Source organism: Mercenaria mercenaria, chromosome 12, assembly GCF_021730395.1.
Source record: "Mercenaria mercenaria strain notata chromosome 12, MADL_Memer_1, whole genome shotgun sequence".
Classification (NCBI taxonomy): Eukaryota; Metazoa; Mollusca; class Bivalvia; order Venerida; family Veneridae; genus Mercenaria; species Mercenaria mercenaria.
Window position 1 is genome coordinate 32,811,989 of NC_069372.1, and position 107,498 is coordinate 32,919,486.

General features: G+C 36.2%; 4 protein-coding genes across 6 annotated transcripts; 1 reads left to right on the top strand and 3 right to left on the bottom strand.

Moving 5' to 3' along the window:
* Positions 1-659: 659 nt before the first annotated feature.
* Positions 660-48,073, bottom strand: LOC123534380 (phosphatidylserine decarboxylase proenzyme, mitochondrial-like). Of its 3 annotated transcripts, none has more exons than XM_045316606.2 (7): positions 47,937-48,073; positions 33,144-33,477; positions 32,694-32,875; positions 13,595-13,831; positions 8,388-8,667; positions 7,731-7,891; positions 660-5,211 (listed from the first exon to the last, which is right to left on the bottom strand). In XM_045316606.2, exons 2-7 carry the CDS (start codon positions 33,466-33,468, stop codon positions 4,972-4,974), a joined length of 1,425 nt encoding a protein of 474 aa, XP_045172541.2. In that variant the 5' UTR covers positions 33,469-33,477; positions 47,937-48,073; the 3' UTR covers positions 660-4,971. The 3 variants fall into 3 exon arrangements, with proteins under 3 accessions (XP_045172541.2, XP_045172540.2, XP_045172542.2); XM_045316605.2 differs by lacking the exon at positions 47,937-48,073 and adding an exon at positions 46,321-46,422; XM_045316607.2 differs by lacking the exons at positions 32,694-32,875; positions 33,144-33,477; positions 47,937-48,073 and adding an exon at positions 28,931-29,764.
* LOC123538048 (uncharacterized) lies at positions 39,293-42,116 on the bottom strand. Its single transcript, XM_053520504.1, has 2 exons — positions 41,257-42,116; positions 39,293-41,021 (listed from the first exon to the last, which is right to left on the bottom strand). The coding sequence occupies exons 1-2, from the start codon at positions 42,114-42,116 to the stop codon at positions 39,293-39,295; spliced, it is 2,589 nt and encodes an 862-aa protein (XP_053376479.1).
* On the bottom strand, positions 42,142-44,507 carry LOC123544490 (uncharacterized). The gene is made up of 2 exons (XM_053520505.1): positions 42,267-44,507; positions 42,142-42,159 (listed from the first exon to the last, which is right to left on the bottom strand). The coding sequence occupies exons 1-2, from the start codon at positions 44,505-44,507 to the stop codon at positions 42,142-42,144; spliced, it is 2,259 nt and encodes a 752-aa protein (XP_053376480.1).
* LOC123534382 (uncharacterized) lies at positions 48,009-81,043 on the top strand. The gene is made up of 7 exons (XM_045316608.2): positions 48,009-48,094; positions 51,844-51,939; positions 52,941-52,996; positions 57,127-57,183; positions 58,432-58,552; positions 70,067-70,239; positions 77,013-81,043. Exons 1-7 carry the CDS (start codon positions 48,055-48,057, stop codon positions 77,085-77,087), a joined length of 618 nt encoding a protein of 205 aa, XP_045172543.1. The 5' UTR covers positions 48,009-48,054; the 3' UTR covers positions 77,088-81,043.
* Positions 81,044-107,498: the final 26,455 nt, after the last annotated feature.

A 107,498-nucleotide genomic window follows, 5' to 3' on the forward strand; every position in this document is an offset into this window, starting at 1 on the left:
GTTAACAGTCAAATTGTTGACGACCACGACGGGCGGACGACGGACACAGGGCGATCACAAAAGCTCACCTTTGAGCATTTTGTGCTCAGGTGAGCTAAAAACTTCAACCAACGGCGATGCCGACGCCTACACCGGGGCGAGTGCAATAGCACTACTTTTTCTTCGAAAAGTCGAGCTAAAAAAATCATGAATGGAGGTAGGACAACAAATTCTTGTGCCAAATTTCAATAAAACTGGAATAAGAATTTCCTTGGGTCAGAAAAGGTGTCTCAGTATTAACAGACGGACAGATGAACAGATGACTTATTGCTGGTAAATTCTAAACAAACACTGCCATGTTTTAGTTGAGATAACATTGACATGCATTGAAAATACTCCAAATATCTCTGGCATTTAATGACATAATACATGTCTGACAATGCTAAAAAGGATCAGGTCTTAAGTCATCTGTCCAAAAGTAAAAAGAAAGTGATGAAATAGTATGTATTTACATTTATTTCAAATATTACCTTCACTGGAATACCATCTGCTTAAAATCATTGTATACCGATTATTAATATACTCCCAATTAAGACTATGGGACAAGATGAAATACTATTACCCTTCTTGAACTTGAAGGTTCAACAGTAGAACATCTAAGAAGTAAGTCAAACAACTGATGAATGTGAATGTATTTTACTGACAGTAAACCACAATGTGTAACATGATCCTCCACCATATATCAATATCAGTCAACAGTTTTCTATACTGTCATAAACTAATAAACAAGAGCGCTGCCTACCTAAGGCAAAATAAACAAGAGTTGTTAGCAAGTATTTGTATTGAGACCCTTAAAAACTAAACTGAGATACAAGAAACTGCAAGAAAAAAATCATAACTTAGAGAAGACAATATAAGAAGATTATGCAGCGTACAAAATAATTTCACTCAGGCTATGTTCTTATGAAATAATTGCACTCGACGTATAACCAACCATCGTGTATAAATAGTGTTAAACATGGTTTTGCTATGAATTATTTCTTAAATGATATACTTCAGACAAACATATAGCAATAAACAACAAGTCTACAATGCTTCAGTCGAACTTGTGATATTTACGCATATAAAGGTAAGGGTATACTTCCCAGAAGCACAGAGCACCCTGAACACCGCCATAGAGCCATGCATCACAAAGGAGGCCAACAACAAAAAGAAGCTGCTCGCACACATGCAAGCAGGAAAAAACAACAGTCTGGCACCACCTAAGGACGGCCTGCAGCCATAATTATGGCAGGCATGATAATTTACTCTTAGTGAAAGGAGACTGGGAGCAAAAGCAAGGGAGTGCAAATGCAAGGGGAAGGCGCGAATGGGGGTAGTGAGGAGAAAGGAAAGAAACGCCAAAAACAAAGACAACATAAATCCTATAATGAGTGTTCAGAATGGACCTTAGTAATTATATTTACTGCAGATAGGACAAGTTTTATGTTGGTTCTATTTTGCAACATCCACAAGCCACTTGGGTTAAGAGTTTGCAAATCAAAATTTTTGCATACCTCTGGCTAACAGGGCGAAACTCTACTACCTCTCTACCCCCTCTAAAACTGTCAACTGCTAATGATATTGATAGTCAAGTTATGATGATAACATCTGGATAAATTACTTTTGCTGAACCCATATTCCCACTTCCGGACATTCACACTTTGCATGTTAGAAAAAATGTAAATACAAGGAGCCTTCAAAAAGTATCATGAAAAGTGCTCTAAAATCTTCATTTCTGAACTTATTTTGCTGTAATTTCAAAGTATGATAAATTGTGACACACTGATTGTGAATCACTAAATTACAGATTTCAAAACATTAACGGAACTAATCTATCATTTCTATGGCAACTTTCTTATGGCTAACTCAGCCCAACCTCCTTATGTCAACACAGTATCAACAAAATCAACCAATGTAGTTTGCAATTTGAAGTTATTCAATCTTTCTGGCTATTTAATGAATTTCCTACACATTTCACAAAAGAACAGAAGCTATTCATAAACCACTTCTTTGTTATTGGTGAGAAAGGATACTGAACTGTGATGGGCTGATTGTTATCAAAGGGTTCACATGACTTGGGCATTATCGTTGTCTGGTATTAGAGTTGTCAGCAATATGCTGCTGGCCACTTTTAGATCTTCCATATCGATGAAAAAATGTTGCTGTCTTCACCGTATTATTCTAAAATAATACTTTTCTAGATTTTGACTCAAATCACAACCCACTATTGCTGATGTCTGTTCAATGTTTACTTTCAGAAAATGATCTAAACAAATTGCCCACTAAACACTCTAAATGGTGTTACATTTATGATCTGACACCAGTGGTGTAACCCATGCTTTTAATGTAATTATTAACCTGCATAAGAAAACCATAGCTTGAAAAATAAGTAAAAGGGCAGGTAAAGTTTCTCAATGCAAACTAGGAAAACAGACAAAACTAGGTTGGATAAAGCTTCATGGCATTGCCATGGGAACTAGTTTTTACATATTTGTCCAAAGAAAGATTTTTTCGTATATCAATTTCATATTCCTTTGTCTACATCACATATTGAATTAATGTATTTTCATGATAAATGAAGAAATGAGAAAACTTTTCCAGGTATTCATTGAACACCCCTTATATTACCATAATTCCTGTATTTTCTGTAACATAATTTACCATATCACAATCTTGAAAACTAACAATTAATATTTACACTTCTGGTTGGCGAGATAACATCAACATATAAATAATATTGGCACATCGTTATTAAATCAAATTAAAACTCTCTTTCTTCAAGGAAATTTTCAACTGACCAGAAACACTCTAATTCTACAACTGCTAAACATCTGGAGGAATTTGGTAAATGATGAGTGTTTTTATGATGAATCTAAATGTTTTTATGAAAATTGCTGTCAAAAAGTCCAGGGAATTCCATTTCTGACTCGCATGTGCAGCAGTCATGTGAGGGTACCTATGGGTTTTTAATATATAGGCCTCCAAGTTGGCAAGCAGCCATCCAACTATAAACAAGGGCAGTCATATTTAATTGCTAAGAAATTTAGTAAGTGATTGACTGTTTTTTTTCCAGTGTAACAGTGTGAGAATTGTTTGTTTGCATGTCAATAACTACACTGTCCTTGCAAGTCAATAAACTGAATAAGATACTTCAAATTGTAAGCAACTAATAAAATACTACCAGTGATATTTTCTAAAGTTTTCGACTTTTATGACAATTTTTTTAAAAATAAAACTTGTACATTTTCTAAATAAAACTTCATTAGTGTCACCAGAAATGGACAAGCTGAACTTTGTTTTTGTGTGAAGAACTGGGAAATATTTACAAAAATAGTAAGTAAAATATTGCCAAAACTGTGATTTCATGTTGAGTTTATCATGCCAACCAGTATGCATAATGATAACCCTTTCCTCAATCACCAGGGTCAAAATTTGTACCATCGGTAACAAAAAACTTTAAATACATCTTTATTTGCTCTTTCTTTTTTGTCAACAAGTACAGATTTTAAATGTTCTCACAACATTAAGACCTCTTTCTAAACACAAGTATGGAAAAAAATTGCGACTTCTTCACTTTTCACAAGTTTGGATGTTACAATGTTTTCACAAAACTAAGATTTTTTTCTCTGTTCACAGGTACAGATTTTACTAATGTCTTCCTCTTTTCTGTCTATAATAATGGATTTAGTAATGTTTTCACTAAATTGCAACCTCTTCACCAAACGTTTTAACTGCTTTTAGTATCAAACAGTGTGAACTCTGAGAAAACTGAACAACTTATAAAACCAAATTTTTGCATAATTGTTAAATAGTTTTACTATTATCACTTCTATGCCACATTTTCTGGTATATAGCACTCTTTCCATGTATATATACACATTCTATGTGCTTTACAGATACAAAGAATCATAAGATAAAACAAACGATGTCCACAAGACAGTGCACTAGACTATTCTACAGGTGGAACAAGGTCCATAACCTAAGAAGACTCATGTAACTGTTTAGATAACAATTCATTAATTCTTTTTTTAAAATAAATTTGAATTATATTACAGCAATGATAACAACTTGCATGCTAAACTTCAACCAAATTTTCCAAGTCAAACAAGGAAACAATATGAATTAATTTCAAACAAAAGTTCTCTGACTTGGGTGGGTATGTATGTAATTTGATAAGAAACATGTTTTGTGTGAAGTTTCTATCCAATCTATGTACAATACAGCTTGACTGTTGCATGCAAGCTTTAATGAAACTTTTTAAGTACAGAATGAAGAGCTGTCTAAATTGATTATTTCAGTAGCTCTGATGACTAGGAAGCTCTGTGTGCAATTTTAATCCAATATATAGAGTTGTTACTGAGATATAGCCCAAGAGATAGCAATTTTCTTAGTTGAAAAAAGGTCTTTAATTTATAGTTGCTTCTATCAAGAGTTACCCACTTGGTTATTTTAGTAGGTTTGATGACTATGAAGCCTTGTGTAAAATTTCCAAACAAGACAAGCAATACTTACTGAGATATGAACTTAAATAATAGTGTGACATGGAAGCAGGTTGCACACAGGTGAGTGGAATAGTTCTCAATATTTTTTGAATAGTTGAGCTACAAACTGCTAATTAGATTGAAACCAAAAAACTAAACACATATACATGTATAAACCAAAACAAGATAAATAATCAGAAATAAAGTCTTAATTGGTCTTTTGGTCTTGTTTTATCACATTCATGGAGTGCAAAGTTCAGTTCTCCCAAAGTTCCTACATGTACTAATCAGAAATGTTGAGCAATTATGTCTTTAAGTTATCAATTTAAGACTAAGCTGAATATATGGCCCACAAGGTTTGTTTGTTTGTAATGTTTATAACATTTAAGGCACTAACCAAGCCTGCTTTCTGTAATTTGGAAGATCGTAATTATACAGCTGGGCTGTGCACAAGTCTCACTATTACAGTCTAACCTAGTTCAGAAAAACCACCTAAACGTTCACCAACTTTCACTTTCTGCCCTGGTTTTACATCAAATTCAAAATTACTAGGAGCTTCGAACAAGAGCACAACTGTTGAGCCAAGATTGAACTCTCCTACCATCTCTCCCTTTTTTAAATTGATATTTTCTGGAGTATCTGGGTTACCAAACGATCGGTCATGATAAACATGGTTTGGATGTGATGCTCCGATGTTTGTCTCCAAATTCTGCAATATACAAATTAAACAGGTAAATACCATCAAACGTCAACTACAGTTATCACTAAATGTTAAGGGAAGATCTACTAAATGGTTCATAAAAGAAGCTGTTTAAAGACATTTCGACTTTTCAGCTCTAATAAGCAAACCATATGAACAAACTAGAGGTAGGTACATGCAATGATGCTATGGAACAAGTCTGATGAAGACCCATCAAATGGTTCATGAGATCAAGTCTTTTTAAAGGTTTTCTGACAAAGACTTACAGTGAACAAGTAAAAAATGTGGCCAATAAATTATTAACAAGGTTGACCTATGACCTGACCTTATACCTAGATTAAGATCTCGGGTAATAAATTTTTAAAACCAACCTATATCTTATATATAGACATTTTGACACAGTTTTATGAAGATCAAGCGGAAAATATGGCTTCTCCTGTTTAGCAAGATTTTTTCTTTAATTTGACCTAGGTTTTTACCTCAAATAATCAAGTTTCAGACTTGACCTAGATTTTGATGTTAACAATGTTTTCCTATTATTTGATCTGGTGACCTAGTTTTTGACCTCAGATGACCCAGTAATGAACTCAGCCAAGATTTTATTTAGGGTAACATTTTGACCATGTTTCATAAGGACTGGACCAAAACAGTGACCTCTACAGTGTTAACAGTTCAACTGTTGAGGATGGACCACAATGACAGACAGAGTGATTACAATATCTCACCTTGAGTACTTTGTGCTAAGGTGACCTAAATAAGTTTGTCAGTATAAAAATATTCTTTGAAATGTCTTTAAGTTAAAATCCAACTATACTTACAGCTTACAGTTAATGTGGGCTAATATGCAATAGTTCGAAAAAAACAAGAGCTGTCCATAAGACAGCCAAGCTCGACTATTCGAAATATTGTCACAGAAGCAGGAAATTATTACCCAAAATGTTAAATATCAAAAGAGTTTTAAGTTCGAAAGGGGACATAATTTGACCAAAATACATATCAGAGTTATGGGACTTGATGTTATCAACTAGTTTTATAACCCCGAAGAAACATGTTAAGTTTCAATTCAATATCTGCATTAGTTTTGGCGATAGTAACTTGCATGTAAAACTTTAACCAGAATTTTCTAAGTCCAAAAGGGGGCATAATTTGCTCAAAATACATGTTAGAGTTATGGAACTTGACCCAGTGAGGTTGGTAATTGACCTAGAAAAAGAATAAATAAGTTTCAAAGCTATATGCCTTTAAATGATAGCTGTATGTAATTGCACGCAAAACTTTTACCAGGATTTTCTAAGTCCAAAAGGGGGCATAATTTGCCCAAAATACATGTCAGAGTTATGGGACTTGGTGCTATCAACTAGTTTTATAACCCCGAAGACACATGTGAAGTTTCAATTTAATATCTATCTGCAGTAGTTTTGGAGATAGTTACTTGCATGTAAAACTTTAACCAGAATTTTCCAAGTCCAAAAGGGGGCATAATTTGCCCAAAATCAAGTCAGAGTTATGGGACTTGACCCAGTGAGGTAGGTAATTGATCTAGAAAAAGAATAAATAAGTTTCAAATCTATATGCCTTTTAGTAATAGCTGTATGTACTTGCACGCAAAACTTTAACCAGGATTTTCTAAGTCCAAAAGGGGGCATAATTTGCCCAAAATACATGTCAGAGTTATGGGACTTGGTGCTATCAAGTAGTTTTATAACCCCGAAGACACATGTGAAGTTTCAATTTAATATCTGTAGTAGTTTTAGAGATAGTTACTTGCATGTAAAACTTTAACCAGGATTTTCTAAGTCCAAAAGGGGGCATAATTTGCTCAAAATACATGTCAGAGTTATGAGACTTGACCCAGTGAGGTAGGTAATTGATCTAGAAAAAGAAAAAATATGTTTCAAATCTATATGCCTTTTATTAATAGCTGTATGTACTTGCATGCAAAACTTTAACCAGAATTTTCTAAGTCCAAAAGGGGGCATAATTTGGCCAAAATGAAGGTCAGAGTTATGGGACTTGGTGCTATCAACTAGTTTTATAACCCCGAAGACACATGTGAAGTTTCAATTCAATATCTGCATTAGTTTTGGAGACAGTAACTTGCATGTAAAACTTTAACCAGAATTTTCTAAGTCCAAAAGGGGGCATCATTTGCTCAAAATACATGTTAAGAGTTATGGAACTTGACCCAGTGAGGTTGGTAATTGACCTAGAAAAAGAATAAATAAGTTTCAAAGCTATAGGCCTTCAAATGATAGCTGTATGTACTTGCATGCAAAAACTTAACCAAGGTGTGACGCCGACGCCGACGCCAGGGTGAGTGGAATAGCTAGACTATTCTTTGAATAGTCGAGCTAAAAACTTCAGAAAGAGTTAGTTTTTGTGCTTTTGCCACCTATCATTGTGGCAATGTTTCTTTAAATTTCCTTCAGTAGTTGTAAAACTATCATGGGACTGGTTATGTAGGAATTTCTTCAGAATAAATAATTTAGAAAAGCATTGTTGTTTAAACTACAGGATAAAGATTTTACCTCATCAAAATAAATCTTGATTGATCCAACATTTGTAGCACCTACAGCAGTGTATGAAAAGTAACCATGCTCCCAAGTCCCGGAATAGACTGCTCGTTCATTCATGTTGAACAGGCCCTGCACCCATCTTGCAATACTTGGATTAACACTCAGAAGTTCACCTGAAATAACATTAATACAAATTTACTTTGAAAGGAGATAACACATATTTCTAACTATATAGATATATATGCTATTTTTGTACATGCATCATTTATCCTTATTTATAAACTGAAAGAAAGCAATTTTACACAAACTTGAAAAATAAATGCCAATGGACAGCAATCAATTGAATAAAAAAAAATTATATGCTTTTAGTTTTCTGCAGTATGAATCAAGAAAATTTAATATGAGGACAAAGAAGGACCTAAGTTGCTCACTTGACTTTGATCTTTTGCCCTTGTTTGGTAAAGAACCACCATAAGTGGTTCAAAAGATGTTGTTTAAATGCTTAGTCAAGCAAAACCACTTGAATCAATCATCAGACTTGTCGGACTCTGAGCTCAATATTGAAACTGATCAATGGCAATGTTACAGTATTTGGCTTGTCATTAAATTCAGTTTTGTTACACTGGAGCCTACTTAGACAATAGCAAACTGATTTTCTCCTGTTACTACCTGGGAAATGTCTTCTATGATGAATTTTCCAATCACTTGCAGAGTGGAATCTATGGTAGTCGCCTGGAGCCAGATATATGATGCAATTATATAGATCATATCCCTCCTTAATTTTCATCTTTGCCTGGTACTCAGTGTCCTTAATTGGTTTGGTTTTTTCTTCATCTCCTGGCTGGGGACCAAGGAAACCTTGAACAGTGTAGTTAACTCCCTTCACTTGTTCAACAACACCATCTTCAACTTTACCAAAGTGCAGAATTCTACCATCAGCAGGACTAGTCTACAAAGAAAACAAAACAGTTTGCCAGCTAACAATGTGCATTTATCAATCTTCATTTCCCAATATTTAAGTGTTTTTGTAAATGTGCAGATAATGGTGGTTGCATTACCTGGAGAAGGAAATTTAAGGGCTTTAGATTCTGAAGAAAAGCAAGAGCTGTCCTAAGAAAGCCAATGCTCGGATATTCTACTATAAGTGTTAAAGTATCTATAGAGCTTCAATCCAGTATCTGCATTAGTTTTGAAGATAGATTTTCTATTAGTTCTGAAGACAGATTTTCTTAGTCCAAAAGGAGGCATAATTTGGTCAAAATACATGTCAGAGTTATGGGACTTGACCCAGTGAGATTGGTTATTGACCTAGAAATAGAAAAAAATAGTTTCAAAGCTATATGCCTTAAAGTAATAGCAATATGCACTTGCATTCAAAACTTTAACCAGGATTTTTTAAGTCCAAAAGGGGGCATAATTTGGCCAAATTGCATGTTAGAGTTATGAGACTTGATGCTATCACCTAGTTTTATAACCCTAAAGGCATGTGAAGTTTCAATTCAATATCTGCATTAGTTTTGGAGATAGGCATGTAAAGCTTTAACCAGGAGGTCCAGAAGGGGGCATAATTTGGCCAAAATACATGTCACAGTTATGGGACTTGACCTAGTGAGGTTTGTTATAGACCTAGAAAAAGAAAAATAAGTTTCAAAGCTATATGCCTTTAAATGATGGCCATATGTATTTACATGTAAAACTTTAACCAAGGTGTGACGCCGACGCAGACGCCAGGGTGAGTAGAATAGCTAGACTATTCTTTGAATAGTTGAGGTAAAAACTTTCCTTTAATTGGTTAAATTTAAGAGGATGAACTTAAAATTGCTCCATTATTCAGGAGTAACAAGTTTTTTTCCAAAATGATAGAAAAACCTAAGTAACAAAACTCATAAAATTGGTATAGAAATATATGAAAATACATGTGAGCAGAGTTAACTGATGCAAACACAAGAGCTGTCAGAGAACAGCAATGCTTGACTATTCAACAGCCCTGTCAATTAAATGAACATAATAGTCGAAAAAGGTGCACAACTTTGTAAAAATTCAAACAGGAGTTACAGAACCTGTAGAATACATGTCAGCTCATCACAATGGACAAATGTGTGAAGTTTCCATCCATTTCCATTAGCGGATACTGAGAAAACAGCTTACCGGTACATACAAAAACTTAACTAAAAACTTAACTAAAAATTGCTAAGTAGAAAAAGGGGCATAATTTTGTTAAAAATGCAAAACACAGTCATGACACTTGTACAATTCAAGTAAGCTTATTACAGTAGACAAGTGTATGAAGCTTCAATCCATTCCCATACTTAGGTACAGAGATACCAGCTAACATACAAATACTAAACCAAAAATTGTGAAGTAAAAAAAGGGGCATAATTTTATACAAGAGGGCCAAGATGGCCCTAGGTCGCTCACCTAAGAAACACTCCATAACAGTGTAAAACATGTTTGACCTAGTGATTTCATGGAAACAAATATTCTGACCAATTTTCATTAAGATTGGACCAAAAAATTGGTCTCTTGCGATAAAACAAGCATTTTCTTAGATATGACCTAGTTTTTGACCCTAGATGACCCATGTTCAAACTCGACCTAGATTTTATCAAGATAATCATTCTGACCAAAATTCATGAAGATCAACTGAAAAATACAGCCTCTATCACATACAGAAGTTTTTTCTTTGATTTGACCAAGTGACCTAGTTTTTGACCTCAGATGACCCATATTCAAATTCGACCTAGATTTCATTAAGGCAATCAACCTGACCAAATTTCATAAATATCATCTGAAAAAAAAAACAGTCTCTATTGCATACACAAGATTTTTCTTTAATTTGACCTAGTGACCTAGTTTTTGACCTCAGATAACCCATATTCAAAACGGACCTAGTTTTCATCAAGGCAATCACTCTGACCAAATTTCATGAAGATCAATTGAAAAATACATCCTCTATTGCATACACAATGTTTTTCTCCGATTTGATCTAGTGACCTAGTTTTTGACCCCAGATGACCCATTTTCGAAATCAGCCTAGATTTTATCAAGGTAATCATTCTGGCTATATTTCATGAAGATCAGTTGAAAAATACAGCCTCTACTGCATACACAAGGTTTTTCTTTGATTTGACCTAGTGACCTAGTTTTTGACCCAGATGACCCATTTTCGAACTTGGTCTAAATTTCATCAAGGCAATCATTCTGACCAAAATTCATGAAGATCAATTGAAAAATACAGCCTCTATCGCATACACAAGGTTTTTACGTGATATGACCTAGTGACCTAGTTTTTGACCCCAGATGACCCATTTTCGAACTCGGCCTAGATTTCATCAAGGTAATCATTCTGACCAAAATTCATAAAGATCAATTGAAAAATACCGCCTCTATCGCATACACAAGGTTTTTCTTTTATTTGACCTAGTGACCTAGTTTTTGACCCCAGATGACCCATTTTCGACTCGGCCTAGATTTCATCAAGGCAATCATTCTGACCAAAATTCATGAAGATCAACTGAAAAATACAGCCTCTATCGCATACACAAGGTTTTTCTTTGATTTGACCTAGTGACCTAGTTTTCGACCCGAGATGACCCATTTTCGAACTAGGCCTAGATTTTATCAAGGTTATCATTCTGACCAATATTCATGAAGAAGAATTGAAAAATACAGCCTCTATTGCATACACAAGGTTTTTCTTTGATTTGACCTAGTGACCTAGTTTTTGACCCGAGATGATCCATTTTCGAACTCGGCCTAGATTTCATCAAGGTTATCATTCTGACCAATATTCATGAAGATTAATTGAAAAATACAGCCTCTATCGCATACACAAGCTAAATGTTGACAGACGACGGACGACAGACGACGGACGACGGACATCGAGCGATCAGAAAAACTCACCTGAGCATTGCTCAGGTGAGCTAAAAAAAGCAAAATAGGGTTATGGAACCTGAACAAAATAGGTACCTTTATCACTGTGAATAAGTGTGTGAAGTTTAAATTTGTTCCCACAAATGGTTACTGAGAAAGCAGCTTACATACAAAAACTTAACCAAATCTGGACAACGATGCCAATGCACATGCAAGTCCAATAGCTCTACCTATTCTTTGAATAGTCAAACTAAACAAGAGCTGTCTGTAAGACAGCGCGCTCCACTATTCGGCGATACTGACAGTAAAATGAATATATGTCTAAATAAGAGACCTCTACTTTAAAAGGAAGATATACCAAGGGGCATAATTCTGTCAAGAACACAAATCAGAGTGACAGGGATTGTTACCACACATGCAGATGATGATGGTAAAGATATATTTTGAGTTTCAAGTCATTATCTTATATAGTACCAAAGTTATGTCCAGAAAACGAAGTTTGTCAAAAAATTTAAGTATGAAAGGGGCATAATTTGGTCAAAAATACAAATCAGAGTTATGGGGATTGTTACCACACATGCAGATGATGATGATAAAGATACATTTTAAGTTTCAAGTCTTTATCTTATATTGTACTAAAGTTATATCGAGAAAGCGAAGATTGCCAAAAAACTTTAAGTATGAAAGGGGCATAATTCTGACAAAAATACAGTAAGAGTTATGGGAATTGTAACCACATACGCAGATGATGATTATATAGAAATATTTTTAATTTCAAGTCATTATCTTTTAAAGTACTAAAGATATGTCTATAAAAAAAGTTTTCGGAAAAAATTAACATGAAAATAATTCCAAGTATAACAACTTTGTGACCTTGACCTTGTGTATAATGGGCCTAGCCCCTGCATATACTTTGTTTGTATGCTGGACAATGTTTATGTGAACTTACAGTAAGATATAAGCAATATTAACAAAGATATGTCAGAAAAACAAAGGTTGCCAAAAAACTTTAACCTTAAAAATAACCTAAGTATAACACTTTGGTGACCTTGACCTTGAGCATAATAGGCCCAGCCCCTGCATATACTTTGTTTGTATGCTGGACAATGTTTATGTTAAGTTACAGTAAGATATAAGCAATAGTAACAAAGATATGACAGAAAAACAAAGGCTGCCGAAAAACTTTAACCAAGAAAGGTCACATTAACGCAGACGCCAGGACGAGTAGAATAGCTCCCCTATTCTCCGAATAGTGGAGCTAAAAATATATCTGATTGTGCAGACAATATCTCACATTTCATGTTTTACTCTAGCTGGTATGCAAGATGCTAAAGTTGCAAAACTTGTTAGGTTCATTTTTTTTTTATTTCTTTGTTTTTTTTTCATTAAATGATTAAATTCATTTAAGGCTTTCTGACTGGTTAAGTGATTCCTAAATATTTGGCTACATGAACTACTAAGCTAATGAAAAGAAGATTTTTCCGAAAGTGATTTAGGATTTTAAATGGTGACAAATGGTTACATGTTCTTAAGTATAGTCATTTCAGAAAAAAGAAAATCATTTCATGATACACACATCGTTTTGAATTTGCATATATAGGCAAGGGCTTATCACAGTTAAGATAACCCCAGCTAGAAAATCAGCAGAGAGAAAGATATGCTCTTCAAAATTTTCCAACCATCTTCCTGATTCTTTCATTCAAAATTTTCCATTCATGTTCACGTTTATGATCGTGTGTTAGTTAATACACTGCACAGTAGATTACCGGTATTATCTTTATAGTTTTATCAGTACAGATGACCTTAACAGGCATATAGTTCAACTGCTTCATATGGAAATTGAAAACAACTGCTCCTGTCATCCTAGCTGCTATATGCCAGCAAATGTTCAACAACAAAATTCAGTTAAAAGATGTCGCCAAGCAATATTGTGTAAAACTGAGAGACAAGATCACAATAAGTACGCATTTCAATCTTTGACACAGACAATTAAACTGACTTACCACAGGCGCTGCATGATCAACAATCCTAACGTTCGGTTTCAGTTTTCGACGAAATAACTCATTCAGACTATTATAGTTCTTCAAGTTGTCATCTTCTGCTTCGTGAAGTTGAACGCCAAACATCCAACAATACAGACCAAGAAGTGGTTCACGCAGCGTCATTGGGAGCTCCCAGCATGTCATCTTGCCCCATACCCTAGACACTGACTTCAAGGGCATCTTACGATACAACGTGACCTGCAAAATACAGTAAACATAACTGTCATATTTCCATTTCAATAACACCTGAAAAATAAAGGTGTACTTTGATACAACAGAGTTTTTATGCTGCTTGACAGCTGTAACAAACCTAACAGCATGACCAACATGTGACACACACGTTCAGCACTTCCCAAAGGCTTGTCGTACCGGTGTTCTCCTGCTTCTGCTCAATCAAATCTACAAGATCCTTTGGAAGCACAGAAAGCAAAAAACATAAAATAATAGACTCAGCCTGTTCATGAGAGGTAATTAAAAGTGCAACTGCCCCCATGCCCACTAACATAGGCTTAAGCAAAAATCTATTATAATAAAACTGAATGGACTCCATGATCCCAAACGACCAGAAAATATAACAACACTGAGTTAAAATATGGGGAGACTTTTTACAGCCACCATTACCCTGTAAGACCTATGTGAACAAATAATTTTTATCAATGGCTTTCAATAATGGAATAATAACATACAGGAGTGGCCTCTACACCTTAACAGCAACAACAATAGTCCAACAACTGAAATACTACATTTAAGAGTATGAAAATGGCAGTGGAAAACATCTGAACCTGAAAACAAATATAGTCTGCACTCTAAGGCTATAAAAATCAAGTTAGGAGACCAGTCTCATAACGCAACTTTAACATTGGTTAATTTCATAACAGTGCCTAGAAGCAACTAACTGGATTCAGAAGATCTAAGACTATTCTCCAAAGTCAGTTTTATAAACTGGGATGCAGAAATTGTTGGAAGAATCATCACTTAAGTAGAAATAATCACAATACATTATCTACTGCGGAAATAGTATTATTTCTGTTTCCTAACCAGACTAAGTAGTTTGAGTATTTCTACTTCTATGAAAGCCTTTTTCACTATACTTTGCAACGATCTCATATTAAAGGGATAATATATGTTTTTTTGTGTTATAATATCTGTAAAATCTTTAAGAGTTTGTTGGTGTGCAAGCCAGTTAGGAATAACATTATTAAAATTGAGAGAGGATTCTACAAGGATACAACAGACCAGGTTCAGCAAAATCCATTAAATGGTTCCTGAGAAATCCTGTAACGGTTTTTCTATATTTAGCTCAGGCAGCTAGAGGGGCCAAACAGAACCATTCGAAAAAACATAAGGGAGGACCATACAAGATTGCTACAGAAGAAACTTGGTGAAGATCCATCAAGTTCTTTCATGTGAAGAGATTGTTTATGGCTTTTTTCTATTATTACCTCTGGTGACCCCTCAAAGGCACCTAGTGGAATCATTTAAACAAATTTGAGAAGGGACCTTGCCAGGATACTACAATCCAAGTTTGGTGCAACTCTGGCTGGCTGCTTCTGAGGAGAACATGTTTAAGTTGAAATGCTGATGACAGACTATCATCTTATACAAACAGCTCACCTGGAACCTCATGTGGGCTAAAAACTCTTGCTAGATGATGAAACATAACATATTTTCTGTATATCACAGCATCTAACTGTAATAAATAAATGATTGTGTTAAGAGTGTATATGTGTTTAAAATGTTTTAGTACAACAGCACAACTCTGATTGCTTGAACTGAGACTGATCCAGTACCTCCATTCCCATAAACTTACTTCCCTGGCCTAGCAAAATCTCTATGTAGATGAGTAAACATTATCTCGCCTGACCTTAGATTTACTATAGAATGTAGTAGAGATTCTGCCGTAATAAACACTAATTAATTAGTAATTTCCTTGGTATTTGACCCTTAACACTAATTAATTTGTAATTTCCAAGGTATTTGACCCAGAACAAAATAAAATTCTAGAAAATAGTCATATAAATACAAGAATTTGATTTTGGTTCAGTATTGTTGTGTACCCTTATGTAAGGGTTATGGGGGGATTCATTTTCCAAAAGAACAACATTTAAAGGATTTATGGAGAGTAGCAGTAAAGAAAGCAGTTCCTGGGAATAAGACAAAACTGTGGCAACCTAGTAAACATGATATTGTATGTCATAAGCACTTCCAGCCAGATGACTATACCATTTACTCAGGTAAGACTGTTTCATTTCAGTCACATACCAATCAATTATTGTTCATGCTGCAAAATTAGATGTCAAATTCAATAGAAATGTAAATGTTTCTAGCTTAATGTGTCATAAAGTCAAATATAATATATGATATTGTAGTTGTTTGTAGTTTTATTCTGTTGTTGATTTTATTATCTCAGTAATGTTGTTTGTTGACAGGTCAAAGGAAACGTCTGAAAAAGGGAGTTATACCCTTCAGTATTTCCGGAACGAATGACAGAGGCTGATGAGATAAAAGGAGAAGAGAGAAAAAGGAGAAAAGAGCGAGCAGAAAGACGCACACAATCCAGTACAGTAACAAGTACAAGTCAACACACCTATGTTGTAAACTTATGCAATATTCAAAACGAAGTTGAAAATTCCTATGAAGATGAGCCAATGGACACAAACGAGGATTCCATAGTGCATTCTGGCATAGAAGAATCAATTCAATGTGAACTACTAACAGACAGTCGTAGACAATACACAATAGAAAATTACAAGAATGACCCAGAAGCAGTTAAATATTACACAGGCTTTGACGATTATGATCAATTCATGATGTTTTATCATGTGCTTGGACCCGCTGTTGATCATTTATTATACAAATGTCAAAATCTTGAACCAAAAGATCAATTGTTTCTAACATTAATGAAACTAAGACAAAATAAAGAGGACTATGAACTAGGCTTATTTTTTAAAATTAGCCAGCCAACAGCATCAAAAATTATTGAGACATGGATTAACTTTATTTACTGTCAACTTAAAGAAATCAACTTTTGGCCTGACAGAGAAATAGTTTCCGAGTACATGCCAGAAGACTTTAAAAGAAAATATTCTTCAACAAGAGTTATTCTTGATGCAACCGAAAATCCTATACAGAAACCATCACACGTGACAGCACAGTCTATCACGTTTTCAACATACAAACATAAAAACACATTAAAAACAATGATAGGAATTTCACCTCGCGGCCTTGTTACATATGTTAGTGATTCGTATGGAGGGTCAGCAAGCGACAGACAGATAGTCGAGCGTTCAGTCTTGTGCAAGAAGAATCTGTTTGACAAAAAAGACAGTATAATGGCGGACAGAGGAAATGTAGACTTGTTTGCAACCTAAGATCGTATTATACACCAATTATGCTGGCAGAAAAGTCACAACTTGAACCAGAAGTTGTTGTTCGTGACAGACGAGTTTCATCAATAAGAATACATGTTGAAAGAGTGATAGGTCTGGCAAAAAGTTTCAAAATATTAAGATCTGACTTGCCAAAAACAAAACTTAATCTCGGGTCAAGGATTACATTTGTGTGCTTCAACACAGCTAATTTCCGCAGATGTATTGTTGGTAAACTTGCATAACTATTATTGTTTTGCGCAGAAATACCAAGGAATATGAACTATTGCTAAACTTGCATAACTAATATTGTTTTACGCAGAAATACCAAGAAATATGAACTATTGATGCTTGGCTATTATATATTTATTTCAACTACATAAAATTATTTATCAAATGCATCATAGCATTTAATAGACTGAAAATTATATTGTACTACAAATGTCTGCATAAATCATCATCAAATGTTATTTCACAGATGTTCAGCTATATATTTCCGCAGATACTTTTTGTAGAACAGTTCTAGCTTTGGTAAAAGGCTGTATATACAGTACTCATGATCTAGTTCAACTTTTTGTACAAACATATCCTTGAATGTATACACAATGAAAAAGCAATATTGTCTTTTACTTATGTACATCTGTCCCTGTATCTGATAATAATAGTTTGAGGATTTCTTTAGCTCCATTTCTCCGTCCGTATACTCCAAGTATGGAAACAATTTCCCAGGTTTGATCATTTCCTCTTTCCCAGCATATGGGCATTTCACTTCAACTATTGTTTGTTCATTGATTACTCCATCTGGCGTTGCAGCCAGATATGGACTTTCTTTACATATGAATAATCCGCATGGGTTGACACTTTGTCCCGTTTGCTTTTCAAATTTCCTAATAGCCGTTTTTTCATACTGCTTCCCATGAATGATTGCCTTATTTGTTAATTTTGACGTTTTCATGAAGGATCTGCAAAGTTTGTCCATGTTTCTCCTTGCCGTCAGTTTGCAGACTTCGCCGAAACGAGAAGCTGTAATTCGCCATAATCTCTCCTCTTTCCACGTGTGACTCTCCGCCTGCGACCTTGTCTTTCTCTCCGTGGTTGCAATCTTTTCCTGGTCGTATGTCAAAGCATTATCCACCCAATGCTCAGACAATGGTAATTCCAAGTAATCATGGTCCCTCGATGCTGACTGAACATCTGCCTTTTTATACAGATATCTTATTGTTAAATGTTTGGATGTACTTGCACAGTAATTTATTACAACATTTCGCACATGATCCTCATATCCATCCATGTTTCTGTATTGTCTTGGTTTTGGGTCAAATAGCGTGCACTGCTTTTTTCTTGATGGAATGTCCTGTGCCTTCAGTGGTGTGCCAACATATGACTGTTTTGGTTTGTGAAATGTTTGCAATATATCTGTGCAACTTTGCTGGACATGTGCGTCACTTCCAGAGACAAATGCATTTATCATCAACAATACTGACGCAACATGCTTGCAGGTTCCGTGCGGTCCTTTTCCTGCTGGACATTCACAGTGGCTGTTCAGGATTTCTCCGTTGTCTTTGCGCAGTTTAAGTTTGAAATTGTATGTTATGTTCTTCTTCATGGCTGCACCTACTACACCAGTAAAGTATATATTTGGACTGTGTACTTTAACACTGCATGCACAGATTTTCTTGCTTTCAAACATTAGTTTTCCTTTTTCAAGTGCCTTCAAGTCGGACATCAAATCATTATCCACAGCCTCTCTATACTTGAAATATCCTTCAATTTGCTCATTTGTCAATTTAGGGAAGTGGATCCTATGGTCTGCTTGAAGTTGATGAAACCCTTCAGTGGGCCAGTCTGGATCCAGAGGTTCTGGTAGGAGAATAGGTTCACGTTTCTGTCATATGCTTCAAGTCTGAAAGTAAGAAAAAGATAAACACCATAAATTCCTTAAATAAGATATAGTGATAGCATAAGTCATTAACCTGTAAAATGTAATCCAAAGGGCTACTCTCCAGTATTATTGCTTTGTATAAGCAACACTAAATCTACAAATAATGAGATGCAATAAAGATAGCACTAATAAAACTTGCAATACACACCATGGCCTACATGTAAGACATTGCCTTTGTGAACTGGTTTCTCGAGGTTTAAATGGATTAATACTATTTTTTTCTGAGAATTATTTAATCATAACAACATAAAAACATACCTTGTTAACAAATCTTCCTTTCTGCCTTTGATTGATGCCCCTCTTTTTATTAATTCTTTCTGTAATTGTATAACTTTCCATCCAAAATATTTTGATTTCTTCTCAGAATCCATTGCAAAGTGTAGTGAGATAAGAATCTGGGTCAGCATTGTTTACCCCTTATTTTACTAGCGCCACCTAGTGAGTAGCTGGCTTATTATCCCCATTATAATTTAAGGAAGATAACACCTTTTCCCCTGGAATAAACAGGTGTGATTCTGTCATATTCACACACTTTAAAACTATAAATACACCCAGTCAGACTTAGAAATAATTGTAATTTCAGACAGTATTTGTGAAGTTCTTCCATTTATGCAGTGCAACCTTTGTGCTAATGTTGGTATCTTTCCACATAATGCTAGGCCAAAGTAATCTAAACAACCAACTTTCAGCAAGCCTACAACGTTAAGGTTATGTATTGGCCATCTCTCTCCCTTGTTTTGGCTCCAACAGAACATGTGGTGGCCACCTTGAAGAACAGGGTTAACAAAAACCTACACGCACCAGAAAACCTCAAACTGCTCAGGGCTGCATTGGTACATTCCTAAGCTAGGACTAGTACAATGATAATGTCAATAAGGCAGAGATGGATGTAGCTCTTGGCAGGCATGCGAAATACTGTATGGATTAGTTTTATGTAACTTTTGACTGTCAATAGCGTGATATTTAATAAAATAAAATGAATCTTCTGGTTATACAATATCTGTTAAATTTTCAACTTTATCAAATACATATTGAACTAAATAAAGAAAAAACATTAATTGCTTGACAGAATAAAATTTTACCACCAGTTTTCTAGCCTATGTGTTTATTTTGTCTTTCCAAGTTTAAGAAAAGATAAAAGGACCACAATTATGAAAATATATGATTATAGATTCGCTACTGTTTGCATAAAAATGGATAGCTCAGTGGTTTGCACACTGGCCTTCCAATCCTGAGGTCGGGGATTCGATCCCCGGCAGCTACTTGGGAATTTTCAGAAAAGCTTTTCAGTGTTTCCCACCCAACTAGAGGTGTACTGGTCAGGAACCCAGGCAATCCTTGCTATACACTGGGCACGTTAAAGAACCAGGCTGTCTATTCGCAACGAGCTAGGCTGTTAGCCGGACAAGCCTGTATCTGATTTCTGATCTCTCTGTCATGGGGGCTTTGTCTCACTCTGTCCCTCTGGTCAGATCTCTCTGTGTCTGTACTAGTAGAGGATGAATTATGCGCCCTTTGTGGCTGCATTTGAACTATGTAAAGCGCCTCTGAACGTGAAATTGATCATGAAAAGGGCGCTATATAAATCTGGTATAATAATAATAATAGAATACTAAGTTATAATATGTCATACATAGATTTTATCTACATTGTAGGTATATGAGTTTTGAATAAAACAGGCTATTATTATAGCACTGGTTCTGCTTCATACGTATTAGTGCTGTACACTGGACACATAAGGAATAGGGCTATTCAGAAACAACCAGGCTCAGCCAGCAGAAAATGGCTTTAAAATATAAAGTATTTTTTCTTCTTCTATTTTTAGCTCTGGCAGTCCCTTAAATGGATCTATCTCAACAATCTTCTGAGAGAATTGTACAAGAACCTCTGAAAAGGGTCAGGACTAGTACAATGATGCTTAAGACCATGTTTAGTGGAGATTTGTCGAGCTGTTCATGAAAAGAAGTTGTTTAGATGTTGTTTTTTTATTTTTAGCCCTGGTGTCACCCCTAAAAGGGACCAGTGAAACCATTTGAAAACTTGAGACAGGTCTATACAATGAATCCAAACTGGTTATTGGCCAGAAATTGTATTTTTCTTTTAAGTAAATGTGACTTTGACCATTGATCAAAATGATATTTGAATGAATTTTTTCATATTAATAAATATATGTAGCCCTGGTTATATTATGACAGAACTTTGTTTTAATGGTAGATCAAAACAGAACTTTGTTTTAATGGTAGATCAAACATTATATTCTTTTAGATACATGCGCTGCAGCGCACCATCCTATATCCATCCTTTAAGTTGTTATTGATTTGTGATGTCATATATATTTGTCTGCCTAACTGTTGTATTTGCCTAACTGTGCTATTGTTATCTGGGGTGGAGCGTGGAATGAAAGAAAGAAATTGTGAGTGAGAGTTTACTAAATTTCACATGCCTGACCCCACATAACCTTGCCAACCCACAAAATATCTAATTCCCGCAACACTAACATCTCTTGGGCAGCACTTCTAAGTGAGCGGACTGACTTCAAAATCAGTCTGATTGAAATAAAACTTTATTTATAAGTTTTATAACTTATTTAATTATTATAAAGTGTCTACTTGGATACAGGATTCCGATAATTATTGTTATATCAATTGTAGTAATTTCGATTTCCTGTAATGAAAATAGATTGTATGCATTTAGAATTTTATATGATTATTGTATTTTTATAAGTTTTATTATTGTTATAGCTCTTACAGTAATCTTTTACTGTACCACCATGACATAATAAAAGATATACAGAACTCCTGAGGCTGTGTATTGTTAATACATGATGCCAGACACAAATGGCTCCCTGACAATTAAGGGAAGGTGGTGAAGTAAAAGAGCTGGAATCCTCAAGAGAATCAGCACAGGATCTGTGGTGCGATACTGTCAAGGCCAAACTTCACCAAAGGCAGCATTTTTTCACCTCGGATCACCAAGACGTCACTGACTCCCCTGTGAACCTATGTTTCACACCATCTATGCCGCTGACAAGATTAATTTGTTTTAATAGTGTACTACAGTAAAGCACTTCAGTACCAGTATTATTTAGTCCTTAACCAGGATTTGAACAGCTATTTGTCCGTTAACCTTTAAATTTACTTCATCTGAACATGTACTAAAGACCAATGTTTTAGCCCACCCATGGTGGAATTTTATATATGTGGAAAAGTCAAATTCAAAATAAAGTTCAGTTAAGAAAATTCAAAATGTACTTGCTACAGTTAGGGTTCTTGTGCATTTCTTCAAATAATTATTTTATCTTAATTATCATGTATGTTAGACATTATCTTATTATAACTAAGAAAATGGGCAGACAAGGAAAAATGAAAACAACAACAAAAACGAAAACTGGATCTAGAGTTTTGATTATTGTGTAATGCAATCGTCCTAATTGCCATCTAACTTTACTTAAACTTGGACTAGCAAAGTACAAGGAAAATTGAAAAAGGGGCGTTACTCAAAAATTACTGAAACTAGAGTTACAGTTACTGTGCACTGCACTCCTCCTCATTGTCATCCTGGTTTGAAGTCAATTCCTTGCATACTTATTTACATTTAGCCTGCTGGCCGCAATTGGTTGTGCCTTTGTGACCAGTGCAGACCAGGATCAGCCTGTGCATGCTCATCATGGTCTGCACTGTTCGCTATTCAGTCAGTAAATTTTCAGTGAACACCCCTTTGAATAATAAATGGTACTGCCCAATTTGAATGATGCACCAGTCCATTTTAGAAATTAAGCAGGGTAAAGGTTAAGTGTAGGAATGGTAGTGACAGGCTCTTAATGTTTGTATTGTTTTCTTGTATGCAGCAGGATTGATTCCTTTTAGGTATGCACAAAACAGAACATAAACTGTTTTTTATGCCCCTTAACATTTAAATAGTGCTAGAAACTGGTTGTTGTGCATCTCCATTGTGGCTTAAAGGGAACATAAAACCAACAAACCCTAATGAGTGGGTAAAGTGGACAACACCTTAATACCGTTCACTAAAAAGTCCTGACAACTGCATCACATTCATTAACCAGTTGCAAGCAAATCAGTTTGTGGCAGAGAAACAATTCTCCAATATTTTTGATGGGTAAAACATTGGGCAAGGTATTTTAGATCCAATAATCAAGTGGTGCAAAATATGTTAAAGACCTTTGTTTATATTGAAAGTGGCATGTATGAAGAACATGCAAGAAGAACATGCAATGTGTTTCTTGTTAAAAGGTAGCATATATCTATTAAGTTATGGTGAGTTCAAAGAGTGATTTTGTTGAAAAAATATGCAAAAACAAATATTTAACACTGTATATTTAATTAACTTTTCTGTCTCAGCTCCAATTATCTCACTATAGGGACATATTTATATAAAATATGAATATGTTCAGGAGTTTTCTCCTATGAAAAAAGAAACAGGGTCTGAATAGAGAAAAAGGTGAAAAATGCTGATTCCATAATATAGTAATCTTTTCTGTCTTTTAAAAAAAAAATCTCTTTCTCAGTGCATAAAATTATGTTGTACAGGGTACTTGATGTAGGTCAAATTAAAACTAAAACATGGGAAAGAATTCAGTAAATTATAATCCAAAACAGATCAACATTTATCTCCCTTTGAACCACAAACTCTTGATCTGGTCTGCATTTTAGTTCATTTAACAGTCGCCATGGGTGACTCCTCCAGAAGACTGTTAGTAACGTTAGTCGGAGGATAGTGCAAGATACAGAAGATGCTCCAATTCCAGAAGCTTCCCTGGTTCTTTAACGGGCCAGGTGTAAAGCACCCATACACGGGACTCTTATCCCAGTGTTAGTAATTTTTAGTTGGAGGAGCGGGGGCTCAAACTCATGACCCCAGGTTTCATAGTTAAATAGTGTTACCAATGGACCACTGCGTCCGCTCTGGTCTGCATTTTAAATCACACCAGCACTACTGAAGTCATACAAAGGCAAAAATAAGCACCTGCATTAAAAGCACCAATCTGTAATAGCCTGCTGGATCATTTCAATGAAACTGGCCGCTCAAAACCAAATTGGTAGATCATTTCCTTGAAGTTAACCTATTAAGTACATTTGTACTTTTCTCTATTTCATTCATACTGGTACTTAAGAGTACAACTGCACTTATCCCATTATAATGACAGTTAATGACAGTTGCTATTACATAGTGTACTTCTATTTTTGACAGATGACTTTACCTCTAATTGATCTCTATCTCTATATGAACCAGTACCTCTGTGATCTTTTCTAATTTACTGGCACTTCCAAAGGATTTCAAAATGTTTTACTGTTTGTGCAAAAAAGTCTACTGTTATCCTTCAGAAAGTCATAGAGTAAGAAACATTTATTGCTCAATCAACTTTTGCTGCCATCACGTGGACAGGGCATGACCCACTCTGTGTGCACATGCAATATCATTGTCACAACTACAAACCCGGCCTATCTGGAAACAAATGAAAACAGCCTTGTACACAAATTTTCCCAGTTTTATATGAGGCAATTTTTACAAGTTCTGGAATTGTGAAAAGCTTAACCAATTTTGAAATTCACGATTCATTTTCAACAGTTGATTAATAAGCAAATACAGTCATGATGGCTTATAATACACAGATTATTGTCCATGATTATTCACCTGTCACTCATGGATTCCAGATATTTCTTGTTAATTAACATTTTGAAGCCATAATAAACTGGTATCAGTGGCTCCTTCCACTTCAAAGTGGTCCTGGTCCTCCTTCAACTCTCATCGCTCAAAGGTAACAACTTATCCTGCATTGTTTTTACACACCTTATTTGTAGATTTCAACATGTAAAATTAAATATGTGCCTCGCTACGCTCATCCAAAAATAAAACATTTCTTGATTATCCAGTTAACATGTAAAGAAAACAAAACTGCTCACAGTTTTATATTACTGATCTTTATTTTATGACAACAGTTATGTATTTAACTATACAATATATGTAATACAGAATTAACATCTGATATTAAACAACTGTTTGAATGTGTGTAAACTATATAATGTCCATCAAATATAGGTATTATACAAATGTTATGGATAACCACGTGTATGTACTTATGAATATTTACTAAGAAATTTTCCACCTCTGTCAAAATCATTACATGCATTACACCACATAACTCATCATTCATAACTTCTCAAAATCAACATAGGAAAAGTCCAAGCAAACTAGAAAAAGTAATATATTAACATAATTATACTAAGTTAAACTATTATATAAATTTAAGAGATTTTAATATGTAAATGACTTTATCTTGTGACATTCCTGTCAGTACTGCCAGTCAGCTGATCTAACAAATACACAGTGAAACAGTGGCACACTCAACCTATTTCAAGTCACATGATTCATTTATGTTTGTTACATCATATCATTTAAAGACCCATGAATGAAAATATGAAGATTTATACCTAAAAGAAACTGAATTATTACTAAGTGGTATAGACGAAACAATGATTCAGTTTTTATCTTATGTTTATGTTATATTCCAATATTAAACAGTGTATGTTTATGATAAAATCATTTTACCATTTTTATAAAAGTTCATAAATATAAAGGTAAGATCACTTTCAAATACTCTTTGTCAGTAAAATTATGGAGTAGAGTAAAATTATTATATTTTCTAAATAAAATAACCAAAAAATTAACCTTAACATTGCAACACTAAAATTCAAAAGGTTCAAATTCAGTTCCATACTTTTGTTGTTGTTGTTTTTTTTGTTTTAACTGAGAATAATATTCTCCTTATTTGTTTTTTCTGATATTATTTTATGAACTTTATTTAACTTTTTTGTAATTTTTCTAAGTGTCCTTTCGTTTCAATATAACATGTACTTACATAAGAATTCAAGTACAATTCATTCAAATTGTGTTCAATAATGCCATGTACTAAAACTTGAGTACATGTAAGGCCGTATCCTCAAAGCTATTTATGAATGTGATATGATGAAAATTTTGAGGACCTAAAGAACTTTAAGATGCCATTTAAACAGTTTCTTTTACAGAATAATGTTCAGATCCAAAACATGAATGTATTGCTGTATTACTTAATGCCTGTCAATGTGGTAACTGTATTTTGCAAATTAATGTATACCAATCTTAACTCATAGATGTCTTTTAAGTCGTTGAATTTCATTCTGAACCATTCTCTCTAACTCACTTTATGAAAAGGTAATCCATGAATGTCTAAGCAGTATTATTGCATTTAACCTGGGAATGTTGATATGAAAATATTCTACAGAGAATGTGCATTATAAACATGCTCACCTTTAGGTAGTCAGGTGAACAATTCTTTGTAGACTAGTGTAACCATGTGTTGCACTCTACTCATGAGATTTTTCTCCCTTTGAATTGTATCCATATGGAAAAAAAATGAAGACTCCATGTCCTTCCTGACAACTTAAAGCTCATTACTTAAATGCTTAATCAGGTTATAAAGTTTATATTAGACGTGTATCGAACGCAATTAAACTATACAATTATTGTGTTCAAACAAGAAATGTGAAAATTCCACGAAAACCAGGTTTTCAAAGTTTGCATAAAAAAGGGGTCATATTACAACAAACATAAATGTGTCATTGCTTTATGTTATTCCTGACTCAAGTCATTAGTCTGACTTTGACCCTATAGCAGAGTAAGGCCCTGACCAGGATTTGAACAGATACCCATTCAACAACATTATAAAAAGGTATACTAAAGTCCACTACACCATGGTGGAACTTCCAAAGTATACAGGTTAATTGGATACAATTCTCTATTTTCAGTAGTAGTGACCTTGACCCGAGTGACCCTAAAATATATTCCTAACCTCTGCCTTTGATGAAGCTACCCAAATGCAAGATTTGCTGACTGTAGACAATATGTGTACCCCAAGCTAAAGATACTGGGAGCAACCCATATTTCTATTTCTAATAACACCAAATATAATCCAAAGCTAATTCTTCATAAAAACTTGCTATACATACACCCTGTTTTGTGACAGAATGTAAATCCTGACATATGTTATAAACCAGAAACCAACTTTTTGATAATCTAAAGGAAAAAAAAAAAATGGTAACTGTGACCATATCCCAATGGCATTACATTTAACTTTGAAGCAGGGGAAAAAACATACTATTTGCCTTTTGGATTTGGGCCCAGTTTCAGCTCCAAAACTGGCCTGAAAAAAAAAACCCTGCTGGTTCACTATGTTCGCAAAACTTTACTGCAGTGTCTAGGATTACAAAAGTCTCATATTTCCAGACAAAACAATAAGGTTTTCACAAGGTCATCTAAATCAGCTACTCAATTATTCATCAATTCCAAATAAAACTTGAACCATTCCCCCCCTAAAAACACTGATCATGTGCGACAAAATGTTCAACATGTTTTGTAATAAAATTCATAGTGAAATTATTTCATGTCCCCCTTCCCCTTAAAAATGGCAAATACCTTCTTGCACTGTCAATCCATCTCAGAGAAGATCTTGTTTAATTTAATGTTTCAACAGCATGAAATCAAAGACAATCAATCAACATTATAACTTAGCATAACAATGTTTGACTTTAATACATGGCATCAGTGGTGAAAAATGACATTTCATCCTAACAGCTACCAAAGATTTTAAAGGGACATGCAACCAAATGTTTTTTTCTTTGAATCTCGAGATGTTTTAATCTGCTACTTTTTTTTCAGATAAAATCAATATGATTCAGTATGATCTTCTAAATTATTCTGTTGGCAAGCACCTTTATTTCATACTATTAAATAACTAATCATACAATCATATTGTAAACATTTTATCACAATTTAATTAACCTCTGATACTACAAATTGATGGCCTATCAGTTTGAAAAATGTTCATGCCTGATAACTCACTTCATAATTTGAGTCGCACCATGAGAAAACCAACATAGTGCGTTTGTGACCAGCATGGATCCAAACCAGCCTGCGCATCTGCGCGGTCTGGTCAGGGTCCATGCTGTTCGCTAACATTTTTTCTAATTGCAATAGGCTTTGAAAGTGAACAGCATGGATCCTCACCAGACTGTGCGGATGTGCAGGCTGGTCCGGATCCATGCTGGTCGCAAATGTTGGTTTTCTCATGGCGCGGCTCATTTAACAGCCCCGACACAGTAAAAAAAAAAAAAGTTAATTGTCATATTTCGTTTTCTTTTATGCAGGCATATTATCAGCTTATATATTTATCTGATGCAGCAGTAACAGCTGTCAAGTAAGGTAACAAGTCTTCCTAAAGTCTGTTTCAGTATTGATTTCTTCTCCACTTGCAACTGACAACTAACCCACATTAATAACAGGTGGAGGATGAAAGCATCCAGACAATCATCTTCCATAAAATATTGTCTGAATTATTGTTTGAAATTTTGTACCTGTCAATCTACTATAGTATTGAAATTGTATATAAATACACCATTAAAATGACTACTTTTATTTGACTCCTACTTTCAATAAAATGATCTAACAAAAAAGTAATATATCTCATGGTATATTTTATAACCTGGTATTTTACAGATACGATTAATCTAAGTCATCGAAGCCTATCACGCTGGTTTCCATGTCCGATATTAAACCTGAACTATTTTGGTTCAACATTAATATTTAATAAAGCTGAAACATTTTGAAGTTTAATCTTATTTTTCAACAGTACTAATGGTAATCAGTTAGCATGACCAGCATTCCTGGATACTGTGCCAATAGCAACTTGTCATCAGCATAAGATGCATGGAAGAATGACTTCACATATGGTGTACATGATCTCCTTGAGGATCAAACTCATGACCTATTGTCTGGTAGTTATATAACTACTTAGCTATATGGGCAGGCTCTCTGGCCTGTATCTCTGTACCACCAGTATTAACCTTTATCCATGAAATTTAACTTAAAGCCGGAGGATCTTGATATAGAAAATAACAGAAAATGAGAAAAATGTTGCCAGCTGCCCATACTTACTGTTGAATTTAGACTTTTCCTCCTAAATGATAGTTTCTTGTCTTTTTTGTCCTTCTGTGAGCAGCGCTGTGCTCCTTTAAACGGTCTTTTTTTGACGAGGTTACGATGTAGGAGAAGAAGTTCCTTCAGCTGATGGAGTGGAATGCCCCACCGCAGACCGTAGTACACAATCTGGCGGGGTTTAATAGCTCTGATGGTGCGCCAAACCTTCCTGCTTGGCTCGTGAAGCATTTTTCTGCCAACTGCCATTGCCATATGCCTACCATAGCCTTTTGTAAGTAGTATGGCTACAATAAGGGTGCTGTAGAGAAGGGAAGGATTATAAGCCACCGTCTCGACCCAGTTTGATGGGTAAGTCATCACCTCAGACGTAAGAAATGATGTAAAAATAAAGTCCAACATGTTGAAATCTGCTGGTATGTCTATATGAAGCTTGTTGAGTCCAAGTATAAATATCTAAGTTCTTTAAGTGTAAATATTTCCTTTAAATCACTTCAAAATGGTAAAAAATCACTTCCTCATCTATCCCTTAGCAGTGCTGTCCACACCAGGTCTATAAAATGTTACTTAAAGTTTCTTTTTTTCTGATAATGGCTGCCCAGACAGGAATTTTACTGGGTGCTTTATCAATTTCCACCTATCACACAAAAACTAAGTTATATTTCCACAATTTTTTTTCACAATCCTGTACATAAACTATTTAAATACAATATAGTAACAATTTTTAATCATTAATATTCAATTTTAAGGTTAATTTTTGCTTCAGATTTTCAAAAATCAATCCGACATGGATCCTGCTTACTCTATATCTCCCACTCGGTGGGGGGACCTTAATGCTAGTGATCTAGCTTTATATACCAAATGGTCATGTGACCAGAAGTTTGATCATGTGTTGTGGAACGCTCTATTATTTTTGAGGCAGAGCAGGTTAAATGTCTATTTTTAGCTGACCTCAACTAATGTCAGCTTATAATTTCATTATGCAAATGAATGTATATGTGAAGTACATTTTACTATTAAATGACCTTAATACAGCCTTGAACCAGTGTACAAGGACTGAACCTACAGACACAACAATAGACTTGTCTATGATTCACTGCTCCTGTGCCTTCTCCAACTGCAAAACATAATGAACTGCCAGTGGAAAAATCCATAATCACGCTATGTGGGGAAACAGGTCAATACAAACATTCTGTCGTCTGCTGTTAGTTTATGTTTGGTATTTATTATGTACTACTCTTTATTTCTGCATTCACTACCAATGTGATCTCTATGCATAAAATCTATTACAAAATATCATAATATATAGATATATAAACTTTACCACAGTGTTCTTAATCTAGGACATTAAGTGAAACCCTTCAGGTCACTGGTATATGCTCAAGTAGTGCTTTATTCATGAAACTCATGGCCATAATACAGCACATGAATTTGTGGATATTGAAGAAATGTAAATGGAAATTGATGGTCCTTGATGAATAGCTATGATATATGGCAATTCTGTAAATATGTCTCCTGTGAAACCATTTTATTTCATTAGCATGAAATTTGTGGTTATAGCAAAACACAGATTTTCATGGGGATGTGATTTTGCAGATATAAAGTATAAACTGAACTTAAGTTTTATCTGTTCATGAGGATTTAATCACCCTAAATGGTACAAAATCAATTCTTTTATCATCTAGCTGCATATCAAGAGATACTAGGCAATGGCATAATTATGACTTCTTCAACCAGAGGTTATGAGTTCAAACTAAAATTACTTAACATGAGGATAAGAGTCCCCTGTGTGGGAGCTTTACACTTAGAACCAGAAATGCTTCTGGAATTTGAATGTCTTCTGTATCTTGGAATATCCTCTAACTAACAAATTATTATATATAAACTTGAATACAAACAAACAATTTGGCCTCTTATTTGTTCATGTTAAAAATAAATTAAAAACAGTTATTCATCATATTTGTCAAGTAATAAAAATAGTGTCAACACTGCATGACCAATGCTCTATGAACATGCTGGAGAGAATATTCTAAAGTTCAAAAAAGGCTAACTCCAACCCTGCCCACTTCAACCTCCCAGTAATCAAACACGGAATTCTCAATAATATGCACATGTAAACTTCATGTTAATGATGTACATCAAGTTTCATTTGAACTGGACGGAAACTGTAGGATGAATTGAGTACACAAGGTACAAATGTAGAGTCCAAAATGGGGGCATGTTGTGACAGTCCCAGAAGCAAGAATATTACCCTAAATGTTAAAACATCTATAGAGTTCCAATCCAGTATCTGTATTAGTTTTGGAGATTATAAGTAACTTGCATGCAAAACTTTAACCAGAAGTTTTAAGTTCAAAAGGGGACATAATTGTACAAAATATATGAGTTATGGGACTTGATACTATCACCTTGTTTTATAACCCCAAAGACGCATGTGACGTTTCAATTCAATATCTGCATTAATTTTGTAGATTTTCTAACTGCAAAAGGGGACATAATTTAGCCAAAATACATGTCAGAGTGATGGGGCTTGACCAGGTGAGGTTAGTAATTGACCTATAAAAAGAAAAAATAAGTTTCAAAGCTATATGCCTTTAAATGATAGCTATATGTACTTGCATGCAAAACTTTAAAAAATGTGTAACACTGATGCTAACGCCAGGGTGAGTAGTCTATAGCTTCGACTATTCTTTGAATAGTCTAGCTAAAAATACACAGATATGAATTTCAAAATAACTGCCCAATGTCTACTTCATGTTGATGATGTATAGCATGTGGGCGGAAATGGTAGGAGTTCAGCACACAAGGTAAAAATGTAGTAATGATAATTTTTAAGTCCTAAAATGGGGCATAATTCAAGACAAAGATCCCTGTTAAGTTTCATCAAAATTGGCCTAGCGGTTTAGAAGATGTTGTTTAAAGGAAAGTGTGGACAGATGCCGGATGGTGAGCAATCACAACAGCTCACCCTGAGCACAATGTGCTCTGATGAGCTAATAAAAACACCATACACAAAATGTACATGTATAATTATAGATAAAAAAGGGCTTCTTCAAGCAATCTGTCTTAAACTTGCATTGCTTAAACTGCATGGCCCCATTTCCCTATATCAGTTAACATTTCTATCAAGTTTTATTGAAATCCTTCAAACACAAACACACAAACACCTGGCATATACATACTATATACAAAGAGCCATAAATTTTGCCTTCCTCAGGCAATCTGACTGAAACTTGCAGGCTGGCATTTCCCTTTCTACCATGTTTTATTTCAATAGTTCAAATCCTTCTTAGATAATTAAATGGAGGGACAGATGATGGACGGCTGGTGCCAAAATTATATCCCTCCACCTTTGGCCAGATAGTAAATGCATAATGTACACAATTAATGAAAGGGTTGTGTAAGTACAGGTAAACAAATTCTGTTTAAATATGATTAAGCTTGATGAAGAAATGGTGCTAAATGTAAACATGGTTAAATATGGCACAGTTTGATATATTAAGAGCCATGAGATTCAAGTTTAAGGTTCAAGTTGGCAATTACTTTAACTGGATCAAGATCTTATGGACATTTAAAAGAAATGCTGATGCTGAACCAGATGTGGATGTTGGGCGAACAACAAACAATCCTAAAAGCTCACCATGAGCATTTCCATCTCATGTAACCATAGAAGCACAAGACAGGCTGTATTTTCCAAATGTATTTTCTGAATAATTATAATCTATTCTCAAGCTCAGAAAGAGGTGTAAAAGACCAAACTCACCTTCCACTTGTTGGCTACTTTAGGTTTTTCCACATTCTCTCGTGGTTTAAAGATGCTGTATATCAAGAAGAATATTACAACTATAATCACAGCTTGAGGTGCATTTATCCCATCCTTGAATGTACTCTTTTCTTGTTTCTTTTTCAACTGCTCAACAAACTGTTCATATTTTTTCTCCTCTTCTGAAATATCAATATTTCTTCTAGTTTGAATGGAGCATTGAGACAGAACCCATGTGAAAGGCAAGTTTTAACCTTAGTATCGTCTATGACAATTCTTACTCAGGCAATAGGACTCAGTTATCAGACATAGTAAAAGCCCCTCTACAATCAATTTTTAATTAAAACACTTTAAAATAATGAAATGAAATTTATTCATTAAATTTTATAGACAGATATAGTTAGGGTAACAATTTTATTTGCTATTGTTTTCATAAATAATTTAGCATACCTGTTTGTATTCCCTTGGAATCACTTTGATGAAATCTAACAGGCCTTTGAAAACTGCCCTTGATACTTGGGAACAAAAGTGTTGTACGAGATTTACCAGTAAACATTAATGCCCTATTAGCTGGCTGGTGGGCTGCAACCCTACGCACCAGCTGTTTAACATGCTCTACTTGTCTCCCTTGGATATTACACCTGAACAAAAGAACTCTGGTATAGTTCATGAGTTGTCTGTCCTGAACCAGGTTGTACTGCTGGCATTTTATGTACTGTAGAAGGCGGCGAGTGTGGCACCTTTCACAGCCAGATATCAGTTGCTGTAGTAGCATTCTTTATTCCTACAATATATACCAAACATGCAGTCAATGAACTGGTACCCAGGGGCTTTACAGGTATAGTGCAAGTGAGAAATGAGAAAGCATCTACTTTGAACCAGTTGCTTGTCATTCTCGCATACCTGAGATTTACCATGTAGTTCCCTAGTTGAACATTATTCTGGCACATTTCATTGATATTTTCAGTTTGGTAGCATTACTAGTAAAACGTTTCGGCCAATCAACGTTTTGCAACAAATCTTCCTGAACCAATCAAAATCAGATATGCCTTTTCAAAAGCATGACTGCATCCTTTTATCGATATATATATATATATATACAGACATGGAATTATGAGAAACATCCTTATTCCTTGTGGTCAATTTATAAACATCTGATTAGAGGAATTAATTCAAATAAATCACAGTCATGCAGTATTGTCTTCATTCATTGTGAGCAAGACTGTTTGTTCATGTATTTTGCACCATTTTGTTTTAAATTTTGAATTCTGCATACAGAATAATGGCAAGCATTGATTGGCTGAATCCATTCCCAGAAGTAATTATGAGTGTGCTCACCAGATAAATGAAAGAAATAAATCAGAGGTTCTTCTTTGGATTCTGACAAACCTCTGATGGATGAGAATGTTCATGGATACTATATATGGTAATGCCAAGACAAAAAGAGCTCTCCGACAGCAACACACCACTTTTCTCTGATACAAGCTTACATACACGAACAAAAAGATGTTTTTTGTTGGGCAATACGAAATTGCACCACGGTCATTTTCAGTGTTTTTTCTAAAATCTGCTGAATACAATATTCTACATGCTGGAACATCATTTCTTATATTTTCTCTCATTATGTGGATGCAGCTGGATACAAAACTGTACATGTTTCCATTACCTCCATTGTCAATAATATTACATTTGGAACATTTTTAGGCCAATTTAATATCATTGTTCCAATTTGTGTTTTCCATGTGATTCCACACATAACAATAATAATTTTAGATAAATTTAATTTCTTTAGCTGATAAGGTTTTTATAGGATGTGACCCCTGACATAGTTTTTGACCCAAGACAGTTTCAATTTTGCTTGTAGAAGTTTCATGCAGATCAAGTTCAAATTATGCTGCCTCATGGTACTTTTCTATAATCTGACCTACTGGCATAGTTTTTGACACTACAAGAACATGCAAGTATCTGATTGTCCAAGGTTTTATTGATGGAAATATTCTGACCAGGATTCAGTAAGATTGGGCAAAATGTCTTCGAAGTGTTAATAACAATTTTATTGACATTGCATTGGTTTCTTTGCAGAAATATATATACATCACATATTCAGTAATTACTATATGGAGTTTTAGATATACTAAATAGGGAACTAGTAATAACATTTCAGAGTGTTGAATAAGGATATATTAACTCAAATCTACCTAATACAAATATTTTTGAAACAAAAAAGCTATCTGGAAGAACCATTATGAATTTAAATTAAAAAAAAAAAGTCATTTCGATCAAATAATGTGCATGAAAACCATGTGTATATAGAGGGAAACAACCCATAGATATTATTGATCATTTACATTGACAGACTTATCTTGCACACTCTCTAAGGCAAGACTGGCTGCTAAACAGATATAACGACCATATTTTAAAGCTGTTCTAAGCTTACAGCTTTAGTTTTGCATTCAATACAACAATTAAGTTGCAGTTGTTAATACCAGAATGTGCCTTTTGGAATTATTATGTACTGAAACCTAATACATGTACATACAAATTTCTTTAACAATAACATGTCTAGATTATGATTCAACTTACATACTTCAAACATACACTGAAAATTTCTGTAACTATTGTATTGCTATAATAATTTTACTGAAAATAAATAATAATAATAATAATAATAATAAAATAATAATAATAAAAAAGAAAACCAGTGTACAAAACTCCAGTTGAGTATGCATCTTCTGAATGGTCTTCATTCATTTAGTATAATATAAACAATGTATGAAGGACTCAACTACTCTACATATGACAGTGTCACTTGTTTGAATAACAAAATGAATTGGCAGACCCGACAAGACTAACAAAAAGATGCTCAAATGACTGGTATGTCGTTCAAAATTGATTATGGTTTAGTTGCCATCCCTCTACCATCATACCTCACACAGTCTGTAAGAATGACTCGTTACATGTACCCACCTATCCTACAGGCAAATCCAAACCATAACTATCATTGTTATTTTTTCCCATGTACAGTTGTATTATGGAGCAGCTTCCCAACATCCACTATCAAGTATCCTGATCTTTAAAATTACTTTTCACTAAAGCTGCTCATCAGGCCTTGAGACATGCAGCAATTGTTTTATCTGCTTTTAATCTATTAAATGTTTTCACCTGATGGCTAACACTATCAAACTTTCAATCCCTCTTATATTTTTACTCTGAAAATTTGAAAATTATGAAAGACCATTTGCAACTGTGAACTGTTCCGATATTTGGTACAACTTATATAAGGAAAAGAATCGTTATTGTATTAAATGAAAGTTTTGTCAAATTTTAAAGCTCCTTTAATCTTATAGCTTAGTAAACACAACTTTAGAAATGGAAAATTAAGACTGCTAATTGCATGTTTACACAGAAAAAAATATTTGTACTATGACAAATAAAATGTTTTATTTCATTTACATATATTATTTATTTATTACTCTGAGTTTGATTGTAACGTGTCTGGTTTGGAGTTTTCAGTACCACTAAATAACACCTTTTTGAACTTTATTTTAAACTAGCACTATCATGACTGCCCTCATGTATATTTTACCTGTTAAAGGCTTTGAAAAAGTTCTGACATTGACAATTTGAATTTGTTACAGCCTCAGTGCTGAAGTTTATTCGATTAATTTATATCCCTGATTCCTATTAATCAATTTGTTTTTGCATTTTTTCTATGCATGCTATTTTGTGGGCAATTTCAGGCCAGACTTTGCTTGGTAGTCATGGTTTTCAGCTAGTTTGCGGCATGTTCGCAACAACTTGTTTGCAGGATGATCGCAGCAACTTGTTCCCAGAAGCTCACAGCTACTTGTTCATGGGAAATTTTTTCGGAAATCTAATTTGCATGTATAAAGTGTACACCAAACGAACATCCCACAAACATTATATCAGTTGTATCAAAAATGTTCACGGTATGTTCAACTGATATTCGTGCATGATCGCAACAAGTGTTTGCAGCAAACTATAATATTTCCGTAAGGGTTCAAAATGATACAGTTATATTAAATTGTATAAAAGTTGATTTTTCACCAAAGTGCAATTTCGAACTAGAGCTATCACTGAATGTAATGAATGTACCCCCCGCACGCACTGACACAATACATTGCAATTTGATGCACGCAAGATTGCATGATTATTATGTATGTAAATGTATGTATAGTAATAGTAACAAACAAGAGCTGTCACAGGAGACAGCGTGCTCGACTATTTTGATGCTGGAAAGTGAAACTGGGAACATCCGAGGAAACTGGAGCTGTCATTGGAGTGTTTAATGACTCCAATGGTGGATGAAGAAATTGCACAATAGCTTGAGTCTGTGTCAAAAATATTAAGTAATAAGAGAGGTAAAGATAAAGTGTATCAAAACACTATATAAGTATAATTCTAAGCAAAAAGGGGGCATAATTCATTAAAAATTGGTGCAAGAATTATGCACCTTGAGTCATATGATGTGGGTGATGATGAGGAACAACTACTTCAAGTTTGAATCAAATCCATTTCATAATAACCGAGATAGAGTGAAAATGCATCAAAATTAACCTTAAATTCTAAGTAGAAGGGGCATAATTCATGAAAAATTGTCGCTAGAGATATGCACCTTGTGTCATATGATGTGGGTAATAAAGTGGAACAACTATTCTACGTTTGAATCAAATACATTTAGTAATAACTGAGATAGAGTGAAAGTGTATCAAAATTTTAACCTGAAATTCTAAGTAAAAAGGAGGGACAATTCATATTGGTGCTGGAGTTGTGGCCCTTGTGTCATATGATGTGAGTGATATGTTGAACAACCATTCTAAGTTTGAATCAAATCCATTTAGTAATAACTGAGATACAGTGAAAGTGCATCAAAACTTTAACCTGAAATTCTAGGTAAAAGGTAGATAATTCATTAAATATTGGTACCAGAGTTATGGTCTTTGTGTCATATGATCTGGGAGATGATGTGGAACAACTACTTTCAGTTTGAATCAAATCCATTTAAGAATAACTGAGATAAAGTGAAAGTGCATGAAAACTTTAACCTGAACTTCTATGTAACAAGAGGGCCAAGGTGGCCCTAGGTCAATCACCTGAAAACACACCATAACAGTGTAAACATGTTTGACCTAGGGATTTCATGGAAACAAATATTCTGGCCTATTATCATTAGAAATGGACCAAAAATGTGGTCTCTTGAGTTTAAACAAGTATTTTATTTGATATGACCTAGTGACCTAGTTTTTGATGCCAGATGACCCATATTCAAATTTGATTTAGATTTCATCAAGGCAATCATTCTGACCAAATTTTATGAAGATCAATTGAAAAATACAGCTTCTGTCGCATACACAGGGTTTTTCTTTGAGCTGACCTAGTGACCTACTTTTTGACCACAGATGACCCATATTCAAACTTGACCTATATTTGATCAAGGCAGTCATACTGACCAAACTTCATGAAGATCAATTGAAAAATACAGCCTCTATCGCATACACAAGGCTTTTCTTTGATTTTACCTAGTGACCTCGTTTTTGACCCAGATGACCCATCATCTAACTCGACCTAGATTTCATCAATGCAATTATTCTGACCAAATTTCATGAAGATCAATTGAAAAATACAGGCTCTATCACATACACAAAGTTTTTCTTTGATTTGACCTAGTGACCTAGTTTTTGTCCAAGATGACCCATATTCTAATCTGCCCTAGATTTTAACAAGGCAATAATTCTGAGAAAAATTCATGAAAATCAATTGAAAATACAGCCTCTATCGCATACATAAGGTTTTTCTTTGATTTAACCTAGTGACCTAGATTTTGACCCAAGATGACCCATTTTCAAACTCGGCCTAGATTTCATCAAGGTTATCATTCTGACCAAAATTCATGAAGATCAATTGAAAAATACAACCTCTATCGCATACACAAGGTTTTTCCTTGATTTTACCTCGTGACCTAGTTTTTAAACCCAGATGACCCACTTTTAAACTGGACCTAAATTTCATCAAGGTTATGATTCTGACCAAATTTCATGAAGATCAGTTGAAAAATACAGCCTCTATTACATACACAAAATTTTTCTTATTTGACCTTGTCGTTTAGACACTAGTGGAATTTAAATACAAGACGTTGTGTGGTTTCTTACAGTTTACTTCTGTTGCTTTCGTTTGACTGCGGAAGTACATATATAAACAAGTGACGTCAAGGACGTCATACATAATGATATGATAAACCGCGCCACGTAAACGTGACGCCAAGAATAGCGCATCAACAAATAAACATGTATACTTACATGACACTCCGAGGCCGGAAAGTAAAATATCAGAGTAAATTACAAGACAATCATTATGTATCAAATTGCACTCTTGAATGAAAATTACTAAGTCTTGTTAAATGAATCACGCGTTTGAAACCATTCTATGGAATGTCATTATAATTTGTCTTTCACAGTCTGAAAATATCTCTAGTAACAGAAATTGTCTCAATTATCACCTTATTCTAAACATAGTTTCTCTTATCACTGAATTTTTAACACAGTCTCTAGTCTCTATTACCAACGAAATCTGAACGCAGTCTATTCAATCAGCTCAAGCGGATAAAGTTTTGCTATAGGTCTGGTGATGATGCCCTTTCTAGATTTGACTCGTGCTGCACGTGTACGTCCGTCTGCTCCAGTAACAACGTCATCAATAACACCTAAGGACCACCTGTTTCTGGGTAATGTGTCGTCGTGAATCTGGACTACGTCGCCAATTCGAATCAGATCACCTTCGCCTCCTAAATGTTTGTGGAACTCTCTTAACGATGTAAGGTACTCGTGCTTCCACCGGGACCAAAAATGTTCAATTATAGCAGACTTAAAACGGTATAGCTTGTCTGCTTTATCACGTGACATATCGTCTGCTTCCGGTTCTTCTCGGTCGTCTGGATAGATAGGTGTTGTGATTCTTCGTCCGTATAGTAAGTGTGAGGGCGTCAAGGGTTCGTCGTCTGCTGGATCTGTTGATGAATGGGTCAGCGGCCGATCGTTAATTATACACTCGACTTCGGTAATGAGCGTCTGTAGGGTTTCTAAGTTGATTAACGCCTTTCCAAGGACTTTCTTCAGACTGGTCTTGGTGAGTCCAATGAGTCTTTCCCACCAACCGCCATACCACGGAGCGTGTTGAGGGATGAACTTCCAGGTAATGCCATGTGGGTTCAAAACTTCTTCTTTCATAATCTTGGCCGTAGCTATAAATGTCAATGCGTTGTCGGACATGAATACTTTTGGTGTGGATTGCCTGCTGATAAATCTGCGAACAGCTAGTATAAAAGATTCTGTCTTCATATCCGTGACTATTTCCAGGTGTACGGCTCGAGTGTTTGCGCAGGTAAACAGGCAGATGTATACTTTCAGCAATCTTCCGTCTGTAGCTTTCACGGTAAGTGTTCCTGTGAAATCAATGCCGGTTACGGTAAACGGAGGTGCGTGTTTGAGTCTGTCACTGGGTAGAGGGGGTGGATCTGGTACTTGGTAAGGCTTTGCCGTCACTTTACGGCACGTGACGCACGTGCGGATGATGGTTCTCACACGTTGACGTATACTAGGAATCCAAAAACGTTGACGTAAGTATGTGACTGTACTCTCTAAGCCTGCGTGAAGTTGTGTTTCGTGAGCGTCTGTAACTAACAACTCAGTAAGTTTTCCTCTAGATGGTATCAGATACGGGAATCGTGTTTCCTCAGGTAATGGTGCGTTGGCAATACGTCCTCCACAGCGTAGTATTTTGTCTATGTCAAGGTACAGGTCTAGTTGTCGCACTAATGCAGGTTTAATGCATCTAGAATTGGTCTTCTTCATGTAATCTAATACATCTGGAAACCTCACGTACTGTGTATGTTTTATTAAGGTCCTTGCTGCTGTGTCGAGTTCATGTGGATGTAGATCTCCGCCATATTTCTTCTGCTTCTTACACTGGTCTACAAATCGAAAAATGTATGCACACACTCTTAGAACCTTTTGGTAAGAGCTGAATCTCTGTAAGTCTAATATGTGTAGAATACCCGGAACGAATGGGGTTTCTTTTACAAGGACGACAGTATCTTCACCTTGTCTGTTATCATTTACGTGTATCTGTGATATGGTACTCTTCGCTGGAAAACTGGCTGTGTTTGTCAGCCAATCCGGACCATGGAACCATAACCTGTTGCCATGGAACTTGTCATATGATAGACCACGTGACAGTATATCTGCGGGGTTGGTATCTGTAGAGCAGTATCTCCACTCGTATGTTTTCGTCAGTTCATGTATTTCTTGTACTCTGTTGGATACAAATATGGGTTGTTTTTTTTGATGTTGAAATCCACTGTAGAGCAATCTGACTGTCGCTCCACAAGTAAACTCTCTGACACTCTATACTGGTGATAATATGGTGGCACAGTCTGGCTCCCAGGACAGCTGCACAAAGCTCGAGTTTCGGGATGGTTAACTGCTTAATGGGTGCTACTCTGTTCTTGGCCATAACAAGTGTGCTGTGACTTCCGGAAACAAGGTACGCGTATGCGCCGTATGCTTTCACACTTGCGTCGCAGAAAATGTGAAGATTTTTTTCTGTAGGAGAATCATCTGGGAAATAACAGCGTGGGAACTTCATGTCGATGGCTTTTTTAACGTCTGCTCTTATGCTGTACCACTCTTTAATTATGTCGTCTGGTAAAAGCTCGTCCCACTCTAACTTGCGTTGCCATAATGATTGCATCAGAACTTTACTTCTCACTGTGACGGGGTTCAATAATCCAAGCGGATCGAATATGGATGATGATTCCTTCAAGATCTCTCTTTTCGTCAGTAAGTGGTCATTCTGCATGGACAATGTACGTTGCGGTATAAACAAGACATCTGTTTCAGGATTCCAACGCATACCTAGTGCTTTGATTTCTTTGTCTTTGTCATCTATTCCGCCGGCTTTGAATTTGGTACGTAATGCTTCACTATTAGAACTCCACGATCGTAGGTTGAAAGACGCTTGCTTGAATATTTGTCGGCTGCTTTCGAAGAAATCATGTAACTTCTGCTCATCTTGGACGCTGGTAAGTATATTATCTACGTATAAGCCACTCTTGATAAGATCAGTAAGTTCGCATTGGTGTCTCTCTAGGTGCTTTAGAATCGTCGCATTCAGTATAAATGGAGAACAAGTTGCTCCGAAAAGAACGGACTTGAATCTATATGTCTTTAGAGTGCTGGCTGGATCGTCTGGGTCTGTCAACCAGTAAAATCTTGTGACGTCACGGTCGTCTGCGTGTAGTCCAACATTCAAAAACGCTTTCTCTATGTCTGTGCAAATGGCGTATTTGTTGTATCTGAATCTAATTAAAATTGTAGTAAGATCAGTGAGGTGAGGAGGGGTATTCATCAAACAGTCGTTCAGGCTCGGAAATTCACGTCCGGATCTGCAGCTACAATCATAGACGATGCGAATCGGAGTTGTTGCTGAGTCCTTTTTTACATGGTGGTGAGGAATGTAATGTAACATTCTTGTCGTGCATATCTGGTCGGCTGGTACCTCTTCTATAAATCCTCGTTGTTCTTGCTCTCTGATTATCTCCCCATACGTGTGTAGTAGTTTAGGTTCTTTCCTCAATCGGTTGATTACATTTTCAGTTCTGCGCCGGCTGATCAATTCATTGGTCGGTAATGTATCGTGTTCTTCTCTCCAAGGTAACTTTGCTATGTATTTACCGTCGTTGTAGGTAATGCACGTATCTTGGTAATGTGTCAAGTACTGTTCATATTCCTGTTTCTTGGTTACTGGTTCGACTCCCATGGATTCGATTTTCCAAAACTTTTCTAAGTCAACCTCTTCCTTGCTATGCAGCGTGAACACATTCATCATGGATAGGGGTGTCGGCGTAATGTTTCTAAATGTGGGAACATTGAGAGGTCCTGACAAAAGATAGCCGAGTTTTGACTGTATGGCTGTAGGTCCGTTGCCACGAATAACCTCGTCTTGCACTATAGTCCAATAAAAATCTACACCAACTAAAATCTCTATGTTAAAGTCATCACTTGTATGCACCGGATGTGCTAGTTTTAGTCCCTTTAAGTATGGCAGTTCTCTAACTTGGTTTGTGTACGTTGCTAACGGCACGGAAATCTCGGGCACGATTAACACTTTAACTGGTATATCTTCATGGGTCGACTCTAAATAGATAACTGCTGTATCAAGATGACGTAGTCGTCGTTCTTTGTCGCCAAATCCTGAGAGTGATAATGTTTCTTGTCCAGTCGGTTTTATTTCAAGCTTTCTAGCCATGCTTTCCGTAATAAAAGAACTCTGGGAACCTTCGTCGAAGAGTATATTGGCGGGAAATGATATGCTGGTAGACTTCACTGCCGAAACGGCTGTTTTCAACAAAACTGGTCCAGTAGAAATCGTCTGCGCAGAGTGCAAAACTGCTGAATCAGTTTCCTTTACGTTGCATTGTTGGTTGGTAGGTGTTTCATTCGATGTAGACTCACTTCCGGTACAAATACTTGTATGGTGTCGTTTGGAGCACTTCTTACATTTGAATCTGGATCTGCAGTCTGACAGTTTATGAGCACCGAGGCAGTTAAAACACAACTTATTCTTTTTCACTATGTCCATTCTCTCTTTATAATCTGTAACTTTTTTGCATTCTAAGCTTGAATGATGTCCTTTACAATATACACATTTCTTCTCTGTATAACTCTTTGGTTTTCGCTGTGTAGTGGAATTGCTTTTCTCCGTTTTGTGGGAATCGGACTTCGTGAGAAATGTGGAGGTCGTGGCTGGGACGTCATACTGTTTTACGTACGGGGCTCCGGCATCCAGAATAGTAATCTCGGATAGTAAACTACTCAAAAGTTCGGGTAAGCGCCAAGACTGTGACCCGTGCGCACGTGTCATATTCTGTCTGACGTCGGAAGGTAGTTTCTGCAACATCACTGGAGTAAGCAGGGAACCATACGTGGATTCTGATTGGTTTAACGATTCTAGCGCTCTGATGTAGGTTTCTGTTGTGTCGTAGAATCTGCGTAAACTCGAAACTGTGTGCGTAGGTGCGGGGACTTCTAGTAAAGCCGTCATGTATGATTGTATGATAATATCTTTCTGTCCAAAACGTTCATGAAGTAGGGAAATAGCTTTCTCGTAATTAGAATTAGTGAGCGAGAAACCAGCTATCATCTGTAATGCCTCATTTCTAAGAGAAGTCTTCAGGTAAGTAAACTTCTGTACTCCGCTCAGCGATGCATTATTGTGAATTGCACATTCGTAAGAGTCCCAAAAGGACTGCCATTCTAAAATATCACCGTCAAACTTAGGAAGCTCGAGTTTAGGTAATCTGTGATATACTGAGCCGTAACTCGGGTTGGCCGTGGATGCATGCCCTTGTATGCTGTAAGAATAGTTATTTTCGCGTTGTGTTCTGTTTTCTGTGCCTACTGGGATCAGAATAGGAAAAACTTGTGAATTTGCATTGAGATTAGAAAATTTGACTTGCCTGAATTTGCTCACTCGTTGAATTCTATTTCTCAACTCGTACACATAATCTTCTTGGTCCAAAATTTCATGTTCAATCTCCTCAGCATTCTCTTCCGGGATAGAGTTCACAATTTGTTCGTGTATGTCCGTTATAATTTGGAGTTTGCATTTCAGGGTATCCTCAATGGTTTGGAGCTCGTCAAAATTCGTTCCCTCTAAATCAATAGTTTCAAATTTGGTAAAAACTCGCGTCACTGCTCCTTTCTGTCCTTTAAGCACTGCCCGTAATCGTGTTGCCATTGTCACGGCACCAAAATGTCGTTTAGACACTAGTGGAATTTAAATACAAGACGTTGTGTGGTTTCTTACAGTTTACTTCTGTTGCTTTCGTTTGACTGCGGAAGTACATATATAAACAAGTGACGTCAAGGACGTCATACATAATGATATGATAAACCGCGCCACGTAAACGTGACGCCAAGAATAGCGCGTCAACAAATAAACATGTATACTTACATGACAGACCTAGTGACCTAGTTTTTGACCCCAGATGACCCATTTTCAAACTCGGCCTAGATTTCATCAAGGTTATCATTCTGACCAAAATTCATGAAGATCAATTGAAAAATACAGCCTCTATCGCATACACAAGGTTTTTCCTTGATTTGACCTAGTGACCTAGTTTTTAAACCCAGATGACCCATTTTCAAACTGGACCTAAATTTCATCAAGGTAATCATTCTGACCAAATTCCATAAAGATCAGTTGAAAAATACAGCCTCTATCACATACACAAGCTAAATGATGACAGACAGATGACGGATGACGGACATTGAGCGATCAGAAAAACTCACCTGAGTATTGCTCAGGTGAGCTAAAAAGGGGGATAATTCATGAAATATTGGTAAGAGAGTTATGCCCTTATGCCATATGATGTGGGTGATGATGAGGAATAACTATTTTAAGTTTAAAGCAAATCCATCAAGTAATTACAGAGATAAGAAGAAAAAAGAGAAAGTGTAAAAAAAACTTTAACCAAGGTGGGGACGTAGAAAGACACTGGCACTGGGCTGAGTAGGATATCTCTCCATATACTTTGTATAGTCGAGCTAAAAACAAAGTCCCATAACTCAGCAGAATATTTTTCTGAAAGAACCTAACATGCACCATGCAGAAGTAAGGTTGGTACTGATCACTTGTGTGAAGTTTCATTAAATTGCGTGCAACGGTTTGGGAGATTAGGCACGCACAAGATTGCATATGCAGACTCTATGTACATCATAGTGTAATGTTCTAAGACCCAAGACGGGATTGTTTAATACTATGTTTATTCACTACGGATGATATACGATAACTGATTTACAGTATAACTGATTTACATGCATGTATACATTCTTAGAACAGGCACGCTATACGCTAGCACGGTGCAGGAGGGAGGAGTTACATTTCATGAATAAGTGACCATTACACATAGTGACAAAAAACAAAGTCCCATAACTTGACAGAATATTTATCTAAAAGAACCTGACATGCACCATGCACAACTAGGGTTACTACTGATCACTTGTTTAAGTTTTATTAAATTGTGTGCATGGGTTCAGGAGATTAGGCATGCACAAAATTGCATATGCAGACTCTATGTATACAGTATAGCAACAAAAAACAAAGTCACGTAACTCTGCATTTTTTTTCTGAAAGAATCTAACATGCACCATACACAACTACTATTGTTACTGATCACTTGTGTGAACTTTCATTAAATTGTGTCAAAGGGATGAGGAGAGTTGGTGCGCACAAGATTGTGTCTACGGACAGACAGACAGACAACCTGAAACCAGTATACCCCCTTACAACTTCGTTGTTCGGGGGTTCACTTAGACAGTCTTATGTGGATTTAATGTTTAGTTTCTGTCTTGCTGTAGATGTTGCTCTGGTGGTGCATCCAATAGTTGTCATCCTCTTGTCCAAATGTCATGTCCAAATTGTTAAAATCCAGCAACAGACACTTGCTCATAGGATCAAAGCACTCTGACTACTAGGAAGAGGCCCAACACAAAGGACCCAAGCGTGATGTGCCCTCAAACCTCATTAAACAATCTTATCAATTGCTGACCTTCATCTCCTAATTATGATGCAGCCCTTTTCCATCTATCAGAGATTGTACCAAACACTATCCGTCTAATGGCAGTAATGCCAGTAATTTTCAACTCTTCATAGACTTAAATGCAGATGCAAACTGGTAGTAGATCTATAAGTGGCACAAGGCTGTATAAAAAATGCAAAAATTCCAGCATATAGCAATAAATGGGAATCTAGCCTATTATTACATTTTATTTTCATACTATGTTTTATGTGCTACTGTGAAGGAGCTGCTGCTCAGTTCATTTCAGATCTGATCTGAGGTGATATTCTCGTTTAGCAATTTTTTTATCCAGCTTTTTGCACCAGTTTTGCCTTTCAGTTTTTTATTTCATGTTTATTTTAAGTAGTTCTTAGGCTTATGGCCAAGAGCAGCAGGTCTTTCACAGGTTTAACTTAGTGTTGTACTGCTACATGTAATTTTGTATAACCCTATCTCTTATCTTAGAGCGTGCTTACTATATGTTTTAACTGTTTATCTTTGTTATATATAGTCGGTTTAAAAGCGCTTGTAACTTATATGTTGTAGTTTCTCTGTCTTGCCGACTTAAAATAAAATTTATCATATCTTATCTTAGCCTGAGACTAGGTGCCTTACTAAACATGACAGTGACAACAGCAGTAACTCGGCAAGATGAACAGTATGTCTCTTCAAAACATGTCTGTACACTTTGTATAGTCCAACTATTACTAATTGTATGCAAGTCACGATATTATGATATTTTTTGTACAAGTCAATATCTCTCCTCTAAAGAGAGGGATTCTGCCCTATCATGAAACTATCTCAGAATCATGCAGTTCTGACGTCAAATTATATGGACTACCCTTTGTATGGCCATTCCCATGGATAATGTTCCATTGTTTAGCCAATTATTGATCAGGTCTAGGAAAGTGGAGTATTCACAGATTATCTGTAAATTTACAGATAATCTATAAATTTACAGATTTTTCAATCTGTAAATTTACGGATTGTGTGTATGAAAACTGATGAAATTACATTTATCCTCAAAACCGCAGCTTGGAATTAATTGGTTTATTTACAGCATGCATAAATTAAGGTCATTTGTGGGTCTCAGCCATTTTTGTTGACTTTCAGTTTTTGGCATTTTAAGAAAAATCAGTCAACAGAAATGACTGAAACCCACAAATGACCTTTATTTATACATACCATAAGTAAACCAATTAATTTCAAGCTGCGATTTTGTGTCTAAATATAATTTTAGCAGTTTTCAAACACTTGATTTGTAAATTTACAGATTAAAAAATCTGTAAATTTATAGATTATCTGTAAATTTACAGATAATCTGTAAATACTCCACTTTCCTAGACCTGTTGATGTATCAATGGCAATATCCAGGAATAGCCCCCTCTACGGAATGAAGTGTGTTATATCCACCTCGATCCCCAACCACCACCCCTAAAAAGAGGTCCCTCAGTACATCATGCATGACTGACCATAAAAGGCATGTTGGTGAGTTTGATGTTGACTTCGCGAAAACATATGATACCCGGGTTTTAACTAATCATTGACAGGCCTTCTTTAACAAAATGCTGTTCCGTACTATAAAATCAGAAATGTGTTCTACATACCTACGACTGAAGACCAAAATTGTTAAAATCACTATAATCTGTCACAATGTTCACGGTCATTCGTTTTGTTTACCAAAGGGAGGTTACTCCAACAGATACTTAGTATTATGATGAAGAGATGGGCAACGAAGTCTTACTTTACATTCCAAATATAATTGGTAAGACAGTTAAAATATATAAAACACGGAATTGATATAAGATTCCATTAATTGCTAGTATTTTGCTATGCATAAATGTAATTACTAGATAAAATTGCAGAATAAATGTAGGAGTATCTTGACTCAATGAAAGTGCAAAGTCCTTTTTCCTGAAAAAAAAAGTGTATAGATTCTACTGAGTAATGACTCTTACTGATAACAAGTTTAGTTTCACCAAACGTGTGATTATTGTCAATACAAGCTCTTTGTTGTATACTAATCTAAATTTTAATTTGATACTTAAAGTATACCTATAAATTGATAATGAATATATGCCCACTTCCTGGAAATCTTATCTGCATGTAAAGCTATTGAAAAACATCAACACTGCTAAATCCATGGGACCAGATGACATACCAAACATCATCCTCAAAACCTGTGCAGCGGAACTCTCAACAGGCCTAACCTACATCTTCCAACAATCTATCAACGCTGGTTCTACCAACAGACTGGCATAATGCTTTCATCTCTCCCATCTTCAGGAAGGGCGACCAACACGAGGCAGAGAATTATCGACCAGTTTCGCTCATCTCAGTGCCTTATAAGAGCCTAGAGCTCATCATATGCAGCCATGTCATGAAGTACTTTGATCTCCATAAGATACTTACCAACCTCAACCATATGGCTTCCGTTCTGGGTTTTCAACTGAGTCTCAACTTCTAGTTACTCTTCATGACTTACTCAAATCATTCGACAAGAAACAACAGGTTGACGTCACCATCCTAGATTTTAGTAATTAAGGCATTTGACACCGTGCCTCACGACAAACTACTCCACAAACCTGAATGTTATGGCATCAGAGGTGAACTGAACAACTGGCTTGCATCCTTTCTGACAGACAGGAAGATGGATGTGGTGTGTGAAGGGGAACACTCAAAGAGCGTCAAAGTAGAAGCTGGCGTGTCGCAAGGGACAGTCTTAGGACCACTGCTTTTCCTCGTTCACATTAACGATCTACCCGAATGGGTCAAGTCGCAAGTAAGACTCTTTGCAGAAGACTGGGAAGGACGTGAACGCAATCAAACAAATACAACGACAAGCGGCACGCTTCATCAAGAAAGACTATAGATCCTGCGATGGGGGCTGTGTCACCAGGATGCTCCAGGAGCTGCAACTGCCAACATTACAGCAACGGCGAGAGTATAACAGACTGACGCTGCTATTCAAGATAGTGGAGGGTATATGGTACCGGCAATAGACACCTGTGACTACTTAGTTAGGCTAAGACCCTGACGTAAAATCAAACCCACGAAATATAAAGACTGTGTGACCAAAAGCATTCTTGAAAATCAGGTTACAAACAATTCTAAATGTTTTGAAGTTGATAATGCGAGCAGTGATCAATATAAAAACTCTTTCTTTGTAAGAACTGTTGTGGACTGGAACCATCTGGAAGAAAGCACTCTATGTGCCGGATTCGTCGAGGCATTCAGGCTCACGATTAGAGCGCACACACCCCCGAAGTCATACGCCAGTATTGGATTCTGCTTCGTAACCTACAGATACAGATACAGATGTGTTTCAATGGCCACTACAAGAGTCTTTATTTAATGTTGGATACTTCATACAACAAATAACATTAGCTTAAAGTTTAAAGCTATTTCCTGACAAACAATTGTAAAGTAATATGCTGAGTGTACAATGACTAGAGGTTAGGGTTAGGTTTAACATAGGTATATGATACTTTACTGTCACATCCGAACCTAAAAGTGGTAAGGTAAGGGAAGTAACCCTGAAACAGTAAATATATTACTGACCTGGTTAATCTCCCCCGCTTAGCAAATAAGACATATGAATTATGATACCTGCATTAAAAAAGATAGGAGAAATAGTAGTTGACAGTCGGGTTATTGTGACAAGTGTATGACAAAACCTAGTCCCCTGAGTGAAAATACTTACAAGTGTCCTAAACTACCAAAAGAAAGACCTGTGTAGAATGGAGAATATGGGCCTGAAAGGGTCATATACAAATCATAGTACTGCACCCTCATCTGTCATCTACCATATCACCACAAAATGACAAAATTAAGAGCAATCAGTTAATTAAAAATACTGTAATCTATTAAATATTGCTACTGTAAAAAGTGTAAAACATGTATTTTAATAATATTATATATAATATACCATGTACATTGTTTATATTGTTTAGGCCTAAAAAAAATTCTTTGTTTCCGGCAACATGCTAAAAAGAATTAGGGTAGGTAGGTTGGAAGAAAATTTTTTTTTGGAATTTTTTTTTATGCGAGACTTTTCGGAAATTATTTTTTTGTCAAAAACTGAATACAAATAAGGGGATTATGCCTTTAGAGCATCAGTAAGTTGATTTCTTACACCACTGGCCATGTTTAAAGCATAAAAAGTGCAGTTTTGCAACTTTTTGTTGAAAAAGTTGAAAAAAATATTCTCCAAGGCCATAAAAACATTTAGGGTCGGGCCAAAAATTTAGGGTAGTTCGGGATACCGAAACAAACAATTTTTTTTTTATACCTTATGAAAAGAACTGATTTTATTCAAATCTGATTATTAATCATGGGATCATTAATTTTCTCGGCTTATAATTTAAAAAAAAAAATATGCATGTGCCATAAAGGTGCAAGGTACCTTTAATGAATTCTAGGTCTTAGTGTTTGTCAGCTTTGAAACTAGGCAATCTTGGGTCAAATACCAGGTTAGATTGTCTGTCTATGAAATATAAGTCAACTTTAAATCATTTGGGGTCAAATACCAGGTTGCATGGATATACTGTAGAAAAGCATTTTTATTAATCTTGGAGGCGACATTTTCTACCTGATATACATGAAGCTTGGTGAAAACGCATGTCTTTCAGAACTGGGTAATCTGCGGTTAACAGTATAGAGACCACAATTTCTGCCTGATCTAAATAAAACCTGGGCTCAGTTGTTCGAAACTTTAACTGGCTGTTACACTAACAGCCTGTTAAATTTTGATTCAAAATATTAGGCATGATGAGAACCACTTGTATAATATTTAATTTTTTAGTGTTCATAATTGTTAAATTATAATATGTTTTACTAAGTCTTCTAAAATGTCGAAATGTAACTATAATTTTAGTTAATTAATCAACTGTTAAAGTTTCGAACAACTGGGTCCTGATCGGTTTTTATGCTTATCTTTGTCAAAAACTAAGGCTGTGTTAAAAACTATGTTAAAAACTCTATTCCACAATCCTGTGACATTAATATATATTTATATGTAATGCATATTTGGAAATAAATACTGTATCAACCAAAAACTATTGTGCTAATCAAATCATGAAAAGAAAATTTGTTAACTTTCCACTAGCCAATTTTATTTTCCATGTGATCTACATGAAACCTTGCTTTATATATAATTTAGGCCAATTTTTGAACCTCGTCACCAGACTGAATCCTTTAAAATCATGTTAACACTATATAGGCACATTTCCTGCCTGACATGAACATGATGGAATCTAGTCTGAAATTTTTATCTTAAAAGTTCATGAAATCTATGTCAGTTCAGAAACTGGGTCATTTTGGATCAGGTACTTGTTCACTAGATCAGATCATGTAAAGACGTCACTAAGTAAAGTTATTAGTAACTAAGATGACAGTGCTAGATTACATAATATTATGTGTTTTTATTATTTTGAAACTCGAGCCATCACAGGCCACTTGTTTGAGCATTGTAAACCATATTGTACATGTATACAATCTATGTTATATTTTCAGGATATGCACGCCTTGTATTGCTTGTTGCCAGTTTAATTGTCTACAAAACTCCTCTACAGTTCCTAGTCTTGTATGGTGTGTCAGTGGCTTTAGATGGTAATATAATACTAGAATATACTGTATTATAACAATTTTAGTGCACCCTGTATGTTTTAAAAACATGACCATTTAACAATTATTATGCCATGATTTGAAGAAGAGGTGGTATATTTTTTTTTTTGCTCAATATAAACTAGTTCCTTATTAATAACTAGAGAACACATAGGACTACTGTCATTAAACTTTATATCTTGATTGTCTGTTGTTAGTGGATGGCCCCTATAATTTTGGAAACCAGTATGTCAAAAGTCATAGTCACAATAACATTGAAACTGGAAACTGTTTGTTCTGTATATGTTTTCATTATCGGTTGTTCAATCATCTGGAATATGGAGGGAATCATGCCTGTCTGTATTACAGAGACTGGTAGGAATCTGTTAAAGGGCACTCTTGTAAACTTGCAGTCATCTTAAAATCTGACTTTTTATAGCTCATCATCTCAGCACAAAGTGCTCAAGGTGAGTTATTATGACCACTAAATGTTTGTCATCCATTGGTCTGTCTATTGTCTGTCCATCCACACTTGGCTTTACACATTGTGACGTGGTCCGCTACAAAGTTTTTTTAAATCATGCCCCTTAGGTCTAATTTGCCCCACCCTTGGGACCACTTGACCTCTTGACTAGAACCTCAAGGTCTGAAGCTTAGAAATTTGGCATGAAGCATGTGAAGGTACTCTACCAAGATATCAAGAGGTGAGTGATATAGGGCCATGATGGCCCTCTTGTTTACAGTTTTGTTCCAGATCATACTTTTTCTGTATGGAAATAAATTATTTCTAAAACAAAACACATGTTGTGCTGGAATGTGTATTCAATCATCAAAAGTTAATAAATAAACAGTAAATTGTCACAAAAATATATTGATTAAAATCATTTGCCTACATCTTGTCCAGTATGTTTCTACTGTCCTCCAACAGCTCCAGCTCTTGTTTTTTATGTGCTCAAAATATTGGCCGAAATAAAGAAAATTTCATATTGCTTTCTTTACGTTTTCAGGTTTGGATGGGATTTTGGCAAGGAAGTTAAATCAGACCTCAGCCTTTGGTGCGTGGGTTAGTAAATGTATTTGTTTTCTTTTTAGCTCACTTAAACCAAACATTCGGGGTGATCTGATAGTATTAGTATTAGATGGTCCAGCATCCATCATCTGTTGTCAACATTTTTACATAAGCTTCTTTAACCCAGAAACTACTGATCAGAATAACTTCAAACTTTGTCTGCAGTATTGTTGCATGTACCTTCCTCAGTTTTTAAAGGGTCCAATTTAATTGCATTTGAAAACTTTTTTATGCTCCTTGAAGAGGGGGGAGCGGAAGCATGTAGTCACCACGTCAGTCTGCCTGAAGCCTACGGACTGGTTTGGAATATTTAAATAAAACTTTATATACATGTTCACCACCATAGGGAAATATGGCTTGTCAAGTTTCAGTCAGATTGCCCAAGTAACACCAGTTATGGCCCTTAGTAGTTTCTAGTATTAACTATATAGGGTACTGTAAATATGGCAATTTCTGCTTCATAACTTGTGACATATTTGACCTAGAACTATGAAACTAATAATTGAATTTAGATTACCATAATGTGGTTGTGCAAACACAATTTCATCAGCATCTCTTTAGTAATTTCAGTGTTATTGCCTTTTATCTTTTAAAAAATCCACATATTTGTACATAACAAACTAACCAATTGGTAGAATTTCATTAAACTTCTTTCATTTTTTTCCATGAACATTTATTATCAACATGTGAAGTTGTGTACCGACACCCTTTTCATCCCCACCGCCCTCCCCTCCCCTCCACCTCCCCACCCCACAGGTTTTTTTTTCATTTCATATTCTCTTTTTTTAAACTGCAAACCTTTCATGAATATTTATCAGCATGCAAAGTTGTACCCTCCCCCACCTTGCTCCTCCAGCCACCTCCCCGATCATGTCCCCCCACCCAGCCCCAACCATTTTTTTTTTCTCTTTTGTTTTCCATCAATATCAGCGTGTGAAGTTTTGTATCTTCACCCGATCCCCCCCCTCAACCTCCCCCCCCCCCCCAAAAAAAAAGAAAAAAAAAAAGAAAAAGAAATTTTCATTCCATTTTAGCTCCACTATTCAGAGAATAGGGGGGGCTATACTACTCGCCCATGCGTTGGTGTCGGCGTGACCCTTCTTGGTTAAAGTTTTTCGGCAACCTTTGTTTTTCTGTCATATCTTTGTTACTATTGCTTATATCTTACTGTAACTTCACATAAACATTGTCCAGTATACAAACAAAGTATGTGTATGGTCTGAGCCCATTATACCCAAGGTCAAGGTCACCAAGGTGTTATACTTGGGTTATATTTTTAAGGTTAAAGTTTTTCGGCAACCTTTGTTTTTCTGTCATATCTTTGTTACTATTGCTTATATCTTACTGTAACTTTACATAAATATTGTCCAGCATACAAACAAAGTATGTATAGGGACTGGGCCCATTATATCCAGGGTCAAGGTCACCAAGGTGTTATACTTAGGTTATTTTTAAGGTTAAAGTGTTTCGGCAACCTTTGTTTTTCTGTCATGTCTTTGTTACTATTGCTTATATCTTACTGTAACTTTACATAAACATTGTCCAGCATACAAACAAAATATGTACAGGGACTGGGCCCATTATATCCAAGGTCAAGGTCACCAAGGTGTTATACTTAGGTTATTTTTAAGGTTAAAGTTTTTCGGCAACCTTTGTTTTTCTGTCATGTCTTTGTTTCTTTTGCTTATATCTTACTGTAACTTTACATAAACATTGTCCAGCATACAAACAAAGAATGTATAGGGACTGGGCCCATTATACCCAAGGTCAAGGTCACCAAGGTGTTATACTTAGGTTATTTTTAAGGTTAAAGTTTTTCGGCAACCTTTGTTTTTCTGTCATGTCTTTGTTACTATTGCTTATATCTTACTGTAACTTTACATAAACATTGTCCAGCATACAAACAAAGTATGTATAGGGACTGGGCCCATTATATCCAAGGTCAAGGTCACCAAGGTGTTATACTTAAGTTATTTTTAAGGTTAAAGTTTTTCGGCAACCTTTGTTTTTCTGTCATGTCTTTATTACTATTGCTTATATCTTACTGTAACTTCACATAAACATTGTCCAGCATACAAACAAAATATGTATAGGGACTGGGCCCATTATACCCAAGGTCAAGGTCACCAAGGTATTATACTTAAGTTATTTTTAAGGTTAAAGTTTTTCGGCAACCTTTGTTTTTCTGTCATATCTTTGTTACTTTTGCTTATATCATACTGTAAGTTCACATAAACATTGTCCAGCATTGTGGTCAATAACTAGGTCACCAGGTCAGATCAAAGGAAAAGCTTGTTAACATTCTAGAGGTCACAATTTTGGCCCAATCTTAATGAAACTTGGTCAGAATGTTATCCTAAATAAACTTTTGGAGGAGTTTGATATTGGGTCATCTGGGGTAAAAAACTAGGTCACCAGGTCAAATCAAAGGGAAAGCTTGTTAACACTGTAGAGTTTATATTTAGGACTATATCTTCATGAAACTTGGTCAGACTATTAATCTTGATAATCTTAATGTCCAGTTTGAATCTGGGTATTGTAGGTCAAAAACTAGGTCAAATCAAAGGAAAAGCTAGTTAAACAGTGTAGAGGCCACATTTATGACTGTATCTTCATGAAACTTGGTCTGAATGTTAATCTTGATGGTCCATAGGTCAGGTTCAAATCAGGGTCAGTTGGGGTCAAAAACTAGGTCACCAGGTTAAATCAAAGGAAAATCTTGTTAACACTCTAGAGGTCACAATTTTGGCCCAATCTTAATGAAACTTGGTCAGAATGTTACCCTCAATAAAATCTTGGAGGAGTTTGATATTGGGTCATCTGGGGTCAAAAACTAGGTCACCAGGTCAAATCAAAGGAAAAGCTTGTTAACTCTGTAATGGCCACATTTTTGACCATATCTTAACGAAACTTAGTCAGAATGTTAATCTTGATGATCTATAGGTCAAGTTTAAATCTGGGTCAGGTGGATTTAAAAACTACGTCACTAGGTCAAATCAAAGGAAAAGCTTGTTAACACTCTAGAGGCCACATTTATGACTGTATCTTCATGAAACTTAATCAGAATGTAAATCTTGATGATCTTTAGGTCAAGTTTGAATCTGGGTCATGTGTGGGCAAAAACTAGGTCACCATGTCAAATTAAAGGAAAAGCTAGTTAAAACTTTAGAGGCTACATTTATGACCATATCTTAATGAAACTTGGTCAGAATGTTGATCTTGATGATCTTTAGGTCAATAGGTCAGGTGAGCAATACAGGGCCTATATGGCCCTCTTGTTTTATATTTTTTCAAACCTTCCATGAATATTTATCAACATGTGAAGTTGTATCTTTTTATATCTAGAATAAATATTTTATATTTTGGAAGCTGCATCGGTCCTTGACATACCTCCTCGAATGTTCCCTACCAGTACCAAATAACACAATTATAGAAAATCAAATGCATTGTGCCAGTTCCATGAAATTGTCCTTTTTAAAATTTGAAAAAAAAAACAATAAAAGAACAAATCATTTCTAGGATATTTTTCTTTGCCGTTCCCCACATCAAACCCATTTGGTGGGGGATACCAATTCATTGAATTTGATTGTTTGTTTTGAAATTAATAAATTCCAGCAAAACAAAGTAACCTATTGATGGATCTTCATGAAATTAGTACAGATATAGATTACTATAGGGCATAGCTTTTCCCCATGATTTAGTAAAAAAATATAAACCAGCAAACCATGGCACACTCCTGTTATACATAACTTTTGTATATCTGGAAATCAAATATATTTCAAAATATACAAATGTATTTCCCATTTCAAAAAAAAACCTATTTCGGCAGTGGATATAAATTCACCTAATTTGTTTGTTTTGTCATTTGGTAATTTCAGCTGGGGTCGGAAATTCGTTGGTGTTAATATTGTTTTACATTAGTCTGATACTATAACCTTTATATGAAATATTGAGGGGTGGGAGTTACTAGTGTCATAGATTAGGAGTAAGATAATATACTGCCCAATTGCAGGTGGCTGATATAGTGCTGGTATCCATAGTCTTCAGTGATACCATAGAGGAGATCTGTTGAATATTATACTAAATATTTTTGAATACATTGTGTAACATTTTGAAACTTTCAGTTTGATGTTCTCATTGATCTGATCAGCAGAGGAGCTTTGTGGTGCTTTATCTCTAAAGTGAGTATGAGACAAAATAAATCTTTATATTGCATACAGTAAGACAGGGGAGGCATTTATATTTGTAATGTTTGAACTGTCAGTCAGTCTGTCTCTGCCGTCACTCATACTTCCTTGAGTATTCAACTCCTACAGTTTCCATCTTATTCAAATGATTTTAGTATTCATCCTGAACCTAAAGTGGGTATGCACATATTTTCAGGACTTCCATGTCATTTATTTAATTAATTGAGTTATGGCCCTTTTATATCCCCTTCCCTCATCAAAAGATGATGTATATATGGTAATGATATCCATCTAAGCATCTGTCTGTGCCATTTTTTGTGCGAAGCAGTCAGAGAATCAGGTCAGGTCAGTTTTCATTATTATTATATTATGTGGCTATATTGAAAATGTAAATTCACAGCAATATTCCTCCAGTGACCCACTACCAAATCTCTTCAAGCATTCTATTTTATGATAAAAACATGACCACTAAGGGATGGGGCTAGTATTCCCTATATAACTACATGTATTTAGAAAAATTCAGAAATCTTCACTGGCACTACTGGTCCAATTTTGAAACAATGTCACAACAATGCTCTCTAAGTTACTAATTAGAAGCGTGGTCAAGATAGTCCTTTCTCAAATATTTTCAGATGGTTTCTCTTCACTACACTTAAAAGCCTCTATCTTGTTTGATTTCAATGTATTTCTTAGTTTGCAGAAATGTTACTTAGGTGAATCTCTGTCAAGAACAGCCATCCCAATTACTAAAAACCATGGCTGCAATAAGCAGGGGTTATAGTTATATACTGAGACATCTTGAGAGATCAAGCACCATTATTACCATCCTAACGGTGGCACCAGTGTCCTGAGGACATACATCTAGTTAAACTTTGTATCAATTTTTAGAGGGCTATGAAGTGTAATTTAATAAAAAAAAAATTGTACATTGTTAGAAACAATAAACCTTATACATGTACGTTTTAAATGTAATGAAGTTTTAAATAGATTTTTCCCTACTACAACAACATGGACAAAGTGGTAGCCTGTCTGTTGTGTTCACTTTCAGTTAGTCCCTTCCCTTCAGTGACCATTGTAAAATTATGAAATTGTCATCAGAGGATGTTTCATCAGATCTTATAGAATACAGTGATCGTAGAGATCTTTTTTGTAGACATTGTAAAATGAATTGAAAACATAAGAATGTAAGAACTAGAATCTTGCTAAAACATAGTGTTTTTAAGTTGTGGACTTGTATTTCAGTGGGGGTATTTTGTTATGATGATAGAATGGTTGACATTTGTTTGTACCCACACAAGAGGAGCTGATTGGAAAATACCAGATGAAGAATTTCCAGCTGTCTGTAAAATGGTGATGGCAAAAGGTGTGTGTTTGTTTTTTAGCAAATTATCTTTTAATTCAGGCTTTGATATTAAAGAGTGAATGATGTGAACATTCGTAAATTTCAACACTGCCAGGATTGGAACCCTTCCATACTATGGTTTTACCAGGAAGTGGAATGTAGATTCAGACTTTCTACACAATTGACCAAAAAAAAAGTTTTAGTGTAAATTTAGTATTGTAGAACTACTAGAAGGGGTTAATTTGAAATGTTTGTGATTTCTGGGAATGGAAATCTTTCCAAAATTGAGATGATGCTTAAGCCAAGTACTATGCTGGTTATGGAGACAGTATTTTCTATTTCCTTGTGTTAAATTGTTCTTATTTTCACATATTTTGGTTCATATATACTTAATGTGTTTCATTTACCTTCATTCCAGTAGTAAACAATGTAAATATAAATAAATTTTGTTTCTCATGTCAGTAAGAGTTGAAGGCTGACCTGCTTTTATGACAACATAGGAAAATCAAACTCCTGAAAGTTTGGCCAGATCAAATTCTGTGCAACAAAGATAAGTTTGCAAAATTATGAGTTTTCATATCAAATGAAGTTGTTTCTTTTTTGGACCGTTTCCATCAATTTGGTTGGCTAACAGAATTTTTTTACAAGTGTGTAAAACAAATTTATTTGGATAACTTTTGCGCTGCTCCCGATGTTGGACTACTTTTTTCACTTTTTAGCTCACCCGTCACAAGTGACAAGGTGAGCTTTGTGATCGCGCGGCGTCCTTTGTCCGTCGTCCATCCGTGCGTCCGTCCGTCCGTCCGTAAACTTGCTTGTGACCACTCTAAGGTCACATTTTTCATGGACTTTATGAAAGTTGGTCAGAATTCATCTTGATGATATCTAGGTCAAGTTCGAAACTGGGGAACGTGCCTTCAAAAACTAGGTCAGTAGTCTAAAAATAGAAAAACCTTGTGACCTCTCTAGAGGCCATAATTTCACAAGATCTTTATGAAACTTGGTCAGAATGTTCACCTTGATGATATCTAGGTCAAGTTCGAACTGGTCAAGTGCCGTCAAAAACTAGGTCAGTAGTCTAAAAATAGAAAAACCTTGTGACCTCTCTAGAAAGGGTATATATTTCAAAAGATCTTCATGAAAATTGGTCAGGACGTTCACCTTGATGAATATCTAATCAAGTTTGAAACTGGGTCACGTGCCATCAAAAACTAGGTCAGTAGGTCAAATAATAAAAAACCTTGTGACCTCTCTAGAGGCCATAATTTTTTATGGGATCTGTATGAAAGTTGGTCTGAATGTTCATCTTGATGATATCTAGGTCAAGTTTGAAACTGGGTCATGTGCGGTCAAAACTAGGTCAGTAGGTCTAAAAATAGAAAAACCTTGTGACCTCTTAGAGGCCATATATTTCATGAGTTTTTCATGAAAAATTGGTCCCGGGAAAGTTTACCTTGATGAATCTAGGGCAAGTTCGAAAATGGGTCACGTTCGTTTTAAAAAATAGTCAGTAGGTCAAATAATAGAAAAAAATTGTGACCTCTCTAGAGGCCATATTTTTCATGGATCTGTATGAAAATTGGTCCCGAATTTCATCTTGATGATATCTGGTCAAGTTACGAAAAAGGGTCATGTGCGGTCAAAAACTAGGGCATTAGGGCTAAAAATAGAAAAACCTTGTACCTCCTAGAGACCAACTTGTGAATGATCTCCATATAAATTGGTCAGAATGTTCACCTTGATGAATCTAGGTCAAGTTTGAAAAATGGGTCACCCGCCCTAATAAACTAGGTCAGTAGGTCAAATAAAAAAAAAACCTTGTGACCTCTCTAGAGGCCATACTTTTCAGGGATCTGTATGAAAGTTGGTCTGAATGTTCATCTTGATGATATCTAGGTCAAGTTTGAAACTGGTCAACGCGGTCAAAAACTAGGGCAGTAGGTCTAAAATTATAAAATCTTTTTACCTCTAAGACCATATTTTCAATGGATCTTCATGAAAATGGTCAAATTTTACTTGATAATATCTAGGTCAAGTTCAAAACTGGGCACATGAGCTCAAAAACTAGTCACTATGTCAAATAATAGAAAAAACGACATCATACTCAAAACTGGGTCATGTGGGAAGAGGTGAGCGATTCAGGACCATCATGGTCCTCTTGTTATTTATACTTCCAGTACAGAGATTTGAAATTAAAAATGATTGACTTGAAAACAATGACTGTAAAAAGAAACAAAAGTAATAAATGTCATATTTTTAGCTCACCTGTCACAAAGTGAGTTTTTGTGATCGCGGGGTTTTGTCCTTTCGTGCCCCCGTGCACCCGGGCCCGTAATTTTTGCTTGTGACCATCTAGGGTCAATTTTTATGGTTCTTTAGGGAAATGGGGGGCCCAAAATTTGTTCATTTTTGATGAAATTGGGTTCAATTTCGAAACTGGGTCACGTCCCCTAAAAAAACTAGGTCAGTAGGTCTAAAAAATAAAAACCTTGTGACCTCTCAAAGGGGGCCATTATTTCCCCGTCTTATGAAAATTGGCCCAGAAATGTTCCCCTTGATGATATCTAGGTCAAGTTCAAAATGGGGTCCATCCCGGGAAAAAAAATAGGTCAGTGGGGTTTAAAAAAAAAAAAAAACCCTTTGGCCTCTCTAAAAGGCCCAAGTTTTTTCATAAATTTTTTAAAGAATTTTGGTCAAAAATTTTTTATCTTGTAAATTCTGGGAAAGTTCAAAAACGGGGTTCCGTGGGTCAAAAATAGGCATTAGGTCTAAAAATGGGAAAAACCCTTTGGGGGACCTCTTAAAAGGGCCCATTTTTAAAATGGATTTCTTTGGAAATTGGTCAGAAGGTTATTTTGATGTTATCTAGGAAATTCCCAAACCTGGGTACGGGGGGTTAAAAAACTAGGTCAGTAGATCTAAAAATGGGAAAAAAACCCCCTTTTGTCCCTCTCAAAGGGGCCCCTTTATTTTTCATGAGATTTCATGAATATTGGTCAGAATGTTATCTTGATGATATCTAGGTCAAGTTCGAAATGGGTCACGTAGGGTCAAAACTAGGTCTTTAGGTCTAAAAATAGAAAAACCTTGTGCCCTCTCTAGAGGCCATATTTCTCAATGCATCTTCATGAAAATTGGTCAGAATGTTCTCTTGATGATATCTAGGTTAAAGTTCGAAACTGGGTCACGTGGGGTTAAAAATAGGTCAGTAGATCAAAAAATAGAAAAACCTTGTGACCTCTTAGAGGCCATATTTTTCATGAGTCTTCATGAATATTGGTCAGAAGTTCACCTTGATGATATCTAAGTCAAGTTCGAAAGGGGTCATGTGCGATCAAAACTAGGTCAGTAGATCTAAAATAGAAAAAAACCTTGTGACCTCTCTAGTGGCCATATTTCTAAAAGGATCTTCATAAAAAATTGGTCAGAATGTTCACCTTGATGTTTATCTAGGTCAAGTTCGAAACTGGGTATGTGCGATCAAAACTAGGTCAGTAGGTCAAAAAATTTAGGAAAACCCTTTGTGACCTTCTAGAGGCGATATTTTTCAATGGATCTTCATGAAAATTTGGTCAGAATGTTTACCTTGAAGATATCTAGGTCAAGTTCGAAACTGGGTCACGTGGGGTAAAAATAGGTCAGTAGTTTCTAAAAAAGAAAAACCTTGTGACCTCTCTAGGGCCATATTTTCATGAGATTTTCATGAATATTGGTCAGAATGTTTATCTGAGATATCTAGGTCAAGTTCGAAACTGGGTCACGTAGGGTCAAAAACTAGGTCATTAGGTCTAAAAATAGAAAAACCTTGTAAACCTCTCTAGAGGCCATATTTCTCAAGCATCTTCATGAAATTGGTCGGGAATGTATATTTGATGATATCTAGGTCAGTTCGAAACTGGGTCACGTGGGGTTAAAAACTAGGTCAGTAGATCTAAAATAGAAAAACCTTGTGACCTCTCTAGAGGCCATATTTTTCATGAGATCTTCAGAATATTGGTCAGAATTTTTCCCTTGATGAAAATCTAGTCAAGTTCGAAACTGGGTCATGTGCGATCAAAAACTAGGTCAGTAGATCTAAAAATAGAAAAACCTTGTGACCTTTCTAGTGGCCATATTTCTCAATGGATCTTCATGAAAATTGGTCAGAATGTTCATCTTGATGAATTAGGTCAAGTTCGAAACTGGGTCATGTGCGGTCAAAAATAGGTCAGTAGGTCTAAAAATAGGAAAACCTTGTGACCTCTCTAGAGGCGATATTTTTCAATGGATCTTCATGAAAATTGGTCAGAATGTTTACCTTGAAGATATCTAAGTCAGATTCGAAACTGGGTAACGTGGGGTCAAAAACTAGGTCAGTAGGTCTAAAAATAGAAAAAACCTTGTGACCTCTCTAGAGGCCATATTTCTCAATGGATCTTCATGAAAATTAGTGAGAATGTTCAGCTTGATGATATCTAGGTCAGGTTCGTAACTGGGTCATGTACGGTCAAAAACTAGGTCAGTAGGTCGAAAAATAGAAAAACCTTGTGACCTCTCTAGAGGCCATATTTTTCACGAGATCTTCATGAAAATTGGTGAGAATGTTCACCTTGATGATATCTAGGTCAAGTTTAAAAGTGGGTCATGTGCCTTCAAAAACTAGGTCATTAGGTCAAATAATAGAAAAACCTTGTGACCCCACAGAGGCCATATTTTTCAATGGATCTTCATGAAAACTGGTCAGAATTTTTTATCTTGATGATATCTAGGTCACATGTGCTCAAAAACTAGGTCACTACAGTGCATTCACCGTGCTACGAATTGCAATTTAACGAAATACCGGTATACTACGAAAAGTTGTTGTGGTCCCGACAGTTTTCCTTCTTATTTCTATGTTACAAAGTCGCGGTTTTACGAAAATGCAATTTTACGAAAAATGCGCTGCTACGAATGCATTTTTATGCCCTTAAAGCCTGTTTTGAGTTTGTTCTAGTTGCGATTTTACGAATACCTGCATTGTCTAAGTTTTCACACCTTCCATAACGGCGTGAAAAATGCTTTAGAGTGTGAAGTGTCACGATCAGTTAGCTAGGCGTAAACAGTTATTAAGGTAGTTCTGCACGTTTGGTTCCAAATTTTTTCTGCAATGTAGAATTTGATTAAACTCTGAAAAATTTCAAAACTTCAGAATATACCTAGAAAATTCAGCAAATAAAAAAGATAGGGTCGTGTGCTTGATTTTTTGCTAGACAGATTTGAAAAAAATAGACCTCGCGCAATTTTTCATAATGGAAGTCTATGGGAAAATCATAACTTTCATAACATTTTCGCGAATAGAAATTTTTCTACAATGTAGAATTTAATGAAACTTCCGACAGTTGTAAATAGGCATATGGCCTATAATGTGGTGAAATAAAATGTATAGGTCCGTGTGCTTAATTTTGAGATATTTGATCATGACTAAAGTAAACCGCACTTTTCACGCTAATTTTAAGGCATTATTTTGAAGTTTTAACGTGTCAGATGTTTTAATGTCATATTTTGACTTTAGAAAAACAGTATTAGTGCCATAGTAATAAAGTTACTCATAGGTTGCTTTTAGTTCATAAAATGATTTTCATTTCCGTACGCCGAATCCAGGCTTTATTCCACGTTTTCCGGATAAATGACGTTACGTCATCACTTCCGGTTTAACAAACGTGCAGAACTACCTTAAAGTGTGAAAACTTAATAAAATTCGAAACACATACGCTGTTTAGTGGTTAATTTTTTCTTCTCTAACTATCAGATCGGATGGCATATCAGTCATACTTGTTTCGATATCTATACGCCTAAAACAATCGCTACAGAAAAAGATAAAAATATTTAAGTCCTGGTCGTCTCTAAATTGTCGTTTTATTATTCCAAACAATTCAGTTAAGGGTAGCTGAATCGGAATAGGCAATTGCTATTTTTGTTCTCGTACAACAATGTACCCAGTATAAGTTTTATATACAGTGAATAAAAAAGTGAAGAAAAAAAATAACCCGTTTTACACTTCGGATTCGAATAAGATTTGTAGTAGACCCAGATGTACATATAAAATTTGTATACATGTACATGTACTCCGATACGAAATTTACATGTTTAAATATCACGGGTTACGACGTGTAGATATCAAAGTACTGTGTAGCAAAATTTCCTATGCTGCGCTCGAACGAAAATGCGATATTACGGAAAAAACGGCCAGTCCCTTGGCTTTTCGTAGGAACGCGATTGTACTGTATGTCAAATAATAGAAATAACGATGTCATACTCAGTTGAACACTGGGTCATGTGGAGATAGGTGAGCGATTCAGGACCATCATGGTCCTCTTGTTTTTAGCTCACCTGTCACAAAGTGACAAGGTGAGCTTTTGTGATCGCGCAGTGTCCGTCGTCCGTCGTCCGTGCGTGCGTGCGTGCGTGCGTGCGTCCGTCCGTCCGTAAACTTTTGCTCGTGACCACTCCAGAGGTCACATTTTTCATTGGATCTTTATGAAATTTGGTCAGAATGTTCATCTTGATGATATCTAGGTCAAGTTCGAAACTGGGTCATGTGCCTTCAAAAACTAGGTCAGTAGGTCTAAAAATAGAAAAACCTTGTGACCTCTCTAGAGGCCATATATTTCACAAGATCTTCATGAAAATTGGTCAGAATGTTCACCTTGATGATATCTAGATCAAGTTCGAAACTGGGTTACGTGCCATCAAAAACTAGGTCAGTAGGGCTAAAAATAGAAAAACCTTGTGACCTCTCTAGAGGCCATATATTTCACAAGATCTTCATAAAAATTGGTCAGAACGTTCACCTTGATGATATCTAGGTCAAGTTCGAAACTGGGTCACGTGCCATCAAAAACTAGGTCAGTAGGTCAAATAATAGAAAAACCTTGTGACCTCTCTAAAGGCCATATTTTTCATGGGATCTGTATGAAAGTTAGTCAGAATGTTCATCTTGATGATATCTAGGTCAACTTTGAAACTTGGTCACGTGCGGTCAAAAACTAGGTCAGTAGGTCTAAAAATAGAAAAACCTTGTCACCTCTCTAGAGGCCATATGTTTCACAAGATCTTCATGAAAATTAGTCAGAACGTTCATCTTGATGATATCTAGGTCAAGTTCGAAACTGGGTCACATGCCATCAAAAACTAGGTCAGTAGGTAAATAATAGAAAAACCTTGTGACCTCACTAAAGGCCATATTTTTCATGTGATCTGTATGAAAGTTGGTCTGAATGTTCATCTTGATGATATCTAGGTCAAGTTGAAAACTGGGTCACGTGCGGTCAAAAACTAGGTCAGTAGGTCTAAAAATAGAAAAACCTTGTGACCTCTCTAGAGGCCATATATTTCAAGAGATCTTCATGAAAATTGGTCAGAATGTTCACCTTGATAATATCTAGGTCAAGTTTGAAAGTGGGTCACGTGTCTTCAAAAACTAGGTCAGTAGGTCAAATAATAGAAAAACCTTGTGACCTCTCTAGAGGCCATATTTTTCATGGGATCTGTATGAAAGTTGGTCTGAATGTTCATCTTGATGATATCTAGGTCAAGTTCGAAAGTGGATCACGTTCTCTCAAAAACTAGGTCAGTAGGTCAAATAATAGAAAAACCTTGTGACCTCTCTAAAGGCCATATTTTTCATGGGATCTGTATGAAAATTGGTCTGAATGTTCATCTTGATGATATCTAGGTCAAGTTCTAAACAGGGTCATGTGCGGACAAAAACTAGGTCAGACGGTCTAAAAATAGAAAAACCTTGTGACCTCTCTAGAGGCCATACTTGTGAATGGATTTCCATTAAAATTGGTCAGAATGTTCATCTTGATGATATCTAGGTCAAGTTTGAAACTGGGTCACGTGCCTTAAAAAACTAGGTCAGTAGGTCAAATAATAGAAAAACCTTGTGACCTCTCTAGAGGCCATACTTTTCATGGGATCTGTATGAAAGTTGGTCTGAATGTTCATCTTGATGATATCTAGGTCAAGTTTGAAACTGGGTCAACTGCGGTCAAAAACCAGGTCAGTAGGTCTAAAATTATTAAAATCTTTTGACCTCTCTAGAGGCCATATTTTTGAATGGATCTTCATGAAAATTGATCTGAATGTTCACCTTGATGATATCTAGGTCAGTTTTGAAACTGGGTCACATGCGGTCAAAAACTAGGCCAGTAGGTAAAAAAAATAGAAAAACCTTGTGACCTCTCTAGAGGCCATATTTTTCATGAGATTTTCATGAAAATAAGTGAGAATGTTCATCTTGATGATATCTAGGTCAAGTTCAAAACAGGGTCACGTACCTTCGAAAACTAGGTCAATAGGTCAAATAATAGAAAAACCTTGTGACCTCTTTAGTGACCATATTTTTCAATGGATTTTTATGAAAATTGGTCAGAATTTTTATCTTGATAATATCTAGGTCAAGTTCAAAACTGGGTCACATGAGCTCAAAAACTAGGTCACTATGTCAAATAATGATGTCATACTCAAAACTGGGTCATGTGGGAAGAGGTGAGCGGTTCAGGACCATCATGGTCCTCTTGTTTGTTTTACACACTCATAAAACCTGAAACCTCATACACATATCTACGATAACGGCCAGAAGGCCGTTATCGGATATGTGTACTTCGGTTGCGGGTTTTGCAAGTGTATAAAACAAAAAAATATGACATTCATTCCTTTAGTGATCATAGGGTACTGTTGAGAGGAAGCTTCTTATTATACTTAAAGAGAGGTTTCTTAAAAAAAAAACAAAAAAAAACCCCAGAAAAATCAAGCATTATTATCCAGCAGGAAAAACACATTCCAAGAACAAGTGTGTTTTCCAGCCAGTTTGGGGCTGAAATTTTATCCAATTCTCCTCAGAAAAGTATATATTTTTCCTCTGTTTTGACAACAATAACTCCCCTCAAATTGTGTATCAGAAATTTGGGATTTATTTCAATAAGTGTTGGACAGAATTGTCATTAGAATGTAAGTTTACATCAATAAAATGCTACGGAAGCATCCCCAACAATTATTTTTAACCTGGATGTGAAGTCTTCTGCAGAAAATTGCCAATTTTTCATTTGTTACTTGTTTGTGTGACACTGTTTTTAGCTCACCTCAGGTGTCAGGCGTCCATCTGTTATCCATCCTCCTTTTATCTCCAACTTGATCTGTAGCATTCTTGCAAAGTCTGCTCTCAATTTTGTTCAAATGGTTCCACTTGACAACTTTTAGAAGCAGCAAGAGTTAGAATTAAAAAAAGAACTTTAAATATCTTCTTCTCATGAACAGCTTGATGGATTTTCATGAAAAATAGTCTATAGCTCCATTATCGGGTCCTCTCCCAAATTTGTACAAATAGAGGATACTTGACCTCTTTCAGGCAAGAGCTTAATATAGAGCTGCCTTTCAGATGACTTCTTGTAATGGACCACTTCATGGATTTTCATCAAACTTGGTCTGCATCATTTTAAGGTCTTCTTCCAAATTTATTCAATGGGAGCCCTTGGCCCCTTTTAGTGGACGTTGTAAGGTCTTCTTCCAAATTAGTTCAGATGTGTGTGTTTGGCCATTTTAAGGGCTGCTAGAGATTAGAATAGAAATTTGTTTAAATGACTTCTTCTCATGAACCACTTTTTGAATCTTCATTGAAGTTGGTATGTGGCATCATTATAAGGTCCTTCACCAAATTTGCTCAAATTCTAATGATTAGCCTCTTTTTAGGGACTGCTGCAGCTGAACATAGAAAAACATAAACCACTGCTCATGAACCTCAACGAACTTGGTCTGTAGCATCTTTATAAGAGCCTCATCTGTATTGTTGCAATTGGAGGCAGTCTGCCCATTTTAGGGGTCATTAGAGCTGAAAGTAGAAATACCTTTAAGCAACTTTTTTGTCTTGAACTGCTTGATGGATCATTTTCAGACTTTATCAGTAGTGTCATTTTAAAGTCCTCTCCCAAAATTGTTTAATTTGGGGCACTGTGCCTCTTTTAGGGGCCACTAGAGCAAAAAGTAGAAAAACCTGTAATCAACATTTTCTCATCAAGGGTATCATGGGTTTTCATCAAAATTAGATTGTAGCATTCCTACAAAGTCCTCAGTTAAATTTCTTCAACTAGGGGCACTTAGCTTTTAGGATTTTTGAATGTCCATTGCCCAGATTCTGTCCATTGTCTGTTCTTCCGTTGTCATCCACAATTTATTTTAGAACATCACCCCTTAACTACTACATGTAGTCAGTTTCAACCAAACTTCACAGGAATGTTCCTTGGATGGTTTCCTTTCAGAGTTCTTCAAATCTAGGTCATCCTAATGGAATTCTGGTTACCATGACAACCAAATGGAAAAGTTTAAATAATCTCTTCAAAAACTGCTGCCTGATTTTTCAAATAATTTCCCAGAAATATTCCTGAATGACACTCTACCCTTCAAACATTCTGTTTCTTTGTAAAAAAAAACATGGCTGCTTGGAGGCGATACTTAAATTTCCCCAAATGACTATATGGAAAATTTTGAAAATGTTCTGCTTTGAAACTGCTGGAATGATTTCAATATAGTTTTATGACAATGCTCCTTGGGTGAACAGTTTCCTTCAAATCATTTTGTATTGTTGAAAAGCATGGTCACCAAGGGAGTGGGGTGGGGATGGGACTAGTCTTCCCTATATTGCTGTGTCTTCTGGGGGACCTTCTTATCAGAAAAAACTGGCACAAATTCAAAATAACTTTACAGCAATGTTTTTTGGATGACTATTTACCAAGTTCCTTCAGATAATTCTTTTTCATTAAAACATGGCCTCCAGGGGACTAGTTTTCCATATATTGAAAATCCTCTTCTCTGAAACACTACTGACTCGATTTCAAATAGTTTCACAGCAGTTTTCCTTGGGTGACCCTCTAATAAATTTCTTCAAATAATTCTGTCCATTGAAAACATGGCTGCCTGCAGGCAGGGCTTAGTTTTCCCTATATTACTGTATGGAAAACTTTGAAAATTTTATCCTCTCAAACCACTAACCCGGTATCAAAATGATTTCACAGCAATGTTCTTTGGGTGACCCTATAAGAAATTCCTTCAAGTCATGTTGATTTGTTAAAAACCATGGCTGCCTTGGGCTTGTTTTGTCTATGTGACTTTATGGAAACATTTCTCCTCTGAAACTGCTGGCTCAGTATGAAAATAATTTCCTCCAAACCTTACAGGAGTGATCAGTGGCAAGTCTTACTAAGTATTATGCATGTTACCGGATTGTTCCTTCAAATCATTCTGACCTTCTGGTAAATTCCTTTAAATCATTCTGTTAAAAAACGTGGACAGGTGAAAATGCTAGTTTTCCCTGTATGACTATTTGGAAGACTTAATAAAATCTCCTCTTCAGAAACTGCTGTCCTGATTTTAAAATATTTTCACTGCATTTTTATTGTTCAGTAAAGCTGTGAATTTTAGGTGAGTTTCAATCAGCACAATTAAGTTAGCTTCCTCATGTGGTAAAATGGTGGTTGAAGGCATGCTTGTTTTAAAAAGGTTTCTTATTTTTTAATTTAGGTTTTAAAACACCAGTAGGAGCTTATGCTATAACCGGAATCTTTGTGTTACCGCTGTGGATATACGGAATGACATCAGGATTTCTGCTCGACTATACAGGCCTACCTTTATCTGCTCAATATAGCTTATTGGTACTACTCATTGGAGGAAGACTTTTGGCTTTAAGCACAGAGGTAACTTGTTAAATGTTGTTTGTTTCATGTGGGTTTATTGCTATATTTAATTAAACCCTATTTATATTGTGTTATCATGATCACTATACCTTGAAAATGTTCGCAGAGTTAGGAAATTTGCTGTCACAGTGGTGATTTCGTTGAAGTTGTTTATGAATGTACAAGGGGCCTGGCCACATGGGCCGAGTGGTTAAGGTTGCTGACTTCAAATCACTTGCCCCTCATCGATGTGGGTTCGAGCCTCACTCGGGGCGTTGAATTCTTCATGTGAGGAAGTCATCCAGCTGGCTTACGCAAGGTCAATGGTTCTACCCAGGTAACCGCTCGTGATGAAATAATGGACGCAGGGGCACCTGGGGTCTTCCTCCACCACCAAAGCTGGAACGTCCCCATATGACCTGTAATTGTGTCAGTGCGACGTTAAACCAAACAAAATAAAAAAATAAACTGTACCAGTACAGAACTGTTCTCAGCAAGAAACTGATAACTTTACAATTACTTCATGTCTAACTGCCAGTTCACTTTGCTCAATTCATAGTCTTGTCTTCTACATATAGAGCTTACTGTCTAGAAGCTGTATTTGCAAATTGATACAGTGCATGTGGTGAAAGAATATAATGATAAGAACTTAAAGAAATGAAATGGTAAGGTTCGAAAGAAGTTTTTATGGTACTAATCTAGCATAACATACACAAACATGTTAAGGAATATTTATAGTGGTAGTCACTATTTTGTCTCTGTATAAATATATTGTTTTCTTGATACAAGTTTTCTAATATATGTTTAATTTATTGTCGTGACATTGTTATGGTTAATGAAAGTGATCCAATATGTTCGGGGGAGGGGGCACTTGAGAGTTTTCCCTTGTCCGTAGGCCAGTGTCATGCATATCTCAAAACCTAGAGTATATTTGACCTAGAGTAATTCAGCATCACAGGATTGTTATTCAGCAAGTGAATTTGTGCACCTGTGGTTTTGTTTGGGATTTGTCTCGGCCAGAACAGAGTTATAGCCCTTTACTTGGTCAAAATATGCATAAAGGGCCTAGTTTGTGCTGCACATTTCTTAAAAAGTTCAGCATGTGAGCGTGCACCCCCACCCACTCACCACTCAATGTCTAACATCCTAAGGTAAGGTACTATGAAAGTTTACTTTGTCGTGCATTGCCAGTAAGTAACATACGAACTTAAGAAATTCTACTCTTACAGTGGCAAAAAGTGGGATTATGAGTGCCCCATGGACACCCATATAGTGAATTTAAAATTTATTGAGACATTTTTGGCACCTTGGTAGAACCAGAGACCTGTATGGCTTCTTCATAGGGAGAATTCAACTCCCCAAGCAAGGCTCGAACCCACATGAGGGGAAAGTGGTTCAAAGTGAGTGACCTTATTTTCTGTGCCACCGAGGCCCCTCATTAATGACTTATCATTATTTTATTTGTTTAATTGTAATATATTATGTTAGTAAAAATTTACAGCATAGATAATTAGGATAAAAATACTTGCATACCAAAACCTTACTAAAACAAGAGGACCATGATGGTCCTGAATTGCTCACCTCTTCCCACATGACCCAGTTTTGAGTACGATGTCGTTTTTCTATTATTTGACATAGTGACCTAGTTTTTGAGCTCATGTGACCCAGTTTTGAACTTGACCTAGATATTATCAAGATAAAAATTCTGACCAATTTTCATGAAGATCCATTGAAAAATATGGCCTCTAGAGAGGTCACAAGGTTTTAATAATTTTAGAATTACTGACCTAGTTTTTGACCGCAGTTGACCCAGTATCAAACTTGAACTAGATATCATCAAGATGAACATTCAGACCAACTTTCATACAGATCCCATGAAAAGTATGGCCTCTAGAGAGGTCACAAGGTTTATTTATTATTTGACCCACTGACCCAGTTTTTTAAGGCAAGTGACCCAGTTTCAAACTTGACCTAGATATCATCAAGGTGAACATTCTGACCAATTTTCATGAAGATCCATTCAAGGGTATTGCCTCTAGAGAGGTCACAAGGTTATTCTATTTTTAGCTCACCTGTCACAAAGTGACAAGGTGAGCTTTTGTGATCGCGCGGCATCCGTCGTGCGTCCGTAAACTTTTGCTTGTGACCACTCTAGAGGTCACATTTTTCATGGGATCTTTATGAAAGTTGGTCAGAATGTTCACCTTGATGATATCTAGGTCAAGTTCGAAACTGGGTCACGTGCCATCAAAAACTAGGTCAGTAGGTCTAAAAATAGAAAAACCTTGTGACCTCTCTAGAGGCCATATATTTCACAAGATCTTCATGAAAATTGATCAGAATGTTCACCTTGATGATATCTAGATCAAGTTCGAAACTGGGTCACGTGGGGTCAAAAACTGATCAGTAGGTCTAAAAATAGAAAAACCTTGTGACCTCTCTAGAGGCCATATTTTTCAAGAGATCTTCATGAATATTGGTCAGAATGTTCACCTTGATGATATCTAGGTCAAGTTCGAAACTGGGTCACATGGGGTCAAAAACTAGGTCATTAGGTCTAAAAATAGAAAAATCTTGTGATCTCTCTAGAGGCCATATTTCTCAATGGATCTTCATGAAAATTGGTCAGAATGTTCAGCTTGATGATATCTAGGTCAAGTTCGAAACTGGGTCACGTGGGGTCAAAAACTAGGTCAGTAGATCTAAAAATAGAAAAACCTTGTGACCTCTCTAGAGGCCATATTTTTCATGAGATCTTCATGAATATTGGTCAGAATGTTCACCTTGATGATATCTAGGTCAAGTTTGATACTAAGTCATGTGGGATCAAAAACAAGGTCAGTAGGTCTAAAAATAGAAAAACCTTGTAACCTCTCTAGAGGCCATATTTCTCAATGGATCTTCATGAAAATTGGTCAGAATGTTCACCTTGATGATATCTAGGTAAAGTTCGAAACTGGGTCACATTGGGTCAAAAACTAGGTCATTAGGTCTAAAAATAGAAAAATCTTGTGATCTCTCTAGAGGCCATATTTCTCAATGGATCTTCATGAAAATTGGTCAGAATGTTCAGCTTGATGATATCTAGATCAAGTTCGAAACTGGGTCACGTGGGGTCAAAAACTAGGTCAGTAGATCTAAAAATAGAAAAACCTTGTGACCTCTCTAGAGGCCATATTTTTCATGAGATCTTCATGAATATTGGTCAGAATGTTCACCTTGATGATATCTAGGTCAAGTTCGATACTAAGTCATGTGGGATCAAAAACTAGGTCATTAGGTCTAAAAATAGAAAAACCTTGTAACCTCTCTAGAGGCCATATTTCTCAATGGATCTTCATGAAAATTGGTCAGAAAGTTCAGCTTGATGATATCTAGGTCAAGATCGAAACTGGGTCACGTGCGGTCAAAAACTAGGTCAGTAGGTCTAAAAATAGAAAAACCTTGTGACCTCTCTAGAGGCCATATTTTTCAATGGATTTTCATGAAAATTGGTCAGAATGTTTACCTTGATGATATCTAGATCAAGTTCGAAACTTGGTCACATAGGGTTAAAAACTAGGTCAGTAGATCTAAAAATAGAAAAACCTTGTGATCTCTAGAGGCCATATTTTTCATGAGTTCTTAATGAATATTGGTCAGAATGTTCACCTTGATGATATCTAGGTCAGGTTCGTAACTGGGTCATGTGCGGTCAAAAACTAGGTCAGTAGGTCGAAAAATAGAAAAACCTTGTGACCTCTCTAGAGGCCATATTTTTCACGAGATCTTCATGAAAATTGGTGAGAATGTTCACCTTGATGATATCTAGGTCAAGTTTAAAAGTGGGTCACGTGCCTTCAAAAACTAGGTCATTAGGTCAAATAATAGAAAAACCTTGTGACCTCTCTAGAGGCCATATTTTTCAATGGATCTTCATGAAAATTGGTCAGAATTTTTTATCTTGATGATATCTAGGTCACATGTGCTCAAAAACTAGGTCACTATGTCAAATAATAGAAATAACGACGTCATACTCAGTTCAACACTGGGTCATGTGGGGATAGGTGAGCGATTCAGGACCATCATGGTCCTCTTGTTAGACCTACTGACCTAGTTTTTGATTGCAGTTGACCCAGTTTCAAACTTGACCTATAAATCATCAAGATAAACATTCACACCAACTTTCATACAGATCCCATGAAAAATATGGCCTCTAGAGAGGTCACAACGTTTTTTCATTATTTGACCTACTGACCTATTTTTAGCTCACCTGAGCACAAAGTGCTCAGGGTGAGGTATTGTGATCGCTCACCGTCCGGCGTCCGTCCGTCCGTCCGTCCGTCCGTCGTCCGTCCACACTTTCCTTTAAACAACATCTCCTCCTAAACCAACAGGCCAATTTTGATGAAACTTCACAGGGATGTTCCTTGGATGGTCTTCTTTAAAAATTGTTCAAAGAATTGAATTCCATGCAGAACTCTGGTTGCCATGGCAACCGAAAGGAAAAACTTTAAAAATCTTCTTCTCAAAAACCAGAAGCCCTAGAGCTTAGATATTTGGTGTGAAGCATTGCCTAGTGGACCTCTACCAATTTTGTTCAAATCATGACCCCGGGGTCAAAATTGACCCCGCCCAAGGGGTCACTTGATTTTACATAGGAAAATCTTAAAAAATCTTCTTCTCAGAAACCAGAAGCCCTAGAGCTTAGTTATTTGACATGTAGCATTGCCTAGTGGACCTCTACTAAAATTGTTCAAATCATGACCCCGGGATAAAAATTGACCCCGCCCCAGGGGTCACTTTATTTTACATAGATTTCTATAGGAAAATCTTCAAAAAAAATTAAAAAATAAACCAGAAGGCCTAGAGCTTAGATATTTGACATGTAGCATTGCCTAGTGGACCTCTACAAAATTTGTTCAAATCATGACCCCCAGGGTCAAGATTGACCCCGCCCCAGGGGTCACTTGATTTTATATAGGAAAATCTTCAAAAATTTTCTAAAAATAAACCAGAAGGCCTAGATCTTAGATATTTGACATGTAGCATTGCCTAATAGACTTCTACAAAAAATTTTCAAATTATGACCCCCCGGGGTCAAACTGACCCCGTCCCGTGGGGTTACTTGATTGTACATAGAAAAATCTTCAAAATTTTCTAAAAATAAACCAGAATGCCTAGAGCTTAGATATTTGACATGTAGCATTGCCTAGTGGACCTCTACAAAATTTGTTCAAATCATGACCCCCGGGTTCAAATTGACCCCGTCCCATGGGGTTACTTGATTGTACATAGAAAAATCTTCAAAATTTTCTAAAAATAAACCAGAAGGCCTAGAGCTTAGATATTTGACATGTAGCATTGCCTAGTGGACCTCTACAAAATTTGTTCAAATCATGACCCCGGGGTCAAAATTGACCCCCGCCCCAGGGGTCACTTGATTTTATATAGGAAAATCTTAGATATTTGATATGTAGCATTGCCTATTAGACTTCTACAAAATTTGTTCAAATCATGATCCCCGGGATCAAATTGACCCCGTCCCATGGGGTTACTTGATTGTACATAGAAAAATCTTCAAAATTTTCTAAAAATAAACCAGAAGGCCTAGAGCTTAGATATTTGACATGTAGCATTGCCTAGTGGACCGCTACAAAATTTGTTCAAATCTTGACCCCCAGGGTCAAATTGACCCAGCCCCAGGGGTTACTTGATTGTACATAGGGAAATCTTCATAAATTTGCTAAAAATAAACCAGAAGGCCTAGATCTTAAAGCTTTAGCTAAGAAATTTGTTCAAGCAAGCAACTCTACTCAGGTGAGCGATATAGGGCCATCATGGCCCTCTTGTTTGAAGGCACGTGACCCACTTTCGAACTTGACCTAGATATCATCAAGGTGAACATTCTGAACAATTTTTATGGAGATCCATTCACAAGTATGGCCTCTAGAGAGGTCACAAGGTTTTTCTATTTTTAGACCTACTGACCTAGTTTTTGACCGCACATGACCCTGTTTCGAACTTGACCCAGATATCATCAAGATGAACATTCAGACCAACTTTCATACAGATCCCATGAAAAATATGGCCCTAGAGAGGTCACAAGGTTTTTCTATTATTTGACCTACTGACCTAGTTTTTGAAGGCATGTGACCCACTTTCGAACTTGACCTAGATATCATCAAGATGAACATTCACACCAACTTTCATACAGATCCCATGAAAAATATGGCCTCTAGCGAGGTCACAAGGTTTTTCTATTTTTAGACCTACTGACCTAGTTTTTAATCACATGTGACCCAGTTTCGATCTTGATCTAGATATCATCAAGATGAACATTCTGACTAACTTTCATACAGATCCCATGAAAAATATGGCCTTTAGAGAGGTCACAAGGTTTTTCTATTATTTGACCTACTGACCTAGTTTTTGACGGCATGTGACCCAGTTTCGAACTTGACCTAGATATCATCAAGGTGAACATTCTGACCAATTTTCATGAAGATCTTGTGAAATATATGCCTCTAGAGAGGTCACAAGGTTTTTCAATTTTTAGACCTACTGACCTAGTTTTTGATGGCACATGACCCAGTTTCGAACTTGACCTAGATACAGGGTTGTATTCTGACCAACTTTCATAAAGATCCCATAAAAAATGTGACCTCTAGAGTGGTCACAAGCAAAAGTTTACGGACGGACGGACGGACTGACGCACGGACGGACGACGGACGCTGCGTGATCACAAAAGCTCACCTTGTCACTATGTGACAGGTGAGCTAAAAATGACAATTATTTCAATGGTTGTGTTTCAGTTATTTTTCATACAGCAACATATAAAAGGATTGTTGGCAGAGGGTAATACATCAAAGGCATCCACATCGTCCTAAACTGATAGCTGGAGGAAATACATCCATTTCTGCAAATTTGGTATAGTGTGGTCAAGTTATAAATTGTCCTGTCTTAAACATTTATAGGTTGTCAATTACAGTCTGTATTTATTTTGTTTGCAACTTAATTGACAAAACTTCTATACCATACAAAGTAAAATTAACATATTAGTGACAGAACTATACTGTTAACAGTATTACTTTGCCAAAACTTCTATACTGTATAAATCTCTCCTATGTTGTAAAAACTGTGTACACTGTGTGTACATTGTGTAAAATATAGAAGCTTTGTCTTTTACTTAAATTCTGAAGTTGATAATGATAAGAATTTTTCTTCTGCTTTTAGAAATACTTTTAAGAAAATATATTTCTTTATTTTATGTGTGTTTTTGATTGATAGATTTTTTTGTATATTTGTTCTATTGAAAGCTTAAGAACAAATTAGATGGAGTATAATTTATTTAACTTGATAGCGTTATAAGCTACCTGCAGCTATAAAATAAAGGGATTTATTAACCTTTTACATAATATTAGACTGTTATGTAGCTGATGCTCCCATAGAAGAAGAGGGGGTATTTTTAACAAATAATCAAGGCTTTGAAGCAGTTTATCTAATTTACCACGGTTCAGAGTTCAGATGTGTAGGAATTGAGGCACAAGGGTGTTAGCCTGAGTGGTTAAATATTGAAGCGTCTGACTGATGAACCATGGTAAATTAGACGATAAACCACAAGAAGGCCTTGTTTTCATTCTTACATGTTCATTGAAATACTTTAATAAATATTATTCTGGACTGGCAATCAAATCGAGCCATGTTAGAATGTTATGCTCATTGTCGGTCTGTTTGTTGATATACCGTTTGGTTTACAATCAATAACTAGAGAATGCATGATCTCACAATGGTCAGACTTCATTAGGTGCTTTTCTTTGGTCAACAAATGACCCTTATTGTGTTGAGGTCAGTAGGTAAAAGGTCAAGGTCAGACTGACCTGGAGTCTGAAAACGATCTCCACTTAATAAATACAGACTGCCTTGGCCTACAGTCTCCAGACTACATAGGGTGATAACCTGTAGTCAGTAGATGGCACTTACAGTTTTTATAGGCACAGGTCAAGATCACAGTTTCATTGAGACTGAAAATATTTTCCACTAGTTAACAAAAGAATACTTTGGCCTATAGTTGCCAAACTTCATAGGAAGATTGCCTGTGGTCAGTAGTTTTGGAAGTCAGAATGTCAAAGGTCTGGGTTGTAGTGAACTTGAGACTGAAAACAGTTATTGCTGAATGACTAAAGAATGTTTTGACCTGTGGTCAGCTAATTTCTTAGGCCCTGATTGCCTGTGGCTAGTTGATGACACTTATAGCTTTGGGGTCAGTAAGTCACAGTGACCCTGAGATCAAACTTCTTAGGATGGTTGCCTGTAGTCAGTAGATGATGCCTGTTGTTGTTTAGGCGGTTTGGTCAAACATCAGGGTCACAGCATACAACATTTTTATATTCACTTACCTCATAGGGGCATATGTGTGTTACAAACAGCCTTTGTTTAAGAATTAATATAACTATTTTTTAGCTTGACTAATAAGTAGAGTTATTCTACTCACTACGGTGTCGGCGTTGGCGTCACACTTGGTTAAGTTTTTCGTACCAATCCACATTTTGTCAAAGTCTTTTGAGATAAAGCTTTGAAATTTCCAACACTTGTGTATCATCATCATGTCCAGTTTTAGGCAAGAGTACATAACTCCATCAAGGATTTGGCTGAATTATGGCCCCTTCTAACTTACAAATCTTCGGTAAGTTTTTCGTACCAGTTCACATTTTGTGTAGTGTTTGTCATATGGCTTTAAAACTTTTATCACTTGTTAGTTATAAAAGTCTCTATTTGTAGGCAAGAGTATATAACTGTCGACTAATTTGGCTGAATTATTGCCCTTTTTGGACTTGGAAATTGGTACAATTTTTGTTTTGTCAAAATTATTTGACATGTGGCTTTGATACTTTGAACAATTGTTTATTATCATGATGTCCATTTGTAGGCAAGAGTACATAACTCTGTCAACTATTTTGGCTGAATTATGGCCCTTTTTGGACTTGGAAATTGGTTCAGTTCTCGTAAGAGTCCACATTTTGTCAAAACTAGTTGACATGTGGCTTTGAAACTTTGAACACATGCTTATCATCATGATTTTGGTCTGTAGGCAAGAGTACATAACTCAAGTCAAGTATTTTGGCTGAGTTATGGCCCTTTTTTGGACCTGGAAATCAGTTAAACTTTTCATACCAGTCCATAATTTGCTTAACTTGTTTGTCATATGGCTTTGAAACTTTGACCACTTGTTTACCATCATAGCTACATATGTTGGCAAGACTACATAACTAGGACAAGGACTTTAGCTCAGTTATGGCCCTTTCTTAGTTTATACATAATTTATTTTAGGTCGATTGTGAAGGAAGTTCTACAACTTAAATTAATCACTCTCGACACCTCATTCCTGATGGAATCCATCGCCACGAGGGTATGAGAGGAGGCCAATTTCCCTTTTAATGCTGAGCGCCAAGCAAGGGAGCTAAACTCTGGCCCTTTCTTGACATAGAAATTAGTTAAGTTTCGCTTACCATTCCGTATTTTATCTAAACTGTTTGATATATGGCTTTGAAACTTTGAACACTTGCTTACCATCATGGTCACACATTGCCGTATAGTGCAGACTTATCCAAATCCACAAATGCAGGTACATTGTTTGTCTTATCTATTTTTTTTTCTTTTGTGTGAAAATCTCTGGTAATATTTCGACCCCACACTTCCATCAATTCTTTGAATAGTTGAGCACACTATCAACAGACAGCTCTTGTATATATTATGAATTATACTGAAACCTTAAACCGAAATAATCAAATTATGTGAGTAATGCTACGTGTGGGATTTAAACCAAACTTTGTACATAATTATGCAGAGTTTGCAAATTGTTAGCAGTTTATGGTTTAAATGGATTTTGGTGAAGTTATTGCCCCTGAAAGATCAATTTTGCTACTACTAATCTATTATTAGATTAGTTTTTAGCTCATCTGAGCCAAAGGCTCATGGTGAGCTTTTGTGACCGCTCAATGTCCGTCGTGCGTCGTCAGCCATGCGTCGTGCGTCCGTCAACATTTTCTAAAAAAATCTTCTTCTTGGAAACCACTGGGCAGAATTATACCAAACTTCCCAGGAATGATCCTTGGATGGCCCCCTTTCAAAATTGTTCAAAGAATTGAATTCCATGCAGAACTCTGGTTGCCATGGCAACCGAAAGGAAAAACTTTAAAGATCTTCTTGTCCAAAACCACAGGGCCTAGGGCTTTGATATCTGGTGTGTGGCATCATCTAATGGTCCTCTACCAAAATTATTCAAATTATCCCCCTAGGGTCAAATATGGCCCCGCCCCGGGGCGTCACATGGTTTATTTAGACTGATATAGGGAAAACTTTGAAAATTTTCTTGTACAAAACCACATGGCCTAGGCCTTTGATATTTGGTATGTAGCATTATCTAGTGGTCCTCTACCAAGATTGTTAAAATATCCCCCTAGGGTCAAATATGGCCCCACCCCAGGGGTCCCAAATTTTACATAGACTTAATAGGAACAAGAGGACCATGATGGTCCTGAATCGCTCACCTCTTCCCACATGACCCAGTTTTGAGTATGACATCAATTTTTCTATTATTTGACATAGTGACCTAGTTTTTGAGCTCATGTACCCAGTTTTGAACTTGACCTAGATATTATCAAGATAAAAATTCTGACCAATTTTCATGAAGATTCATTGAAAAATATGGTCTCTAGAGAGGTCACAAGGTTTTTCTATTATTTGACCTATTGACCTAGTTTTCGAAGGTACGTGACCCTGTTTTGAACTTTACCTAGATATCATCAAGGTAAACATTCTAACTTATTTTCATGAAGATCTCATGAAAAATATGGCCTCTAGGGAGGTCACAAGGTTTTTCTATTTTTATACCTACTGGCCTAGTTTTTGACTGCAAGTGACCCAGTTTCGAAACTGACCTAGATATCATCAAGGTGAACATTCAGATCAATTTTCATGAAGATCCATTGAAAAATATGGCCTCTAGAGAGGTGAAATGATTTTAATAATTTTAGACCTACTGACCTAGTTTTTGACCGCAGTTGACCCAGTTTCAAACTTGACCTAGATATCATCAAGATGAACGTTCAGACCAACTTTCATACAGATCCCATGAAAAGTATGGCCTCTAGAGAGGTCACAAGGTTTTTTTCATTATTTGCCCTACTGACCTAGTTTTTTAAGGCACGTGACCCAGTTTCAAACTTGACCTAGATATCATCAAGGTGAACATTCTGACCAATTTTTATGGAGATCTATTCCCAAGTATGGCCTCTAGAGAGGTCACAAGGTTTTTCTATTTTTAGACCTACTGACCTAGTTTTTGACCGCACATGACCCTGTTTCAAATTTGACCTAGATATCATCAAGATGAACATTCAGACCAACTTTCATACAGATCCCATGAAAGTATGGCCTTTAGAGAGGTCACAAGGTTTTTCTATTATTTGACCTACTGACCTAGTTTTTGACGGCATGTGACCCACTTTCCAACGTGACCTAGATATCATCAAGGTAAACATTCTGACAAATTTTCATGAAGATCTCATGAAATATATGGCCTCTAGAGAGGTCACAAGGTTTTTCTATTTTTAGACCTACTGACCTAGTTTTTGACCGCATGTGACCCAGTTTCGAACTTGACCTAGATATCATCAAGATGAACATTCAGACCAACTTTCATACAGATCCCAAGAAAAATATGGCCTCTAGAGAGGTCACTAGGTTTTTTCTATTTTTAGACCTACTGACCTAGTTTTTGAAGGCACGTGACCCAGTTTCGAACTTGACCTAGATATCATCATGGTGAACATTCTGACCAATTTTCATGAAGATCTTATGAAATATATGGCCTCTAGTGAGGTCACAAGGTTTTTCTATTTTTAGACCTACTGACCTAGTTTTTGATGGCACGTGACCCAGTTTCGAACTTGACCTAGATACATTAAGATGAACATTCTGACCAACTTTCATAAAGATCCCATGAAAAATGTGACCTCTAGAGTGGTCACAAGCAAAAGTTTACGGACGCACGCACGCACGGACGGACGACGGACACCGCGCGATCACAAAAGCTCACCTTGTCACTTTGTGACAGGTGAGCAAAAAAAAGTTTAAAAATCTTCTTCTCTGAAACCACAACACTTAGACCTTTGATATTTGGTTTGTAGCATTGTCTTATGGTCCTCAACCAAAATTGTTCAAATTGTACTCCTGGGGTGAAAAGAGGCTCTGACCTGGGGGTTTCAAGTTTTATATAGACTTATATAGGAAAAAACTTCAAAAATCTTCTTGTCTGAAACCATATGACCTAGGCTTTTGATATTTGGTATGATGCATTGTCTAGTAGTCCTCTACCAAAATGGTTCAAATTATGCCCCTGTGGTTAAAAGAGGCCCCGCCCTGGGTTTACTTAGTTATTATGCGAGTTATATAGGAAAAAATACTTTAAAAAATCATACTTAAAAAATCATCTGGTCCTATTTCCAAGACTGTTTAATTATAATTACCTGATGACCCCAAGTAATATGATCTACTGACCTACTTTCTTGTTTTTTAAGATACAGCCTTGAAATTTTGATGACATACACAGTTTTGCACATCAATCGTAAAACTGAATTTCATTAACCATGAATATGACCTGCTGACTTTCTTAATATTTTATCATCAGGTTGACATTTGAAACATGTAGCTCATATTACTCAGGTGAGCGATCCAGGGTTATCATGACCCTCTTGTTAACAAATGATTTCAATGATTAAATATCATTTTAGGTTAGGTAGTTGTTTTGTGGCCTTCCTATCCCATAAAGAAGCAGCCTTTTAGCAATGTGTAATACCAGTGTTAGTGTATATTTCCATGCTAAATTAGAACCAGCCTTTTAGCAATGTGTAATACCAGTGTTAGTGTATATTTCCATGCTAAATTAGAACCAGCCTTTTAGCAATGTGTAATACCAGTGTTAGTGTATATTTCCATGCTAAATTAGTTGCTATTTAGAGGATGGTGCAGTATGTGGAGGCATCTGTTTCCTATGGACACAATTCTAGTTTTTTTTAAACATTTGTATCACAAAATGTGTTTGATATATGGCTGGATATTACTCATATTAGTTCACCTTTTTGTTTAAAATGAAGCAATATAGGGAGACATGTCTACTGACCTACTTTCTTGTTTTTTAACAGCCTTGAAATTTTGATGACATACACAGTTTTGCACATCAATCGTAAAACTGAATTTCATTAACCATGAATATGACCTGCTGACTTTCTTAATATTTTATCATCAGGTTGACATTTGAAACATGTAGCTCATATTACTCAGGTGAGCGATCCAGGGTTATCATGACCCTCTTGTTAACAAATGATTTCAATGATTAAATATCATTTTAGGTTAGGTAGTTGTTTTGTGGCCTTCCTATCCCATAAAGAAGCAGCCTTTTAGCAATGTGTAATACCAGTGTTAGTGTATATTTCCATGCTAAATTAGAACCAGCCTTTTAGCAATGTGTAATACCAGTGTTAGTGTATATTTCCATGCTAAATTAGAACCAGCCTTTTAGGAATGTGTAATACCAGTGTTAGTGTATATTTCCATGCTGAATTAGTTGCTATTTAGAGGATGGTGCAGTATGTGGAGGCATCTGTTTCCTATGGACACAATTCTAGTTTTTTTTAAACATTTGTATCACAAAATGTGTTTGATATATGGCTGGATATTACTCATATTAGTTCACCTTTTTGTTTAAAATGAAGCAATATAGGGAGACATGTGCTTTTACTGAAAGCAATCTCTAGTCACAATGTCTTTTACAAACAGCATTAAATGAATGTTGTTATAGTATTTATATAAGCAGATATTCTAAGCATGTTCAATATTTTAGGTTCTGCTAGAATTTGAGCTATCAAAGATAGCAGTCTATATTTTTCAGGTGCTAAAAATGATCCAAGTGATCTCTAAACATTTCACCATGACATATTATATACTTTAATTCCATGACAGCGTTACAATATTTTGAAATCCAGGACTTTTTTTCATATAATTTGTTAATATATTATTCTTTGATATTATGTTATACTGGACAGAAATTATTACTCCGCAAACATTTTGAGGAGACATGTTATTATTGATCCACTCTTCTGTCTGTCCTTCTATCTGCGACCGGGCCGTTCCTTGGGTCTCTGGGGGGCGGCGTGCCCTTATACTTTGTTTATCCTATAACACTGATAGGGCTCAGGTGTAACCCCTTAAGCACTGTCAGTAGGGACCAAGACCTACGGTAGAGCTGTGGCGGTACCGGTAGTTACTTGGGGAATTAACTGAGGTCCTGTGGAAGTCCCTGTATTGTCTCTATGCCCAAAGAGCTGTCCGGTCACGGGGTCCACTCTACTTCCAATGAATAGAGTGTAGAAGCAGACATTCGAACTCTTAGAAGTTACAACTATGAAATGTCTCTTGATTCAAATTCCTTTTATTTTTGTAATAAAGTAAAATGTCCAACATGAAATTGTAAGTTCTAACAATGTAAATGTTCCTTTAGCATTATCACAATCACAAATGTTCATTAACTGTTTCTGACAATTTAACTTAAATTATTTAACATTATTTTACTTCCAGTTTAAGTTTTCCTTTGGGTGAAGATAAAGAATAAATTTTCAATGCTTTCTTGTCAAACGTTTTACCAAGACTGAAATTGTGTTACTTAGCAAAATTCTAGCTTAAGCATAACAACCAATGAAATATTTGATATTATAACCAATGAAATTTCTAATGAATAGTAACCAATAAAATTTCAGAATTACAAGATAAAAACTGACCAATAAAAATGTCACAACATAATCTAATTACTTAAGAAAGCTGGACAGTAAAATTGCCTTATGGCTTCACACCTTATCAATTAGATAATCAAAAAGATTCAACCAACAAAGATAGTGTCCAAGCTGTAAAATTGCCAATCTGGCTTAAGGCTTAATTCCTTTATGTTCAAAGATCTTTAGAATAAAAGGGTTTCCTGCCAAAGCTGTCAGTTAATCAAAATTAACTTCTATAAAAATCTTTTGGAATAAAATACAATACATCTGAAAATAAACATTTTAAATGAAACATAATATACTTAAATGACATACACACTCACATACAACCTTAATCATACAACTATTATTATATACAAAATTTATCCAGTTTCATTATATTTTACAATTTTACTATTTTTATTATTTTATTATTATAAAAACTTGGGGTGCAATGTGCCCACGGTGGCAGTACCCCCCTCCTTAATTTAGTTCGTCCTCAAACTTAGTGCAATATTACATTAAAACATACATATCATATTTATAATATCACACGGCAAGGTCAACTTATATTTACAAAATTTAATGTTGAAAATGATCATTCCCAGGAATTATTTACACATATTTGTACAGTTCATGCATGAATTATAAAGCACATGTTTAAATTATGTTCTCTTAGACACACAGTATAGGTACTGTTCTTGCTTTGTTTAGATCACATCACCAGTCAATGTTCCTGTTTAAATTATGTTCTCTTAGACTCACAGTATAGTTACTGTTCCTGCTTTGTTCAGATCACATCACCAGTCAATGTTCCTGTTTCACACCTTATATGCCATGGTTTACTGTTTGTTCTCTCTATTTTGTCACTGTCATATTAGCATACTGATATTTATGAAGTTCAAGAAATTTATGTTTAAGAATAAAAGTTAGTTTACCCGAGTGCAAAATTTATTTGCACATGACCCACATACACCTGATTAAAGGTGACCAGTTTTATACTATTTATATTGCATTGGCATTACCAGATAGTTTGGAGGATATTCACTATTAATAAAAAAATAATTTTAAACCTTAACATCAAGTCCATCCATCAAGTTGCACTGTCAAGCAGCAGTTTAAGGGTCAAGCCCAGCTGCTGTATAACTCACAAGTGCTCTAACTCTAGGATGAGTAATTTTACATTAAACTAATATTTAACAAACAGACAACTAGGTGGAACCCTCCGGAAATTAAATGTGAATCAAAATCATTACAGTTAAGAGACAATGATGTAAAAAAATATCTGTCCACAAAATTACACATATTTTCCAAAATATTGTTTTGCTAATGTCAGATATAATAAAGGTTGGGGTTGATTAGATGGGTTTCAAACCATATCAAAATAGCACTTTTAAACAGATATAATACCTTTAAAATACCTAAGATCAGTCCACCTTATGTAGAAGTAATTTCATAGAAAAATTGAAACATTTAACAAAAATTTAAGAAATAGGATTTGACATGAGCTGTTCTTAAATTATCTCCACGATTCATAACATTTAACCTACAAATTTTCTGTAGCTTCTTTTTAAAGTACTGATCAATTCATTGTAACATCCAGGAGGAATGTAATTGAGATCCTGCCATTCTGGTGCAATATTTGGATTTCTGAAGTCCACTAAACACTGTATTTGGTCATTCTGATCTATTGATAGTTCATGAATGTTATTTACTTGGATACACATGTAATAATCATTTGACTTCTTTTGATTCAGTTGATGTAAAGTTCTACTTTGCTTGTTTCGAATGTATTCTATTTTCTCCTCTGTTTCTGTCTTTTGTTTCCAATCTTCAAGTTTAGATAATAAATCTCTAGCAAAGTCATATGCTGCTGTGATAGTTCTAATTTCTGGTGCTTTGGTACCGTATTGGATCAAAAAGTATGGTCTTCCACATATAAATTTCATTCCTACTAACTTTTGTTGAAATTTGTTTTCAGTTTCTAAAGATGCTGAATTTATTTGTGCTGACTTAACTTCCTCAAAGAATTTATGACCTTGTTGCAGAGGTTTCTTTCTCTTCTTTCCAGACATTGTTCTGTTGGCATGGAATTCTCTTATTAGGTGACCTGGAATCTTACATGAGAAGTGCCATTCTGTATGATTGTCTTGCCACTTAACTTTGTAGTATAAAGCTCCATTGCTACGACTCGATGCTTGTATCGCCTTGATGTCTTCTGTCTTAAATGGCTGGCATTTTCCTCTTTGGCAGTCTTTGCACTTTGGCGTAATATCTGGCTGGTCCTGTGTTGTCTGTGAGCTTGGTGTCTGTTGAGTGTGCTGTTTCTTTGTTTCATTTTTGGTGGGTCCTTTTTCATTTGTTTTGTGTCTGCTAGCATTCTGACTGGTTTTGTTTACATTTCTATGTTCCCTTTTCATTTCTTCCTTTGTTCTTTCTATATATTTTTTCTTCTGAGCTCCATTTCTGTTATTTTCACTTTTTGTCGTATTGTCTGTTTTTGTTTTCTGTTTACCGTCATTTTTGGCTTTAGACTTTTTCGTCTCATCAGCTTTGCTTCTTTTCTTTTTCAGATTTTCTTTCTTTTGCTCCTGTTCTTCATTTCTTTGGTTTCTGTTACCTTTATTTCTGTCATTCTGGGCTTCTTGCCTCTGTTCATTTATATTACTGTTAATCTGTTTTCTGCTGCTATTATCATTCTTGGCTCCTGGCCTCGTATTTCTACTGTTTTCATTCACATTTGTTCTTTTGGCTATTATTTCGTCTGTCTCTCTGGACATCTTCATTTCTATGTTCATTATTTCTGTTTTCATTTTGATTTTCTCTTGCTGCATTTCTCAGCTGATTACTGTCATGAATCTCCTCTGGATTCAGCTCATCATCTTGATTTTCTAGCTCTGCTGGCGGGTTTGTTGGTCTACTCTCTGGGTCAAAGTATGGCTTCAGTCGCATAGCATTCACCAATGACTTTACCTCTTTGTTAGTTCTCACATGACGCAACTTGTATGTGTAGTTTGGTCCAGTCATGGTAATATAGTATGGTCCGACCCATTTACGATGCAGTTTCGGTGCTTTGCCTGTTGGTACTTTGGTGCAGTACAACCATACTCTCTGGGCTGGTCTGTATTCAGGTGGCTTAGAATACTTGTCATGTTGGTACTTATACTTCTTTTGAGCACGCTGAATATTTTCATTGGCAATTTTCCTACAGATTTCGAGATTCTGCAAAATTCTCCCAATATGCACCTTGTAGCTTTGGGGTAGATGATCTTTTGGCTGAAGTACTGCGTCGATAGGTAGTCGCATCTCTCTGCCGTAGAGAAGAAAGAACGGACTGAAGTCGGTTGACTGTGTAGCTGGAGTAGAACGATATGCCATCATGATACCAGGTAAAAGGTCTGGCCAGTCATCTTGTTGTCCTTTACAATATGCTCGGAAGGCTTGCAGAATATATGAATTCTTTGATTCCACTAATCCATTGGTCATCGGATGATAGGCACTTGTAAAGGATTGCTTGATGTTGAACAGTTCTGACAAGGCTTTTACCAGGTTAGACATGAAGTTCTTCCCTCTATCACTCAGTAGTACTCTCGGGCACCATATCTTGTTGATAATCTCTTTGAATAGAACACTTGCAACTTCCTCACAAGTCTGTGTTCGGAGTGGAAAGCATTCTGCCCATTTGGAGTAGCTGTCTACTACAAGCAAGATGTGCTTATACTTGTCCTTCGGGGTTGGTAGTCCACTTAGGATGTCCATTTGCCATCTGCTGAAGACGTCATCAATGGGCTGTGGTTGTAGTGGAGGAGGTTTGGAGTTGAAAGCTCTCTTTGACTGTTGGCATACTTCGCAAGTCTTAACATACTGCCTTATGTTTTCATACATTGAGGGCCAGTAGTATTTGTTACGAAGTGATGCGTAAGTCCTTTCAAATCCTTGATGACCACCACCTGCGATACAGTCGTGATATTGTTTCAGCACGTCGTCCCTTAGGATTCTTGGAATCGCGATCTGCATGACGAGTCGTTCCTCCAGTGGCACTTGTTTTCCACGTCTGGAGTAGAAGTGCTGCAGGACGTTGTCAACCAGCTCATAGTTGTAAGATTCTGCAACTACTGTTCTGGCCTTGTGCGGATCTTCTGGGACTTTGTGATTGGCAAGATAATTATAGATGTCTCTGAAGTCGGGACATTCTCTCTGATGCTTGGCCAAGTCTGGGAATGAACCTGCTTCAGGAGCTGTGGCTTCATCTGTGGTCAGAGCTGCCATAACAGTCTCTTCATCTTCACCTGGGTACACAAGTGTCACCTGTGTGTATTCCCTGTTGTCTTTTTGTATGGAGCCAATGTGGTCTGCTAACTCACTAGAGGCTGGTGGGGTTGAGTCTTGGTAACGCTGTCTTGACAAAAAGTCGGCATTGCAATTTGTTGAACCTGAACGGTGCTGGATGTCAAACTGGTATGCTTGAAGAAGGATACTCCAACGGCCTAGACGACCTTGACAGTCCTTGATTTTCTGGAGATATTTAACAGAGACGTTGTCAGTGAATACTGTAAATTTTCTTCCAGCAAGGTAGTGTCTAAAATGTTGTATTCCTTCTACCAAGGCAAGACCTTCTTTATCCGTAATGTGCCACCGAAGTTCATTGTTGTGCAGGCTCTTCCTCCGAAACAGTTGGATGCTCTCTTCCTTCATGCATTTGCGAAAGCACGTATCCAATTGAATATTCTGAGGAATCTACTGCTAGGATGAAATCTTTGTTGAAGTCTGGGTACCTTAATATGGGTGCTGTAATTAACTTTTGTTCAATAGTTGGAAGGCATTTTCACATTCATCTGTCCATTCAAATTTAATGTCTTTCTTTAGTAAGTTAGTTAATGGTTTGGCTATTTTAGCATAGTTCATCACAAATTTTCTATAATACCCAAAAATTCCTAATGTCTGTTTTACTTGCTTAGCATTCTTTGGTCGTTCTGCATTTTTGATCTTATCAGTATTTTCTGGTAGCACTTTTATTCCATCTTTTGTCACAATGTGGCCTAAATATTTAACTGATTGAGTTCCAAATTTGCACTTTGCAGGATGTAATTTAAGATTGGCTTCTCTAAGATTGGTAAAAACTAAGTCTAAATGGTGTAAGTGTTCATCAAAGTCTTTTGAAAATACGAGCACATCATCGATATAAACAAGAGCAATTTTGAAGTTCAGGTTTTTTAGCACTTTGGTCATAAGACTCTGAAATGTCATTGGGGCATTCACAAGTCCAAAGCTGAGCCGTCGGAACTGGAAGATTCCCTGGTCTGTTATAAATGCACTTTTGTGTTTCGTTGACTCATGAAGTGGAACTTGCCAAAATCCTGAGCGCAGATCTAGTGTCGAATAGACAGAGGCTTTCGCATCGGCTAGAGTATCAAAAACGTCTGTCATGTGTGGAATGGGGAAGGACATCGGCTGTGTCACGGCATTGACCTTCCTGTAGTCCACTGCGAACCTCCATTCATTGTTAGGTTTTTTGACTAGTACCACAGGGCTGTGCCATGGCGAAATACTTTCCTCAACGACGCCTGATTCCTCCATTTCCTTGATCAACTTGTGTAAAATTTTACGCTTTTCTGGTGTCTGTCTGTAAGGACCTGAACTGACTGGCTTTGCATTTCCTGTATCGATAATGTGTTGATGCAGATTTGTCTCTCCAAGTTCTGATAAATCTTTAGCAAAGATATCACGATTTTGTCCAAGAAATTTGTATAATTTATGTTTTTGTTCAGCACTTAATTCACTAGATTCAATGTTAATGCCTAAATCTTTCACTATTTGTTCATAATTTAAGTTTTGTTTTGAGTCTGAAGCACTTAAGTTTGAAATGTTCACTGTATTCTGTTCTTTTAGCACTGATATTGTTGAAGGGTCAATTTTACTAACTTTTGCTATTCTCTGTCTGGCTGATAAGAATACTGGAAGACTGGTAGGATTGATAAGTCTGTAAACACCTTTACAATTTTTCACATTCACTACAGTTTTCCCTCCTACTATATTTAAATCTTGAATATTCAGTCTAGGTTCTAATAGCACTAGTGATTCTGCTTGCATTCTGGCAATTCTGACAGGAATGATAATTTCGCTGTGGGGTGGCACGATGATTTCTCTGATAGTTGTTGCCCATGATGTTTGTGGAGTTGCTTCCGGTGGTGTTGGCACTTCCATTTGTTTGACATTTACCGAATTTGACACTAGCATTTCTAATTCACCAAAATTGATGTGTACATTGTGTTTTCTTAAAAAATCTATTCCGACCAGAATTTTGGAGTGTAATTGTTCAAAAACATGAAAATTATGTGTAAATGTCACACCTTCACATTCAAATGTAATATCTGTCTGACCTAGAACATGATGTCTTTCACCACAAACACCAATAATTTGTTGCAGATGACTTCTTCTAAGTTTACTATTTGGAGCCACAATGTCAAGAAAATATTTGCTTACAGCACTTATATCTGCACCAGAATCTACTAGGCAAGGAGTAGTTTGTTCATTTATTTTGACAGTCATGTAGTTTTTCTCCAGTTTTGGCTTAAAGCCTACATCCATGATTAAAAAACTTTCTGAATCAGCACTATTGATCTTACAATTTGTCTTTGAACAGCACCACTTTTCCATTTTTACAATTAATATTTGAATTAAAAATTAAAAAGACTTTATTTCAACAATAACAAGTAACTTAGCACAAAAATATCTGAACAAAATATTCAACTTTCATTTACAACATTTCACCCTTAGTTCAACATATTTTAACACATTTATTTTCCATAACATTATACTTTATATTGTGTCTTATTCAATTATTTGTTATTATTTCCCTTAAACTTTAATATATAATTGTACTAGCTCTTAAAAATACTAGCTCTTAAAAATTCTCTATCTTTTGTACCCAATGCATTGAAAATTTGGCCATAGACTTAATATTGGTCACATATAAACGGGTGTATGAGAGGCATGCACACAAAAGATTGCACTCACCCAACATCAGTGACAATTAAGTTAATGTCTGCAAGTTGTCTTCCGTGGCTTCGTCCCCTCGTCTAAAGCTGTCGTTCTATATAACCAAACATCTAAGTCTCCTGAATGGATTGATCTTCTGGCCCTAATTCACTTCCAACTTCCACTGTTAACATTGTGACTGGATGCTTCCCAATTTTCGATTATGAATTTTTGTACTGTCCTTTTTCTTCAAATAATTCCACAATTTTCAATAATTGTCTGCTTCGAAATTAAGTTTCCTTCACGAAATGTTCTTGATCATCTCAACAGTCTGCTGAGTACCCGGCCATTCAACACCAACTGCGACCGGGCCGTTCCTTGGGTCTCTGGGGGGCGGCGTGCCCTTATACTTTGTTTATCCTATAACACTGATAGGGCTCAGGTGTAACCCCTTAAGCACTGTCAGTAGGGACCAAGACCTACGGTAGAGCTGTGGCGGTACCGGTAGTTACTTGGGGAATTAACTGAGGTCCGGTGGAAGTCCCTGTATTGTCTCTATGCCCAAAGAGCTGTCCGGTCACGGGGTCCACTCTACTTCCAATGAATAGAGTGTAGAAGCAGACATTCGAACTCTTAGAAGTTACAACTATGAAATGTCTCTTGATTCAAATTCCTTTTATTTTTGTAATAAAGTAAAATGTCCAACATGAAATTGTAAGTTCTAACAATGTAAATGTTCCTTTAGCATTATCACAATCACAAATGTTCATTAACTGTTTCTGACAATTTAACTTAAATTATTTAACATTATTTTACTTCCAGTTTAAGTTTTCCTTTGGGTGAAGATAAAGAATAAATTTTCAATGCTTTCTTGTCAACGTTTTACCAAGACTGAAATTGTGTTACTTAGCAAAATTCTAGCTTAAGCATAACAACCAATGAAATATTTGATATTATAACCAATGAAATTTCTAATGAATAGTAACCAATAAAATTTCAGAATTACAAGATAAAAACTGACCAATAAAAATGTCACAACATAATCTAATTACTTAAGAAAGCTGGACAGTAAAATTGCCTTATGGCTTCACACCTTATCAATTAAATAATCAAAAAGATTCAACCAACAAAGATAGTGTCCAAGCTGTAAAATTGCCAATCTGGCTTAAGGCTTAATTCCTTTATGTTCAAAGATCTTTAGAATAAAAGGGTTTCCTGCCAAAGCTGTCAGTTAATCAAAATTAACTTCTATAAAAATCTTTTGGAATAAAATACAATACATCTGAAAATAAACATTTTAAATGAAACATAATATACTTAAATGACATACACACTCACATACAACCTTAATCATACAACTATTATTATATACAAAATTTATCCAGTTTCATTATATTTTACAATTTTACTATTTTTATTATTTTATTATTATAAAAACTTGGGGTGCAATGTGCCCACGGTGGCATATCACATAGTAGTGTCAGTTCTGTATATTTTTTTAACCCTTGGAAAGGTTTACACATAACTTGTGACAAATGTTAACAGTAAGGAGACGATATGCGGAATGCAGCTTTTAGTCATATTGGTTCAAGTAAGAGGTCCCATGGCAAGATCAAAAGTGTATTATTTTATCAATTCACCCTTGTATGTAAATGAATAAAGTCTGTATGAAGATCCTTTGAAAGCATAGAACACAACCTAGCAAAATATTAGCAGACTTAGTTTGACTGTGTTTGATAGGGAAATGGTAACAAAATGTATAGTACCCATCATGCCCCATAGCACTGCCTGACAGGGAGACCTGTGTTTCTTTTAGTAGCAGTCTCTAGTTTCATATATTTGCAATTCTGCATTTTATCAGAATTATGGCCCTTTTTGTACTTAGAAACTCTGAACTATAACTCTTTTCTTACGTATTGTCCAGCACTTGCAGATGAGTGATGGCACCTGCAGGTGGTGCTCTTGCTTAGTTAAGATATTTATTTAATAATTATTTATTTTGTCAGCATGGCAACAAATTGTCTAAAAATATGAAAAAAAAAGTTTTATGGTAAAGCCAATGTTAAGAAAAGCACTTGATTTTATTTTCTCTGTTCTGTTAGATTCTATGTCATATAGAAAGCAATATGTAGACTAAGATGGAACATTGAACTTTCTCTGTGGGAGAGCCCAAAACAGTATTCGCACATGTACAAGGGGAGATCCCTTCCTTACAACCCTGTCCCATGTGTTTTGATCTACTACCCCATTAGGAATAAGAGGAGATGTATTACTAATTTGTTCTTGTTAATTGTTACAATTGTGATGTAACTAAATGATGTCTTGAAGACTAACCACTTGTTATAATGGCATACAGATATCTGTAAATAGAAATATTATCATGTGTACCTACTCATTTATTGTTGATTGCAAAACTAGGATCCTTCTGTAACCTGCCAATACAATCATGGTGCAGTGATATGTACAAAATTTCAACATCTCTTGTTTGTTAAGCATGCTTCTGAGAAAAAGTAGTTCTGTTACATGAATTCCAGAACATTGTCAGGAAGCACAATATACCATTTTTATGCCCCTCCCCCCAACAAAAAAAAAATTTTTTTGGGGGGAGGGGGGCACTTAGAGTTCCCCTTGTCTGTAAGTCTGTTCGGCCATCCAGCCAACCAGCCGAAATAAAATGATATACAAGTTTGCATTGCATGTATCTCAAAAAGTATTTGACTTACTTTAATAAAATATGACAGAATTGTTATAGTACCGTATGCGACTTTGTAGAGCTGGTGTTCTGTTTAGGAATTCACCCAGCCAGACCAGAGTTATGGTCCTTGAATTAGTGAAAAATACACATAAAGTGTTCAAAAGTCTGTATATCTTAAAAAAATATTTCACCTAGAGTCATGAAAAAATGTAGGAATATTATTCAGCATGTGAAATTGTGCATCTGAGAGATTTTTAGCTTGATTTTTCGAAGAAAATGCTATTGCACTCGCCCCTTGCTGTTGGTTAAAGTTTTTGATAAAGTCAACTGATTTGAATTTTGACAGATTTATACCCCTTTTTAACTTAGAATTTTTTTGTATAAAGTTTTTGATAAAGTCAAATATCTCTGTTACTATCAAAGCTTTTGACTTGAAACTTAAATATATTATTTACTATCGAAGTCTTCACCAGGAGAAACAATCCCCATAACTCTGATTTGAATTTTGACTGAGTTATGCCCCTTTTTTACTTAGACTTTTTTGGTTAAAGTTTTATATAACATCCAGTATCTCTGTTACTTTCAAAGCTATTGACTTGAAATTTAAAATAGTTATTAACTATCAAAGGCTACACTAGAAGAAACAATCCCCATAACTCTGATTTGAATTTTGACAGGGTTATGCCCCTTTTTAACTTAGAATTTTTAGGTTAATGTTTTATATAATGTCCAATATCTGTTACTGTCAAAGCTATTGACTTAAAACTTAAAATAGTTATTTACAATCAAAGTGTACACCTGGAGAAACAATCCCCATAACTCTGATTTTATATTTGATTCAGTTAAGCCCTTTTTCCTGGCAAAGCTTAATTCAGAGTGAAGCACTGAGAAAAGTCGAGCATGCTGTCTTACGGACAACTCTTGTTTTTATTTCACTTAAGGCCCTTGACTTAGTAAAAAAATAAAAGTTTGTATCTGATGTATTTCAAATTGAACTTGACCTAAAGACATAAAACATGTAATTTTAGAGGATTGTTATATAGCATGTGAAGTTAAGCACCTGGTATTCTCTTCTGAATTTCACTCATCTAGACCAGAGTTATGGTCCTTCACTTAGCGAAAAATACACTTAAAGTGCTTAAAAGTTTGTGTTGCATATACCTTAAAAATATTTTACCTAGTCTTGAAATCATGTACAGTGGCACGAATAGGGGGCACCTGTGTCCTATAGATACACATCAAGTAAATGAATAAAGTATAAGAATGAAGTATACACCAACATTTCCTTTTTTTTTAGCTCGACTATTCATAGAATAGTGAGCTATTGCACTCGCCCATGCGTCGGTGTCGGCGTCGGCGTCCGCGTCCCGATTTTGGTTAAGGTTTTATATGTAAGCTGGTATCTCAGTAACCACTTGTGGGAATGGATTGAAACTTCACACACTTATTCACTGTGACAAACTGACTTACATTGCACAGGTTCCATAACTCTATTTTGCTTTTTTACAAAATTATGCCCCTTTTTCGACTTAGAAATTTTTGGTTAAGGTTTTGTATTTAAGCTGGTAACTCAGTAACCACTTGTGTGAATGGATTGAAACTTCACACACTTATTCACTGTGATGAACTGATCTACATTGCACAGGTTCCATAACTCTATTTTGCTTTTTTACAAAATTATGCCCCTTTTTCGACTTAGAAATTTTTGGTTAAGGTTTTGTATGTAAGCAGGTATCTCAGTACTTACTAATGGGAATGGATTGAAACTTCACATACTTGTTCACTATCATGATCTGACATGCACTAAGCAAGTCCCATAACTCTACTCTTTTTTTTTCAAAATTATGCCCCTTTTTCGACTTAGCAGTTTTTGGTTAAATTTTTGTATGTAATCTGATATCTCAGTATCCACTAATTGGAATGGATTGAAACTTTACACACTTGTTCACTGTCATGATCTAACATGCACTGTGAAGGTCCCATAACTCTACTTGGCATTTTTACAAAATTATGCCCCTTTGACTTAGCAGTTTTTTGTTAAGTTTTTGTATGTAAGCTGGTATCTCAGTATCCACAAATTGGAAAGGATTGAAACTTCACACACCTGTTCACTGTCATGATATGACATGCAGTACAGAGGTTCAATACCTCTACTTTGCATTTTACAAAATTATGCCCCTTTTTCAACTTTTGTATTCATTCAATTGACAAGGCTGTTGAATAGTCGAGCGTTGCTGTCCTCCGACAGCTCTTGTTTATTTTAGAACTTAGACAGTCCACATTCAGGGGTTACCCTTTTTATTCACATGTTTGAAATCATCAGTCTACATTGTGAACATAGACATGCAATGATAGGTCATTGAACTCTCAGTTATCTTTATATTGTCATCCAGCATTCTGTGATTATTACCATGTCAAAGTTATTACTTTCATTATATTTGTTGTTAACTTGTCGTTTGTATTTTATCTGTTTGGTTTGTAGAGAATATTTTATAGCTATTTTTAAATTTATTAATAAATGTTGAAATGTATTTTAGTTGTTTTGTACTACTAGAAGTCTAGTGGTCCAGCTGAATGCTATTTTTACATATCTTTTCAATACCTGGTAGCTTTTGCAAGAAATGCCCATTGCATTTTTAAGAGGATGTATTTATTTTACTACCCGAAATCATATACAGAAGACATCTGCAATATTCTCAGTTTAATACATGTACATGATTATCTGTACATCCAAGGTGACTGCCGAAGAAACCTGTGATGGAAATCAGTCATTCAGGAGGAAACCAGATGTGCTTGTAAAGCACACCGAAGGCATGCTGTTTTTAAGGCCACCACAACATCATTTCTCTATAGTGGCTGTAGAAGTAACGAATAATCTCACACGAATGCAAGGGATACTACAGTACACCAAAGTAAATTAAACATTCCCCATAACTTTACGGGAACCTGCCGAAGTAATGAGGAATATTTAGCGGACTGATGGAGCAAGACAAAGTACTGTAATTCTAAGCAAGGCTATGACACATTTAAGTGAGGCTAGTCAGAGCCAAAGCACTAGAGCAATACCTTATACACAGTAACATTCAGACTCCGGTCAACAGAATTTTTCTCGGCCACAATAAATTTGCTAATTTATCCCCCAAAAATTCTGAGCAAAGATTTCTTAAATTCTTAAAACCATATATATAACCTTTTACCACTAATGTATTTGCTCTTTAAACAGAACTCGGTTCAACCTTTGAATGAAAAAACTAATAGCTTAGGTAAAATTTATTCCCTTTGAATACACATTTTTAATCCCCCTCCACAAGTGGTGGGGGGTTATAGGAATGGTCTCCGTTCGTCCGTCCTTCTGTCCTTCCGTCTGTCCGTAACACTTTCGTTTCGCTCCATATCTCCTAAACCCCTTGAATGATTTTCATGAAACATGGGTCAAATGATCACTTCATCAAGACGATATGCAGAACTCATGAGTCAGCCTTGTCGGCTCAAGGTCAAGGTCACAACTTGGGGTCAAAGGTTTGAGCCTTCCATTTTGTGTCCGCTTTGTATCTCCTAAACCCCTTGAAGGATTTTCATCAAACTTAAGATTAAATGATCACCTCATCTAGGTGAAGCACAGAACTCTTGAGTCAGCCATGTTGGCTCAAGGTCAAGGTCACAACTAAGGGTACAAGGTTTGAGTCTTCCATTTTGTGTCCACTCTGTATCTCCTTATCCCCTTGAAGGATTCATATGAAACCTGGGTCAAATGATCACCTATCCAAGACGATGTGCAGAACTCAGGAGTCAGCCATGCCGGCTCAAGGTCAAGGTCACAACTCAAGGTCAAAGGTTTTAGCCTTCCATTTTGTGTCCGCTCTATATCTCCTAAACCCCTTGAAGGAATTTTTTATAAAACTTGGATCAAATGATCACCTCATCAAGATGATGTGCAGAACGCATGAGTCAGCCATGCCGGCTCAAGGTCAGGGTCACAACTTGGGTCAAAGGTTTTAGCCTTCCATTTTGTGTCCACTCTGTATCTCCTAAACTCCTTGAAGGATTTTCATGAAACTTGGGTTAAATGATCACCTCATCAAGGCGATGCACAGAACTCTTGAGTCAGCCATGTTGGCTCAAGGTCAAGGTCACAACTAAGGGTACAAGGTTTGAGCCTTCCATTTTGTGTCCACTCTGTATCTCCTTATCCCCTTGAAGGATTCATATGAAACCTGGGTCAAATGATCACCTATCCAAGACGATGTGCAGAACTCAGGAGTCAGCCATGCCGACTCAAGGTCAAGGTCACAACTCAAGGTCAAAGGTTTTAGCCTTCCATTTCCTGTCCGCTCTATATCTCCTAAACCCTTTAAAAGAATTTTATAAAACTCGGGTCAAATGATTACCTCATCATGACGATGTGCAGAACTTATGAGTCAGCCATGCCGGCTCAAGGTCAAGGTCACAACTTGGGGTCAGATGTTTTAGCCTTCCATTTTGTGTCCACTCTATGTCCTAAACCCCTTGAAGGATTTTCATCAAACTTTGGTCAAATGATCACCTCATCAAGAACTCATGAGTCAGCCATGTCAACTCAAGGTCAAGGTCACAACTCAAGGTCAAAGGTTTGAGCTCTGTATCTCCTAAACCCCTTGAAGGAATTGCATGAAATTTAGGTCAAATGATCACTTCATCAAGATGATGTGCAGAATTCATGAGTCAGCCATAGTTCAAGGTCAAGGTCACAGCTCAAGGTAAAAGGTTCACCTTTTCACTATCCATAACAGTGGCAGGGGATTTAGCTGTCTTTCAGACTGCCTTGTATGTTTAAGAATTGTGTCCTTAATGTAATCCAAATAAAATTTGATCCCAACCTTGAGATGTACCCCATCAGGGTGATAAAAAGCTGATTTCACATCTGTTTCAACCCAGACCTCACTTCCCCCAGCATGCAATAGCCAATTCATCAATTTTAAGGTTTGGTCATCCAGATGTGTTGGCATGAACCCTGGCCCAATATGGAATTGAGTCACCAATTATCCAAACATCTAAATGTAAAGAAAATTGATATTTAACTGAAAAGCAGATGCCGTGTCAGACTGCAAGGCATCTAGAGCTCTCTTCTTAAAACCATGTTCAGAGAAAGTTGCGTTCAGTGTATCTTTATGAATTATTATATAATAGCTATAAATCTGATACTACATGAGCATTATAAATAAATACATTTGAAACCTGCATGTTTCCAAACAGTGAATCACAAGCGAATATAAAGTTTGTAGGTATTTAATGACCATCTGCCCAACTTTTTAATCATCTCTGATGAATGACCTTGTGTTGCCAAGTCAGTCACCCTACCAATTCTGAAACTGTGTGACCGAAAATGACCTGAGTTGTATCGGGTATGACTTCATGCCTTTAATAATACATGTCATGTAATAAAACTAAACCATTGTTGTGACAAAAAAGACTTGTTCTCAACTTAAGTCGCAGTTCTTAAAAACTTGAGAAGTTTGCTAACTGGGCATCAGGTGTCCTGTTTTTTCCTGTTCATAGGAAAATCCTGAGATTGTCCCATTCCCATTTAACGGCGTGAAAAGTCCCAGGACTATCCCAGGAATTCCTGAGATATTTTCAGGACATTATCCCAGGATAGTCCTGGGACTTCCTGGGATAATCCTAGGATTTCCTGTTTCTTTTTCACACGGGTATATTGTCATTTAGTTTAGGCAACTTAATGAAAATGGTTTGCCCTTCTGATGCGTCTTATAATACCGAACACGAATAATGACATACTGATTATTGTGACAGAAATTTATGTCGTTGACATGTATTACATGATCTATTTGAAGAGGATGTCACAGGTGCTGTCAATTCACTTACTTGGAACAGATCAAAATAAGCCAACAAAAACATAGCTGTAAAGAGTTCTGCTTAAATTCATAGATAACGTAACAGACAACCAGGTTTCAACCAAAATGTTCATAGTGATTGGTTCCCGTTTGTCCTGTTACCCTGCTCCTGCGACAACCTTCTAGAACTTTACTCACTACGAATACATTACTCGAATCATGAAATCCCTCGAGTTTATGAAAGTGGTTTATTCCAGCCAAGTATATTGTAGTAGATTTTGATGATAGCCCTTTTTCAAAATAAAATGCTAAGAACTATATGATATGTGATACTGGAATTGGCCAAAGATTTGTTAACTTAAAATTGTTCCTAAATTTTTTGAACATGTTTAGGGTGGTGTTGTAAGTAAGTAATGTAGTAGTATGCACAGTACTTGATTTATTAAGGTGAGTTTAGACCACACTTTATTTCTACATTGTAAGATAGTTATTATTCTATGTTTATAAAACTATTCTGAAAAGAGAATGACTGAATATGTTTGCAGATGAAGTTATGAAAGTGCATTTATTCAGGGGGTGGTGAGGGGGGTGGGGGCTAAATTGTCCACCTGTCATCTTGTAGAATAGCTGTATTTTACCACTATTATCAGAATGATTTGCAGGAAGTTGAAATGCAGGAGGAAAAAGTAGGTCACTAGTTCGTGGTGGGTCTTTAAACATCTTACAATTGCATCCTAGTTCTTTAACCAACCTAACGGCTTCATCAAAACTTGTGTATTGTACTGAACACAAAGTGGGGTCGAAATAATCATTCACGGAGTCGCCTGGAGGATAAGATAGGTGGTGAATCATCCTATATTCGCCAGGTGTTTTCTTGGGGACAAGACCAATATGTGACACAATTAAGTTTGGTAAAGGTTGTTCGGTAAATAGACCCGCAACCCTACCAGCTTCAACCTCTTTGTTTATTTTGGATTTTATCAAATCTGGATTTCACACAGTGGATCTTAAATTTTTTGAGTCTCTGGGTGTGCATGGACCCGTGTATTGTATTGGAAAACCTTTAATGAAACCATTCAGGAGAAAATTGGCCTCGCGTTCATCATAAGTTTGTAAGTACTTTTCTGAAGCTGAAATTTTAACTGGTGAACTTGCTAATTTCATGATATCGACAGAACTATGTTGCCTAACTTAATCAGACTGTTTAGTGTTAATGTTTTCTTGGGGGTCTGTGTGCCTTAAGAATTGTCTGCCATGAAAAGAACCTCTTTGTGCATGTACCTGCGTTTACATGCCGGCAGATTCTCCCTGTCTTGTGCATCTTATCGCAGGGTGAGGGCCGTAACAGTTAATTAGTGCATGTATGAGAAATCCTTGAACTCAGCCAAATGCAAACATCTGAGTTAAAGTCATTGCACATGTATCTGTACGGGTTAGAAATGTTTCTCAGCACGGGCCTGACATCTGCATGCATCGCCACCACAGGTCATTATTAATTTGTGACCATGGTGCCGGTGTGATAGCCTGACGCAAATGGAATTGCTCATCATACTTGCGCCAACTTAAGGAACCTTGTCTCATGGCCGCCTCCCTGATATTATACACAGGCCTTCCAGCATGGCCTTGCAAAAAGTAGGAGGTCCCTTCACAAAAAAGTAGGAAAACACAAAAAGGCTTGCGGACAAAAAAGTAAGGAAAATAGGAGGTTAATAACATAAAATTTGCAATGTTGTGATTTTCCACTTTTAAGCTCACCTTTCATGTAGTGACAAGGTGAGCTTTTGTGATCGCATTTCGTCTATCGTCCATCCGTTGTCTGTTCAAAATTTCTTGTGAACACGATAGAGACTACATTTTGCAATCAATTTTAATCAAACTTGCACACAACTTGTATTGGCATAATATCTTGGTTCCTTTCTAAAAATGGCCAGATCCCATCATGAATTCCAGAGTTATGGCCTCTTAAAGGGCCAAAAATTGCTATTTTGGCTTTTGCAGCCATATAGAGACTTCGTTTTTTTATGGTTTGCTTTTATACAAACTAGCAAAATATCTTTAGCAACAATATATCTTGGATTCCGTAATGAATCCTATACACAGATCCAATAATTGGCACTGGAGTTACGGCCCCTGACTGAGACCTGAAAGAGCCAAAGTTTGTTAATTTTCACCTTGTGAACATGACAGAAGTGACATTTTACATTTGATTTTAACCATGCTTACACAACTGAAGTCACAGTAAGGTCTCGGTTCCTTTCGAAAACTGGCTAGATTTATCATGGGTTCTAGAGTTTCTGCCTCTGAATGGGGCAAAATTTTCTATTTTGGCCCTTTCAGCCATATAGAGGTTCATTTATGCTTTGATTTGATACAAACTTGCACAGAATATTTATCATGATGATCTCAGGCCAATTTCGAAACTGGGTCATGTAGGGTCAAAAACTAGGTCACCAGATCAAATAAAAGGAAAAGCTTGTTAACACTTTAGAGGCCACATTTTTGACCCTATCTTGATGAAACTTGGTCAGAATGTTTATCTTGATGATTTCAAGGCCAAGTTTAACAGGTGAGCGATATAGGGTCATCATGACCGTCTTGTTTATTTTATTACCACAGCAGCATTATTTATGCCGTGTGGCGGCTGTAAAATTAGTCTCCCGGTATACCTTCAGACATTATGTTGTGTTTGTGTACTGTTTAATTTTTCAGCTTGAACAGTTCAGATTGGGTGGTTCCAGTACTCCCTCATTAAAAACTTTGGGTAATGTTTAATCACCCCTTGGATATAATGCCTGCTTTTTAGCTCACCTGTCACAAAGTGACAAGGTGAGCTTTTGTGATCGCGCGGTGTCCATCGTCTGTCGTCCGTCTGTGCGTCCATCCATAAACTTTTGCTTGTGACCACTCTAGAGGTCACATTTTTCATGGGATCTTTATGAAAGTTGGTCAGAATGTTCATCTTGATGATATCTAGGTCAAGTTCGAAACTGGGTCACGTGCCATCAAAAACTAGGTCAGCAGGTCTAACAAGAGGGCCATGATGGCCCTATATCGCTCACCTGTTATCATTGCACTTGAGGACAAGAAGGTCCTCAGTAAAAATATTTAAGTCCAAAGGACAGGAACAACAAAGGGAAGAAATTTAACCAAAAAGAAAAAACAATTCTTACAAGGTACAGATATGTCAAAATGCACCTAAAAATTGGAGGTACCATCCATGTTGTACCACAGAAAAGTGGTCTCAGTTTTTCCCTACGGCCAATAATAAAAAAGTTACTAAAAATAAGCTATTTATAGTAACGTAAAAGGGAAGTTATTAAAAAAAAAATATTGTAAGTGAACAAAAGAAGGCTCTGCCAAATAAATCTGTTGACATAAATGAAATTTCAGATCAGTATCTTCATTAGTTACGGAGACATACCAATTTTAATTTGAAATAAAGGGAGGTAATTTGACATAAAATCAGTCCATAGTTATCTACCCTGATTGTCTCAGTCCAACTAATGACAATAATGAAATTTCAAATAAGTCCTATGAGTACTTACTGATATAAATCCATTTTGATTACAATCAGGGGAGGTAATCAGATATAAAATAACTCCGATTGGATCTGATGTGTCATGGAATCTAAGATTTATTGTTGTTGAAGATATTTTGGAAGTTTGTATCAAATAAAACCATAAATGAAGTCTCTATATGGCTGCAAAAGCCAAAATAGCCAATTTTGGACCTTTAAGGGGCCATAACTCTGGAACCCATGATGGAATTTGGCCAGTTCAAGAAAGGAACCAAGACCTTGTGGTGATACAAGTTGTGTGCAAGTTTGGTAAAAATCAAATCATAAATGAAGCTGCTATTGTGCAGACAAGGTCAAAATAGCTAAATTCACTATGTGACAGGTGAGCTAAAAAATAGCTAATTTTGGCCCTTTCAGGCACCATAACTGTGGAACCCATAATGGTATCTGGCCAGTTCAAGAAAGGAACCGAGATCTTATGGCGATACAAGTTGTGTGCAAGTTTGGTTAAAATCAAATCATAAATGAAGCTGCTATTTTGCAGACAATGTGAAAATAGCTAATTTTGGCCCTTTTAGGGGCCATAACTCTGAAACCCACAATGAAATCTGGCCAGTTCAAAAGAGGAACCAAGATCTTATGGTGATACAAGTTATGTGCAAGTTTGGTAGAAATCAAATCATAAAGCTGCTATTGTGCAGACAAGGTCAGAATAGCTTATTTTGGCCCTTTCAGGGGCCATTACTCTGGAACCCATAACGGGATCTGGCCAGTTCAATAAAGGAACCATGATCTTATGGTGATACAAGTTGTGTGCAAGTTTGGTTAAAATAAAATCATAAATGAAACCACTATTGTGCAGACAAGAATTTGTTGATGCACGCACAATAGCAAATTCTGGCCCTTTAAGGGGCAATAACTCTAGAACCCATAATAGGATCTGGCCAGTTTTCAAAAGGTACCAAGATATCATGCCAATACAAGTTTTGTACAAGTTTCATCAAAATTGCTTGCAAAATGTGGTCTCTATCGTGTTCACAAGAAATTGTGGACGGACGACGGACGATCAAAAAATCTCACCCTGCACTATGTGACAGGTGAGCTAAAAATGTGCAGCTTCTGTTTTTTCATGCAAGTAAAAGAACCATAACCTTAGAAACATAGCCAAATGACACAAAATCATAAAATTCATTTTACATTTTCACATCTGTTGCCATGGCAATGAAATATTTTTTTTGCCTTTTTCACATGCAGAACAAAATGAATGAAATCGATTTCATTTCTGTTTATAGTCCAGTCTTTAATTCTGTTTACAGTTTAATCTTTATAAGTTGTAACAACAAATGATGTAAACTAACTTAATGACAGATTACTAAATGACCTTTTACCATTGCAACCTGAAGACTATTTTCTGCTTTCTTCACTTCTTGACATAATCAGCCCATAAGCATCCAAAAAAAAATTTTAAAGCCAGAACATGCAAACAAGAGGGCCAAGATGGTCCTAGGTCGTTCACCTGATTTAACCTAGTGACCTAGTTTTTGATCCCGGATGACCCATTTTCGAACTCGGCCTCGATTTCATCAAGGTAATCATTCTGACCAAGATTATGAAGATCAATTGAAACAAGAGCCTATGATGGTCCTGAATCGCTCACCTCTTCCCCATGACCCATTTGATAAACATTCAGACCAACTTTCATACAGTCATAAAATATGGCCCAGAGGTCAAACTTTTCATATTTGACCTAATGGACCACTTTTTGAAGCATCGTGCCACTTTAGACTTGACCTAGTATCATCAAGATAACATTCGACCAACTTTCATGAAGATCCATGAAAATATGGCCTCTAGAGAGGTCACAAGGTTTTTTATTTTTAGACCTACTGACCTGTTTTTGACGGCAGTGACCCAGTTTCGAACTTGACCTAGATATCATCAAGATGAACATTCAGACAATTTTCATCGATCCCATAAAATATGGCCTCTAGAGAGGTCACAAGGTTTTTCTATTTTATTTGACCTACTGACCTAGTTTTTGATGCACGTGACCCACTTTCGAACATGGCCTAGATATCATCAAGATGAACATTCAGACCAACTTTCATACAGATCCCATGAAAAATATGCCTCTAGAGAGGTCCAAGGTTTTTCTATATTTGGCCTACTGACCTAGTTTTTGAAGGCACGTGACCCACTTTGAACTGAGCCTAGATATCATCAAGTGAACATTCTGACCAATTTCATAAGATACCATGAAAAATATGCCTCTAGAGAGGTCCAAGGTTTTTCTATTATTTAGACCTACTGACCTAGTTTTTGACGGCACGTGACCCAGTTTCGAACTTGACCTAGATATCATCAAGATGAACATTCAGACCAATTTTCATACAGATCTCCATGAAAAATATGGCCTTTAGAGAGGTCACAAGGTTTTTCTATTATTTGACCTACTGACCTAGTTTTTGATGGCACGTGACCCAGTTTCGAACTTGACCTAGATATCATCAAGTTGAACGTTTTGACCAATTTTCATGAAGATCTTGTGAAACATGTGGCCTCTAGAGAGGTCACAAGTTTTTACTATTTTTAGACCTACTGACCTAGTTTTTGATGGCACGTGACCCAGTTTCGAACTTGACCTAGATATCATCAAGATGAACATTCTGACCAATTTTCATGAAGATTTTGTGAAATAAATAGCCTCTAGAGAGGTCACAAGGTTTTTCTATTTTTAGACCTACTGACCTAGTTTTTGAAGGCACGTGACCCAGTTTCAAACTTGACCTAGATATCATCAAGATGAACATTCTGACCAATTTTCATAAAGATCCCACAAAAAATGTGACCTCTAGAGATGTTACAAGAAAAAGTTTATGGATGGACGCATGGACGACGGACACTGCGTGATCACAAAAGCTCACCTTGTCACTATGTGACAGGTGAGCTAAAAATACAGCCTCTATCGCATACAGAAGTTTTTTCCTTGATTTGACCTACTGACCTAGTTTTTGACCCCAGATGACCCATTTTCGAACTCAGCCTAGATTTCATCAAGGTAATCATTCTGACCATTATTCATGAAGTTCAATTGAAAACTACAGCCTCTATCACATACACAAGGTTTTCCTTGATTTGACCTAGTGACCTAATTTTTGACCCCAGATGACCCATTTTTGAACTCAGCCTAGATTTCATCAAAATAATCATTCTGACCAATATTCATGAAGATCAATTGAAAAATACAGCCTCTATCGCATACACAAGGTTTTTCCTTGATTTGAACTAGTGACCTAGTTTTTGACCCCAGATGACCCATTTTCGAACTCGACCTAGATTTCATCAAGGTAATCATTCTGACCAATATTAATGAAGATCAGTTGAAAAATACAGCCTCTATCGCATACACAAGGTTTTTCCTTGATTTGACCTAGTGACCTAGTTTTTGACCCTAGATGACCCTTTTTCAA

Bases quoted from the DNA above. Each gene is read 5' to 3' on its own strand.
- LOC123534380 (XM_045316606.2), bottom strand. From the start codon at position 33,468: ATGCTACTACAGCAACTGATATCTGGCTGTGAAAGGTGCCACACTCGC. The intron at 32,876-33,143 runs GTATGCTAAATT...TTGATATTTCAG, and splicing joins TTCCAAGGGAATACAAACAG to AAGAGGAGAAAAAATATGAA. The intron at 13,832-32,693 runs GTGAGTTTGGTC...TGTATTTTGCAG, and splicing joins AAGTAGCCAACAAGTGGAAG to GTCACGTTGTATCGTAAGAT.
- LOC123538048 (XM_053520504.1), bottom strand. From the start codon at position 42,116: ATGAATACCCCTCCTCACCTCACTGATCTTACTACAATTTTAATTAGA. The intron at 41,022-41,256 runs GTACCTTGTTTC...TGTATCCAACAG, and splicing joins AAAGCATACGGCGCATACGC to AGTACAAGAAATACATGAAC.
- LOC123544490 (XM_053520505.1), bottom strand. From the start codon at position 44,507: ATGGCAACACGATTACGGGCAGTGCTTAAAGGACAGAAAGGAGCAGTG.
- LOC123534382 (XM_045316608.2), top strand. From the start codon at position 48,055: ATGGGCAACGAAGTCTTACTTTACATTCCAAATATAATTG. The intron at 51,940-52,940 runs GTAATATAATAC...TTACGTTTTCAG, and splicing joins TGTGTCAGTGGCTTTAGATG to GTTTGGATGGGATTTTGGCA. The intron at 57,184-58,431 runs GTGAGTATGAGA...CTTGTATTTCAG, and splicing joins TGTGGTGCTTTATCTCTAAA to TGGGGGTATTTTGTTATGAT.